Consider the following 121896-nt stretch of genomic DNA (forward strand, 5'->3'; position numbering starts at 1 on the left):
ATTTTGGAGAGGATACAGTTTATTAGAATGCATTGATTAATGGATTCCAAGGAAATAGAAGCGATTCAGTGTCAAAGTGCATTCCTCTTTTTTTTTTTTTGGGAGAAAGAACACTACCTGGTTGTGTGGGGCACACGACCCCTGCGCCCAAATATAGGGCTATGTGGAATGACCATTGTGCCCCCATGAAAAGGCATAAATTCTTGAGGGCACGACAGTCATTTTGTGTGGCCCTGTGTCTAGGCACAGTGTCCGCACACCGCAAGCGACCATGTAGCATTCTCTTTCCCCTTTTTCTTAATTATTAAAAAACACTTCTTAAGTTTTGTTGATAAATATGTTCTTATCTCGCATAAGTGTTCTAGTAGAGTAGAATAATAATAAAAAATTCTCAAGCTTAAAAACACTTTTGTACAACAAAAGTGTTACCAAATGTAGCCCAAGTGGAGGGGAAAACCTATTAATGGTTATATGTTTGCCGTTATTATAATTTGTTTATAAAATAGAGGGAGGGGGTTCTTTGAGTATGTGACATAGGAAGGGCACTAATGAGGAGCAATGAAACGGTTTCGTGCATAGGGACAAAAGGCCATAACTGTGAGGAGGCGAGAGATAGAGAGAGAGAGTGCTACTACACCATCCATAGTTGGCTCAGTAAAATTTTTCACTAAAAATAAACTACTTTCAAAAAATAGTGTAAAGAGTAAACGATGTGTTTATGATATGGGAAAATGATGTCCACATTGCTACTATCATGCACTTTTACACCCTATTTTCTCTTACTTGACATGTGCTTTATTAAGAAAACAACGCCCAGAATGGCGATTTGCAGAAGAAAAACGAAAATAGAGAGAGCACACACAACGCACAGCACAAAGATTTACGTGGTTCACCTCCAAGATGGAAGCTACGTCCACGGCCGAGCAGTAGAACAGATTTCACTAGTTTCTCTGGAAATGTTACAAACCCTCATTACCATATCTCAAAGAGATAAGAACAATATATAAGAAAACCCTAACCCCAGAAAGTACACAAATGCCCCTAGCCCAAAAAATGCCAAAAAAACTGAGCCGGACCAAAACATAACACATGGCTCAAAAGTACTCATTTCGAAGATCTCGACGAACCTAACACAACTCCATGCCTTTGGAGTGAAGCCTTGCCATTTTTCGGCATTTTGAGGTCGTTTTGAGACCGAAAAGGCCCTCCAAAGGTCTCAACCGCACTTTCTGGACCAAATCAGGCTTCACCAACAACATGGTTCCCTTGTATATAATTCGTGTTACACTCTTTTCCATGCTCTCATTGGCTTGGCATGGAAGATTCCATTTCACATGAGCAACAACGTGTTGATCCCTAACCTTTTAGTATTGAGAAAGTTCACATAAAAAAAAAATAAAAAAATTTGGTTTTTTAATCTATTCATTGTCATTTGAAAAGGTTGAGCTTTTCAACATGGAGGATGGAGAGCTAATCTCTTCCTCCACCATGATGTGACTATATGATTGGACTTTTGGACATATGAGTATAATTGTTAATTCCCACCCCTTATTATGGGTGAAGTGAAACTCGATCATTTGAAAGGTTTGAATAAATATTTGGGTGGGTGGTGGCATAACGTATATATTGCGACCTTATTCTTATTGTCTTCGATCATAACCATTGTTCTATAATGAATTAATCAATACCGTTTATTGAATTTTCACTAAACACCAGTTCTGAGTTGCTACAGTGACAACCTCAATCTATTTCTTCATTAATTCAAGGAAGAAAGTAAAAAACTCGAACTTCTTGCATTAATTCAAGGAAGAAAGTGGGAAACTTGAAGCATTTCGATTCAAATCCATTTCCCGTCGTTAATTCGAAGAAGACAACAGAGGACTCTTATTTTGAATGTCAATCAGATTAAATCCACTATAACTAGGTCTTCTCTTCAAATGTAGCTTCTTTGGCACCATTGAAGTGAATGAATAACACCGGTGTGTTGTCAGAGAAGCAATTAGTGTCGGTTCCTAAGGATCTGTATGGCAACCATTCTATTTCAAAAAATTGGCTCGGAGTAAGAATCGATTTTTCCTGTTTCGGGATTTTTTTAGTAATTATGTACCAACAAATGTTGTACGGTAAACCTGGTAAAAATTTGTTTATGCTATTATAGAGTAACAGAAAACATGCATGGATTGGCATTTTAACAAGCTTCCAGTAGTTTAGAACCATTGCATATATGCAGAGAAGAATTCATCATAACATCAACATACCTAGAGAGAAATGTCTTAATGTCTCTTGAATACACCAAAAACGAAACCCAAAAAAAAAAAAAAAAAAAAACCCTAATCAGAAGAGTTGGGGAAGAAAGAAGAAAAGGAACCAGGTTTAGGTTTGAGTGCTAGAGGTGGGGACGAGTCCAAGGGAGAGTTGGGCGGATGCCACCTGGAGAGTGCGACGGTAGAAGACAAGTGCGGTGATAGGGTCGTGCCTAAAGCTGGCATGGTTTGGGTTGTGGATCAGGATGTCCAACTCCAGGGTGATGTTTAGTTCCACCTTCAACTGCGGCACGAAGACCACTCGCGGCCTCATGCCCTCCACCGTGGATGACACGATTTGGGTCTTTGGTCTTGAAGATGGTGAAGGCCATGGTGAGGATGACCACCACCAACACCAACACAACGATCATGAAAAACCGCCACTAACGCCATGATGTTGCGGGCTAGAGAGAAATGTTTGAATACAAATACGAATCCCCCCCCCCCCAAAAAAAACAAAAAAAAAAACTAATCAGACCTATAGAGAAATGTCTGAATCTCTCTTGAATACACCAAAACCTAATCGATCACCCACTACAACTTGGGGAAGAATGGCGGGAGTGCTTGCACGAGAACTTGAGAGTTGCAGAGGTTGGTCGAAGCTGTCCCTTGTGTGATACAACGAACAAGGTTTAGGTTTGAGTGAAATGTTATATTTTGATGGTAAATTCCATCAATGCCCCTGATTCACTTAAGTCCACGTTGTTTCTCTGACATTTCGTAGAGTCTTAAATGTGAGAATTTGGTGTTTCTTAAAACCCTGCCAAAATCTATCATATCACCTGGTCCGTTTAAAAAAATCACAGAAATAGACAAAAAATATATACATAATCTATTTCAATTCTGCCCCCATAATCAGAAAAAACACCAAAATCAATTTTTGGAAAAGTTACCATACAGATCCTAAGAGAACAGATGATGCAAATTCAATGCCAGAAAATAGGAGTACTTTTACAGTTTATGAACCATTAAAGTGAACTCTGAAAGAAACAAGGCGGGCTTTGATGTCTTCAGCTACCACTAAAGCTTCAAGTCTAGGAAGCAGTCTCCGATTTTATCAGTCTCGAGGATTTCCTGAGTGCCCCAAAATCTAAAGCTAGCAAGCAAAATTCTGTGAAAAAACCCTTTGTGTTTATTGCTTTATTCGTTGTTGAACAGTAGTGGCAGCAACGCAGTCAGGAGAAGTGTTTCTAAGGTTTCTTCCCCATCAAATCCTTCACCTTCAGTTTCTAGTGGATCAAAGTTTGGATTTTTGTTACTGTAGGTAAGAGTTCTGTGCAGACATATATCTTCCAAATTATTTTCTATAGGTTTGTGTGTATATTTTTTCAAGAAATCAATAAGTTTGACAAACTGAAATATAAGTATGGAGTTTCTGGCAATGAATCTTGCTAGAAGGAGGAAATATGGAAGAGTCGTAGTTCTCAAGCAAATTTGAGTGGAGGCGATTCTCCGCTTTCTCTTGAGTGAACCAAGGACAAAGATTAATGACCTACTGTTACCTACATAACCCGTCTCTGATAAAATGAGAGGGTAACGGACGGTTCACATACCATGTGGTTAAATCCACAGTTACAAAAAATGAACGTCCTGCAAGCGCATATTTTGACATCACACACCGCTACAATTTAGCCTAAATATTTATAACAACAAATTTCCTTCACCTGTGGAAGAAAGAATCTCTAACATATTGATGATATGACTCCCTAACTGAGATGGCTCTGTCGCTTACATGCTCAACAGTTTGGCCAGTTTCTTCTCCTTGGTTGCGTGAGTTATGTTCACTCTCCAACCTTGAGTTGTAGCATGTTTCCTAAATAACGTTCTTCTACTTACCACCAAAAAAAAAAAGATTATACGATGTGAGTTCCATCAACAAACTCCCATCTCTTTCTGTCATATTTGAAAATACATTCTCTTTGGTCATGTGAAGGTACCAATGTGTAAGGGATTCTTCATTCACCCATATGAAAACTGGGGTCAATCTTTGTTATTTTATCTAGGGAGAAAGAATGCTATTTGGTCCCATGTGGTGCGTGGCTCCTATACCTAGACACAGGGCCACAAGGAATGACTGCCGCGCCCCCATGGGAAGACAAAAAACCCTAAAGGAGTGACAATCATTTCGTGTGGCCTTTATCTAGGTGCAAGGGCCGCGTGTTGCAGGCGACCGTGTAGTGTTCTCTTACCCTTTTATCTAATACTTATAATAGTTAATAATTTGTAGGGATAAAGAGCGCTAACTAGTTGTGTCCAAGGCGTGGACACTGCGCCTAGACACAACTGGGCATGAAATGACCGCCCAGCCCCCACCATGATGTCTAGAATGTGAGCTGAGCGGTCTTTTCATGCCCAGCTGTGTCTAGGCGCAGTATCCACGCCTTGGTCACGACCGGGTAGCGTTCTTTAACCTTAATTTATTTATAAGTTAAATGTTAATGCAAGACTACTTGAACATTTTACAGCTAATCTGCTGGATCAAACAGAATGGGATTTGGGCCAATCCACCGTACCACATATAGCAAGAGTCCCGTCGTAAGCAGTCTTCTTTCTCAAGTCTTAATATAAACGATTCTCAGTCTACCCAGTTTATGATGATCTTCGATAACCTACTAAAAACCCCTTAAAAATTTCTCTACTCCTGAAGAAACTTGCAAATCCAGTATTTCGCTCTTCATTAATCGCCAGAAACCCTAGCGATCAATTATTCTCTTCCGTCATGCTTCCTTTCTCTTCGACGGTTTCGAACCAGATTCGGTTCTTGCTTCAGAGCTTGAACGACTCAAACTCCGATTCGGTCGTTCGCGAGCTATGGCAGGTACGCTTAAGCTTCTTTATCACTAGTCTTTCTATCTTTGTTATTATCCTTCTCTTTCTCCCACTGTTTCCATTTGTCTATTTTTTTTCCCTGGCACTGCTTACTTCTTGGATTTCGTAGATTCCCTCCCTCTCGTACGCATTGCTTTGTATAATTTTTATTTTTTTAGGGGTTATCGTCCTGATTAGACACCTGATGAACTATGTCATTTGATGTTTTCTGTTATTGGTTCCACCACCATCGCCACTTATCTAGTGTTAATTGTTTTTGTTTGTCTACTAACCTTTGTTCATTGTTCTTACCATTCCGTTCGCATGGGGAGGGGGGTGTTAGAGTTGTGAAGATCGGATTACATGGAAACGGTTAGCATAGGAATTAATGTTTTCTTATGTTTCAATTTCGCTTTCATTCTTCCATAAAATTACTAGATTGACGAGTCTGTAAGATTCCACGAGTATCGATACCTAACCTGGTTATAGCGCATTCATTTGTATGTAATTTTAGATGAATTGACTTCAACTTTAGACTCTCAGATGTCTCTGATGAACTGGTTTGATGCGAGAGAGGAGTGGAGAAAAATAAAAAAAACCCTGAAAACCACATGATAGTCTTAAAAAATCAAGACACTTCGAAGTAGCGATAATTTGCTGAGGTTAAATGCACAAAAAATAAAACTGAAAACTGTATGATAGGCTTCAAAAACTAAGACATCATGAAGCAGCAGGAATTTATCGAGGTTAAATGAACAAATCTTTACTCAAGGTCCTGCAGAGTGCCAGATACATTGCATTAGTGCACATTTATGGCAAGTGTAATGCTCAAATGCATGAACTTATCCTGTCCTCATTGATTGAGTACAATCATATGCAGTAATATTTTACGATCTCAAAATCCAGTCAATAGGTTGATGAAGCAAAAACTTAAGTGTCCAACTTTGAAAGGTTTGTATCATTACTTTCGAGCGTTATAGTCTGAACCATGCCATGATTCAATTCGTTCATTGTTCATGTGTAAAATTGGTGGGTATAACCTACCAACCTCAGGCATGCAAGGTGCAATATTCAGACAGTGTTTATGTTTACATAAGAAATACTGTTTATAGAACAGTTTTATAACAGTGTCAGTTTGCTAACTCAATTGTGTTGTTCTAACAACAGAGTTGACAATGTTTGCTTGTGCATTGTGTATCGTCAGCTCACATATTATCATGTTTCATATCTTCGTCAACACTCATGTTCTGTTCCATCTATAACCTTAACCAATCCACTTTCTACTGTAGATATGTATACTGTGCGTATTGGGATAGATTGGTTCTGAAGTTGCATACAGTATGGCTTGTTTTACTTGATATTTAAGCCTTCCTCGGAACCTTATATGATTCATTGTTGTCAGTTAATTGAAACTGTTTACCAAAAAAAAAAAAAAAGTTAATTGAAACCCTTACATTTGTATTGGTTGAGATATATTTGGATGAATACAAGGTATCAAAAATGTACTTAGTAGGGAATAAGTTTCATTAACTTCTAGGACGTGCTGCATTGGAGCTGAATATTCTTTTTTTATCATAATGATAGAGTAATTTGACTAGTTTTGTTTTATGAATTATTTTTTCATAAAAAATCAAATGTAAAATTTAAGTCGTAATTAATGCAATCTTGTTTCATTTGTGAATATTTGTTTGTTGAGTTGTTATTGTTCCGTAATTTACTCCCAAAATTGCTTATATACCAGGCTGGGTGTTCTTACAATTCTCAAATTCCGATTGCAATCCAATATTATCAACTATGCTATTGTTCTGCAGTCTTCAATCTCATATCTGAAAATGCTCCACTATGTCACTTTCTTACAGTCTAATTCTTTTTTTTTTTTTTTTTTTCCTGTAGTTCACTGAGTATGGAAGTGAGGGAAGCATATTGCTGCTTCAAACCTGCTTGGATCACATAAATTTTCATGGCGGGAACATGCAGAACATGCCTACGAAACCAGATTTTCTTGCTGCAGTATTTAGATATTTATTGGATAAACCAAATTTCAGCACAGTGTTTTGTGAAGCATTAAGAAATACATCCATCAATGAAGCTTTTCTTGGAGATTTCTGTAATGCATTACACTTGTCGGTATCTGAGAAAATTGGCCTTGGCCTTGCTTTATGTGATTCTGAAAATCCTGATATCAGAACATGCGGTAGGTTGGATTGTTTAGTCTGGAGATAGATTAATGCAGCACTTCCACCTCTACACTTCTATGATTCCTCTACATTTGTGCATCTGTTTTACTTTTCATTACATTGAATATGGGTTTTCCTGTTTCCCAGGTCAAAATTTCTGCATGTCCCAGATTGAGGAATTGTGTACCAATCCCACATCTTTTGATTCTCATGGGCAAATTCAGAATATTGTCATGTTCCTGCGTCGATCAGAGAGCCTTGCCAAGCACATGGATTCCTTTATGCAAATGCTATCCTTATTGCAATTAAAAGACATTACTACTTTTATATCAGATCCATTTCTTTCAGATGATTTACGGGGTGCTGATTCTTTGCGGTACTTATCTTTTCCTTAATGTCTATAGTCCACTTTTGTTGCCATGCTATTTGTGCTTTCGGTGTCCATTGTTTTTCCTGATAGAAACTCTTTTCTTTTTAATCTTATTTTAATTAACACTGTTGGTACTCTGAATGCAGGCATTTGGATCTATTCTATGAGTCCAATCAAAATGATTTTGATGCAGTTCTAGCAGAGATTGAGAAGGAAATTAGCATGGCAGATGTTATGAAGGAACTTGGCTATGGTTGCACTATTAATGCGTCACATTGCAAAGATGTTTTATCCCTTTTTCTACCACTGACTGAGGGGACCCTCTCCCGGGTACTTAGCACAATGGCACAGACTCATTATGGTCTTGAGGACTGCCAAAACGCATATTCAATATTTTGCTCTGCACTTAGTGGCAACTCAGTACCAGAGTCACCATGTTTGAACTCCTGGAATGTCGATATCCTTGTAGATTCAATTAAACAACTTGTAAGTTCCTAGTTCTAGTCTTTTCAATGTTGTATTGCTTACTCTCTTCCCTTAATTGCTGCATATGGAGTAATGATGTGGTCAAAGGATTAGCTAACCATGTCATTGGTTATTAACCATGATGTTCTTATCTTCAGGCTCCAGGAACTAATTGGGTCAGTGTGATGGAAAACCTGGACCATGAGGGGTTCTATTTCCCCAATGAGGAGGCGTTTTCCTTTTTTATGTCTGTTTATGCAAATGCATGCCAGGTATGCTTTTTAGTTTAAAAGCATGAAGTTTTAAAATGATATGGTTACTGTTCAGTTAGTATTCAGTGAGCAAAAATGGGATTGTGCAGGATCCGTTCCCACTCCATGCCATATGTGGGTCCGTCTGGAAGAATGCTGAAGGTCAGCTATCTTTCCTAAGATATGCAGTTTCTGCACCACCAGAAATATTCACCTTTGCTCATTCTGCAAGGCAACTGGTATTATTCTGCACTTCTTCCTACCTGTTTTTTCTACAATTTGCTGTTTGGCTGATCAGAGTTGCCAATTTTTCTTGCAGGCATATGTTGATGCAGTACATGGTCATAAGCTTCCACAGGGAAATGCAAGTCAGGCGTGGTTGTGTCTTGACCTTTTGGAGGTGCTATGTCACCTAGCTGAGAGAGGTCATGCTGGCTCTGTGCGAACAATTCTTGAGTATCCTCTTAAAAACTGCCCTGAGGTCTTGCTTCTTGGGATGGCTCATATTAATGTATGTTCTCCCCCACATATGCAGTTGGATTTTTTGAGTTATTTATTTTAGAGAGACTTGTAAAGTTGATCAAAATTTGCTTTGTCATGGCAGACTGCATTTAACCTTCTCCAATATGAAGTATCCTCAACTGTACTTCCCAAGATAATTGGCAATGCAATAAAAAATGGAGTGTTTCTTCATCTGTGGCATGTTAATCCAAATCTGTTGGTCCGTGGCTTTACAGATGTTCATTTTGGTGATCAAGAAAGTATGACCAGAATTCTGGGCAGTTGCCTAGAGCTGAAGGTAAAGTGAGGTGCATTGCTGGTAATCCCCCAATGGTGTATAGATTGTACTGTTTGAATAGGTAGCTGGAAGAAGAAATTATATTTTGTGGTTTCAAGGGTGTTGTTTCCCTTAATTGGTTTCAAGCATCTCTTAGCAACTGCATAATTCTTTTAATTCCAAGAGGATTTTTGGCAGCATTTCAGATTTCTGCTTCCCTTTGCTCGATTTTTTTCTTAGTCCTCAGAACTAGAATTTAAACGATGACCTCTTTCCTCTTAATTATTTATATGGTGCACATCTGTTCCATCTATGCCTATGCCGGGTTCCATGTGAGCCCTGTTATGAGCAATGAATTCATGCATGGTAATAGTGTATAAATTGGTTTCAAGCATCTGTTAGCAACTGCATAATTCTTTTAATTCCAAGAGGATTTTTGGCAGCATTTCAGATTTCTGCTTCCCTTTTCTTGATTTTTTTCTTAGTCCTCAGAACTAGAATTTAAACGATGACCTCTTTCCTCTTAATTATTTATATGGTGCACTTCTGTTCCATCTATGCCTATGCCGGGTTCCATGTGGGCCCTGAGCAATGAATTCATGCATGGTAGTAGTGTATAAATAGGATTACTGAATTTCTGTATTGGATATTTGAGTATGTATATTCTTCTGGAGTCATGGACCAAGTTGTGGATGAAGTACTATATCCATTGTTTTGGTGGTCGTATATGCTGTAACTATAAACAGGAATTTCATTTAAAACCCCAGTATCCCAGTGTGTTAGCACTGTTGATGTTGTTACCTTTGATTATCTCAATAGAATCATGTTAGTTATCTCCAAAGAAACTGGTAACCTGTTAGCCTGCCAGCTGCTCCACAGCTAAAATTTTCATGAAGCCTAATTTGGCAGTTGTAAACTGTACCTGAGTTTGTTTGCTTTTATCTTTTATTTTGAAAGCATTAATTCAAGGTAGAAGAATACCGTGGTAGGGTCACTTGGTGCACTGGGTTCAGAATCTACCCTTGTTCATTTTTCTTTCTGCTTTGGTATTGGTATGATGTAAAGAGGGGAAAAATGAAGCTGTACACAGATGCATATATCTATGCTGTCTTAGATCAGCAGATGAGTGCTTGGCATTCTATGTTGTAATTCATATGTATTAATAGATCTTTCCAACAAAGGGAAAAAGAAGGTTGACACTTGGCAAGAAACCACACGGCACACGTAGGCTGTTGCTACCTTAGCACATGTTGAGTACTCTAGGCAACTCTCTGTGTAGGTCCTGCCTAGGTTGGTGCTGCTCCAATGAACACCCTTTGGTTGCCAAGTTGCCTAGGCCATGCCTGGACCATATTGTTGTGGGTGGATTGTTTACCATGCTGTTCTCCATTAGTAATGATTGCTTTAGTTGTTTATTGTTGAGGAATATTAGTTCAGTAGTGAGAAAGAGAACCTTGGGATTTACATATTTGAGTTGTAGCATTGAGGCATAGCTGTCAATGCCCAATGTGTTGATCTTTCTGATCTTAATATAATCATAGTGTATTTGACTTGAATTTGAAGCATATATTTTTGATTCTTTTATGGAAAAAAGGTGGGGCACGCTGCCAGGGTGCCCAGCATGTGTCTTCCTCTCTCCTCGCCCTTTGGAAAGACCCCTTTGCCCTGCTGTCTCCAGCCCTGTGATTAGTGTATGCCGCTAGCTTACAGAAAGCTGTTGGCGTACCCAACCCTCTCCCTTTTTTTTATTTTTTGTATGTCTTTGATGCCTTTTTGTGTTTGTTGTTTCTGTTGTGTTTATATCTATATATATATTTTTTTATATTGCAGATTGTATCAGCGGTATTGGACATAACACCTTTCTCATTCAGTATTAAACTGGCTGCCCTTGCTTCTCGGAAAGAGCAAATAAATTTGGAGAAGTGGTTGAATGATAATCTGAGCACACATAAGGATGTCTTTTTTGAGGTACTGTCCTTTCACTTCTTTACATCATCTTTCATAATCATCTCCCACTCTCTCTCTCTCTCTCTCTCTCTATATATATATATATATATATATATATATATATATATATATATCTGTTATTTTTGACAGCGATGGGACTGCTATTAAAATGTGCTTCAGGCTTTGCTATTTGCAAAGTTTTAACATTTATAATGCTACTTCCCAGGAATGCCTTAAGTTCTTGAGGGAGATACCCTTGGATGCAACACATGATCCTGCTAATCCATTCCAGCAATCTGTTGGTGTGTTGAATGCCTATTCAGAGACGAGCTCAACATTTTTCAAGGTCCTACTACTGCACAATAGCTTTTTTTTGTTCTATGATTCATCCTATGATAAAAGAAGTTGTATTTGTTATTCACTTCTCTGTTACCTCCATCCACTATTCATCTTCTACTTTGCATGTGTCCTTCAGGTCCTTCAAGCTCATGCTGCACAGATTGCTTCTGACCAGCTTGCTGAAGAATTGAAGAAGTTGCATTTAGCATCCATGCATGCCACTCCGAGACTGCAGAATGGTGGAGCCGTGGAGTCGACATCTGATGGTTATGCTGATGATATTGAGGCAGAGGCCAACTCTTATTTCCATCAAATGTTCTCTGGTCAGCTGAGCATTGATGCGATGGTTCAAATGCTTGCTCGCTTCAAGGAATCTCCTGATAAAAGGTTGGAATGTTTAAATGACTGTAGAGTTTGTCTCTATTTCTGTCCTTATTCCAGGTCATAAAGACATGGATATCGGTTTTCGGCACAGCACCTGCTGTGAAAACCATGTAGGCATATGTGGCAAACACAAGTGTCGTTGTTTGATGTGGGCTAGGCGTTAAGATATGTTACACGGACTTGAGATTCCTTGGCTGCTGGATTGCATGTCCATGTGTGTGGAGATATATGTTACAATGGACCTTCATTTTCTGGGGTTAGAGGTTTGGGTAGGTTCAGCCTTGTGTCTAAGGCTTTTTCATTGACACAAGAAGAGGGAGGAGGAGTAGGTTGTGGTGGAGTAGTGAGGTTGCAACTGCGGAAGAAGAAAAAGTTGAGGGGGGGGGGGGAGGGGAGGTAGGAGAGGAGGCAAGGGTGGCGAATGATGAGGGAACTGGAAGGAGGTGGTGGATGAGGTATGGGGGTACTCCTGGAATCTAGCTAAGAAATCTAACCCCCCTAACAGCACTTGTCAAATCATTATAACTCTGGTTAATAACATAGTTGTCAAGGCATCGGCAAGGTGGGCACCTCAGTCGCCTTGCGTCCAGACCCCCTCCAATTCCTTAGGTCACCTAGATGCTGTGACAACTATGATTTAATAACAGATTTAAAATATTAAAACAAGCATACCACCCCTCTCACCTCTCAAGGTCCCCAAATCTGTTTCCTTGGGGATTTGTGAAGTCTGAGCCCAAGCATACATGTCAGACTCCAGCACCTGCACCCATATCCATCTAGCATAGGTTTTGAGGAACAGAGTTGGATTGGTTAGGTCACCCATTCTGGATCTTTATTTGATGTGACCTATCTGATATGTTGTGGTTGATTGGCCTTTCCACCATAGTTGTCACGGCGTCTAGGTGACCCTAGGCATTGGAGGATGGAAAAAAATCAAGGCACCGCTTTGACAACTATGCTTTCCACTCCAATACGGGGCATCTACTTTATGGATTGGCTGGCACTGTGTTTGGATTGGCTAATCCATATTGATCTGGACCTATATTACCTAGGAGCAATCTGTGATCTGTGACATGAAGTACCAGGGAGTAGAATTTTGAAATTTGCTGTGTCCTTCTGGCATAGCCTTTATCATATTCGTTCAGTTGTGCATGATTTCTTAGTTCTTTTAATTTTATTTTTTCCTATTACTGCATTTAGCATGCCATGTTTCAACAAGCATGTTCATTCATTGGTTACTATAAAATTTGATATCAAATTAATTTGAAGAGTTAATCATATTGGTTGTGTTAGACACAGATGGGGAACACTTCAATTAAATATAATTGATTGAAGAAACAGTTCCACTAAAGCGGATAACCATGAGAAGCAGGTCTTTGAAAATTCTTGTTTGTTGTTATATCTTTTGCAGACTTTGAGATGTAATGCTCCCAGAAATGGGACCAGGAGTCTAGAGCATATATATATATATATATTTACCCCTTTGCTTTCCCCCCCTATCGATACAATGATTGATAGATAAAAACTATTTAAGGTGCATTTAATTATATAACCTGTAAAACTAAGGAAGGGAGTGGAAGCAACACTAACAAAAGTTTAGTATTGCCTTCGTGGTTATTTATTGATCTTTTTTTGAGCGAAAAATTAATCCTGCTACCTTCCTTCATGTTTTCACAGGGAGCAATCAATTTTTGAGTGCATGATTGCAAATTTATTTGAGGAGTACAAATTCTTCCCGAAGTATCCAGAAAGACAACTTAAGATTGCTGCAGTTCTCTTTGGTAAGATGTATAGTTGTTTCTTTCTAATATTTCTTAATTTTGTCTGCAACATCACGTTTTCTGTGGGGAATGCTTGAAGTGATCTATTCCTTCTGGAATTTTGTTTGCTAGAAGAAATGATAATACCTCATTGATATGTCATGTTATCACATGTTACATGGTTTGGGGTATGGGATTGGGTACAGGTGTGTCTCAAGGAGCAGGTCCATGTGTCCAGAAAAGGGTATTGCTGCAGACACTTGGCTGGAATGTGTTATAGTGGGTGCGTTAATGGGTCAAGGAAGGGGGTTAATCTTCTTCTTCATAACCATGTCCAGGTGTCTGACTTTTGGGTTTGTATCAGACACATGTCCATAGTTGTCACGGTGTCTAGGTGAACAAATTCAAGCCGACACCTAACAAGACGCTGGAGAGGGTCCAAATTCAAGCCGACACTAACAAGACGCCCAGGCGGCATCGTGATGCCTTGACAACTGTGTACATGTCGGTTATCCATATCGTCATTTTGTGTTGTGTTAGTGTTGAGATGGGTACCACAAGGGTACAGGAAGTTTCTGAGTAACAGATGTCATGGTCCCAAGTCTCAACTCCCAAGTTGTAGCTTTTCCTGTTCCTACCATGCTTCTTAACACACATTTGTTGTATGTGTGTGGTGGTTTTGATTTCCTTCAAGAAGGAAAGGAGGACTAAAATCATGTTTTGTTTTTGTTAATACACTGCTTAGCACTGCGTTTCATGTATATATTAAAATTTTTTTTGGTTGTGGGGGGTTGGGGTTGGTACTTTACTACTTAACGTTGTGTTTCTAACCAAGATCAGATTTTTTTCAAGCATCATTCTTGTGTGCTTATTTCCATTTACTCTGAGAATAAACCTTCTCAATAGGAAAAATCAAGTTACCTCATCAAAATTCAAACTTTTCCAGAGTTGGGCTGGAGTTTTGTGGCTATAATTTTACTAACTGTCAGTTTGTATAATAATAGTTCTTAAGTAACTAGCAAAACCCTCCTAGTTCCAGACTAGGTTAAATTAGGCAAGGCACAAGTCCATCTAAGGAATTTTGGAACCATCCTACTTCAATGCCAGATTTACTGTTTTTGAACTTCTAATAATCTAATGATTACTTAGGCAACAACTCTTACTTGCAGCCATACCAAAAGAGGATGTGATTATAAGATGGGTTAAGGAATAGTTGTGCTAAATTGAATTGAGTTTTAATATTTCTTCCTCATGGCCAGTCAAGATCTTAGAAAGTCATGCAATTCTTATTCCTTACAGTCTCAAACAAGTATGAAATCTTTTGGTTCTTGAAGTTATTGATGATACCCTATAGTGGTTTGTTTGTTTCCCTTGATTGACTGTCAGATATCCATATCTGACAGTCTCATTGATGTATGGTCATTGTGTGGTTTCTATGGTTGCATCAGAGTAATTATGCTGTTGATTCATGAATCATGATTGCCTGGAGATGTTGTCCTGTACATCTTCATAACCATTAGGGGTTGATGCTTCAGCATGCTGGTCTTTTTCATGTCCTTTGAAACAATCTCATCTTATTTGTAGTATTCTCTTTGTATGTGCATTAGCCTTCATCAAAAAGTAACTGGGCACAACTGATTTGAAATAGTGATGGAAAAATACTCTTACCTAATGTTCTGAGCAATTGGTATATAATCTGTGCTAATCCATACTGCAGTACAACAATCTTGTCCAACCTATTTTTCCTTCATTACTTTTAAAGGACGTAAAAGGTACAACTGAGCTTAATTGAGTCTAATCCCAACTGAATGGGTTGGCTTCAGAAATCTTTTTTCACCCTTAAAATCTATTTAAGTCATGTTTTTTATTGATTTTAAGCTGCTTATATGTTTTCTCACTTCTACCCAGATCATTTTTCCCTCCCCCTTGTTATTTAGTAACTCCTCTTCTCAGCACCATGTTACTTCCTTACTGGTGCATTCATTGGAAGAATTGTACATGTTCAATTCACCTTAGACAACTTTCCCTCAACTTACCACCTGTTGGAAACATTTGTAATTATCCTGATTATGCTTGTCTTTATTCTTTCCCCCCATTCCTTTTCTTGTTTTCCTACTCATCCAGCTCAATATCCTCATATCATTTACGTTTATTTTATTAATTTTCTGCAACATGCTGAGAAAAAATTGCTAATTAGAATTGTGCTTTAGCTTAACTTTAGTTTTGGCGTTTTGAAAATTTCATGCAGGTTCCCTAATAAAGCATCAGCTGGTTACCCATCTTACACTTGGTATTGCCCTTCGTGGAGTCTTGGATGCACTGCGTAAATCTGCTGATTCCAAAGTTAGTGCTGTTCTTTCAGTTGTTGCATGTTCTTTTCATCGTTATTAGTCATCTGTTATCGTGATGCTTTTCTGGTGTCAGATGTTCATATTTGGGGCCAAAGCTTTGGAGCAGTTTGTGGACCGTTTAGTGGAATGGCCGCAGTATTGTAATCATATCTTGCAAATATCTCATCTGCGTGGCACCCATTCGGAGCTTGTTGCATTCATTGAACGTGCTCTTGCTAGGATCTCATCAGGCCACACAGAATCAAATGAGGTGAACAGTACATCTAATGATCAGCCGCAAGGTTCTGCCCAGGCTACTTCGGAAACTTTGGAGGTATGGATTTATTTACATGCTTATTGATATCATTGATGCTGATCAATCAAGATGGTCTGCAGGTGATGGGACAAACTCCAAGATTCTGTTAATAGTAATAGGGAATAAACTAATTTTATAGGGAGATTGATGGAAGTTGTGGATAAGGTTCAAGAACTCGGTGCCGACACTGATTTCGACCAGCCAGAAACTGAGATTTCCCAGGTTTTGACCATATCTCGGTCGAAACCTTGGTACTTTCTCCAGGCCAATTTGCAATCTTGGTTTCGAGGCCCAGAAGTTGTTTCTTTGCCCAGATTCTTGTTATGCTGTCTATTTTTGACATTTTGAACCCAATTCATGCATTATTTTCACATATAGAACACTCAAAATGATACTTGTGGCTTTAACCCAAGTTTGGTAGTGTATATTGTTCTTGGACATGGTATCGAACATAGTTATCAAGGCGGCTAGGCATTGGAGAGGGTCCAAAAATTCAAGGCGACGCCAACAAGATGGCTATCCGCCCGCCTAGGCGATGCCTTGATAACTATGGTATCGAATAAGGTTTGACTTTTTATCCTTTTAGAATTTGATTTTTTAAACTATTTTTATTAGTTTCAAATATAAAGACTTTTATTTAAATGATATTTAGCATGAATAAGTGCCTGTCCTGGTTTCGAGCTAGGTTTGTGTCGAATCCCATCAAACCATGTAACATGTGGTTTCGATCCATTGTTTCATCTCAGTTTCTTGTGAAACTGAGATATATCGGTCGAAGCTGGCTCGACCTAGTTCTTGAACTATGGTTGTGGATGATACAAAATAGGGAAGTTGGATCAATCAGATGTTGTTCCATAATGAATTTTCTATACAGTTCGGACCTGGGTATTAATTCAAGGTTTCTGAGGGTCCTTGGACACTCTCCTAATAAGGAGAGGAAAAGGCCCTAAGATTTAGGATCTAGAACTATCAATCGAGGGGAGGAAAAAAAAGGAAGGAAGAGGAGATGAAATCTGTTGTGCTGTCCCAATATGGAAGAGAAGAAATAAGAGGAAAAGATGGGGGAGAAAATTGACAGCCATGAGTGCGAGCCAGGTGGGTTATTATCAAATCATACAATAATCCATTAACACATAGTTGGAGGATGGTGGTTACACTTTCTTATAGGAAAAAAATCCAAAGGAAATCTTCTAATTCTAGGACTGTTGGACAACTAATCTTTACTCCCAAGACCCTAGTTTCCTAAACCATACCAACGATTATAGCTCATGTATCAAGAATAGAATAGTATTTTTTCTTTCCTTAAACGGTCAACTCTGCCAAGAGAATCCCAAAGCAAAATAGATCAGGAGGCATCGCCTCCCTGAGAGAATAGTTTAGGAATTTGCAAAAGCAAGTAAGACATGAAGAATGTGGTGTGGGGCGTAGAGAAGAGAAATCGTATCAGCAAAAGATGTTAAAGTATCTGTAGCCTCTGCCTGCGCAGACTCGACCTGCAAAAGTCAGGCTGAGACGCCTGATAAAGTACGGAGTTATGAATAGAAGGAACAATCCAAAATGATTGGGAAGTCAGTGCTTAAAGTAAAGTGAAGGGGCTTGTTGAGGGATTTGATCTCTCGCACGCCTGATTTTCTCTCTGAGAAGGCGGGGAATATAGAGATTATTCACCACTACCTATAATGATTGTATGCTCGTTGAGGGATTTGATCTCTCGCTTGCCTGATTTTCTCTCTGAGAAGGCGGGGAATAAAGAGATTGTACACCACTACCTATAGTGATTGTATGGGTAACGAGGCAAAGGTATCCATTTAGCAGAAAGATTCTGCTAAATTTTAGCTTTATTTTGTATTGTCAAATAGAAGTTATTTGTTGAAATATTGACTATTATTATTTGCAACAGTATGAAGATATGCCTTAAAACTCTTATCCTTGTTAAATCTTTTTGTGCTAGTGCTCGAAACAGAATAAGATTAGTCGTTGGTATGGTGTCAGAAAAATCAGATTCTTCTTTAAGTGCATCTAGAATCATTAGGCCTCATGAATTTGTTATTTGGTGGTGTGGATTTCCAAGCTGAGGGCTCGTGGCTGTGTGTCCTGGTGCTATACTTAGCTTCAGATGAACCTTTTTGATGTTTTATGTGTCAGGAAAAAAAGTTTCCAATTGGAGTTTGGGGTACAGGGTTTTACTACTGTCCATCTTTGTAAAGCTTCTGAAGCTCCATCTTGGTCATTGCATATTGGGAGTAGAAAAAATTGACTCTCTTTTGTGGAACAATTAATTATTTTCTGAAGGAGCTTCACCCCACAGCAATCAACCAACCAATAAATCTGGTTGTCTGAGTTTGGATTCCTATGTCCATTGGTGCTTATTTTGGCACCTCTTTTTTGCTTTATGTTGAAATACTTCCTTATTTTAGCATTATCCCCTGCATCCTAGTTTGACTAGTTTGATTCTCTTTTCTGTGTCCCCCTCTTTATTCTATAGTTTGGCTTTATGTAAATTGTTATTGATTCCTCCCCCTCTTGCCTCTCTGTTTCTTGTGAATGTTTGTGGTCTGAATTGTTCCATAATAACCTGATTTTCCTTCTTTTATTTATTTTGGTGTTTTCTATTGCTCTTTTTATTGTGCTTTGTTTTCCTTACTTCAAAGACTATTGTATTTGTTCTCAGGCATCTGACTCTTCCTGGCAGTTAATGGGATCTAATTTTACACAACCTGGGCAACAAGTCTCCTCCCCGCTTCAGCTGCAACAAAGACATCAAGGTTTTCTTGATGACAGGCATAAAGCCTCCGTAACTTCAGTTAGTTATATGAAGCCCCTTCCTTCCCCTGCTGGGCAGCCTTCACTTGTTTCCACACACGATGCCGTGGGAAATCAGAAGGTATGCTTTGTGACTATGTTGGACTTGATATGCTTTTACCTTTTCATCGGTATTTTAGGTACCTTCCTCATGTATCATGTCAATTTCTGTGCTATTGCTGTTTTTGTGTAGTCAATACTCTCTCAGCCCTTGCAGACGGTGCCTTCACAGAATGTGGGAAGTGGTCCAGCAGCTGTGTCATCTTCACCTGGTTTTCTGCGCTCTTCCCGAGGGATTACATCGACTAGTAATTTTCTATACTGATTAGTAATAATATATCCCATGTTGCTCCACAAGTTGCACAATGAGTGCATTTTCTGCGTCTGATTTTATTTATATCTCTTTTTTATAGGTATGCTTAGACAACATTCATATAATACAGGGTTTGGTTCTGCTTTGAACATTGAGACACTTGTTCAAGCTGCTGAGAGAAGGGACACTCCTATAGAGGTATCTTGTTGTAGATTTAGTGTCTTTTTGGCACCTCCCACTAGAGTGCTTTAACAAGGTACTGGATCAAGCTGTCTAGGTAGCAAACATGATAGTTTCTGACATGGTCTGATTTCTAATCACTAATGCACAATGTGGGGAGTTATATGAACAGTTCCCCGATGAAGACAATGATCTTGTTATAATGTATGATGTGCTAGCTTAAGATCTACAAGGCCTATCTATCTATCTAATGCAACCAGTCAATCCTAGATTCTAGATTAGGAATTATAGATCATATCAGCTGCTCCATTGGCCCAGATCTGAAATGTTTTCCTGATAAACTAGGGTTGAAAAAGGCTTGCTGATTTGCTGATTTCCTGATTTCAGTAGCCTGCATTGGAGAATGAAAGAGAGAAGTAAGAAGAGAAGAGATAGGGGCTGTCATGGGACTGTGAACTGTAACATGAACAGTAACATGAACAGTAATTGTGAACAGTAACTGAAGAAAAGGAAGAGAGAGAAGAGGGAGAAAAGAGGATGCCTCTTGGCTACACAATGCAAATCCAAATTCAGTATTCTATTCCCTAAACCATTATCTTGGGGGAGAGTGGTTACATATTTAAAAGAAAACAAAAAAAGTCTGATGCAGATAAGTCACCTAAAGGGCTTATTTTATTGGAAATAAGCTTTGGGTTGGGTTATGTATTCGTTGGGCCGTTGATCCCATGTGTTTTCATTGTAATGGACAATTTTAATGAGCCTAAAATATGGGTAGAAGGTAGGCATACGGGATTAGGCTTTGTTAGTTATTGTTAATTTTAAGTTGTTTAATAGGCTTTGAATTCCCTCACCTTTTGTGAGTAGGTTTCCTTTTTAAGCTATGCTTTAGTTATTAGCAATAGGATAGGCTTTTCATAGTCAAATTAGGAGTTTGATTTAGTTTTTCTATATAAAGCTTGTAAGAGCCATTGGCTCATAGACGATTTATGATGAATGAAGTCTGAAGTTTCTTAAAGAATGCTGTACGATTCAGTCATGGTGAGATGACTTGGACAGTGAGATGCTGATCTTGTTTGGTGTGAAGCCATGGACAGTGGGATTCTGATCCAATTGGTGGGTAGCCATTATTATCCTTTTTGTCTTTTTCTTATACTTTGTTTTCTCCTTCTCAAGTAAGCACTGTTTTCTTCTGTTCTTTGTGTGCATGCTGGAATTCAATTTAACCTGAGATTTTGTGGGATTTTCAACTCTTTGAATCATGGTTGCATGCTGTTCATATTGGGGTATAAATCACAGCAAGAATACTCTCAAATAGACCTTGCATATACCCTGTTTTTGAGCCTCTTTTGCTGGAAACCAGATTTACTTTATTTGAGAATCTGTCCATCAGATTCCCACCATTTTTTGAGGTATTCAAGGCCACCCTAGTACTGACCTTCAACCTAGGTAACTGATCAGAGCTTCTGATCTGATTGTATTAAAAATCTCCTGTTTCTGTCCTATTATATATTGCAGACCTGAACTTTTCTAGTTACTTATAATTTAGCCATTAGATTTGATTCTTACTTTGGGGATTGGTTGATCCAGCCAAGAGAGGAACTTGATTTGAGTTTCATACTCTGATCCGACCTTCTGATTGTGATGAATTAGAAATCTCTTATTTGGTGATTCTCAGTTTCTGATTTGATTCTCCATCTTCTGAAGGGTGTCTATTCTATTTATTTGTGATTGATTGTCAGAGTTTGACCTTCATCTGAGAAGGTTGACTTTTCTAGTTTGGGTTACCCGAGATCCTGCCCGAGGTGTGTTTAGCTTGAACCTAGGGTGCCTGAACCTAGGGTTCATCCTACCCACCCACCATCAAAATTTCCTAAATGTAAGACTCTTAGGTAGCTAGACTAACATAACTAACAAAGACTCTAAAATGCTAAACTTAGAATTGTTGAAGGCTAAGTAATGTGAAATCTATCTCGAACCAGGGAAAGAACCAGTGGGAGATCAATTGAAACAGGATCGGTGATGTAGGGACGAACAAAATCAATGACAGACTTTTTAAAAAAAAAAAAAAATCCGTGGAAGCAAAAATAAAATGGATATGACTTGGGCATCCCACTAAAGCCTCTCTCACCTTGCAACTGCATCTCATAAGGAAAAATAGCATAAAACAATCATATTTTCTTGTGTGTAAAATGGTTGGCTACAGTACATCACCTCTCTTTTATTTATAATCTCAACGGGAAAAAAAAATAGGAAATCTCTATTATGGTAAGAGGGTCCTTTACAATAATATTAACTCTCCATAGCTAAGGAAGAGTCACCAAGATAGAAAGTAACTAGTAACTGTAAAAATAGTAACAAAGTAACTAAAGTACTTAATTGTTAAGCTACCTAGCAGCTAGGATTTACAATAAAGAAACTTCTAAATAAGAACCCATGGTTGCGAAAAAGGCTGCTGGAATATCCAGTAGAATATTCTGCACTCAATCTTCTTGTGATCTTCTAAAAGATCTTCACGCAATATTCTTGTAATCTTCTAGACGATTTTCAAATCAAATCTTCTAAGAGATCTTAAAACCAGATCTGGAGGGTTTGTTCCAGAATCCAGAATCACAAACATTCTATTTCTTCACTGTGAACTGCAGCCGGACTGTTCTTAGGGAAGAACAGTTATGCAGAATGTGAGAGATCTGATGGTCAGACTCTACGGTGAAACAATCCTACTAAGGGTAGGAAAGTTGGAGACCTGCAGATTCAATGAGAAGTTCTTAGGGTTTCAGATCTAAATTCAGTTATAGTGTTGAATAGATATTCAGATAGAAATTAAAACCAGAAATCAGGAAAACAGAATTCTGATTTGAGAGACCAGAATTTGAAGCAGTTGATTGAAATCAGGATTCTAGAAATTGATGTAAAAATTTGATATTCAAAAAGGACTAGAATAATGATCAGGATTGATGAATAAACAATGAACTCAATTCTCAACACTAATCTGGAAATTTAGATCAGACTGATAAATGATGAAAAAACTTGAATGAAACAGAATATGAAATTGGCAGTTAACCAAGGCACCAAGCAATTCAATGGCAATTTCAATAGAACATAAGCATGAATTACTGAACCCTAATTTTCTAAATTTTCATTCAAACATCATTAAACCCTCACTGTTAGCTTCCTATAAACCTGCCTAGCATTACCATCTAAGACTTACCCCCATTACCCTAAACTTAACCCCAAAATTTTCCCTAACTCCTCAAATCTGCCCAATCGGCCAGCTGCTTGGAAGGTCCTGGTTACTTGGCTCCTAGTAGACCCTTTGTCCATCTTGGACTACATTAGAGTGATTTAATTCAGATTGAAGGAGCTAAAAGAGCCAGGGGTACAAGTGAAGAAAACTTTGTTTCTGATGCCTATTGATAATCTGAAGCTCTAGAACAGTTGACTTGAGTATCTAGGGTTTTGATCTATTATTTTTAGAGTTATTGATTTTCTCTATAAACCCGTGAATATCTTTGTTTTCTGGATATCAATTTATCCTTATTTCTCAAATCTGAACTCTGTTTGGTCTAATCTTTTAACATTTGATCTCTTGTACTGAATTTCCTCTATTAGTCTATCTACCTAAATCATAATATTTTTCAAAATTCCATATCTTTCTCTAGCATTATTAGTAGAAAACTAGAATTCAGCAAGCTCAACTGCCCTATTCTGTAAGTTCAGGGTTGGGGTTCACCCATTTACATTATGGACTCACAACACTATGTGCCCATGGTCACATAACATAATGGTAGATGCACTTGAAAGTTCCTGTTATCTTTTAGACATGTTATTAAAGATGAAATATCTGTAGTTGTTACAGTTATGGGTGTCCAAAGGTGGCACAAACTGATCGGTTAAGGTCCAAAACCGAACCAATCGGTTAGTAAATGGCCCAGTGCGGGGCCTAGGCTGGTTATTATTTGGTCATTATCGGTGTTTGATTGTAGTTTGACGGGCGCATGGCCATTTATAGCCCGATTAACATGAGCCCAGATATGGACCAGTAACCGACCGGATATATTGTCCATGCCTGGCCTATGAGTCTCGATTAACTAAACAGTGCAGGCCTTAAAATTGGTGGGGACCAATTAGGCCAGACTGAAACCTACCGGGACCGCCAGTTGACACCCCTAGTTACAGTGAAGGGGTCGAGAATTAGCTGTACGCCATCTTACCTGAACACTTCAAGTTATGAGCCGTACTTGTGTCTGTAACTTTATATGAGCTTATGAAAATGTAAGCAGAGGAATATTTCCGGCACCCAATCTATATCATTTGTTGATCCCAAGTGCCCAAGTAACATAGATTGTATTTGTTACCCAATAAGGTACTTAGTTTAGTAGGTTTGTTTCTGGATGAGGAACTTAAGGTCATGCACTTTCTCTATCAGGACTATTGTATTGGATGCAAACTAAACTGAGGCTCACCAAAATAATTTTCTAACCTATAAACCAATGATACCTTAGTCCAACAATGATACTGAGGGATAAATTGCATCATTGGAATAGTTTATGCAATACCATGGGCATTTAGCTAGATATTTGCTTTTGGATGACTTTGTCACACTATTTCTTGCATTACTTATCTTATCTTTGTTATTTTATTATCTGTATTTCCTGGATACAGGCACCTGCATCAGAGATTCAAGACAAGATACTGTTTATTGTTAATAATATTTCAACTGCAAATCTTGAAGCTAAAGCAAAAGAATTTACTGAGATTCTGAAGGAGCAGTACTATCCATGGTTTGCACAGTATATGGTGATGAAAAGGTTAGAATTTTATGAATGCTTTTCATGTGATGTGTCTTCAGTCTGATGTATTTTTTCTGTTGCGCTATTTACATTTTGTTGACACCATCCTGTGCTAATGTTCACTAACTTCTTTGAACAGAGCGAGCATCGAACCAAATTTCCATGATCTCTACCTGAAGTTCTTAGAGAAAGTTAATTCAAAAGATTTAAATAAGGAGATCGTGAAAGCTACTTACGAGAACTGCAAGGTCAGAAAGCAAAATTCTCTCTTTTCTGGAAATGTTTACTGTGGTTATGGAAGAAAAGAAGTTTCCTAATGTCTTTGTATGTGGCAGGTTCTTTTAAGATCAGAGCTTATAAAATCCAGTTCAGAAGAGCGTTCCTTGCTAAAAAATCTTGGTAGCTGGCTTGGGAAGTTCACAATTGGAAGAAATCAAGCATTAAGGGCTCGGGAAATAGATCCCAAAGCCTTGATAATAGAGGTAGCTATCTTATTCTGCGTCACTATACTTCAGTAGTTGATTTTGTTTTGATAACTCTTTTTTTCTATATGGTTTGGGATTTTTTGGGGTCAAAATATACACTTTTTTGATGGATTGTCATCCTTTAAATTTCAATTATTACTACTAATGTTTGCTCTTTGGATTGTATCAGGCATATGAGAAGGGATTGATGATTGCAGTGATCCCCTTTACCTCAAAGGTTACCTATCATGATGCTTTGATCTGTTTCTATGCATTGGCCATGTTCAAGTTTTATATTCTACTATTTGTTGCAGATTTTGGAACCATGCCAGTACAGTCTAGCATATCAACCTCCCAATCCTTGGACAATGGGAATCCTTAGTTTGCTTACTGAGATCTATGCTTTGCCAAATTTAAAAATGAACCTCAAGTTTGATATAGAGGTATGCTAAAATTCTTATTATTTTCTTGTTGTACTCTCGGACTGCTGGCTAGTCCAGGTTGCTCTTTTTTCTTGCGATTCTAAAAGTGATTGTGTTACTTGAATTATTCCTGTTATCTGATGTTGTATATATGCTTAATGATGCTTGCTGCTGTTCATATTTCTTACCTTCTGCCTTCACTTTTGATATTCTAGGTATTGTTTAAGAATCTTGGTGTGGATATGAAAGATGTTAAACCAACTTCTCTTCTTAAAGATCGGGTTAGGGAAGTTGAAGGAAATCCTGATTTTTCGACAAAAGATATTGGAGCATCCCAGCCCCAAATGGTTGCCGAAGTTAACTCTGGAATGATAGCTGCATTAAATCAAGTTGATCTTCAGCCTGAGGTGTCCCCTCCATCTCACCCTGGTGGTCATTCAAATGTTTTATCGCAGGTAAGTAATTGTTTTCCCATTTTTTTCTAGTTTGGATGTTAGTAATCCTTTTATTTTCAATGTATTGATAGCCAACTTTGTGTGGTGGCTCTAGTATACTGCTCCTCTTCATCTTGCTTCGGGTTCACTGGTGGAGGATGAGAAGATGGCGACCTTAAGCTTATCTGATCGACTTTCTACGGGTCAAGGACTTTCACAAGTCAGTCCGTCCCAGTCACAATTTTCTGTTAGTCAGGTAAGAATGTATGATTGCAAACTTCTGTTCCTATATGTAGAAGTGATAAACCTTCTTCAAGGGCTATTTTTTTTTTTCTTCTGTTTTTATTGCAGCTTTCTGCTTCAATTGCTAATATTGGAGCTCATGTTGTTATCAACCCTAAGCTTAGTGCCTTGGGCCTCCAGTTGCATTTTCAAAGGTTTGAAATTGTTATTTTAGATTTTGCACTAGTTGACCACCAAATAAACTATCAGCATTCTGTTTTAGGTGTAATTGATAGATCTTAACATGGTAATTTATGACATATGTCAGAATTGTTCCAATGGCAATGGATAGGGCTATCAAAGAGATAATGTCCCCTATTGTTCAACGCAGTGTTACTATAGCAATGCAGACAACGAAGGAACTGGTTCTGAAGGTTGTTTACTGCCTTGCTTTCTCTTCTACCTATACAATAACCATAGTCTGTAAATTGTGATTTACTCTCATTTGCTTAAATAAATGCAATGGTAGGACTATGCCATGGAGTCAGAGGAGAACCGAATATATCATGCTGCACACTTGATGGTAGCAAGCCTCGCAGGAAGTTTAGCACATGTTACATGCAAGGTTTCTTCTTCTTAATCTGTATTGGTTTTTGGATTTCCTGTACTGATTGTTTCATTGACATGAAATATTATTCATAATTTCATATAAAATTTCCTAAGCAGGCTGCTGCTGTTTTGGCATTTATTTCTCCAGTATGTTTGACTGAATAATTTTGGTTATTGTTAGGAACCTCTTCGTGGTTCCATTTCCAGTCACTTGAGGAATTTGCTTCAGGCCTTAAATATTGCCGGTGAAATTCTTGAACAAGCTGTGGTACTTGTTACAAATGATAACCTTGATCTGGGTTGTGCTGTGATTGAGCAACATGCAACGGAAAAGGTAGGATGGCTCCTAATTTTCCCTTCTGACTGAACTCCTACCTTGTTTTTGTAGCACTTCTTTGTCGATGATGATATGAATATTATCTTCTTGATGTCGGCCTATTATTTCAAACTCTAGGGCTGAACTACAATAGAAAAGTGGTGGGAGGAGGGTTTTAAGGATTAGGGTTTCAAGGAGTAGCCAAGAAGTAACTTAGAGAAGTACATTCTTTCAATAAAGCTTGCTTAGTTAAAGAAACTGAACAATCGATTGGAGTTTACATCTCCTAGGGTAGTTTCTGTCTGTCCTCCGGCAGCGAGTGGAGTAGATGAACGTAACTAGCATCGTCTATAAAATGATTTATAAAGTTTTTCAAACTCCTAAACCTGTCATGGCATTGATTAATTAATAAACAACCTAAACTACTCAACTTCTAAGACTACCTGAGATATATCTAGAAGTGGCCCCCGCACAGTGGAATACTATATTAAAAGACTATCTAAATTCGTGTACGCCCTATGGAACCAAAATTTTGGTCATAAAATTGGGCCCATTATAAATAAAGTCATTTGAAACAAAAGCCCATTACTAACTACTCTCTGAACGGGACCAATTTTTGGACTGGGCCTACATTACCTCCACACTTAGGCTGACATAGAAGTTTTCCTATGACTGATTCTAGACCTGTATTTCTTTTGTAACCTTAGTTCTTCTATAACTGAACTATTCTCCAATTGAGTCTATTCTGAGATTTTACGGCTCCAAGCCACTACCTCAAACATATTGTGGGAATTTGTGTGGCCTCTTTAGGAGGTAGTGCACTGCATTGCTCCCCTGGCTCCCATAGCCATAGCTTCCCTTTGTTTTGTACCTTGTGAGAATGGATCTGCCTCAATACTTTGATGGTGCTCAAGGGGGGACTCTTGGCCTTTTACACTTAGGGTACCGTGGTCCATTCAATCCATATATACAGTGAGGCATGGACTGTTGGAACCTACTGATCTGGGGTAACCCATTTGGATGGAGACTCTGGTCCCCACCAAAGCTACTCAGTTCCCTTGATTTCCCAAGGATTTTGGTTTGGAGGGGAGGTTGGGTGCGCAACTATCTCTTCTGGTCAATATACATGTGCTGATGCTTCGGATATTACCAGTCAGATCTTTGTGCTTGCTTCCGCTTTGAACATTGTGTTCAAGTGTTGATGAGTAGCCAAACATTGGGGGGGGGGGGGGAGTGGATTGGTTCCGAGGTAACATGTACATTTTCCCTCTTTATACTTTGGTTTTGATAAAATTATTGTTATTCAACATATGGTCAAGAATTTCACATGAGGGGTTACAAACTATTTAATCAATTTAGGTACGAGGTTGTTTATCAATCCCTTGAAGAAAATCTGTACGAGCCTGTGTTGCAACTTCTTGACCATGTTACATTCTCAGTGGCTTGAGAATTTATGTTCCTTTGTGCCAAAATAGTTACTGTTTTAGAATATTAACATGCCCCATGCAATTCTTTTTATGTAATGGCAGGCTCTGGGTGCCATTGATGGGGAAATATCTCAACTACTTTCTATGAGGAGGAAGCATAGAGAAGGTGTTGGTCCAACATATTTTGATGCAAGTACTTACACACAAGGTCCTATGGGTGTAGTACCAGAGGCCTTGCGACCGAAACCTGGCCGCTTGTCCCATTCCCAACAGAGAGTTTACGAGGTAACTGCATGTTCTGATGTTAACTATATTCCACATTTTCCGTTTTATTTTATCCTTTGTTCCCACCTTTATATGTGTGCCTGTGTGCATGTGCCTGTCAGGATTTTGTAAGGTATGCGTGGCAAAATCAATCAAACCAGAGCTCAAATGCTGTGCCTGCTTCTCCACCTGCTTCATCTGGTGTCTCTATTAGTTCAGGGATGTCTCGTGCTTATGGTTCCACTATAGGCCAGCTCAACCAAGGTGTCTACTCATCTGGGCAAGGGGCACAAGGATTTGGTGCTGTTGCACAGCCTATGGACCTAATGTCCGAAGAGATAGACCCTGGTTCACAACCATTTATAAGGTCTAATATTTTCCTTTTTCCTTTTTTTCCCCCCTTTGGAGGGGGGGGGGTGTGTAGAGAATTTTTACTATAATTTTCAATCTGATTCAATTGCTGATCTGCAGCTAATCCTCCTTCCAATGTTACAGTGCTTCCTCAACTCATATTGGAGTGCCTGACGGTGTTATTCAGCATGGTTCTGAGATCAACTCTGCCGTTGCTTCATTAACTTCTACTGTTGCAGCCTCAGAATTGCATTCAGTGGAATCCTCTACTGCTGTAAAGGTCAGAAAAGCTTATTTATGTGTACTTCAAATGTTGGTGATGAACATGACATGTGCTGATGGCATGTTGTTTTTCTTCGGTTCAAGGAATTGGGAGCTAATGTACAACCATCACCTTCACCATCTGCGACGGAGCGCTTGGGAAGTGGTTCATCGGAGCCTTTTTTCACGACAGGAGATGCATTGGAGAAGTACCAGTTTGTGGCCCAAAAGGTAGGGAATAGACTTTGTTGCTGGTGTTCCATTGACTTTTCATGTTGACATGTCGTGGTGGTATTTCCTAATGTCTTAGCTGCTTTTTTATATCTAGTGATAGTGGTTTCGTAATTTAGGAGACTTTAATTTTACCATTGTTTCATTGAGAAGATTTACCTTTTGCTTGAGCTATCTTGTCATAGTGGTGTTTCCTATTTGACTTCTCTTGTCCTTATGGATCTTCCCATGCAATAGCATTTCATGTTTTTGCTACTCTCTTTTTTGCATGCTCACCTTCCATACGAAACTTATTCCTTAACTTGATGCTATTTGTGTTTCAGCTGGAAACTTTGGTCACTAAAGATGCCAAAGAAGCAGAAATTCAGGTATTTTTTTGTCGCTATTTTCTTTTCTCTCTCTCTCTCTCTCTCTCTCTCTGGGACAATGTATTTGAACATGAAACCTGTGGCTAATATGATCCTATACTACTATCCATCATATTATGCTGGAGTTTATTTTTTCAGGGTGTTATTGCTGAGGTTCCTGAAATTATACTCAGATGTATAAGTCGAGATGAGGCTGCATTGGCTGTGGCTCAAAAGGTGTAGTATCTTCCTTGTGTGGAAATCTAGTCCAATCTCTGTTCCTCCTCTGAATTTGTAATTTAATTTGCAGGTTTTTAAGAGTTTATATGAGAATGCATCAAATAATGTACATGTTGGTGCACATCTTGCAATTCTGGTGGCTATTCGAGATGTTTGCAAGCTTGTTGTCAAGGAGCTCACAAGTTGGGTATGTCCTTATTCACTTATTCTCTGCTGCTCTGTTTCAGGTTGAATTGACACTATGAAGTTTTATATATTGTATATTCAGAACCTGCTACCTTGATTTTGCTTCTTACTGGTGGTTCTGTTTATATGTGTATGTGCAGCAGTTTTATACTGCATCCTATCTAATATAAGTGATGTGTATCGTATTGTTAATACCATTATTCATTTGGTAATTGCGGTGTTAGTTACTTTTTCCTTGTTTTTGGGTCTAGGGGAGTTTTGCCCCTTGGTTGTTGATGTGCGCGCGCACACTCACACACACATGCATGTGACGCAAGTAACCAAATGATGTTGGGGAAGAGAGGATAGACGGAGAAAGGGTGGGAGAGAGAGAGTGAGAGGAAGCAGGTGGGTGGCTGCCAGATAGAGAGAGAAAGAGGAGACAGGAGGAAGGGTGGCCAGAGATTAGTAGCCGAAGGAAGAGAGGGGAGGGTAATATATTTGTGAAAATTACCAGATTATTCAAGAATGGGTTTCTGCTTACCAAATTACCCACCCAATCTTTCCTTTGACCAAAAAGGGGTGTGCCAGTGCATGAGGCTCCCGCCACTGCAGGGTCTGGGGAGGGTCATAATGTACGCAGCCTTACTAATGTAGAAGAGGTTCAGCTAAGAACCACTCTACAGTCGGATCGATCGCAGGTTGCCGCTGAACATCAAAATAGCAATAACACCAAATTAGAAACAAGGGCAGAATTAGAAGCTTAGGGTGTTAGCCAAACCAACCAACTGATGAATACCCCTTTTGGATCGAAGGTAGAGAATGATTGGGAGAGGCTGCCTTCAAAATTCTGTTCACTTCTGATGGCTTGATGTGAAGTTTAGGATTCACCAAAATAGAATGTTAGGAGAAACCTTCCAAAACAGGTTGTTGGTGCTCTCTGCAGTAACCGAGTGTGAGACTTGGTATGGGGAGTTTGATCTGCAGGTTTGGGTCTGTTCTGATGGTGGGAATTGAGGGTGGAAGGCAGGGAATGAAAATAGAAAGTAATGGAAGAATGGAAGTTTCAGGCCTGGATTGGGGGTGGAAGTGTGGATCGAGTGGAGTGATGGTATAAGGAAATCTGAGTTTCAAAATCCAGCAGGGTTGGTGGATGTTGGATGATGGTTTTGAAATTAGAAGGTTACAACCGGATGAATTGCGGAGGTACAGCAGCAGGTCCACTCAATAGAATACCAAGAAGAAACGACGACAGTGATTGAGGGTGTCTTCAATCTCGAAAAATGAACTCCAGCAACAGCAGCAGCAGTAAAGGGCGTCGAGCAGGGTAGGGAGAAAAGGGACAAGAGAAGATAGAAGAAAAAAGGGGGGGGGGGTAGGGGATGGCCTTCTGAGCCTGGGTCTCTCACCCATATCTCAGCTGTTAAACATAGGAGGAAACTCCCATAACCGATGGCTAATATGCCTGAGATTCTTTTTTTTCTAAAACTTAACCTCTTCCATTAAGATATGATGCCTATTAATAGCTTAGGCAAGCTTACAATGAAATAGAAACTTAGAAAATAGCAACTACTAAATCCTAACTAAATAGAAGTTACTAAAATAGAAACTGTTTGGCTTTATAAATCAGTCTCAAATTAGAAGCTAACACAAATTAGAAACTACTAAATATGGATACTACTAAGTGAACTCAAATCCAGCTGACTAGTCAAAGGAGGGTCTAACAAAAATCGTGGAGCATCTTTGACTGGTCAAGGAGGGTACTTAGCACCATCGTGGGGTGTAGTAACCCCTGCCTTCTCTGGCTCGAGTTGGCCCTGCTGGGTTGGCTGGAGCTTGGTTCATTCCTGGCCCAACTAGGGGCCTGGTTCTTTGCCTTTTATTTTGTTCAGATTCTACATCACTTACCCCTGCTTATAGAGAGATTGTTTCCAGACTCGAACCCCCGACCAGTTGATCACAATGGAGCAATCTTTCCTTTGACCAAATTATCCAAAATAAAGATGTGTATTATTGAAATGCCCTAAATAGTGACCTCTCTACGACAGCTCATCGCCTGTGTATGTTTTTGACATTTTTATTCTTGACCATGACCATTACAATGTCCGAAGGCATTGTTAATTGTTGTGAGCACATGTGAGGCAGACATAATTAAAGATATAATTAAAGAAGAGAAGGGTGTCTTGTAAATATGTAGACATAATTAAGATATGTATGCTGATGTGGTGACTAGCGTTAGAATGACGGGGGGCCAAGGCGGGTGAATTCCCAATTTCAATTGGGTTACATTAAGGATCAGCCTCAAGCCCCTTTTCTGTTTGCGCTTATCATGGACGACCTAACCAGAGGCATACAAGAAGAGGTCCCTTGGTGTATGATCTTTGCAGATGTTGTTGTTTTAGTGGATGAGACTCAAGCAGAGATTAACGCCAAAGTGGAACTATGGGGATCAATCTTGGAATCAAAAGGCTTGAAGATAAGCAGAGAATAGACCAAATATATGGTGTGTAAGTTTTGCAACACTGGGCCGGATAGGCAGTGAATGTTGGTGAGAGGGAGATCCCACAAAGTGATTATTTTAGATATCTGGGATCAATTGTTAATAAGGAGGCTGACATAGAGGATGACGTTGCCCAAAGGATTAAAATAGGGTGGAGAAGTGCGTTCGGAGTTCTATGCGATCGGCATAGTCCTTTAAAGCTTAAAGGAAATTTTATAGGACTGTCATTAGACCAGCTATGATGTATGAAATGCTGGGTTGTGAAGAAGTGTCATATAAATAAACTAAGCGTGATAGAGATGAGTATGTTGAGATCATAGAACTAAAACTCGGAACTCGACCCCAACTCGATGCCTTGGAAAACCGAGTTGACTCTAGATATCTCGAGATCTCGATATAGTTGGTGCATTTCCAACTCGAAACATGGTTTCAGTGGGTTTTAGACCTAGTTTGGGTCTGAAACTTGGTACGCAGCCTATTTTAGGCCATTTAAACGCAATGGCACTTTCAAATTTTGCAAAAACAAAGTCCAAATATGAGTTTCACTTTGGACCCTAGGTTGGTAGGCGGCAAAGTACTAAAATACCCTACTTTACAAATAATTTATTAATAGAAAGCAATCAAAACATTCAATTAATGTAAAACAACTTAAATAAGCATTAGAAATGTTAAAGTGTACAATACATCGATCTGTTTAACAACGGTACATTACATAAAATGTGATTGATTAATGAATTTAGTCCCAAAACTATCCACATAGAATTCCCATGTCATAGTGTTGCTGTAGTATTGCACATAGTTTGCCACAACATTCATATCAATGTTTTCATCAACATATGCCAATTCCCCTATCCTAGGGTACATGGGAGGCGGTTGCCATGAGGCGTGAGATCCACTGCTACTGTCATATTGAGGCATGTATGAGTGTGGCTGGTTTAGGACTGGGAATATGGGCCCAAAACTTGACCCAGTGCTTTGATTGTCTAACTCAAGTGCTGGCTGCCCAAACTGACCATAGCCACTATATTCGGAATTGGTGCTTTCCTGGCCATAATCATAGTCATGATGAGGCTGAGAGATGAATGCCACGATTGACGCTTACTAGTAGTATCTATACTCATGCTTTCGAAACTCACAAGAATGGTTTGCATACTCATGTCATCATCCTAAGTCTGTGAATGATTGCGACCCTTCTTTCCTTAATATTATATATATATTTTTAAATTTTAATGATTAATTCTGAAAAATAAAATAATTTTTTTAATAGGTGAAAAAAACAAAATGACTCCATGAGGTTGTAGAGCATCCAAGGTTGTCCAACATACATGAAAATCACTTCCAAACAAAGTACTATTCATCCTATTTTTTTTTGCAGAAATATAATAAAAAAATAATAAAAGAAAAAAAAATCGAACTCCATCAAGTGATAGATCGTCCAAAGTTATGTAACATATCTTAAATTGATATGAATCTACCAAGGTTTGAACAATTTTTTTTGAAAAAAAATAGATTTGGGAAAAAATTGTTTACCTTTGAAAAATGCTTCAAATTTGAGATGAATCCTTCAATTGTGTAGCTGAATCAACTCTCCGGCAGGTTGTACGTTGAAATTCGGAGGTGAAATGAGCTCACAGCCTTCACAGGGGAAGAAAAGAGGTTCTGGACAGAACTCGATCGAGATATCTCGAGTTTTGTCAAGTTACTATACTTTTAAAGGATAAGATGGGTCAAGATCTGGGTCGAGTTACCCATGATCTCGACTGAGATATTGCACTTTAGAACTCGTATTAAGTTTTGTCTGGACCCCTTGGAAAATTGAGATCTTGTTCCATGGTTGAGATGGATGTGTAGGATAACTAGGAAGGATAAAGTAAGAACTGACCATATTAGAGCTGGTTTGTGAGTAGACCCGATTCACGATAAACTTAGAGGGAGTCGTTTGAGGTGGCATGGCTATGTTCAACGGAGGCCATCGGATGCCCTAGTTCGAATGAGCGATCTGATCAAGATTGAGGGAACCGAAAGAGCTAGAGGCAGGCCTAAGATAAACCATAGGAGAAGTGGTGAAGAAAGACATGCTTAGCTTAGGTCTTGCTCCTTGTATGACTTCAAATAGAGCTGAGTGGAGAGCGAAGATCCACATGGGCGATTCCGTTTTAGTTGGGCTATGATGTTTGTGACCATGGTGTTAATACACTCCTTTCTCGAGACCTGAGGCTCAGTTATGATGCGGTTCGTTGCTAAGTCGGGTCGATGCGCTAGAGTTCGTGTCATTGTTGTGTGCTCCTTCCCTTTTTTATATTATTGATTTCTGTTACTTCTGGGATCCATGTAGCCGATCCCATTTTGTTGGGATAAGGCTGAGTTGTTGTTGTACAGGTGCGGCAGGCAACCATTACTAGTCTGAGGGAGGAACGGAGAACTGTAGCGCGGTTGTGGTGCACACAATTAACAACTCCTTTTGGACAGTTTTTCTATGATGGTTAGGGGCAAAAATGTCAAAAAGTATGCGGTGAGGGTCTATCTTAAAGCAGGCATTGTTTAGGGCATTTTAGTAATACTCATCTTTATTTTGGGTAATTTGGTTGAATGAAAGATTGGATGGATAATTTGGTAACTGATGCCATTTTTGGGTAATGTGGTAATTTCCATACATATATTTTGACTCCATAAAAATGAGTGGAAGGAGTGGTCAATGATTAGAAGCAGAAAGAAGACAAGGGTGTTTCTTTATAAAAATGTTAAACAAATCTATAAGCCCTCTCCTCCTTTTGTCCCTAAATCCTTTTTTTTTTCTTAAGGGGGGGGGGGGGTTGTTGTTTCTCAAGTTCAATAACAGCGTTGATGCATTAATTCGAAGTCCATATTGTGATATCATTACTCCTAACTATGTCTTCTGTTTGGAAAATGTGTTATATTTAGCTGATATGGATCTAATATTAATATTGTTGTTCTGTATTTTCTAGGAAAAATTATCAAACAACCAAAAATAGAAGTAATTATTACTTCGTCATAAACAAAGTTTAAGTTGCCTTGATTTTTAGCAAATAAAGATGTGCTTTTATGCTATATATTTCCAAAAATGTTCTTCACCCTATAAGACTCTGAGTGTGAGATCCTACTACACTATTTATGTAAGAAAAAGAAACGTTATTCTATGATTTCACTCTTTCATCTTCCTAGAGTTTCACAAAGGTGTGTATAGATTTTTCCTAAAAGAGTGTTTTCTTGTCCAAATTCGAAAGTTTTGGTGTTCATGTGTTTAGTTTTTCATGCTTTCCATTTTCTATTATTTTATCTTCTAGGTGATTTACTCGGATGAGGAGCGCAAGTTCAACAAGGATATAGCTGTTGGTCTCATTCGCAGTGAATTACTAAACCTTGCAGAGTACAATGTACACATGGCAAAGCTTATTGATGCAGGAAGGAACAGTATGTACAGGGAGGGAATTTACTTTTTAGATTTAATGTTATTTTGGTACAATTTATGCAGCTAACTGGTGGTGTAAAATTTGCAGAAACTGCTACAGAGTTTGCCATTTCTCTTCTCCAAGCGCTGGTGGTTCAGGAACCTGGTGTTAGTGTGTCAGAACTCCACAATCTTGTTGATGCCTTGGCAAAGGTCTGATTTTCTTCTGATTGTGATTATTGGTTTGTTTTGAGTTCCATAAATCCCTCATCGATTAGTTGTTTGACATTTGCAGCTTGCAATGAGGCCTGGATCCCCTGAAACTTTACAGCAATTGGTTGACATTGCCAGGAATCCTGCTGCTAATTCAGCTGCATTGTCTAGTTTAACCACTGGCAAGGAGGATAAGACTAGACAGGCCCGGGAGAAAAAGGTATTTGTTTTTTAGCGATGCTCAGTTATATCATTGTGAATATGTGCTAGATTTTTTTAGGATTCAACATTTTGGATGTGATTCTTTCGCAGCAGTCTCCTGGTCGCTCCATGGCAATCAGGGAAGACTATACCAATGCTGAATCTATGGCAGCAGATCCTGCTGGTTTCCGTGAACAGGTACGAATTAGTGCTTGTTCGATGAAATTCATAGATATCCAGATGTAATGATTAAGATGTTTAAAAGAATGAGGTGGATATTACCATGTTTTTAGAGATGATATTACTGTTCTTTGGTGTTTACTCTATCTTCATTTGAAAGAAATTGCCTTGTATTCTTGTTTTCGTATGTACTGTGCTTTCTCCTGCTCCTTTTTGTACATCATGTAGGTCACCTACTTCTATGGGTGAATGCCAAACAATTAAGTGATTCATCTTGAAACTAAAGCAAATTTTGAGTGTGGTCATCACTATGTTTCAGTCATAGTAACACCTAAGTTATTCTGCTTGACCTGAAGACATATGTGATGGGATCATTCAATCTTTACTTTGTGTATTTTGTACTTTATGCTTATTTTGTCTCCGAGTATGCTGCAGGTTACAGTCCTGTTTGGTGAATGGTGTCGAATTTGTGAACTTCCTGGTGCAAATGATGCAGCTTATACACATTACATTTCCCAATTACAACAAAGTGGGTTGCTTATAGGGGATGATATATCAGATCGCTTTTTCCGTATCCTAACGGTAATTTTTCTTCCATCTTTATTACTTTGTTTGGGAATCAATGATGGAATTTATGGTCGATGAACAACTTTACGAGTGATATTTTGCTGCAGGAACTTTCAGTAGCACACTGCCTATCTACTGAGGTAACAACTCCTGCCTCATTATCGCTACAGCCTCATCATTCCCAGCATATGTCATTTTTTGCTATTGATATGTGTGCGAAGCTCATCTTTCTAATTCTCAAGGTAAAGATACTTTCTTCTGCATTTGGTTACAAGAGATAGCTTATTGTCCCTGAAAATCTTGCTTCCATTATCATTACGAATTTTGTGTTTTGTAAATTGGTTTTCAGTACTGTACGGTGGACCAAGGGTCAAATAGACTGTTTCTTTTGCCCAAGGTTTGAATCCACAAAAACTAATTTCTAGAATTTTTTAGCCCGCCCTTTATTCAGAGCATTACTTTAATTGTTATGTAAATGACTCCTGGACAGATCCTATCAGTAACTGTGAGGGTCATCCAGAAAGATGCAGAGGAAAAGAAGACATCCTTCAATCCAAGACCATATTTCAGATTGTTTATCAACTGGCTTTATGACCTTGGTTCTCTAGATCCGGTCCTTGATGGTGCCAACTTTCAGGTATGTGTGGTTTTGCATTTTACACTTCCCCACTGTTGCGTTGTTAGGCCATAATCATTAACACAGGTTTGTGTCTGCAGGTGTTGACAGCATTTGCTAATGCTTTTCATGCTTTGCAACCCCTCAAAGTTCCTGGTTTCAGGTCTGTATGCCAAATTGTTTTGTAATTTCTTAAATGATCATTCCTTGTTACAGTTTTTATGTATACCATACTGTGATTTCTCCAACCAGTACCTCAGCTCGTTTGGTCAATTTATGTTATTTTTAAGCAGTATTTTTCTAGCCAGTTGATGCAAGGTCGGGTCACTAATGACCTAACCCCAGTCAGGATCCCTTAACAACTCAACAAATCAGGTTACTATATGATGAAATGTATTATATCTTGAACTAGGGTTTCAGATGAGGAGATTTAACAAAAGCCAATTCATAATACCTCCAAATAGCAGTCCACCCACCCTGCTTGAGTGCTGATTTAATCCTCCACATGTGGGCTTCAACAGATAAGCCGATGGAGAGATTTTCTTTTTTTTGGGTAAAAAGCTGATGGAGACATTGATCCCGTGGGATTTTGCAGCAATCCACCCCCCCCCCCCGGCCGCAAAAAAAAAAAAAGAAAAAAAAAATCAATTGTAGTATTGTGCAGGAATTTATATAAGTAATTGAAGCAGCAACTCTGTAGCACCTTGTCATCATTCAATCATTGATTCAGCCTCAAAATTACACCCTCAAATGGTTCTGGGTTGCAGCAGGTCTCAGTCACGAAAGTGATTTAAAAAAAAATAGAAGAAGATAGGATAATAGGATTAAGCCCCACTCTCTCCCTCTCTTGGACCTCTCACCCCAACTGCATTTCACAGCCATTAACAAGGTTTCAAGTTGAATCCAAACTCTATTTTTTCATAAACTCGACTTGGCTGTTACAGCCTTTGCACCTTTATTTATAAAAAAAATTCGATTACAACCTAAGATAACTTGTGAAACAAAATAAACTCCAATTCAAAATAGAACTTGATTCCTAATCTAGCACATTAACTATTACATAGAAAATAGGGAATAACTAAAAGGCCATACCCAGTGCACAAGGCTCCCGCATTTAGCAGGGTCTGGGGAGGGTCAAATGTACGCAGCCTTACCCCCTGTTTCCAGAGAGGCTGTTTCCAGGACTTGAACGAACCCGTGACCAAGCGTTCAGCAAGTGAGCACTTGACCAACGCACCAAGCATGACCTTCAAATAGGGAATAACTAATTAAAACAAATTAGATAATCCCTCTATAACCCAATTGATCCCTTTTGAGTCGAGTCCAGTCAGCTGCAGATTTGGTCTCCTGATTAATCTCCAACTGCTGGTCATAATCTCTTCCTTGTTTGACGGTCATCGCTTTCCAAATAAAACTGGTCGATGTCAATTAATCTTCACTTTGATCTCCAATCTCGATCTCTAATTCAATATCTTCCAGCTAGCCATGGGCCCACACAAACTAGAAGTTATCCTCCCTTAAATCAGCAATCGCGTTGACTAAGGCCTCCCTCAAGTGCAGGTGTTCGACCTCTATTTTAAAGTTGACTTGGATCTCTCCTTTGGACAGAATCAATGGGCCAGGTACATGCTGAAACTGATGGGCGTAAACAACCCATAGTATGGGACAGATTATGGCCTACCTTACACAGCCCCATCAATTGACCAAATCTACATCACCAGTGTTATACCAATATTTTGGTCCACATGGCTGTAAATCATTCCTGCCAGATTAAAATTCATTTTGATGTTAAGGCTTTGTAGTTTTTTCTGTCACTACAATTTTCTAGGCAACTTGAGTGGTACTGCATGCTTTGTAGAAACGGTATAGGTGGGGTGCTTAATCAACATTTGATGCTTTTAGGTCGTTGCACTTGTCTAATGCAGTCTTTGGCATTATAGAGGATTGTAGCATCTGGTTGTGGATATATGACGAATTACTGATCTTGTCATACCATTGTTCTTATGCTTAGGTTTTATAGTGGGCTTGTCTTCTATTCATGAAAGGGACTTCTGTTGTGTTTGCTTTTCAGCTTTGCTTGGCTTGAGCTGGTGAGTCACAGGAGTTACATGCCTAAATTGCTCACACTTAACCCTCAGAAGGGTTGGCCTCTTGTTCAACGGCTGCTGGTGGACTTGTTTAAGTTTTTGGAGCCATATTTAAGGAATGCTGAAATGGGTGAACCGGTTTGTTATTCTTCACGCATGTCATTTGGCTCTTTGTTTCATTTATATATTTTGCTTTACAATATTATGTCTTATCTATAAAAAGTTCTGGGTCTCATGGTTTACACTTTGTGTATGCAGGTTCACTTTCTGTACAAAGGAACTTTGAGAGTGCTGCTCGTGCTGCTTCATGATTTCCCTGAGTTCCTCTGTGATTATCATTTCAGCTTCTGTGATGTAATACCTCCCAGCTGCATCCAGATGCGGAATGTTATCCTCAGTGCATTCCCCCGCAATATGAGGCTGCCTGATCCGTCCACGCCCAACTTGAAGGTGTTTACTGGATTTTGGTTTATATCTTTAACTCTCCTCATGCTCAGGCTAATTCCAATATAAACAATTTACCTTTCTGTCTCCTTTGTAATTTTACCATTTGTAGATTGATCTACTAGCAGAGATCAGCCAATCACCGCGCATTTTGTCTGAAGTTGATACTGCTCTGAAGGCAAAGCAAATGAAGAATGACATTGATGAGTATCTCAAGGTATTGGGATGGTTGTTAGAACTGTTTGTATTTCAACTGGCGTAAAGCGCTATGGAATTGGCTGGAGTATTTTCTTCCACCTTTGTGCTCCCTCCCTCCCTCTTTTAATATAAGTTGCTCTTTTGCTTCTACTTGAGTCTTTTATTTTTTTTGGTTTTTTTCTTATCTTCTATTCTCGCTTTACAACTCTGCAGACAAGGCAACAAGGGTCTTCCTTCTTGGCAGAACTGAAGCAGAGATTGTTGCTTCCTCCAAGTGAGGCAGCCCAGGCTGGAACCCGATACAATGTGCCCTTGATCAACTCCCTCGTGCTTTATGTGGGAATGCAGGTAATTCTTTCACTGCCTTGGTGTATAGTTTTCTTTTTCCTTTTCCCTTCTATTTGTGGATTTTTAGTTTGACGGTATCCATTTGGATGCTATGCACAATTAGGCCCCGTTTGTTCAGAGGGAACTTAGGTGGGGTGGGAAAATGCTGATGTGGCACTTCAAAATCCCACACCAACCTTGTTTGGTTAATTTGGGTTTGGAACTTACAAAAGCTTAGGGACATCATTAATTGCTTTGTTTGCTGATGTGGCACTTCAAAATCCCACCTTTTGCTATCTTATTTGGTGGGACTTTGGTTACTGTTCATGGGAAAAGTAACTTGACCTTAACTTGACCTCAACATTTCCACCCTAACATAACCCCACCAACATGTGGGTCCCATCTTCCCAGCAATCCCACCCCACCTTCCCCTCTAAACAAACGGAGCCTTCGTAAATTCGGGGATGGAAAATATGGTTTGGAGATTGCGGGTATTGTCACTTTTTACAAGGTAAAAAATACAAGTAAAACCCTACGCATACGAATTACTATTTACTAATATAGCGTACAACGACAACAACAACAACAACTAAGCCTTATCCCAGCTAAATGGGGTCAACTACATAGATCCTTGCCCTCCAATCAGCTCTATTCGAAGTCATACTTGATACAAGGCCTAAGCTATGCATGTCTTTCCTCACCACTTCTTCTAGGGTCATTATGTCTGCCCCTGGCTCTTTTATTTTCTTCAATTTGAATCAAATCACTCCTCCGTATTGAAGCCATCCAAAGGCCTCCGTTGAACATGGCCATGCCGCCTCAAATGACTTTCTCGTAGCTTATCATGTATCGGAGCTACTCCCAAATCAGCTCTAATATGCCCATTCTTTACTTTGTCCTTCCTAGTTTTGCCCCACATCCATCTCAACATCATCAGCTCATCCATTACACTGAGTTGATCTACATGGTGCTTCTTAACTGCACCATACATCATAGCTAGTCATATGAAATACAATTCTCTATTTCCTTTATTTTTCAAAAGAATATGTTGATCGCACAATTCTCTGGACACACCTCTCCATTTCATCCATCCTATTTTAATTCTCTATGAAATACCATCCTCTATTTCACCTTCTTTATTTATGCTTGAGCCCAGATACCTGAAAAAATCACTTCGCTGAATCTTTCTCATCAATCTTCTTCACCACCTTATTATCTGTCCCAGTGTAACTAAAGTTCACACCATATACTCTGTCATTGTTCTACTTATCTTAAAACCTTTTGATTCCAAGGTTGATTTCCGTAATTGTTATCCTTGCTTTTGTCTCATCCACCAAAACAATATCATCGGTAATAAGCATACACCGAGGAACCATAGTAACTGGCTCCGTGGTAGTCTCTTGCGCCTCTAGTAGTGGTGCACAAAGGGCCTCTGGTAATGGTGCGGCATGATGTCCCCGTCAGTATTGCTTCAGATGACCTCCTTGGTCCTTTTCCAAACTCGACGGAGTTGAGTTATTTTCAAAGGAGGAGATTGATGCAGTATCCCTTAACTGGTTGGACTGCCATGATAGGCTGTGGTAAACCCAAACCTAGACAGAACCAGCCCAATGTTTTTTTTTCCAACAAGGGTTGGAATTAGTTTATTTATTTAGTAGTTCATTTTCTTCAGTCTTTTATTTGTTTTGAGTTACATACGTTGGAGTTAGAGTAGTTTGAATTGCAAGTTGTTATTTCAGTTTCATAGTCTAACTAGGAGTCTTGTTATTTTTCCCTTACATGTAAGTGTGTAACCCAACAGTGGGCTAACGAATTAAATAGAAGTTTATTGGTTTACTCTGTGAGAGTGTGTAATTGTGTGATCTCTTTCCCTTTCCCCTGCAATTTCCCCCCTCTCCTATCCGCCCTCCACCAGTATCAGTTAATGATTTCAAGGTATCTTCTTTTAAGCTTCATCACCTTATCCTAGGATAAATAAGTAACGAGGCACATATCCATGACCACTAATCTAGGTTGTGTGGTTAATTTCTTCCTTAGTATGATCTTACAATCCTTACATAATAATCTATCGGACCTTCTAGTTAAGCAGAAATCTGTTTGGCTACTATGATGCCCACTTTTGGAGGTAACTAAATGCTCCTCTCTCTTTTCAAAGTAGGTGTTTATTAATATAGCATAATACTTTTATACCATGGGAAACTATACATGTTTTAAAGCCAGGTTTTAATGATTGGGATCCATTGGTGTACATGTGTACTATCTGTGAATTTAGATTAACTATGCGGGCATTGTACTCTCCAGAAGGTGAGCACCTGTTGTGTAAGACTGTCGCTAGTTTGGTTCAGCCTATGTTACACAGACTTGTCTGCCCACCTGCTGTATTGTGTGTCGATACGCGTGGACAAGGATTCAGTCACTGCTGTGGGACTGACTCGGGATGGGTTCATTGTCCACCATGTCTGATGCATTAATTTATTCTGAGAGGTTGTGGTCTTGCCCTACGAATGGATCAGATATTGAAAGAGTAAATGTCTCCTTCGAAAGCCTTCTTATTAGATTAAAAAAATTCGACGATTCGATAAAGGGTACAATAAAGATTCCGTGAGAGGTGGTTTGCTGCTATGACAAGGTACCCTAACCCCTGCCAACCTCTGTCAAAGAATGGGGAGAGATTTTTATGTTTAGTGCAAGGCTGTTTTTCTCCTTGGGACACTCTACCACAAAATAACTTTCTTATTCCTGATACCCACCCCAGGGTCTACACATAGACCCCCTATCGGAAACTACCATGACAGAATCTTGTGATGAAATGAAATTTATTTTCCTTTTCAGGTAATTCAGCTTGGTTAACCAGAACAAGCCAAGTGTTTAGCTTAAAAAAAAAAAGGTAAAAATGAAATATATTTATAGAATTGATTTTATATGATAAAAGTAACTATTAATATGTCTGAAAACATTCAGAAAAGTCGTCGTCAACGTCTCCCCAGACCCTATTGTTTGGGAATCACTGAGTAGGATGCAACGTGTCAGTATGACTCTTGGCATCCATAACTGCATCATGGTTAAATAGGGTTTGGCATTATTACTCATTCAGTTATCATCATGAGTAGAGACCAAATGATGACTGTCGGTGTGTATGTGGTGCTGATATTTTCGGAAGGTATTTTTAGGTAGCCTGCGACAAAGGCTTAGCTAGGTTTTCCCTTGATTTGAGTCTCTTTGATGATTGATTTGCCCATCCAGACCATTTGATTATAGGAACTAATAATTGCCCACATTACAAAGGCTGGACCATTCATTGATTGCTTGTATTTGGGTGGCACTATTGCAGGCTATTCAGCAACTACAGACAAGGACTGCACCGCATGCACAACCAATGGCACAGGGTGCCTCCATGGATATTTTCTTGGTGGGTGCTGCCATGGATATCTTCCAGACTTTGATTGGGGAACTCGATACGGAAGGTCGCTACCTCTTCTTGAATGCAGTTGCTAACCAGCTACGATATCCAAATAACAATACACATTACTTCTCTTTTGTCCTCCTCTACTTGTTTGCCGAAGCAAACCAGGTAAGCATGTCTCCTATTATTTCTCTTCCTTTTGTTTTGTCCCCAACTTGTGTCACTGTCCTTGAAATTATTGTTGTGCAACTAATTTTTTTTCTCCGAATTCAGTTGATATAAATACAAAATGTCTATGGCAAAAGCTGCTAATAACTTATTTGACCCCTTGTCGTACAGGAAATTATACAGGAGCAAATAACTAGGGTATTGTTGGAACGCTTGATTGTCAACAGACCTCATCCTTGGGGCCTGTTGATCACTTTTATTGAGCTCATCAAGGTAAACAGTGAAATTACTGGCAATTGGTGACACTGTTTTATTTCTTTTTTAAAATAAATTTTTATGTCATTGTTTATGTGGTCATTGTGTAAACTGGTTTGCTTTCATGTTTGCAGAATCCTAGGTATAATTTTTGGAATCGATCATTCACTAGGTGTGCACCGGAGATAGAGAAATTGTTTGAGTCAGTCTCAAGATCTTGTGGAGGACCTAAACCTATGGATGAGAGTATGGTTTCCGGTGGTATCTCTGACAGCACACACTGAGACTTCACCTGGGATGTTACGTTTTAGAATATGGGGTTTTGATGTCTAATTTGCAATTTGTAAAAGGTAATGGCCCTGGTGGTCGTATAATCTGTTGACTGAATCAGACAACTGTTGTGGATAATTTTCAACTTTTTACGTAACAAGCTAGACTTTTAAGATCCTAAGCAAGAGCTTCTCTAATCTTTGAGAAAGTGTGAAGAACATCCGTTGACTTTTCAGTGAAAATATTGAATTCATTCTGTCATCACAACCGGAGAACCAGGGATCAACAATAGAAGAAGAATAGATTGGAAAAGATGAGTTTTCTTATTTGAAATGAAAACAAAACTATTTTATTGAATTAGAGCGAGCAAAGGGATGTACATCATGAAGGAAAGGTGAAATAACTGTTCTATTAGTATGTGAGAAAGTAGCTAGAGAGCGTAGGATACGAGACCACATTGTTTTTGTATTTAAACTATACATTAGAGAAGTTGGAAGTTAGTTCAGCTAGTTCAAAAAAGTAAGGGATGATATGAAAAGGAATACTATTATCCTGTTTGGACACTAAAAGCCTGTGTAGAGTCTGGTTAATGATCCATATTTATTTGAGTTGGATTTTATCATTCATAGCGTGTTTCCACCCATGCAAGATTTCAAGTAGCTCAGCCTCTGTTCCATCGGTTGAAGCAGCAAATCCTGTAGATGTTAAACACTCTGACCATCCAACAAAAAGCAATAAGCCCATCCTATTAGGCCTATGGATGGTTTAGAAAGACTTGTGCAGTATAAGAAAGGTAAATTTATTGTGCGTGCAAGTTAGGGGATTTGGCAGTTGATTATTTAAATGTGGTGATGCTAGATTAAGGTCCATAATCTATTTAGAAACATTTAAAAGAATAGGGGTGGGGTCCGTCGTGGCTAGACCACCAATTACTTTGTTGCTTACAAGCCAAATAAAATAACATGTTTGACAATAGAAAAAAATCAAGAGGTTGTTGGTTTGTCCATGGCTTTTGATTGAAAGAGGGAAGCACAAAGTTGTGCCAAACTAGAACTATTTAGGTGTTCGGTTCTAAGTCCGAGGGGTCCATAGGCCCAGATACGCTTAGTTCATTCACCAGATAGAAAGAGATGCTAGTGGGATTCATCACGAGCACCACAGAAACCACATGTAGGCTCGATCGATATCCATTTTGAGAGAGTGGCCTTGACAGGTAAACCTGCATTCGAGACACGCCAAAAAAACATTTTAAACTTCGAATGAATATTTAATTTCCAGAAAAAACGCCACCACTTGGAGACTAAGGGCTTGGTATGTAAAAGCGGAGAAAAATGGTTAGCTGCTAGGCGGGTGGGGAAGCTTCCTTCTTTGGTTAGGACAGTGGCCTGAAATGATTGTGATCCATGGGTTATAGCAGCAGTAAGTATCCAGACCATTTCCAATCTTCCTCTACACAATATTCTTGAGGTCGGGTAGCACGGATGCAATGCTGTTCCAGACCTAAGAGTCTCTATTTTTCCTAACAATAGGAATGAAAATTGAGGTTTTTGGAAAATATTTGGCTTTAAGTACTCTACCCCAAAGGGAGGACTCTTCATTGATGAGTCTCCAACAAAGTTTGAGGATGATGGCTTTGTTGTGGGTTTGGGATTTACGGATACCCAATCCTCCCAAGTTAGTGGAGGTACAGATTTTATCCCACCCGATAAGGTGTGTTTTATGTTTATTTGGGGGGTCATTATTCTAGTAACTAAGGTAGATAGAGTCTAAAGAGGAGCAGATTTTTGCGAAATAGAAAATAGGACATCAAGTAAGAAGGTGTGGAAGCAAGGACAGATTGGATTAACACACGCCTCCCTGCATAGGAAAGACAGTTTGCTTTCCAAATATGTAATTTTGATTTGACTCTCCGAACAAGGGGTTTTAAATCCTTAATCTTGGATCTATGGTGGAAGAGTCTAGTCCCAAGGTAGAGAGAATCAAGTTTTATTTCCTTTAAGCCAAGCAAGTTGCAGATTCTTCTTTTGTTTTCAACATCTGTGTTTTTGCTGAACAAGATCTCGCTTTTAGAAAAGTTAATTTCCTGGCCTGTGAGGTCAGAGAACAATTCAAGGGTAGCTTTAATAGCAAGAATGTCATCTTTAGAATTTCTACAGAAAATGAAGGTGTCGTTGGTAAAAAAGAAGATGAGTCATTTCAAGAACATTTCTTGCTATTCTAATCCCCTTAATGGCTCCAGGGTCTCTAACAGCATCAAGTAAGCGAGATAAGACTTCCATTGTAAGGAGAAAAGATAAGGGCTGAGGGGGCAACCCTGTCGAAGGCCTCTTGAGGGTTTAAAGTAACCAAAGGGTTGCCATTGATTTTGAAAGAGAAAGAGGTTGTGCTTATACGGGAGTTAACCAGAGAATCCATTTTTCAGGGAACCCGAGAAACCCCAGGATTTTGGTAATCATGGCCCACTCAACCCTGTCATAGGCCTTGGACATATCAAGTTTAAGGGCTACAAAGCCAGATCGCACGTGTTTTTTTGTTTTTAAGAAGTGAAAAATTTCATGGGCAATGGTGATGTTATCAGAGATCTTTCGTCCTTGGATGAAGGTTGCCTGGTTTGGGGAAATGAAGAGGGGCAGATAGTGTTTGAGGCGGTTTACCATGATTTTTGCAATGATTTTGTAAGAGACATTGCAAAGGCTGATAGGTCTAAAATCAGGGGCAACGAGGGCTTTTTCAAATTTGGGAATCATGCACAATAAAGTGTGGTTGCAGCTAGCCAGTAGGGATCCATTGGTAAAAAAAAGAGTTAACAAATTGAAGAACATCTCCAGATAGAAGGTCCCAGAAGGAATGATAGAAACATGCTTGGTATCCATCAGAGCCTAGAGCTTTGAAAGCTCCAATGGAGAAGGCAGCGGTTCTGATTTCAATTAGGTTTGGGTTGTCAGAGATGGTAAGATCAGGGGGTTCCAAAACTTTATCAAATAAGCATTCAACAAAACAGGTGCCTAGGGGGTTGGATGAGGTGAAAATCTTAGAGAGGTGGTTTGAGAAGATTTCAGCAATAATTATGGGACCCTCAGTTTTAACACCATCCTCATTGTAAAGTGAGAGGATGTCTTTTCCTGAGATTTGCTTTTGCTATGGAGTGGTAAAATTTAGTGTTTCGGTCACCATCACAGATGTAGGCATGTTTGGACCTTTGAAGCCAGAAAGACTCTTCAGTAGCAAAGATCCATTTAAGTCAATCATTGATTAAACTAACACCCTTAGAGTCCTCCATAGATGGGGATTTTTCCTCCAGCACATGAAGCTGTTCTAGGTATTTGGATTGCAGTAAATTGATGTTTCCAAACACCTACTTATTCCATTTGGAAAGGAAAAAGCTACGGTTTATTAGTTTGTTATGGAGGTTTGTGGTTTGAAGAGAGGTCCATTGATTGGAGCAAAAGTTTCTAAAATCAGGGTGGTGGGTCCAGGCATATTGGAAGTGGAATAGTTTTTTATAAGTTTTTGTCTCAAGAGAGGTGGTGACTGGGTCAAAAAAACTAGGGTGCAGAATTTTACCAAAAAAATCTTGGGTGCGGGGTCCCCGTCATAATAGTACTTACATTGACAGAAAGAATTCAGGTTAGCTCTTGTGTCTGAGTAGGATCATGCTTGTTTCTATGGAGAACAGCAGCTGTCAGAAATTGCAAATGGATAAAAATAAATTGCCATCAGGAGACATATTTTGTTGTGAACCTAGGGATTGGCATTGTTGAGTTAAAACTTTATGGCAAATTTAAGGAGGAAAAAAATGTTGATAGAGTTGTTCGTTAATGTATGTGAAATTGAAGTTCCTACCTTGGTCTAATTTTATGATTAGAAGATTTACCTTGTATGAATCTCTGTTTGGTTTTTTTGAGAAGGAAACAAGGGAAATGGTCTTGATGCTTGTGGCTATGGCTACGTTTTACTTACCCATGTAGTAGATCCATGCCTCAAAGTGCTTACCAGAAGAGGGAGGATTTGGTTCATAATTGAATGTTACGGTTTTAAAAATCGGGACATCAGTGAAATCTGCCGGCTTCACTGACCGAATCGATCTCTGAATCCATTTTTTGAAACCTTGTTCTTAACTTAGTCCAACTGCAAGTGGAGATGTATCCAGTGTGACATCATTCAATCCCTTGCTCTTAACTTAAAAACACACACAGCCACCCTTGTAGTCTGTACCGTAGGCAAACACACTCCCACTGGTTTAATTGGGATTGACGGGGTGTCAACCGTAGGGCTCGGTCTCAGGCCTAGCCGTCCCTCACCATTCGTGCAGGCTACATCATATCTTACTTTTTAAGTAGTCGTACCGGGCCTGGATGGGCTCGGTCGGGCTTCAGTCGATCTCGGGTTATAATCGGGTATTATAATTGGGCCAGAACCAGACTGTAACCAGGTTACTGGCTAGGTCGGGGCCTAAAGGACCACACTGTCACTCTCCAGTCATGTAGAAAAAGAGAAAACAAACCATATGAGACTCCATGTGTTGAATGATACAAGCAGAGAGGCTTGTCTCTGAAATAATCATGCATTTTCTTACCACCACACAAACTCAAGAAAACAAAAAAAAAAAAAAAACTTCTTTCTTTCAAACCCCACTTTTATTTTTTTCTCAACTTGTTTCAAGCTTCTGGATTTGAAGCTACTTCCAGGCTGAAACATAGAGTGTACTCTTTGGATCATATGTATGCTTTTGTTTGGAGCACAAATGGCTTCCATGACCACTCTTACCTCAAGTTTAGTCTTCATATAGACCAAGAAAGGAACAGATGGGGGGATGGTCAGCTTCTTTCTCCTTTGTTTCCGAATCCATTATAAGGGTGCATTCTATCTGTTTGTACATACTAGAAACTATGGTCTCTGAGTATGTCGACTACATTCCTCACTCCACCAGTTGTGCAATTCCTGCACGCGCCTCTCTCAAATCCCTGTGGATCCCACTCTTTTTTCTCTCTCCAGTAATAAATAGGACTGATCAAAGACCAAAATCTTCACATACAACTCAGAAGGAAAACAGATTAAAGGTTCATAAAACGGTCGGGCCTTAACCGGGCTGTAACTGGGCGGGTTAATTGGGCCTAGAATTGATTGGTCCGCTCAGATGCCCGACAGGTAGGACCCCACACTGGGACCGCCAATTATTAAACCTGTTAGGCCGGGCTTTAATCGGGTAGGCTCGGTTGGGCCTGGAATTGACAACCCTAATGAACCTTTGCCCGGTTTGGTATGATTTTCTTCTTGCCAAACCCGGAAATCAGTGAGTGCATCACCATTTTCAGTCATGGTAAATTGGTACAAACTACTACCAATGTACCACCACAGTTAAGCAAGGAGAATGAGATCAAACCAATTCTTCTTGTGGGATGATAATCTGGTCCAACCCAATATAAATGCCCTTCGAAGTTAAATATCTTTCTAAAACTCTTAGAACTAAATTTTATGGGAAAATACGTCTTCTCACACTCTCGTTCATCCCTGATTATGTAGGCCCCTTGGTAAAGGCACCACCACCCTCCCGTCTGCCTATTCGCTTGTCATAGGGAGATGCCAATACATATGGGTAGAGGGCAGATACTTCCCCCAAAATTTATTTAAACTACGTTTTGTTACAAGGGAAATTAAAGGGAAGAGAAGTGAAAATTTTCAAACCTAAAATAGAAACTTTTGTAATCATTACCCCATGTGATTGTATAAATTACTTAAATTTCTTACCATATTTAGTAATAATACATTTTACAGGTAATTTTTATTTTACTTTTTAAACCAAAGGAAATTAGATGCAAAGTAAAGTGAAATTTAATAACCAAATATGGTATAATTTGGAGTTAGTGATATAGTCAGATGGAGTAATAATTATAAAAATTTTTTCTTTTAAGTATGAAAATTTCTCTTTCCTTCCCTTCAATTCCACTAACCAAACAAAGCCTTAGTTTTGGTTATTTGGAATGTTATTAAGTTTGCATTGGGATGGGGACTGTCTTAGAGGAGTGAGAGTGATTACAAAGAGCTTCAATGAAGAGAGAGTGGAGACTATGAAGGTTGCCATAGAATTGAGAATGGACAACGAAGAAATACAAATTCCCCTAGGTTGGATAGAGGAGGATCATGAATCATGACAGGAAGATTCCTTGTTGATGGGACGACAAGCCCATATAGAACCTGTTGAAGACATATGGAATGATGAAATATAGATGATAAAGTTTGTTGATGTAATCTTTATTTTACTATTCAAATTAAAAGGATTTGAAAAATAGAGTACAATTTTAATAACTGTATTTAAAATTTTTAAAATTAATTCTAGAATCATATGATGTATTATAACAAAATATTCCTCATTAAATTGGATTGATTCCACTGCTATTTATTTTCCTTGCAACCAGAAAAAAAGTTGAGAATTTGTTGAGTAAACCACACATTTCAAGTCTCCATGACAAATTGAGTTAGCCAAGTCGTAATAAAAAACAAGGGCATCCCAATGCACGAGGCACAAGAATCCCTCTACTGCAGGATTTGGGAGGGAGCAAATGTACCAGCCTTAACCCCTGGCTTCGCAAGAGGAGCTGTTTCCAAGTTTTGAACCCGCAACCAAGAGGCTGCAATAGCGCAATGGTTAGCCTCGCCCACTTAACCAAGTGGTAACATAAAGCATTAAGAAATCCAAAACAATAAAGAAGATGAACACCAATGTTTGGACTATTGAGAGGATTCATGCAAATACAGGAAGGTAATGGTTTGAATATGAGTGAAAATTTGATACATGGTCAATTGAGACCAATTCCCTAGATACTGAACAATCTGGAATTGCCACATCACCCTTCCACATGTCACAACTAGTTTTGTAGTCACAGATACATGAAACCAATTGCCTAGAAAGAAAACATTGTTTGATCTCTCCTTTATTTTCCCCAGAAAATCACTGTATAACATGGGAGCACAGAAGTTCATATTATACTTGTTGGCGCCCATTGGATGCACACTTAATCAACTAGCAAAGCAAAATTGTGCTGACAGAGTCAATCATATGGTTGTCCTCTTCACTTGCATTCACCTGGTGAAAACATTGCCTACGTTGAAATATATGGGATGGATCACCAACATACTCATCAGCCCCAACACCTACAGTAAGCAATTCTTATGCAGTACATGATCAAGTATCCATGTTATTGTTCTCTTGTTTTAGGGCATAGATGAATACTGGTTTACTTAGCCATTTCCTCTCGTCATGCCACAACTCAAAACAGAATAGAATGCCTGTACATATAACATATTTACAATTATAAACTTGCTCAGAATTTTGGATCATCATTCCTAGAAAATCATTACACATGCACATCATGTACACCACTTCTGAATGATATAATCGTTGAAATAATTGCTGATTATTACCTGACAAACATAATAAAAAAAAAGAAAAAGAAAAGAAAAAGAAACCATCTACAGTCAGTTTTTCTGCACATTGGACCAAGTTTGATGGTTCGATTCCTCAATGGAACAACTGACAATATTGAAATTCCAGGTTTCTCAGTTACAGTTCAAGGATGTTGTGGGGTCGTCAATGAAAGTGTGCAATAGAAATGCATCTCAGGGACAACACCTTGGAATAAAAGGAACTCTTACATATTCTGGGACAGCCTTCATCTCACAGGCTGTCAACAGGATTGCGGCATAAAGATCATTTAGGGGTCCACCTTCTGACATTTATCCCTCCAACATCCAACAACTAGCCTCAATGTAATCTCCACCTGCAATACCATGTTGATTTGTGGTTCCCCCAAATGCAGGTACATCCATACAAGGGTCTTCCAAATACCCTAAAGAGTAAAGATATATTATTTGCTAGTTAAAATCTCAATTAAATGTAATTTGCACAAAACAGAAGACCAGTTACACTATTTGTTGATCATTGTTTCTAACTTTTCATCTCATACTCCCCACCCCCCCGAAAAAAAAAAAGAAGGTGAAAGAGGAAGCTATGTTTCCACTAAATCACATTCCTGTACCAAACTAGCAGACCTAATCCCTTTGATGATTAATGACCTTTTTCTTGACCAAGAACTAGACTGGAAAACATCAGATACAGAATGACAGAATGCAAGGCACTTAATGCTTGTACGATGCAGACTATAGAATGATACCTGACAAAGCTTTGGCTTACATCTGGCTAATTTGCATCCTGTCCCCTCTGAGGTTCAATGGGCTCAGACGAAATACCTCGTTCAATACACTGTGGTATATAGAACATCAGAGTAAGATCTCATATAACAACATACAGAAAATTTAGGCAGAAAAACAAAGGAAAACCACAAATTATCCTCACAAGAATTTCAAGAAATTGGTCCTTTGTTTTGATGAATTTGGAAAAATGGTAATAGAAAAGCATTTAAGAAACCCTCCAAAAAGAAAGTTTTCCAAGTTTCATTCATGAATCATCAAATGATTTAAGATTCTTGACCAGTTATTAAAACTGGTATGGCATTTTCTTCTCTTAACAAACAATAGTGATAATCCCTGGTTGAGAAAATATAATTTGAAAAATTGAAGGGTTGCCCAATCCAATCCCACTATCTTGATGCAGGGACAATTGCGCAATCTGCCAAAAAAATTTGCTCCATCAAGTTAACTTTGTGTTGATTTTTTTTCAAACAACGGCCCCACTGACATAAGCAGTTGTCTTAGAGATTGTACAGGAACTATCGGTAAATGCATTCCCAAATCCTATTGATGGTTGAGATCAGTGGAATTGCTTGCAGTACTACAGGGCCATAAGCATGCTTGTTAACTCCTTAAGGTAATATGGTTGATTATAGAAAGTTTTTTGAAGATTATGGGCACCAGTCTCATCATAGGAACTCAAATTTCCAAAAACTGTTCACCTAAAAAAAAAAAATTCCAAAAACTAGGATCATGGCATCAGGCTGAATATCTTATTCAAACAGAGTCCACACATATATCAACAGTAATCTTTTTCTATCTTTTTTCTTCCTTTTATCTTCTTCTCCACTATCTATCACTGCTCTAGTATAGAGGTTGCTGCTTTCCAGCTTCACCAAAGGAGAGCAAGTGAAGAAGAAAACAAAGTATTGTTAGTAAATTATACCTGAAGAAGATATCCGTGGAGCCAATCCAATGTCTGCGGAAATGTTGTCGCTGAAATATTCACAACTGTCAGACCCTATTTCAAGAGGAAAACAAAGAAGTATTGATGTTAATAAAGTTTACCTCACCTTTAATAGTTGCCAACCCCTGATAAAACAATTTGAGAAATTTTGCACAGTTTACGCTTACAGCAGTCATTAAAAGTTAAAACTGAAATGAATTGTGAAAATTATACCGCTGCTTCTTACAAATTTGGATTATAAAATGAAAAACTAAATAGCATTCTTTCAGATTGGTAAGGTAAAAAATGGAAATTAAAAAATTATAAACCGATCAATTCTGTATCTATTATATTAACTACAAGCATGTATGCTCCCTATGTACCTCATCTTTACTTTCGTCCACATTCTCCATATCATTATGAGAGAGAATGTGGGCAGCACGAGCTGTGTCACAAGCATGTGGACAGATGGGATACTATGGTCCCCACATCCGTACATGCTGGGTCCCACAATAGACATCTCCCAGGCACTTCTGCTCATGTCCTTTGCATTTTCCCATAATGAGATGCATGCTATGTACCATCACTAACAATCATAGGACATGATATACTGATTAGTTACAACAATAAAACATGACTAGAATATTAATGGATGTTAATATTTTTTAACCGCAACCATTACATCTATGGAAGTTCTATTTCATATACCAAACAAAAGCCAATGCTCCATGTAATTTTGGTGTGATTGTGTTTTTTCCCTAAATGTAGGAACATGCAAGTTTGTCCGGAGAGAGGAAAAAAAAGAAGGGGATATTATTGCTATAAAAATTCAAAATGTTAAAGTTACCACAATCTCAATCAATTCTTAGTTTGTTTTTTTTTTTGGGTGCATATTTTATATCTTTCACCCTAAAAAATCCTAGCAAGTGAAAGTAATCGAATTCTATCAACCAACAAGAGAATCATGAGTTTTGGACGGAAGATTTAGAGTTGACAGTTCAGAAAAACCCTTCAAACGTTGAATAATGATGAGACCAAGAAGGATAAAATTCTGTTAGCATACCTCATTAACACTACATGCTGAAACACCTTAGCTGAAGTTTTTTCTCCATCATCGTCTTTTAGACTTAAATCATTACATTAAGGTTCCCATTGATTTAGCTTAACCTAATCTCACAATCATGTACAAGGCATATCCTAACTAGTCCAGGAACTACTCATTTAAAGCCCAATTAAATATGTTTGACACCAAGTTAGATTTATACTGATATTAATCTGACAATTACAGACAATACTAGTTGATCACATATGCAAAACTAAAGATGCAACATGGATGGACATACCTGTGATTCAAAAGAGCAAAGGTAATCTTGAATAGTTTTTAGGTTGGCAATAAGCTTATCTTGATCCTGTTAAAATGAAAAAAAAAAGAAGTGAATTTACTGTACACCCCATCTAATGAAATAACTTTGACATGCATAGCTCTGAAGATTCAACAAATTATCAAACAAGTCTAAATAAAGGTGAATCAAAAGGAGCAAATGTATCAGGTGAAGCAGATTCATCACCAAAATAAGGTTGTTTTATTAAGAATAAGTCTAGGGTTGGGTTATATACATGTTGGGCCTTTGATCCCCTAGATTTTCTATGTAATAAGCCACTTTTATGGGCCTAAAATATGGGTAATTAAGTTGCATACGGGATTCCCTACTTAGTTTTATTTTTATGTAAATAGTGGTCATATGTGATCATTTAAGTGATCATGTGACTTGGTTAAGTGGTCATGTGACTATTTAAGTTGGGCTGGATTAGGACTCTATAAGTCCAGCCATGTTTTGAGTCTATCTCCTTTGTTATTTCACTTTCCTAGTCAGTTTAAGTTACCTAATAGGTTAAGGATTGGGTTAGGCCTTTCCTTTTTAGTACAAGAGTCTATTTTTGAGTTTTTTATATAAGGTTGTAAGGGGGGCAAGTATTGAACATGAATTTTGATATTAATGAAAAGTTTTTGCTGCTCTTTTTCTCCATTGAAGATTTTTGTCTTGTGTTTGATCAAGGCTGGTGGGATCGGTGTTTGATCCGATTGACACCTTGCGGTGGGAAGCCCGGGTGGTTCGTTGGTGTTTGATCCAATCGACACCTTACAGTGTGAAGCCCGGGTGGTTCTCTTCAAGTTCTACCTTCTAGTTTCCGTCAAAGATTCAATTTTTATTCAAGTTACTTCAACAAGCTACTGCCAATAACTTTCTGCAACTACAAGTGAGTTGGAAGCATTCCCATTCTCATACTTCTTCTCCTAATCCTCTATAACCCCAAACCCTAACATTTCCCCTTGTTATTTTTAAGTTTCCCATAAACCTAAAACCTGCATAGACCAATCCACCCATCAAAACCTCACCAAACCAGAAACGAATTACCTTCTCTGCCCCTATGGCACTCGATCCAAGCCCTAGATTCCGCTCTTTTCCTTGTTTCCAAAACCCAAAACCCTAAACTTAAGTTGCTGCCCATTCAAGTTTACACACTTCCATCCATTAAAACATCTCAAGACCTTCACTGATAGACTCCCCCCTACATCAACTTGACATAACCCACACATCAAACCCTAACCCTAAATTCACCAAAAACCCTATTTTTGACCTAGCCGGCACACCTGTTCATAATAGATCCTGGTCGATTGGCTCCTAGTTGGTCTCCTTCCAATCTAGGACTACATTATCAGGACACCAGCATGTTCGACCTGTGCTCAGATTCCAATATGTGGAGCAAATCTAGAATGACCTGGACCCACCATTTGACCAGATAAAGAAAGGACATCTCTTAACTAAGATAAAAATTTGATATCCAATTGACTTCTTGATTAAGAAGGCTGCTCAGAGGGACACATCAAATGCTAGTTCGAGATCCCAAACCCTTTGCATGTTTCCCGTGATTATGGAAAAAGAAAGTCTGCACCGAGGTCAAAGTGACCTATGTAGACATCCTCATAGAGGTGTACCAGAATCTAGCTATGAGTGAAGAAACATGAGGAATCAATATTGTGAAAGGATTACCACTAGGACGGAATTGATGGTCATTACAAATTTACAACACTTCATGATCTGAATCATTAGGTTGCGGATTGAAAATATGGAAACAGCCTGTCCGCAAAGCGGGGGTAAGGTTGCATGTATTTGCCCCTCCCAGACCCTGCAGTAGTGGGAGCCTCATGTACTGGGACACACTTTTTTTCATGATCTGAATCATGGATTCAAATGCAATCTTAAACTAGCAATCGGAAACCCATGTAAAATATCCTATAGATAAGAATCCTATTTTCCCTGTTCACTACTTAGTAGTAATGTCAACTGCTGAATTCCGTGAATATTGGCTTGTCAATGAGACAGTGGCCATGCCTTTATTTATAATCTTAGAATATTACAAATATGGAAGACTTGCTTAACACTCAACTAGCACATTTAACATGTGCATAATGAACCTAGACACTATAGGTACAAGGACGATATTACCCCTGAACCCATATTACAACACTCCCCCTCAAGTTGGAGCATACATATCAAGCATGCCCAACTTGCTTACAGTAGGCAAAAATAACTTAGAGCTGATTCCTTTGGTAAGGATATCAGCTAGCTATTCACTAGACCGGACAAACGGAATACAAATAATTCCCTGTTCCAATTTCTCTTTGATAAAGTGCCGGTTAATCTCAACATTTTTGTTACGATCATGTTGGACCGAGTTGTGAACAATGCTGATTGCTAACTTGCTATCACAGTAGAGCTGCATTGGAAGATCAGTACTCGTACCCAAATATTGAAGAAGTCCCTTAAGCTATAGAAGTTCGCAAATACCCTGTGCTATAGCTCTAAACTCAGCTTCAACACTTGATCGGGCTACAACCGCTTGTTTTTTGCTTCTCCAAGTAGTTAAATTTCCTCCAACAAATGTGCAATATCTGGATGTTGACTTCCTGTCATCAGGGCTGCCGGCCCAATCTGCATCTGTGTAGGCTTCTATTCGGAGATGGTTATGCGGAGAATACAAGACTCCTTTTCCAGGAGATGACTTGAGGTAGCGAAGTATTCTATATGCTGCCTCCAAGTGAGAGGAGTGAGGATCATGCATGTATTGACTTACAACACTCACAACAAATGTGATATCTGGTCGGGTATGTGAGAGGTATATCAATCGGCCAACTAACCTCTGATAGCTACCCTTATCCACTGGATCACCTTCCTTACTCTTCAAGTGTGTGTTGGGCTCAAGAGGGGTATCTGCTAGTTTACACCTAACCATCCCTGTTTCACTCAACAAATCCAAGGTATATTTTCTCTGAGAGAGAGATATGCCCTTGGCTGAATAGGCAACCTCAATCCCCAAGAAGTACCTTTTTTTTTTTTTTGGTAAATAAATAATGTATTACCAAAGCCCGAGGGGGGCGAGGAAGAAGAAAAAAGGGGGGGGGGAATACAAAGGGAGGAGAGGGGGGGGAAAGCGGAACCAGCTAGCGGGTTCTCAAGAGAGAGCTATCTAAGCCCCAGGATACAACAACATGCCTGTTCCTTGGGGAATCCAAAGGGCCTTCAAAGGCAAAACACCACGCTTGGAAGAAACACCAAGAAGTACCTTAACTTGCCCAAATCTTTGACTTCAAATTCGGTGCCCAAATAAGTCTTTAGCTTCTGGATTTCCTGTGCATCGTTGCCCGTGATTACTATGTCATCAACATCGACAATCAAAATTGTCACTTGCTGTCCCATTCTTTTAACAAACAAAGTATGGTCAGCATTACTCTGTTTACACCCATAAGTAATCATAGCCTTATGGAACCGGGCAAACCAAGCCCTTGGTGACTGTTTTAAACCATATAGAGCTTTCTTCAATTTGCATACCTTTCCTGTGTCTCTGAGGAAGTAAAACCAGGAGGTATCGCCTTGTAAACATCTTCTTCTAGGTCTCCATGCAGGAAGACATTCTTCACATCAAGTTGTTGGAGTTCCCAACCTTTATTTGCAGCACAAGAGATGATAACTCAAACAGTATTCATCTTTGCTACAGGGGCAAAAGTCTCTTGATAGTCAATTCCTTGGGTTTGAGTAAACCCTTTGGCAACTAGTCTTGCTTTGTATCTTTCCACTGAGCCTTCAGCCTTGTGCTTCACAACAAAGACCCATTTACAACCAATGGGTTTCTTCCCTAGGGTGTAAACAGAGTGATGCTAACCAAATCCCAGGTCTGGTTCTTCTCAAGCGCAAGCATTTCTTCGTTCATTGCATCCTTCCATTTCTGTTCAACTATTGCTTCCTGCCAATTGTTAGGGATGGAAACAGAGGATAAAGAAGATACGAAGGCACGGAAAGCAGGAGTGAGAGAGTTGTATGATATAAAGTTGGAAATAGGATGTTATGTACAACTCCTCTTTGGTTTTCGAACAACAATAGGTAAATCAAGACTGGGATCAGGAAGAAGGTTACCAGAAATATGACTAGGAGCAGGACTGGCAGGAACAAATGCCGATTGAGTAGAAGTAGTGGTGGTGGTCTCTTTGTACCGAAGGCCATGCAAAGGAAAATCAGTAGTTCCCCGAGAGTAGGTTTGTATATTGTTCTCCCCCTGCTCAACATCAATGGTTGCTGCTTAGTTTGCACTTCTTATTCTTGACTTGTAACTCCATCTTCTAATTCAACAGAGACATTGTCTATTGTAAGAACCTCAATATCCAGAGGAGTGATCAGCGGGACCTCTTCACCACTTAAAAGCTCCTCCTGCAGAGGTGCCGGCCGGCTGGTTAAAGTAAGCTTAAGATTTGCGGAACATCACATCCATAGTAACAAACACCTTCCGGGTGGGAGGATGATAGCACTTGTACCCCTTCTGGGTAGCAGAGTAACCAAGAAAAACACAACGTGGTCCTTTAGGGTCAAACTTGCTGTGTGCATGGTGATTTCTGGCAAACACGACACAGCCAAAGACCTTGGGAGGAATCACAAAAGTGGAATTCCCAAACAGAGTGTCCAAAGGGCAGCGGCCATCTAAAACTTGGGAAGGAAGCCGATTGATAAGATAAGCAGCTGTATGAATAGCATCACCCCAAAAATGCGTCGGAGCAGCCATAGTAAACATAAGAGAACGTGCAACCTCTAAAAGATGTCGGTTCTTGCGTTCATCCACTCCATTTTGAGTCGGAGTGTCAACACAAGAAGTCTGATGTATGATTCCATGGTTGTCCAAGTATGAGCGAAATGCACCATCCATATATTCTTTCCCATTTTTTGAGCGGAGAATCTTCACTTTGGCATCGAACTGTGTTTGGACCATTTTGTGGAAAAGAGTAAAACACGTGAAGACATCACTTTTGCTATGCATCAAGTATACTCAAGTTGTCCGGCTAAAACAGTCAATAACAGTGACAAACCATTGAAACCCAGAGGTAGAAACACATCGGTCAGGGCCCCACACATTAGAATGTATCAAACCAAAAGGACTCAAACTTCGATTATCAGAAATAGGAAAACTACTTTGAGTTTGCTTTGCCAAAATGCAAGCATCACAAGAAAAATTATGTTTATTACATCTTTTCACGAAACTAGGAAATAAATCAGATAAAAACCAATCGGTGGATGACCTAAACGACGATGCCAGTTATTCAATTCAAAAAGTGTAGAATCAAAATCAGAACACACAGGCTGAGATGTCAAAGCTGCCCGTGAACTACCAAGTACGTACAGACCACCAACCACGTTACCACATGCAATCTTATTGTTCGTTGCCAAGTCCTGACACAAACAATGGTTGGGGAAGAAAGTTACTTTGCAGTTTAAATCTTTGGTTAGGCTACTAATGGAAAGCAAATTAGTAGTAAATTTCGGGACATGCAATACAGAGGAAAGACTAAGAGAGGAAGTGCAATGCATAGATCCCTTTCCCGAGATAGGAGAAAGAGACCCATCAGCAACACGAATCTTATTATGACTAGATAAAGGAAAATATTTGGAAAAAAAGGATGAGGAACCTGTCATATGGTCAGTTGCCCCTGAGTCAATTACCCAGGAATCGGGTATGACCAAGGTGCAGTTCCCATCAAATGAAATACCTGTGGAATAGGGTGTAATGGGATGGGTAGGCAGAGCCGAGGCAGCCATGGAAGGAGAGACAGATGCCGAAGATGTGTCCAAGTGATTCACCATATCCCATAGATCTTACAGATCAGCTTGAAGTTGGGAAATTAATTGATCAGGCTGTTCTTCAGTAGCTACCTGATGAGAACGGGCGTTATTGGGCTGACTGGAACCACCCTTCCCTCACCCGCGAGTATCAGTAGGGCGACCATGAAGCTTCCAACAACGGTCCTTGTTATGCCATTCCTTCCCACAGTGATCACATTTAATGGGAAGCGATCACTAGATGTTCAGTCAGTGCTAGCAGAACGGGAAGAATTTCCACGGGAAGACTGGGAACCAGAAATAAGGGCCAATCGTCCCTGAGTAATAGGATGAACCATGGCTGTACGCCGGTTGTCCTCAGCTGAAAGAATCGCATAGGCCTGTTCAAGAGTTGGGAGGGGATCCCGATTCAAAATGTTGGCCCGTATGTGATCAAATTCAATATTCAGGCCGGCCAAGAAATCAAAGACTCTTAAACCATCCTCCCACTTACGGTAGGCCGTGGCATCAACATCAGTGGTTGCAGTGAAGGTGCCCTGAAAATCTAACTGCTGCCACATGGTACACATGGTATTGTAATACTGAGAAAGGGACAATTCCAACTACTTGATGGAATGAATCTTCTGTCGCAGTTTGTAACATTGGGTGGCATTCCTAACCTGAGAATAAGTGTCCTTGGCGGTCTTCCAAAATTTTGCAGCCGAACCAAGGAGATAACGCTCGGCAAGGTCTTGATCCATGGAATTAACCAAATAGGACATAACCACGAAGTTGAAATTTGTCCATCGATTTTGTGCAGTACCAGCCTCAACAGGCCTAACCTGAGTTCCCGTGATGTAGCTAGAAAAACCATGGGAGCCAATCGCAAACAAGCAAGAGCGAGACCATAAAAGATAATTGCTGCCATTTAACTTGATAGGATTTAGTGGAAGCGGAATAAAGTTGCGTTGCGATGAACCATTAAAATCAAAGGAAGTAGAAGAGATCTCGGAAGGGTCAGGCATGGTGGCTAGTAGAAAAAAACTCAGAAATAAACCCCCCCAAAAAAATCAGAACATATGGAGGAAAGGTAAAAAACCCTCGGTGGGAATCAACTCACCACCAAGGGGGTTTAGAAAAATGGCAGCAAGGTAGAAGCCTCTCGCGCGAGAGAAAAAGGAGGCGAGAGGCCTGCGGAACTGGTGAGAGGTGGCAGAAAAGGTAGAAGAGGGCTGTGGGGCCTGGCGGAGGTGGTGGAGAGGCTGTTGGAGCCTGGTGGAAGTGGCGGTAAGTGGTGGAGGGTCTGGCGGGACCTGGTGGAGGAGGCGGAAGGTGGTAGAGGCCTTGGCGGAGGCTGGCAGAGGTGGCGCTAGGTGGTGGAGGGGCTGGCAGTGCTCTTCCTTACGGCAGAATCTTGAACCGAGAAAGAAAGAAAAAAAGGTAAAATTAATTCCCATATTCCCGGAATATTTTTAGTTTTGATGCCATGTCGAATACCGTGAATACTAGTTTGTCAATGAGACAATTGCCATGCCTTTATTTATAATCTTAGAATATTACAAATATGGAAGACTTGCTTAACACTCAACTAGCACATTTAACATGTGCATAATGAACCTAGACACTATAGGTACAAGGGTGATATTACCCCTGAACCCATATTACAACATCAACAAATCACAAGGCATCTCAAAAGATTGAACCAAATAAGATGACAAGTTGTAACTCCTTCGCTCCACTTGAAAGTGATTCAAAGACCCAACAGCAAGTAGAAAATTCTCCAGCCTCCCTTCCATGTAAACTCTAATAAATAGAGCTATAGGAATCCTTTTTATTTAATAATTATTTATATGTTGGCTTAAATTCATGTTATAGCAATATTCTTTCGCAGTTAAGCCCCCCCCCCCCCCCCACCAAATTTTTTTTTTTGATGAATTGAGCATATGATCTTAAAAATAAATGGTATTAAAATTTTTTTTAATGGCTTTTTCAGAATAAAGAAAATAAAATTAGGGATGTTAGGTAGAAGTCCGGAGACTGAACCAGCTGTGCCAAATAGACATTTTCTCTCCCTACCAAAGCAGACAGAATCCTAACCAAAGATGAGTTTGCCGCATCAAGCATCCTCAAAGTGTCACATAATTGGAATGATGTAGATTGAAGGATGAAAGCAAGAGTAGAGCCCATTAAGCCAAGCAGGTCATCAGTTTTGGACTGGCCTGTTGGGGGAAGTTTAGTCCAGTTGTGGGCCTAACTTCCAGCTCATTAAGGGTTCACCTAATTGTCTTATGGGCAGGGCAGGGCCAGGCCAGCCCATTGGGCTGGGTTTTTTCTGGTTTACTCCAAACCAGAATCGTGGTGGATCTTTTTAAGTTATTTCTTTTGTAATCTTAGGCTATTAAACAGTTTCTATTTGGTTCCTTAGCTAAAGATACTTCAATAACTTTCTGTACAAGTCCCATTATTTCCTTTTATTTTTCTTTCCTTCTTATGTTTGGCCAATAACCATTATAAGTGTAAGGGACCTTAGAGTCCTCCCCGCGATTTTGAAGATGAACATAAATTGGTTTTATTCCATGGCTGTGTGTGAGACAGAGATAGGTGAGATACCTAGGTTAGGGTGAGACTGACCAAGGCCATAGGTAAGAGGCCTTGGTCATATCCCACTCTTTCCCTCTTCTTCAGTAACATTAATTCTACCGTTAATTTCTATTTTCTCCACCTGCAACAAATATCAACAGAGGATTTTGTAACAATACATTCTCTCCATCATTGTTGTTGTTGGGTAGTGTGAGAAAGGCTCCATTAATCCATCAACAGGACCGGATATTGGTGGAGTTATATTTCCTGCGGCACTTCTGTTCTGGACTTTTCTGGACAGCAATCTTCCATGACGATTTTCATCATATCCAACCATTAGATTTGTGTCCAAGTTTTGGTATGTTACTCCCCTAGTCATAAACTACCTTCCATTATATTTTCTTGGTCATCCAGTGGTTGCAGCCCTCAGAGGTTTTAAGTTTCTACTCTAAACTCTTACTTTCTAATTTTGAATTTCTTTCATATCTCCTAACCCAGCCATTAGAATTGGCTGAAATGAAGTGTTAGTCCTTCCTTAGTTCCCTACCGTTGACTGGAATGGTTTCTCCTGCTGAGTTGGCTAGTTGCTATTTTTGTACACTATCTTACTTTCTGAGTTTTTAGAGCCATTCTGTTCTACCGGCAGTAGAGATTGCTCTGCTGTGTTTTTTTTCTTCCTGTGGCTGGATGTTAATAACAGTAATGTGTCTTAGACCTGTGGCTATCCTAAGTATCAAAAGACATTGTTATTAGCTTACTGTTAGGTTTGTTACCTACTGTTCAGTTGCTGGAAATAAGTGACTTAAGTCTACTGTTTGTCACTGGTGATCCTCTTGTGGGATAGGTTATTTGTTGGTTGTTAGTGACCTAGTCCTACGTTATGGAAAACCAAGATTTCCGACTTAACTCGTCCTCCTCAAAACCTGGTGACTCGGGTAGGTCAAACCTGGTCAGGGAGAGTCAATTTTTAAAAATTTTAAATACATTTTATATGCATAAACTAGTAAAAAATAAGAAAATATAGTCTGGAGACTGGACTCTGGAGCTGTAATACCCCAAAAATTTGAATGGCAGAAACTCAAGCACATTATAGTACATTCGATCAATAAGGGTAGTGTCGTAAGGTTGGGATTAGCCTATGATGTAAAATGGTCAAAGTGACTTGTGGAATAAAATATTGTTATTCATAGGGTAGACCCTACTATTGGTAGATGAAAATAAGTATTCAGGGTAATGGTTAAAATGAATAAGTTGTCAATTGGGCATAGCCACTCGATGAATAGTAAATTGACTTAAAGGACCTTAGACCATGTGGAAATGAGTTGGGTCCATCTTCAGCTCATACTTGAGCCATGGGTTGAACCAAGATTTGGTCCAGCTGGGTCCACAAGAAGGGGTTATATAGGGTTTGAGTGAGGGTAGGGGTCAGCACTATTCATTAAGTCCCTTAGAAGCGAAGAGAGAAAGGAGGGAGAATAGAGGAAAAAGGAAAGAGAGAGGGGGAAGCATCCTTAGATGATAAAAGGCCATGGGAGGAGTAATGTTGAGCTGACTTCGAAGGTAGGGGATGAGCTCCACCACCAAATACACCAACTGAGCTAGCCACCTTCACCCCCACCTCAAGGCTAGAAGAGATTTGAAGGTAAATGCCCCAAAAACCTAATTGGTTTCTAACTTAAGGGTTAGGAGATGAGTTTGATTTTGGTATAGGGTGTCTTTGAGGTCAAAATACCTCATGGTGGCCTTAGATTTGAAGGAAATGAAATAGGGGTGGGATTCATAGTTAGGGTTTGGTGTTCAAACCCAACCAAAGTGGAATTTATGAAGTATGAAGCTTAGATTGGTATTTTCTACATGATTCATGTCTTAAAGCAAGCATTTGTGCTAGACTTAGTGTGAAGAAGTGTAGGAAAATCATGCTTGAGCGTTTGGAGCGAAAACCCCATGAAAAACCCCCATTTCCCCTTGAGCTGGGCTGTCCCCGAGCTGGCTCTGGGCAGCAACCGGTGACCCGGATAAATCAACCGGCGAGCACGGTTAAATGGAATCTTTCAGGTCTGTTTCATTTTTGATCAACAGAATCTACCAGGCTGGATGCCGGCAAGCCCGGTTGTGATCCGGTGAGCCGGCAGAGGCTCCAGGGAGCTCGGATCATCTCTGTTTGGGGATCTTGTTCATTTTGATTGTTTTGTTCCAATGGGGACTAAACCACTAGCTTATTTGGGTGTCTTGAAACATCTTTGATGACTTTATGATCACAGGTGATGAGTGAGGTGAGAAACCCCAGATGTACAAGTGAGGGCAATCTATCGGGGATTGCACATCACTGTGAGTGGGAATCCCTTTGAAACCTATTTCCTTGTGTGATGGGTGTTTAATTGAATTATTTTATGGATTCAGTTGAGATTATAGCTTGGCGTACTAGATGTGTATGTATATGATAGAAAAATGCGTAGGATTCCGGTATGTGACCTAATTTACATGCTTGCCTATAATGTGTGGTGACTGAAATGATATAATTGTGGATTCCATTCCTGTGAGTTATGTGATATGATGAAGTGTTGTATGCCATAATGTTGCTTGTGGGTTGCAATGAATTGTATGTACGCGTGAATACTAATTTATAAATAGGTGTGACATTGTGAAAATTGTGATAATTTTGATGAGAATGACTATAGAACTGTGATGTGTGTGATTGTGCTGTCATGGTTGTGAGTTCAAGAATCATGTTGTGTATGCACTGATGTGGGAAATAGTATGTGTGTGGTGCCTCACGTAGTGGGTTAAGGAGTGAGTGCACATATTGGATATGTGAATTCCTCACTTAGCGAGGGGAGGAGTAGAGGGTATAGTGATGTGGTTGATCCCTCACTTAGCGTGGGCAGGAAGAGTGGAGATTCAACATGAAGGCCACGTGAATGCTGGCACGAGATGCAATGAGATGGGAAGGGAAGAGAAGATTTGAGTCCATTCCACCTTGAGAGTGTGGGTATGGTAATTGTTGAAGTATGTGTGTGAAGCCATCATGAGTCCATTTCACCCGAAGTGTGAGTACGGAAATGATGGGGTATGATTATGATATTATTGCGAGTCCATTCCACCATGAATGTGGGTATGGCATCGGATTGGGTCATGATGTGTATTTGAGGTGTGAATGTGTATGACTATTATAGTGAGTCCATTTCACCAGGGTGTATGGTAAGAAGGGACATGCGAAAGTGTGTGTGACAACCTTGTGACTCTGTGAGTCCATTCCACCATGTGTGGGGATGGTACTAATTTGGGGAAGTGTGTAACATTAGTGTAAGTCCATTCCACCATGACTGTGGGAATGGTATCGATTTGCGGAGTGATTTTAACCCGAGTTTGTGGCAATATTGAGATAGTTAAATTTTAATGAATTGTATTGGTGAGTATGTTTAAAGAGATTTTTATTCACTGAGCTGGTATAGCTCACCCCTCGTGGACATATACTTTTCAGTGTGTTATAGGACAGAGAGATGCGATGCTAGCTGACTAGGGGAGCAAAGAAGGATACAACCCAGAGACCTTCTACCAGTTGGGGAGAGGGGGGGGGGGGGGGGAGGCAATAGAGGGGAACATTTTGTGATATGTGGGTGGTTTATGTATATTCATTCATGCCATCAAGTGGGGAATTAAATTGAAATGTAGTTTGCAAAGGAATGTCGTATGGCGTACTTTGAGTATTATACATGGTATCTGTTAACGAAGGATTTATCTGTATTGTCCGATAATGAATTGTTTTATAGCGTACTCTGATCTTTGTTTAAGTATCAGTGGACAGGGGTTGTGTTGGCAGAACCGCGGGTTAGAAAGAGAGAATTAGAGAATGGAATGGCGTAATTCATTGATAAGTAAGCCCCTCTATTTATAATAGAGGGGAAAATTACAAAAGGACTGAAATAGACATAATTATCCCTAACTAGCTGACGCTATAAGAGCAGCAATCTAATCCTAATAACTTAACAACTAAGCAAGCCCAAAAGGACTAGAATACCCCTACGGTGTTCTGGATTATATATTTCAACACTCCCCCTCAAGCTGGATTATACAAATAAGTAAAGAAAGAAGATCCAGCTTGAACTAATAAGAAAAAAAAAACTCCAACATTCTAACACTCCCCCTCAAGTTGGCGCGTATAAAGTACTAATGCCCAACTTGAACAAAATAGGAAGAAATAGAGTTGCAGCAGAGTCCAACTTGACAGATAAATGCAGCTCCCAAATAAACCTTCAAGAACTTGAAAAATAGATCTTCAAAACCTGGGCAGACTTGATCAGCAAACCGGAACTGGAATGTCTTCCAAAAAAGGCAGCTTTCACCAATCTTCTATAGCTGTCCAGTGATGAATCTCTGACTGATAATCTTGAAGATAAGCAACTAGGGCAGCAAGCAGCGGAAACAAATGAATTAGGCAGCGGAAATGATCAACCCAACTGTAGATCCTTATATAGGTACTGTAAATCCTCAAATAGGAAGGCAATAACCAAACATCTTCAATACTCTTCATCTCCCCCTTACGGCAAACTCAACCCAATAATGAAGGATACCAAATAGAAATGATGGAGAAAACTGATCTATATTTTGCACCAATGTTCTTGCAACTTCTACTTTCTACAATGGCTGCAGGTGTATTGTACATAATCCCCCCCTCACGTGTAGTAGTACACGTGGAGAGATAACGGAGATGATGTAAGAAATAGTGCAGAAGTAAAATATTCCAGAATTTTCCAAAAGGTACTAAGGGTAATGAAAAAGGAAGAAATGGCAATTTAGAGAATATCATAAACTTCCAAAGTGGTTATAGGTATATGCCAAAGGTATGGTATGGGAGGTGGTGAAGTGACAAAAAAAAAAAGCATTGGGATAATGAATCACGGAGAAAAACAATGCAACATATAAATTGCCAACCATCTTCAAACGATCAAACAAACTCCTTAGTTGGAAACTCTTGCAGGGGAGAGACACCAAACTCCAATATTCAAAACTGATGAGTAAACAGATCTGATTTGAAGTAAGGAAAGGCTCCAATCTTTGAGGCTTGATCAATCTTCAAACATGGAAGAACCAGTGTGCAAAACTCCTATTTGTAAACTCTCACATGCTATATAGAACTGACGAAGATATCTGGGCAGAATTGATGTAATAAACTTCAAAAAACTTGGATCAGATCTGAATTAGTGAACAATGCTAGGATCAAGCTCTCAAAGTAAGCTGGATTTAAATCAGTAGAGAAAACTTCACACAACTGAATAGGTTCGTAGTTGCAACCAAATGAACCAATACCTATGGAACACACTGTTGTAATCCCAAAAAAACTGATCTCCAGGGTAGTAAATTTGAGTCTTCAACAATGAAAGAAATTCGATCTCCAATAGTAGGATACTGAATCTCAAGAACAGGGCAGCAGTAACATGTCAACCAGTCATGTTTACAGAAGCCAATCAATAGAACCAGCAAGGTATGTAGTAAAGCTCAATAGAACCAGCAAGATAAGATAAATAACCTAACAAATCCATAGCTAGTTGAAGCAGCCAGCCACATAGGAACCAGTAAAAGAATAGGTTGATAGTTGGAGAAATCAATCCATAAGAGTGAAACCTGAATTTTTTCAAATAAAAAACTCCAAAAAATGATGCTGTAATTTGGGTTGAATACTCCTTTGATGTTGATAAAAGTCCCCTAAAAAAATAGCAAGATAGGACATCCCTTGCCCTAAGATCGATTAGAGTCAGGGTTTTGTAAAACACCCTGAAAGTTGAGATCGATTGTAGGAAGGGGGCTTCAAAAAATTGATGATGACTAATCAAAGTGATGATGTCTTGGCATAGATGTTGTCCACAAGTGCTTGAATGGATCTCCAATACGAACACCCAATCTCTTGTAGGGTTTGAGACTTGATCTTCAAGTGGGAGAAACACCAAAAAGTGCAGAAAAAATAGGGCAGCAGCTATCTTGTGTAAAAAAACTTCTTCAAGCCATGAATAATTGAAGTAAATTGCCTCTCTTGATAGTAGAAACACCTTTAAAAAACTCCAGAAGCAGTAGGTAACCCTAACCCAAAAAATCGATCAATTTCAGGGTTTTCCAAAACCCTGAAGAATAGAGATCGATTGGGGTAGGGGTCTTCTAGAAAACTTGGATAGGTGCAAGATTGAGGTCGAGTGGTCCTAGTAATGGAAGTAATCAGCCCTCCAAAAAACAGCAAATGCTAAAACCTGTAACCCTAAATCAGCTAGGAGTCAGGGTTTTTTCAGGGTTTTTAGTAGGTAACCAAATTAGAAGGTTAAGGAAACTTTGCTGTAAAAACTAATCCAGCCATCAGAAAGGGTCCAAACTTAGGTCGAGTGGGGCTTATGGTAGTAGAAAATCACCCCTAAAAAAATCAGCTGCAACTGAAAGGAGGAACCCAAAAAATCGATGAAGTCTTCAAAACCATGACAAAGGAGATCGATTGGGGTCAATCAAGGCTGGAAAATAAAAAGGAGAGGGGAGTAGATGGAAGAAGGTAGATAGGTGCTGGGAATGGTTACATGGTAAGCTCCAACAATGGAGGATCAACCTTCATGAGTGAGAGAAATCTGATCTTCAAAAATTTTTGGAAAGCTCCAATATTGCAGTGGTAGTTTCAGCAGCTATCGATTAGAAACAATTGTAATGAAAAAGGTAGATTGGGAGGCGGCAGCAACTAAATCATTGGATGCTTTGATTACCTCATTAGTGCTGCCCCCTTACAAGGATGAGAAGAAGAAAAAACAGAAGAAGGAGAAGCCGAGAAAGAGAGAAAGGAGGGAGAAGTCGATTGAAGAAAAAAGGGTTTTTTTTCTTTTTCTTTCTAACCTAGATCAGACCTGCTTTGATACCATGTTGGCAGAACCGTGGGTTAGAAAGAGAGAATTAGAGAATGGAATGGCTTAATTCATTGATAAGTACCCCTAACTAGCTGACTCTATAAGAGCAGCAATCTAATCCTAATCATAGTTCGAAAACTCGTTTCGTTTCGATGTTTCGGGCTGACCGAAATATCCGAAATTTCGGATATTTTTCGGATATTTCGGTCAAAATTTTGCATTTTTCTGGTATGTTTCGGTAGGTCATTTCGGCGGGTTTAAGGCCAAGTTAAGGCCTTAAACTTCATGGAAACCCTATTTTAGGCTATATAAACACATTTAAATGTTCAAATTGCAAAAAAGTCACCCAAAGTGGTATTTTGGACCATTGATTGGCAATGTATGGTCGAACCCTAATGTATAACTTAGTTAATTACACATACACATTGTTTAAGACTTTAAGTTCTAGAGGACATAAGAAATTAATGATTAATAAGCAATTTAAACAAGTAAATTGACTTGGAAGTTGGAAACATAAAATCAATGACTCATAAGTCGTAACTTAAGTCATAATATTTAGTACATTAAGTCAATAACAAGTTAACAACTTAAGAAGTTTGAATCTTGTGTTCTCCAAGTGGTTCCGGCATAGATTCGAAGGTCGGTACACAAATCAGCAAAAAGAGTTTGAAGAATGAAGAAAACAGAAGAAACAAACCACAAAAGAGCAGCCAGTCGAAATTTCGATCGAGACTAATGAGTTTCTGCCGTTTGTACTAGGTGTTTTGAAAAGAGAATCTCGATATCTCGCGAGATATGCACCAATATCTCGAGATATCACGAGATAATCGAAATCTCGACCGAGATTTAGTATTTTTTTTATTCGAGGTACCATTTCGTTTCGCCCTGGTCGAGATTTTCGAAATATTCGAAATCAAATCTCGAGATTTAGTACTTTATGATCCTAATAACTTAACAACTAAGCAAGCCCGAAAGGACCAGAATACTGCCACTGTATTTTGGATTACATATTCCAACAGGTTGTTTGTTTTTATTTGATTTCGAAACGTTTTAAAATGGATGGTTTTTAGGACCTTACAATCTCCGCCCATAAGGGCTGCATCTTCCCTTATCCCGGGATGTGTGGCGTTATAGAAGCCTTTCTCAATCAAAGGAACTTTACTTATGTGTGTGTGTGTGTGTGAGAGAGAGAGAGAGAGAGAGAGAGAGAGAGAGAGAGAGACTTTACTCTTACAGTCGGGCCTGTCGTCGCCACCTTGTTAGCCAGGGAGTTGCAGCCCAAAGGAGAAGTGAAGGTCTGAAAATATCTTTAGTTTAAGGTATGCTTTACCTTCGTGAAAAGTGGCGGATGAAATAAAAGCTTTTTATTGTTTTATCAGAGTCTGATTGGCTATTGTGTAGTTCTCGTTGACCGCCAGTCCAACACTATCATTATCAATTCCCTTTTGACCATCATTGTACCAATCAATATTTTGAAGCCATCTTTGTCATCTGGTATGTTCAGCAATTTGGCAAGTCATTCTTGATGCATGGTATATTAAGTTCTATTGAAAGAAGAAAATTCCTAATTTGTTATTTTCGCATGGGGTATAACAAAAATTCCTGATATCACATCACTGTGGTCTTCTTTTTAAATTATGTCTTTCATGATTCCCTATCATTTTTAGATAAATTTTCTGTTCTATAGCTTGAGGATCAATTTAATAGAATTTCTTTTATGTGAATTTTCATTTTAGATATTAAAAAGGGGAAGCTTATAAAAGCCACATTATAATAACTAAAGGAGTATGACAAAAACAATACACGACTATACATAATCTAAAGGAGTATGACAAAAAGAAATTCATAATCTTTTAACTATAAAATTTTTCTTTTAGATCCTGCTTTCCTAGGTTAGCAACTTCATACCAAATTGCTTAACAGTGGCCAACAATCAAATGTCAAAATTGCATGCAGACTTCTGAAGAAGTTACTGGAAAAGCCACATTATATTCCATATGATATATATACACCCTAAATCTCTTAATTGATTGTTGTGGCAGTCATCCATGGTACCTGGGATAGACATTTGTTGACAAATGTCCTAGTAGAAATCCATTCCTCTAGTAAAGCCTGCAATGAGGGGGAAAAACAAGTCAACAGCAGAAGTCTGACCCAGATGAAAGTAGAAAAGCACCAAGAAAAGCTTAGGGAATATAATATGGAGGGCACCCTCCTTTAGAAAGTTAGTTTAGGCCTTTCAGAACCCTAAAAGACGATGTGTGCAGCAATAAACTAAATCATGTATGAATAAAAACCAATAAGAATTATTTTGGGATTTTCCCATGGTAATTACAGTTCATTCCAGATGAATGAAATTTCACCAAATTTACATTCTAACCTTGAATCACATTTTAATTTTCCCTTTTTCTTCCCAACTGAGTGATTCATTCATATTCAAGAATTGGTCCTAACAAGTACAAAAGATAGCTTGGATAAAGCTATCAATGATCCTCCATTTCTGCCTCTTATGTTGTTAGGTAGGGGTGAGTAACTCACTCCCTCATATACAAACTTACAATTGGTTTTTGCAGAACCATCCTAAATAGCTGAATTAGATTCTTTGACTCTGCAAAAAATGAGCATATCAAACTCTTTTAAACTCAACATCATAGAAAACACAAGAACGCTTAGGCAAGAGGAGGATGTAAGGTACCAAAGCTTCTTACTGCCTGCCTGAGTTGAAAGGTGTGAGAGAGGCATGTGCCTAACTGAGGTGAGATGCAATCGAAACAAAAAAATATAAACAAAAAGAGCGTACCCAATGCATGAGCCTCCCATCACTGCGGGGTCTGGGGCGGGTCATAACAATTACAAAAAACAAAGAGATGATGTATTATTAAGGATCAACTAGTCCAGACAGATCATGCCCAGGCCAGCCTGGGCCAGAATTTAGGCCCAAGACTTGATAGTATGAATCATACAGGGTCCCAGAATTTTCAAGTTTTCTTGAGTAACAAAGGTTTCTCTATTGCAACTTGGTGGTTGCAGGTTTGAACAAGGAAACAGCCTCTCCACAGAAAAAGCAAGGGTAAGGCTGCATACATATGCCTCCCCAGACCCTGCAGTAGCGGGAACCTCGTACACTGGGAACACCCTTGAGTAACAAATATAATTACATCCATTTGTTGGAAGATTTTAGCAAGCAAACTCACTAACTCCGTTAGCTAGTCGACTTATATTGAGGTCATTGATTTAAAACGCGGTAACAGAGATACACAATATTGGTTGGTATTAGATGGATTGTTGCCAGGATTCTGATATGGATCAGTTGATCCAGCCTATAAGATCCTGATTTTTAATCATTGATTAGGTTACAGGTTTCGTGTTCAAGACCTACTAGAAACAGAAAGTTCCTTTTCTAATGCATCTATACACACTTCCTGTGGTTGGATTGCATATAAATCACAGAAATGGCATCAAATAACTATGATAACTAAAGGAGTATGACCATGGTTCGAAAACTTGTCTCGACCAGGTCGAGATTCTCAAGATCTCGGCAAGACAGTGCTTTTTGTTTTTTTTTTTTGGGTTTCAGAATGATGTTTCGGTTGGCCATAGCTGGCTCTGAAACTTTAAGGGAAGCTTGTTTTAGGCTTAATAAACATATTTAAATCTTCAAATTGAAAAGAAAAAAACACCCAATTTGGTGTTTTGGATTTGCACCCATGGTTGGTAGTAAAGGCCGAACCCTTGATGTAATATTGCCTATTCTACACATTGTTTGAATGATATAAGACATAAGTGGCAAGTAAAACAAGTAAATTATGCAATAATGGATGAAGACACATAATATTGAATAATTATTTAAGAAATAATTAAAAGACTTAAAGTTTCTACTACAAACCACAAGATACAGTGAAGTGTTCACAATGCATATTACATAAACACCCAACCCAAGTACAATGAATAATACATAAGTCATAAACACCTTACTACCCTAGTCTTCCACGTCTCAACTCCCAAGTCCCAACAATACAATACTATGAGTACTAAGGAGGTCGAGATTTCTCCGAGATTCACGAAATATTCAAAATTTCGGTTGAGTTATTTGAAACTGTGCATATTTTGTGTCTCGTATGTCATCTCGTCTCGAGAAGCTCGAGATTCTCGAGATATCCGAGATCTTGCCGAGTTTTTGAACTGAGTATGAAAAACAATACACCACTATACAGATTACAGGTTTGATCAAACAATAAATGTGGAAGACAGCTAATCTTAAGTTTTTTGATGTGATGAATGTGCAAGATAATAAATATTGTCACAGCCTAACCAATGTCCAAACTACAGAAGGTTCAATTTGTTTGACCAAATCAATTTGCTAGAGCTGTAATTGCCAAATAAAGCTTATGCATGGTTTCTGCTAGAATAGAGCAGCCCAACCAGAGTCTCTTACAAGTACAGAACAAGCCCCAAAGTCGCACATACCTTAGTAAAGTAGTGCCAGGTTCAAGGCATATACTTGAGTTGTGAGCGTAAATAACACCAACTACAAGATGAAAATTTAAGAATCGTCCATGTGATTTAGACAAACTATACTCCAAAAAATATAGCCGCAAGAAGATGAAGAACCAGCCCATTCAATAAGCCGCGGTTCTTCAACTGAACCTATTTTGATTCAGGTCAGACCAACCTTGGTCTGGGAGAATCGTGGGGGTAATTTTGTACTACTACTAATAGGTAGCCTTAGTTTCTATTTTGGTTACTTAGTAGTCAATCTTTAGTTTCTAATTTTGTTATTTCTATTTTCTTGATGTACAAGGCATCACTACTACATGTGTGGCCGTGTGGGGGCTTATTATAGTATTTTCCATTTCGTTGCATTCCTTTCTAGGCAGTACACTCCTCTTTATATTGTAAGGGGCCATAGAGCCTTCCTCACAATTATGATAATGAATGAATATTGGCTTTGTGCCTTTGTTTGCTGAGAGATGCAGTTGTGCGGTCAGCTTCCCTATTGGTTAGTGAGATACTGACCAAGGCCATAGGTGAGAGGCCTTGGTCATATCCCCTTCTTTCCCTTCTTCTTCTATCATATTCTCTTGCAACCCTAGCTCTGTTGAAGCTATGATCACTGCCCTGCTGCACCATTGGTGTGGAGTTCTTGTTGGTGATATCAAGTTCAATTGGATTCATCCCTACCATGTACATACCCTGCGGCACCTTGTTTGAGGTTCTTGTTGAGATGGGCTACTTTACCCGATAGGGGTAATTTAGTCCTATTGTTTTAGTTGTTTTGTGTTTTAATTTTTATTTCTTTTCTGTATTTTTCCCTCTATCCGATCTCTATTTGGGATTCCTAATTGGAGTGGCAATTCCTAATAGGAATAGGACTAGGGGGGGGGGTTCATACTTTGGTTATGATTTGTGGTTTTTATAAATGAGGGCTGGATGATTGATTCTGGTCATTCAAGCATTCATATTCAGTGCTGCTTACATGGTATTAGAGTCACCTCTAATCTGAAGAGCAGCCCTCTCGATTTTTTTCTGGTTTTTCTGCTCCAATTCTCTCGGCTACTGGTTCTCTTCTTCTCCACCACTCTCGGACTCTCTATCTCATTCAGGGCAGCAACTTTGAGGTGATCCAATGAAGATTTAGCTGCTGCCCTCAATGACACCTCACTGAAGATCAAAGACAACTGGTGTGACCTAAATCTGCCGGCAGAATCCCTCCATCCTTGGAGATCAAGCTACTTCTTCAACTACAGTTTGATTTCTGTTTTTTTTTTTGGAGATTGGTTCCTGCCATTATTGGTCTACACCCTTCCCTGATTGAAGACTGCAGCTTTGGATCAAACTTAATTCAGATTCCAACCTGCGATTTCTCCGCAAATCAGGTTTTTTCCTAAATTTTGATAAATTTAGGGTTTCTTATTAGCTCATCCGAAGGAGCTAATTTTTGGAAGACTTCTTCTCCACTACTAGAGGAGCACTTGATCTAATTTTCAGCCTATTCTGACGGCTGAAATTGCTGCAACTTCAAAACCCATCCTTCACACTCTATTCAGTTTTTTGAAGATCTGTTTTTTCAAATTAGTGGATCGATTTCTGCCTGGCTGAATTATGGGTGATTCAGATATGACTACTGCTACTTCTGGAGGGGATGGTCAAACTAGGAATGACTTTCTTCCCTATGCTGCTGCCATTAAGCTTGATGGTACGAATTATTTAATATGGGCCAGATCACTATCCTTGACCGTGGCTGGTAGGGGACTCACTGGCCATCTTACTGGCACCACCAAACAGCCTACTGAAGAAGGTGCTGCCCGTACTAAATGGGCTGCCAACGATGCTATGGTGATGTCATTTGTTTTGAATTCTATGACCACCGACCTTTCAGTCAAGTATCTCCTCCTTGACATCGCTACTCGGATATGGCCTGCTGTCAAGGGAACTTATGGTCGATCAGGTAGTGGTGCTCAGGTTTATGAAATTAGGAAGACACTCCAAAATACTACTCAGAAGAAGATGTCTGTCACTAAATACTATGCTGCCGTCAAGTGTTTATGGCAGCAATTGGATCATTATGCTCAGTTTCAACCTACTACCACTGTTGACATTACTACCTATCATTCTTATGTTGATCAGTTTTGGGTCTATGATTTCTTGGCTGGCCTCAATGATGATTATGATTCTATTCGGGTGCAAGTCCTTGGTCGGGTTCCTTTCCCCACTTTAGAGGAGACTTTTTCTTATGTTCACACTGAAGAGACACGAAGGGCTGCCATGATGATTACTCCCAAAGTTGAGAGATCAGCCTTACAGAGACTGCTAGCTCCACCCCTGTTACTTCTTCTGACAGTGTTGCTGCTACTGCTACTGCCAAAGAACCTGTGAAGTGTGAGCATTGTCAGAAACCATATCACACTAAGGCTCAGTCTTTGGTTTCTCCCAGGAAGAACTCTAGGCTCTCCGGCGTATGTTGAACACATCCGCTGCCACTGCCTCTACTACATCTGCTGCCAATTCAGCTTCATTCTTTGCCCGTATAGGTATTTCCTTTGCTGGTCATTGTGCATCAGTAGTCTCCACTCCTTGGATCAAAGACTCCGGTGCTACTGATCACATGACAGGTTCTTCTAGTCTTTTTAATACATATTCTCCTGCTTCTGGTAAAGATAAAGTCAAAATTGCTGATGGGTCCCTCTCCTCCATCTCAGGGAAAGAGTCCATTGGTTGTTCTCCTTCTCTTACATTGTCATCTGTATTGCATATTCCCAAATTTACCACTAACCTTCTTTCCATTAGCAGTATCACCAAATCTCTGAATTGTAAAGTGACATTTTTTCCCACTCATTGTGTTTTTCAGGAATTGGACTCGGGGAAGAAGATTGGATCGGGTAAAATGCATGGTGGATTGTACCTGCTTGATGGAGATCCTACATCTACCCAGGCTTTACCTTCTAGGCTCTGTTACCCGGCATCTTTCTCTTCTGAATTACACCAATGGCACTCTAGGCTAGGCCATCCCCCTTTAGGTACTTTATCCACTTTATTTCCAGCATTAGTTAAAGATTGTAATAAGATTTTTTTTGTGAGCCTTATGTCTTGGCTAAACAGGCACGTTCAAATTATCCCATTTCTAATAAAAGATCTTCCTTATTTCATATTGTTCATACTGATGTGTGGGGGGTCCTAGTAGAAAAGTTTCCCTTTCTGGTCATCGGTGGCATGTCACTTTTATAGACTGCTATTCTAGGTTCACTTGGGTCTACCTTATGCACACAAAGAATGAAGTTTTTTCATGTTTTCAGCATTTTTACCAATTGGTTAAGACCCAATTTAATGCCACTCTTCAAATTTTGAGGAGTGACAATGGGCCAAAGTATATGGAAGGTCAGTTCCAAAAATACCTTGCTGCCCATGGAATCCTCCATCAGACCAGCTGTGTTGACACTCCAACCCAAAATGGTGTGGCTGAGAGGAAAAACCGCCACCTCTTGGAGGTGGCTAGAGCTCTTCTGTTTGCTCGCAATGTCCCTCCCTTTATTGGGGAGATGCTGTCCTTACTGCAGCCTATTTAATTAATAGGCTGCCCAGTCGGGTTCTTCATTCCAAAACCCCTATTGAGCTATTACTTGGCTCTTCTTCCTTTATAGTCCCACCTAAGGTATTTGGCTGCGTTTGTTATGCCAGGGATACAAGGTCCCCTGGTAAACTTGACCCCCGTAGTCTCCGCTGCATTTTCTTGGGATACTCTGCTACTTAGAAGGGGTACAAATGTTATTACCTTCCATCCCGCCGAACTTTTGTCAGCATGGATGTCGTCTTTCATGAAAGTGTTTCATATTATGTGTCCCCACCTCTTCAGGGGGAGAGTGCTAGTGAAGATGTGCTGACTATGCTGACTAGTGACTCTCCACCTCCACTTCAGTCTGTTTACCACGAGTCTGAACCAGTTCGGCCTACCCCTAGTACTCCCCCTGAGTCAAGGGGAGAGGTTCCTATACAGGGGGAGACTATCTCTATTTAGGGGGAGCAACCTACCCCGGTCTAAACTCCTATCCAAAGGACTATTAGTGAATTTCAGAGGAGGATTGATGAAAGTACTGTGAAGACCTATGGAAGGAAACATAAGCAGGTTCAATCAACCGTTGCTTCAGTACCCATCCAATTGCCCAATTGCCGAACCCGGATCCAGAACCTGCCTCTCCACCTGGTAATGTTTCTTCTCCTGAATTACCTATTGCTCTTCGCAAAGGCGTCAGAACTTGCACTCAGCATCCCATATCTCATGTTGTTTCTTATGACTCCCTTTCCCCATCCTTTCGTGCTTTTGTTTCCTCCCTTTCTTTTGTTCGTATTCCTAACAATTGGCAGAAAGCTTTATCAGATGGAAAGTGGAAGGCAGTTATGATGGAAGAAAAGGAGGCCTTGAAGAAAAATAACACATTGGAGCTTGTGGTTCTTCCACCTAGGAAGAAAACTGTTGGATGTAAATGGGTGTTTGTGGTGAAACAGAAGGTGGATGGCACTGTGGATAGGTATAAGGCACGACTCATGGCTAAGGGGTTCACTCAGACATACGGCATTGATTAGCAGGAAACTTTTGCACCTGTTGCAAAGTTAAATACTGTTCGTGTGTTATTATCTTGTGTAGTCAACCGTGGATGGGATTTGCAGCAGCTAGATGTAAAAAATGCCTTCCTAAATGGAGCACTGGATGAGGAGGTGTATATGGACATTCCATCAGGGTTCTCTTGTGACAGAAACCAAGGAAAAGTGTGTAGGCTTGAGCGTGCACTATATGGGCTGAAGCAGTCACCTCGAGCATGGTTTGGCCGGTTCCACAAGGCCATGATTTCTGTGGGCTATAAGCAGAGTAATGCTGATCACACACTCTTTATAAAGAGGGCTGGTGAAAAACTCACTGTTCTTATAGTCTACGTTGATGACATAGTGGTTACTAGCAATGATGGTGATGAGATCAGACAGTTGAAGACCTTCCTTGGACAAGAATTTGAGATTAAAAATCTAGGGAAACTACGATACTTTCTTGGGATTGAAGTGGCCAGATCTTCTAAAGGCATTTTTCTCTCCCAAAGGAAGTATGTCCTAGACTTATTGGCTGAAACCAGGTTGTTAGGCTGCCACCCTTCAGATACTCCTATGGATCCTACTGTTTGGCTTACGGAAAAAGAGGGTGAGCCTGTTGATAAAGGCCGGTACCAAAGACTTGTAGGGAAGCTGATTTATCTCTCACACACTCGTCCTGACATTGTTGTCGCTGTGAGTACTGTGAGCCAATTTATGCATGATCCCTACTCTTCTCATATGGAGGCTGTTCTTCGTATCTTGCACTATTTGAAGTCAGCTCCTGGAAAGGAAATTCTTCTGTTTGCACATGGTCACCTACGGATAGAAGCATACACTGATGCTGATTGAGTTGGTTCTGCGGATCACAAGTCTATTTCTGGGTATTGCTCATTTGTAGGTGGAAATCTTGTCACATGGCGTAGCAAGAAGCAAAATGTAGTTGCTCGTTCTAGTGCCGAAGCTGAGTTTCGAGCTATGGCACAAGGTATTTGTGAGTTACTCTGGCTTAAAGGTTTGCTACAAGATCTTGGTGTTCCTATTCGTCTTCCTATGATGTTGTACTGCGACAACAAGGCTACAATCAGCATAGCACACAACCCAGTACAGCATGATCGTACCAAGCATGTTGAGGTGGATAGGCATTTCATCAAAGAGAAGTTAGAAGATGGGCTGATTTGTATTCCCTTTGTGACATCTACTGATCAACTTGCTGATATCTTCACCAAGGGATTGTCTAGGAAATTGTTTCATCCCAATCTAGTCAAGTTGGGCATGATCGACATCTTTACTCCAACTTGAGGGGGAGTGTTGAGATGGGCTACTTTACCCGATAGGGGTAATTTAGTCCTATTGTTTTAGTTGTTTTGTGTTTTATTTTTTATTTCTTTTCTGTATTTTTCCCTCTATCTGATCTCTATTTGGGATTCCTAATTGGAGTGGGAATTCCTAATAGGAATAGGACTAGGGGGGGATTCATACTTTGGTTATGATTTGTGGTTATTATAAATAAGGGGCTGGATGATCGATTCTGGTCATTCAAGCATTCATATTCAGTGCTGCTTACAGTTCTATTCCAGCACCTTCAATGTAGATCGAAGGATGAAAGCAAGAATTGAGCCCATTAAGCCCCACATGCCATCAGTATCGGGCCAGCCTTTTGGGGAAAGTTTAGTTCAGGTATGGGCTGGAAGCCCATTAAGGGTTCACTTAACTGGCTTTTGGGCCAGGCCAGTCCATTGGGCTGGGTGTTTTCTGGTTCACCCAAAATTAGAGTTGTGAGGGATCTTTTTAAGTGATTTCTTTTGTTATCTTAGGCTATTAAACAGTTTTACAGTTTCTTTTTTTGTTCCTTAGCTAAGATACTTTAGTAACTTCCTGTATAAGTTCCATCATTTCCCTGTAAGGACCTTCTTTTTATTTTTCTTTCCTTCTTATGTTTAGGCAATAGCCATTATGAGTGTAAGGGACCCTAGAGTCCTCCCCATGATTTTGAAGATGAATATGAATTGGTTTTATGCCATGGCAGTGTGAGACAGTGAGATAGGTGAGATACCTAGGTTAGTGTGAGACTGACCAAGGCCATAGGTGAGAGGCCTTGGTCATATCTCCCCTTTTCCCTCTTCTTCTGTTCCATTCATCCTATGTTAATTTCCATTATCTTCATCTGCAACAACCATAAATAGAGGCTTTTGTGGCCATACGTTCCCTCCATCATTGCTGCTGTTGTATTGTGTGAAAAAGGTTCAATTGATACATCAACAGGACCTGATAATGGTGGAGTTATATTTCCAGCGGACTGTGGCACTTCTTTTCTGGACTTTTCTGGACAGCAATCTTCCATGATGATTTTCATCACATCCAACCATTAGGTTTGAGTCCAAATTTTGGTATGTTATTCCCTAGTCATAAACTACCTTCAATTATATTTTCTTGGTCATCCAGTGGTTGAAACCATCAGAGGTATTAAGTTTCTACTCTAAACTCTGACTTTCTAATTTTGAATTTCTTTCATATCTCCTAATCCAGCCATTAGAATTGGCTGAAATGAAGTGTTATTCCTTCCTATGGTCCCTACTTTTGACTGGGAGGGTTTCTCCAGCTGAGTTGACTAGTTGATATTTTTGTACATCATCTTATTTTCCGAGTTTTTAGAGCCATTCTGTTCTGCCGGCAGTAGAGATTACTCTGCTGCTTTATTTTTCTGTGGTTGGGTGTTAATAACAGTAATGTGTCGCAGACCAGTGGCTATCCTAAGTATCAAAAGACCTTGTTATTAGCTTTCTGTTAGGTTTGTTGCCTACTTTTTGGTTGCTGAAAATAAGTAACTTACCCTACTGTTAGTCAGTACCTATTGTGGGTTAAGTATTAGTTGGTTATTAGTGGGTTAGGTTATTAGTTGGTTGTCAGTGACAGCAGATCCTCTTGGTGTTTTGAAGAGTTCTTCCACTGTTGGGCATCATCTGTCGACCAGAAGTTGAACCTACTTACTAATTCCATACGTATGTTGTTATCTATCAATCTAACCATCAGTTTGATGAGATTTTTGGAAGAATGTATCCTCCACCCATAAGGCCTCACCTTCCACCCAAATCTGGTGTTTATCTGTCCAACAGTTTGGTAGATATTGGTTGTTGCTAAATCTGTTACCTTATTCTCTAATTTTGTTCTTCCTAATATAACAATCAATCTAACCATTGAATCCCCATCAAACTTGGGATTATTGTTTCTCTACCCTAACTCCATATTCGACCAGAACTTGGGCTTGATCTAAACCTCGGTTCTTTAGCCATTGGCCTCCTTTTCCGGAATTTCTACCCTATGGTTCTGCTTGTGGGTGAGTTAACTTTATGACAATTAAGTGAAGTTTATCCCTATCACCATGCTATCAAATGAAGTCCAATTTGAACAAAACAGCTAGGTGGAAGAGCAAATGTTGATGCTGTTATGTCATTCGAGAAAAGATTATATATACAGCTCTCTTCTACAGTACAAATGACCTGTTATTTCTCTCCTCCTCTGCTGTGTGATACATATACAATTTAGTTTTCAAACACAATTTCAGCATGCGAAAGACCAAATTTGTTACAAAACAATATATTATGGAAATGATGATTGCAGAAGGCAAAGTAACTTCCATGAAAAAAGAAAATGAGGAGCAGAAAATTAGATATACCTTGTGATCAAACTCAGCCATCTTCAGAGCAACAGGTATAATTATAGGTTCAGGAGCAGACTTCTCCTTCTTCGTAGAATGATTGGTCCTTATCTCTGAATCTTTGGCAGTTTCACCTGCAGGACCATAGAATCTTGAAGAAAAAGAAGCACTATTCTTTTTTGCAGTCTCTACTCATTTCCCTACATCCACACACAGTATATGTATATATATATATATATATATATATATATGAAAAAGCAATATAAAATGTCATTGTAATCTAAAGTGACTTATACCTTGGTTTTCAGGAGCTTTTCCTCTTAAGGCAAGAGATCTCAGGTACTCTGAAACTTCTGTCATCTGGTCAGTTGATACAGCTACTTCTTGGCCAACATTTGCAGGATTGGTACTCCCACTGTGACTTCCACAAGCACTTTTTGAATTGTATTCCTTTTCTCTACTAACAGGCGCAGATTTGGACTCTTCTTTTTTTGTAGGAACTTTGTTTGATTCTCTATTCTCATCATTCATTAAATATATACTTGGATCCAAATGTATCCCCTGCCATACTAGGACAAGAATGAGCTTAAAATCCTTCAGTAAGTATACATAGCAAAGCAAAGAACCCAACTCAACTAATGCACAACCCTTAATGGAATTCTAGTGGAAATTTAACCATGCCTCAGCAGCATCTATAAGAGTGGACTATATAGAAAAAAATTGAAAGAAAATATCAGTAACATCCGACTCTAGTTTTGTCAAAAAAATATACAAATTCATAATCCTTCATCCTTCATGGTAGCTTCATCAGTGGAATCAGATAATCAAATTTCCCCATTCCATCAGGGAAAGAAACAAACAAATGATAAAATAAAAACTATTTTAAGCATACACCATAATTTCATGCTTGTTTGTTAGGCACTGGATGTAAAATTTTTTACCAAATCAATGCAATAAGTCTATAATATTCACTGTTCATTTTATATTGAACCCAGTCTAGACCAAATTGTTCAAATAAATCCAACCGATGTGTCTGTACAATCTCCTTACTAAATAATAGCATATAGAAGCTTAACTCTATTTGCTTCTTCTTTTTTTTGGGGGGGGGGGGGGGATGTGTGTGGAGGTTTGGGGGAAGGAGTCTTATGAAATAAAAAGAACACATCAAAAACTGAAATAGTGGTAAATATGAACTAATGAGGATATCATAAAATGTAAGCACCTCCAAGTGACAAAAACTAGAGTAGTAACCGTACCTCAATTATAATGGGTTTTCCATCTTTCATTGCCTTCTTCAAATCACCAGCCAAACCTATCAAGAATACAACCATTTCATAATTGTTTCTGACACCAAATACAAAACGTATCCAGAGATGAAGTTCATCAGGAAGTATGAACAATGTTTCTAACTGGACCGCAACCACCCGTTCTAACAGTAGCCGGTTTCTAACAATTCAACCACCAGACCCGAATAGCCTGGATGGTTAAAGAGAACAGGAAAAACTATATCATATGAAAGGCACTTTATAACACCAGGTCAAGTTCAGTCTAGAGGTTGGGGTTACTGCACCTTGATGAAGAGTTCTTCGGTTTGACTCTGTTCTAATATGTGCTTAATTCAATATCTTTACATATTACTTATATTGTGGAGTACGGTCTATTGGCCAAACCATTCAGACTGAATGGTCAGAATAGTCCAAACAATTCAAACTGGACAGTCCATTAACATTCAACAGCTCTTGCCCTCAAATCATTAAGATCCAGGGACATTTGTTCATGCGAGATGGTGAGAATCATCCAAATGCTTAACCTGGGGAGTCGATTGACGGTCAAACAGTCCAAACAGCCAACAGTCAGCGTTGATGTATACATTGATGCTGTCCATCCCTAACAGTTAGAGCTTTTAGGTGAAACGGTTGCGAACATGGTATCAGAGCAGGGAGGAGGTCAAGTGTTCAACTCCTGGGAAATGCATTGGAAGAGTTTTCCCGAGATTCCTTCTCCCTTGGTGCCGTGTGAAGGAAATGCCACATGAGCTCCACGTGCAAGGACCATGGGATCTTGGCCCGCACATGTGGGGGAGTGTTGATGTATACATTGATGCTGCCCTTCCCTAACAGTTCGAGCTTTTAGGTGAAACAGTAGCAAACAGTTAGATCGGTTATTAGGTTGTTTAGGCCCGGCAGAAAATAAACCACATTTGGGTACCCAGGTCGTAAGGTTTGTGAAAGCACCGAATTACTGGAAAAGCTTACAGCTACCACAAGTTACAGTAACGAGGTTACCTTTACGAACAATTCTGCATTCCCTACAAAATTCAGTAATGAGTTCCTCAGACGAGCTGAAGTCACGTGCCCATACAGGAGTAGATGTCAATGGTGCACTGCATAGGATATAATGAAGAATAAGATCCAGTCCATAGCAAATCAAATGAAGGTTTACCATACTACAGAAAAACAAAAAGACCATAAAGTTAAGAGCAATTACCATGAGTAAAAATGCATTGGATTCAAATTATAAAAATGCAGGAAGTTTTGAACATGGACGTTTAAGATGGAATCTCTTTAACGGGCACACCAAGTTTTGCCACGTGTAAGAGTGACGTGGAAAATGTGACCATTGGACATCTAGTAGGGAATGGTCTGAACAGACCACTGCCATTTAGGATGGAATTTCCTTAACATGCACACCTAGTTTTGACAAGTGTAAGAGTGATGTGGAAAATTCGATCATTGGACATTTAATGGTCTGAATAGACCACTTGTCAAATTTCAGACTCGAATTCAATCATATATCTCTAATGTAATAGGATACCCTTCCATGTATATCCATACACCCCCTCGTAGTCCCGTGCGCCCTCTTGGGACTCGAAGAATTTAATGGTTTATTTTCAAGGTGTTACAATACCAGGATCCTGTAATCAGGTTATAGAGAAAGAAGAAAGAAGAGAGAAAGAGGGAGAGAAGAGGAGAAGCAAACCATCCAAGAAGGGGGGACAGCCTGCGGCAAGAGAGTTGAATATCTCTCCCGCAGTCTCTCCCCTCATAATAATAATAACCCTTCACTAGAAAATAAAGAGGATATAAAGACATTAATACCCATGTACCCATGACCTCTACTGCAACAAGAAAAAACAAAACCGAGAATAGCCTTAGAGGCTGAAACTGACTAAAATACCCCTAGAACTTAACACTCCCCCTCAAGCTGGAGTATATATATCACCCATGCTCAGCTTGTTAAAAAAAAGAACGAAAACTAGGAGCAAACAAAGACTTTGTGAACATGTCAGCAAGCTGATCAGACGAAGGAATAAAAGGAGTCTTGATTAGCTTCTTTAAGACTACATGCCGAATAAAGTGACAATCCACTTCAATATGCTTGGTCCTCTCATGAAAAACAAGATTATTAGCAATGTAGACAGCTGCTTGGTTGTCACTATACATCTTCATAGGTGTTGGCACAGAAAAATCCATCTCAAGAAGCAAAGACCGAGCCCACATCAGTTCAACAGTAGTATGAGCCATAGCTTTGTATTCTGCCTCAGCACTAGACCTGGCAATGGTAGTCTATTTCTTACTATGCCATGTAACCAGGTTACCCCCAACAAAAGTACAATATCCTATAGTAGAACGACGATTACTAGCCAATCCTTCCCAATCTGCATCAGAGAACGCTACTAACTCCATATGTCTGTTGGGACGATAAATAAGCCCTTTACCAGGAGCACCCTTCAAGTATTGAAGGATCCGAACAGCAGCATCACAATGTGCTTTATGAGGAGATTGCATGAACTAACTAAGAACTCCAACAACAAAGGATATGTCTGGCCTTGTGACGGTCAGATAAATCAAATTCCTAATTAGGCTTCTGTAAGAATGCACATACTTGAGAAGTTCACCATCATTAACTCTAAATTTCTGATGAGGGTCCATAGGAATGTCCACCGGCTTTGAAGCAAGCATACCAGTTTCAGATAAAAGATCCAAAACGTATTTCCTTTAAGAAAGGTGGATACTCTTTTTGCTTCTGATAACTTCAATCCCAAGGAAATAGTGGAGTTGACCTAAGTCCTTGGTCCGAAAGTGCTGCTGCAAGTACTCTTTTACGTCAGCAATACCAACCTCATCATTACCAGAGACAATGATATCATCCACATAGACCACCAATACAACTAACTTCTCTCCTTGGAGACGAACAAATACTGAGTGATCTGAATAACACTGAGAAAAGCCAACCTTGGTCACAGTGGCACTAAACTTTTCGAACCAAGCCCGAGGAGACTGTTTTAATCTATACATTGCCTTATGCAACCTGCACACACATCCACCATTCTCCCCCTGAGCAACATACCCTGGAGGTTGCTCCATAAAGACCTCTTCGAGTAAGTCACCTTAGAGAAAGGCATTTTTAATGTCCAACTGAAACAATGGCCAATCAAAATTAACTACCAAGGAGATAATAAGACGAACATAATTCAACCGAGCGATTGGTGAAAAAGTCTCAAAATAATCAATCCCGTAAGTCTAGGTGTACCCTTTGGCAACCAAACGGGCTTTCAACCGCTCAACAGAACCATCAGAGTGGTATTTAACAGTATACACCCACCGATACTTTACCAGGTCCTAAGAAGGTGGTAAATCCACTAGGCTCCAAGTATTATGAGTCAAGAGAGCATCTATCTCCATATCCATGGCAGCTTTCCATCCAGGGACAATAAAAGCTTCAGTATGATTCCTGGGAATGCTAAGCTTAGACAAGGATAAAGCAAAACTGTGATAGGAAGATGGAAGATGGGACAAGAAGACAAACTTGTTAATTGGATACACAACCAATGATTTTTGAGTGCACAAGCGTGTACCCTTACGAATAGCAATCGGTAGGTCATCAGACAGAACAAGGACTAGGATCTGCATCAGAGGTCGAGATTGGTGCAGGCAGTGATGGAGTTGGAGCAGAAACTTCCGTACTGGACTGCCCCACTTTCTTCTTGCACTGATATACCTGTAGTGGTGGTGTAGGGATAGGAATAACGGAAGGAACGGGAGGTGGGTCAGAATCAGTCCACGTGTCTCCAGACAAGGTGGGCTGATTAGAAAAATAGGAAGTGCCTTCAAAGAAGGTCACATCAGCACTGATGAACTGCTTCCGGGTACCCGGATCATAACATCGGTACCCTTTCTGAGTACGAGAATAACCCAGAAAAACACATTTAGTAGACCTAGGGGCCAACTTATCATCTGGGGAATGTAAATTATGGACAAAGGCAAGAGAAGGACCAGTCCTTCACTCCATTAAATAAAGTGAAAAAGTCGATTAGGTTGCCACTTGAGAGCTTGAACAACCTACCTTCCATCCCCGGGGCCTGGAATTGGTCCTTTCGAGCTGTTTTGACTTACGTGGCAAGCAAGCACACAACCAAAAACCCGAGGAGGTAAAGTGAAAGTCGGCAATCTAGTAAACACAATAAAAAATGGGGACTTATCGGCAAGCACAAAAGATGGCATACGATTAATCAAGAAACACACAGTGAGGACTGCATCACACCAAAATTGTTTGGGAGTATGCATATGTAACATAATGGCACGGGCTACTTCAAGTAAATGTCTATTTTCCCGTTCCGCTACTCCATTTTGTTGTGGAGTATAAGAACAAGAAGTCTGATGAATCATCCCATAAGTAGCACGAAAAGAAGAAATTTCATTTTGAACATATTCCAAAGCATTATCAGAACGAAAAACTTTAATAGGAATACCAAATCGAGTCTTTATTTTATTATAAAAACTTAGAAATAAGATAAAAACTCAGAAAAATCCTTCAAGAGGTACAACCAGGTAAGATGAGAATGATCGTTGACAAACGTGACAAAATATTGAAAACCATTCCTATTACTTGCACGACAAGGACCCCAAATATTTGAATGAACTAAAGAAAATAAAGATGAACTACGGAGCATGGGTTGACAGGGAAAAGAAGCACGATGCTGCTTTCCCAACTCGCAACTGAGGAAACAAAAGTTTTAACCTAGACAAAGACAAATGACCTAACCGACAATGCCACGAGAAAGGAGACACCCCACCAACAGAGGTAGTAACAGCAGAGTAGAGGTAATACAGTCCATATTTCTCACACCCTCCACCAATCGTCTTCCTTGTGTGAAGATCCTGAAAAACACAATGAGAAGGAAAAAAATGTTACTGAGCAGTTAAGAGACTTAGTTAGCTGGCTAACAGAAAGAAGGCTTAATGGAAATTGTGGAACATGCAACACAGAGGAAAGAGTGATGTTAGGACTAAGAGGGACTGTACCATGGCCAGTAACTGGTGTAGAGGTTCCATTGGTAAGCATGACAGGTGTAGAGTGGGAATTAGAAGAAAAAGAATGAAACAATGATAACTTACCAGTCATATGGGTGGAAGTCCCCGAATCAATAATCTAGGGTGTGAAAGCAGTTGTAAGAAAGGCAGATGTACCTGCATGAGCTAAAGTGGTAGCAGAATTGGAAGCACCAGTAGATGTAGAAGCAGATGTCTCAAGACTCTGTAAACGGCGCATCAATTGATGAACCTCTTCACGAAGATTGGAGGATGAATCACCCAAAGACGGACCAGGTTTAATAGCACCAGGAGTCACCATATCAGAACCATCATCAGACACTGCATGATTGGCCAACTGTTGAGCCCACTCTGGCTTCCCATGCGTGGCCCAACAAGTCTCAATCGTCTGATTAGACTTGCCACAATAAGAACAATGTCTACTAGAACGATCAGGCAGCTGTCCACCAGAACCACAACCACCCCTTGAACCACAGCCACGACCAGCAATGAAAGCGGAGTTCTCTTTAGTGGAAGAATCTGATTTGGCAGGGGATGAAATACGTTGGAGTCTGAAATAGGTGTCATTCAGAGTAGGAACTAATTCACCAGCAAGCAAATGACCCTTCACAGCCTTCAAGTTAGAATTCAGACCAGCAAGGAACTTGGAGACAAAGAATTCGTTCCGTTGAGCTTTAAGCTTCTCAATATCTGTAGTAAGGGGCTGAAACATATTCAACTCTTCAACCATACCCTTGAAAGTACTATAGTATTCTTGTAGAGACTTGTCCGATTGATAAAATTGAAATAACTTTTCATACATGCCAGAGATACGAGTCATATTCTTCTCCTGAGAATATGTTTCTTTCAAATCCTCCCACACCCCCTTTGCAGTAGTATGGAACATCATATTGGCAGCAATGTCTGGTTCCATACTGCTCCACAACCCAATCAGAATAATAGCACTGTCCTTGACCCACTCATTATAGTCTTTAGAATCTGATGCAGGAGGATCAGCAGTAATAAACCAGAGCTTATCCTTAGCCATAATATAAACCTTAACAGCCTGAGCCCATTGCAAGTAATTGGAGCTCCCTTTGAGCTTAATGAATGTGATTTGGACATTGACTGAGTCTGTAATAGTCTTGGTGTCAGCCATGACACACAAAAAAAAAAGGCCAAAAAAAAAAAAAATCAATAACAATCAGGGTTCTAGAAAACCGAGAAATCGATTGAGCAGGTAGAGTGACCAAGCATAGTTGTCACGGCGGTTAGGCGACCCAAGACGGTGGAGAGGATAAAAAAGCAAATCGACACCAAGTAGGAGACAAAGACACCCAAGTTGACCAAAGCGCCTGGACGCCTAGGCAACGCCTTGACAACTATGTGACCAAGTATGGCTGGAAAACACAACCGGCAGTATAAAAGAGCAGAGCAAGATCACCAAATAGGGCTAGAACACACACCCAGCAGTAGGAAGGGCTTTACCAATAATTAAAAAAACATAACAAAGAACCAACCAGTAAGAGATCGAGTTGTCAGGGTTTTGGTGAAGCGGCCAAATCGATGTAGATGTAATGTAGAGACATCAAAGACTGAAGCAGAATTAATAACCAGCAGCAACCACAAGCCAAAAATCCATAATCTTCAGATAGAAATCACCAGAGTATGCAGAACATGAAAATCGACTTTATCAGCCATCCTTGTAAAATTGATACATCAGAATTGTGCTTGAAATTGATGGAGTCTTCAGAGCAGCAGCATTAGATATGTAAGGAATCAGGTGCAGGACACTCCATTGATGAGAAAAGGAGTGTTTATTCATTATAGATGCAGCAGTAGGTGGCTGCACACCACAAGGTGAGAAACCGAAGGGAAAAACCAGAGAAGAAGAATAACAAAAATCGCAGACCTGATTACAGGAGCTCTGATACCATGTTACAATACCAGGATCCTGTAATCAGGTTAGAGAGAAAGAGGGAGAGAAGAGAAGCAAACTATTCAAGAAGGGGGGACAGCCTGCGGCAAGAGAGTTGAATATCTCTCCCGCAGTCTCTTCCCATATATTAATAATAACCTTTCACTAGAAAATAAAGAGGATACAAAGACATTAATACCCCTGTACCCATTACCTCTACCAAAACAAGAAAAAACAGAACCAAGAATAGCCTTAGAGGCTGAAACTGACTAAAATACCCCTAGAACTTAACACAAGGTATTAAGTATCGATACATATCCACCATATCGGTCTGACGTATCAGATTTTGGATTTTAGATATGATACAGAGACAAAACGTAAAGAAAAAAATGGAAGGGGTAATGTATGAGGTTGTATTGACCTGCATTAGTCAAGACAACCTGAGCCAGCTGATACAACTCGATACAAAAGCCTCTGTATCGAGACAACCAGAGTTGTGGGGACATGCTGAGGCAGAATCAAGGTTCCAAAAGCAGAAATCAGACTTCAAAATCTGACTGTGACATCACAGCCACCACAGCCAGAATGACAGCACGCTGCAAGAGTGACAGACAGCATGGCCACCATTAGACACCCACTTATAGCTGTCATAAAAGCCTGTGCTTATTGTTCATGTTCAGATTCTGTTTTGAGATAAGATTCCAGATTACAACAGGAATCTTATTGATGTAGCCTAGGTGGAATAAGTCTCACTTAGGACCAGGTTGTGTGTTAGGATTGGCCGAATGGGGCAGATTAGGGTAATTAGGGCAAAATTAGGGTTAGGAATGGGAGATTGAGTTAGGGCTTTATTGGGTAATGGTCTGCAGGTTTTTAGGAGTCTATTAGGATAGGTTTTAATTAGGTTTGAATAGGAAATAGGATTTCAGAATTATTAGGGTTAGGGTTTTGGGTTTTGGGAATGAAGGGAGTAAAGGGATCTAGGGTTTCTAAGGGGAGACAGGCCAAGTGCTTCTGGCTGAGTGTCACAGTGGTGGGGGGAAGGGTTCGGTTGAAGTTTGGAGAGGTTTGGATGGTTGGTTAGGGCTGGGCAGAGTTTAGGAGTTTTAGGGCTTAAGGAAGAACAAGGGCTTGCAGGGAAAATAGTAGCAGGTTAGGGTTCAGCAATGGAAATAATAAATCAGATGTCACTTACTGGTTGCAGGTCTGAATGTGCAGAAGCAGCAGCAGCTTGGATATTTGAAGAAGCCTCCTGACCTTCACAGTGCAAGGTGTCGCAGGAGAACCCACCCTTAACCACCTTGAGTCCACAAGGATATAGGCTCGCAGAAGGAGCAGATGTAGCAGTTCGAGTGCAGCAGTTTCAGATCTGAAATCAGAGAATTTTTTGAAGTTTAAAGTTGTGGGGGAGCCTCCCACGATTTATCTATTCATAATAAAAAGAGGTGGCCAAAAGGCCTTACAAATAATCAAGCTTAAAAGCAATCCTAGTCAGATTAGGAGTTGGGATTCCTAATCTGAATCCTAATCACAAGACATAAAACATAATAGACTTATACTCTAAATAGGAGTATAAGTTTAAACAACTAACATAACTAAACATCCATCCCTCTAAAATCGTGGAGGGGGAACTAAGAAAGTATAAACATAAAAAGACTGTTTTAACTCTTAACATAAAAGAACAAACAAGTAAAGGCTCCACGAAAATCAAAGGCTGCTCAAAGGCTGCTCTTCTTCTTCCTGCGTGAACTTGGACCTGCATCAGCTCTCCCCGGCTTAGAAACATTCATCTCCGATGAATGGGTGAAGGCCATGTAGCGATCATATAACTCCGGATCGAGCCTCTTGAAATCATCAGCATGTATCCAAGTGCTGTCCTGGGGTGGTCGACCTTTCCACTTGACAAGGAAAGAGTGATAACCGGCGCCTTGACGAGTCATCTTGTGCATATCATCTAGAACTTCTTCAATCACATCTTCTGGAGGTGGCTTCAGTTGGGGCAGCCGCAACATGTGCTCTGAATCGCCATCATCTGAATGATGCCCCTTATACAAGTATAGATCAGCCACGTTGAAAACATTGCTTATGCCCATATCAGCAGGCAACTCTAGAACATAAGCATTAGATCCAATACGTTTCAGCACCTTGTATGGACCCATCTTCTTTGGATGGAGCTTACGGTTGACACCCGGTTGGTGTCTCTTTGGATTCACCCGGACCATGACCATGTCTCCTGGCTTGAACTCAACGAACCGGCGATGCTTGTCGGCAGTGGACTTGTAGTTATCATAACTGAGTGCAATTTTGCGCTGAACATCTGCATGCATATCGGTGATATGACGAATGAACTCATCAGCTTCAACACTTACCCAAGCTTTAGGGGGTAAGGGAATGAGATCAATCGGGTGGCGGGGTTATATCCCAAGGAGAATCTCGAAAGGAGTACGACCGGTGGTCCTGTTCACGGAGCTGTTGTATGCAAACTCAGCAGTGTCAAGGATAGAGGGCCACGTCTTCTCATAATCTCGGACCAAACACCGCAGCAAATTGCCAAGGCTCCTGTTGACTACCTCTGTCTGTCCGTCAGTCTGGGGATGGAATGCAGTAGAGAACAAAAGCTTGGTATTTGTCTTCAGCCATAGAATCTTCCAGAAATAACTCATAAACTTCACGTCACGATCGGATACAATGGTACTGGGTAACCCATGGATGCGAACAATCTCCTTGAAGAATAGCTTGGCAATGTGGGAAGCATCAAGTGTTCTTCGACAAGGAATGAAGTGAGCCATCTTGGTGAATTTGTCAACCACCACCATGATGGAGTCAAATCTTTCTTTAGTAGGGGGAAGACCAAGTACGAAATCCATACTGAGATCAACCCATGGCTAGTGAGGGATCAACAATGGCGAATTGAGGCCCGTGTTTTGCTTGGTACCTTTAGCTAGCTGGCAAACTCGGCACTGCTTGATTACATGCTCTACATCCTTGGCCAAGTGAGGCCAATAGTACCGATCAGTCACCTGTAAGATGGTTTTATCTTTCCCAAAGTGTCCTCCTAAACCCCCTCCATGTAACTCCCGGATAATGTGGTGTCGTAAGGACGAATCGGGAATGCACAGCCGGGTTCCTAAGAACAAGTAACCATCATGTAATGAGTACTTAGGGTGCTGTCCACCCTGCTTCAAATCAGCATATAGGACTTGAAAGTCCTTGTCACTAGCATACTCGTCTCTGATTTGCTCGATGCTAAGTGCATGGGCTGAGAAAGTGTTCAAGGTCAGGACTTTTCTACTCAGTGCATCAGCCACTGTATTTTCCTTTCCTGACTTGTATTTGAGGGCAAAGTTGAAATCCTGTAAATATACAACCCATTTACCATGCCTGGTGCTAATGGACTTCTGTGAGTGGAGGTGCTTGAGTGCCTCATGATCGAGTGTACAGGATGAACTCTTTGCCAATAAGGTAGTGTCTCCAATGCCGCAAGACTCGAACAACAACATAAAGCTCTATATCATAAGTAGAGTACCGAGTCTTGGCATCATTGAGTTTCTCACTGTAGAATGCAATAGGGTGCCCATTCTGCATAAGAACTCCGCCTAGACCAACATGGGAAGCATCAGTAGCAACTTCGAAAATATGGTCAAAGTTGGGCAGGCGTAGCACTGGAGCTTCAGTCATCTTCTTCTTAATCACTTGGAAGGCCTTTTGAGCGGATGCTGTCCATGCGAACGGACCCTTGTTCTGTTTGGTGCATTCGGTTATGGGTGCCATGATGGCACTGAAATTGCGAATGAATCGCCTGTAAAAAGAAGCCAAACCGTGGAAGCTTCGCACTTCAGTAAATGTCTTCGAAGTAGGCCATTCAACAACGCTTCAGACCTTTTCCGGAGCAGCTTCAACACCCTTTGAAGAAATTATAAAACCAAGGAAAACAACCTTGGGCAGCATGAAGGAACATTTCTTTAAATTGATAAACAACTTCTCTTGCCGGAGTACTCTGAGAACTTGTTTCAGGTGGTCTATGTGCTCATCTGGGTCTTTACTGTACACCAAAATATCATCAAAATAAACAACCAGAAGGAACAAAGTACCTGGGTCATGACTCTCATGAAGGTGCTAGGCGCATTCGTCAGGCCAAAGGGCATGACCTTCCACTCGAATAATCCATCTTTGGTCTTGAAGGCTGTCTTCCATTCGTCTCTAGGCCGTATGCAGATCTGATGGTATCCACTGTGGAGGTCAATCTTGGAGAAGATCTTAGAACCGGACAGCATGTGTAGCATGTCATCAAGCCTAGGAATTGGGAACCTATACTTGATGGTGATCTTGTTGATAGCTTGGCTGTCCACACACATGCACCACGAACCATCCTTCTTTGGTGTCAACAAGGCTGGAACAGCACAAGGGTTTATGCTTTCGTCAATAAACCCCTTCTTGAGAAGCTCTCCAACTTGTTTATTAAGCTTTTCATGCTCAGAGGAGTTCATCCTGTAGGCGGCCAGATTTGGTAACATAGCACCAGGTACCAAGTCAATGGCATGTTGAATGTCTCTGAGTAGAGGTAGCTCATTGGGCAGTTCTTCGGGTACTACATCTGAAAAATCCTGCAATAGATCCTTGATGGGTTGTGTAAACTTCTGTTCGGATGGGGCAACAACCTCTTAAAGTCACCAAGGCAAGAACCAGTCCCGAATCATGACTGATTTGTTCAAATTCCCTTTGTGGAACAGCTAGCAATTTATTTTCAGATTCTGTCCCCTTTTGATTAGGGCGCATGACACAACGTTTCCATACTTCTGCAAGCAAATTAAGTGGGTACCACTTGACCTCTTCTCCTTTATGTTGAAACACACAGAGGTTTTTTCTTCCTAGGAGAGCAACATTATTGTCATAAAGCCACGGTCTCCCTAGTAGAACATCAGTCATTCTCATCGGAATGATATCACACCAAATTTCCTCTGAATATTTTTGGGCTTGTAAGGGAACATAGCATTGCTTGTTCACATCAAGCTTATTCCCATTCAATAAGGAGACTTTGTAGGGCATCGGGTGCTTCTCAAATTTCAGATTCGCCTTCTTCACAAGATCTTCAGACACAACATTAACGCAGCTACCACTATCAACAATTATCTGGGTAGTGCAATCACCTGCTCGCAAGCGGGTTGATGAGCACATTTATGTGTGAAATCTTAGGGCATAAAACATACATTTTACCATATTGGACAGAGTTACTCGGTGCTTTCTTGTGCTTTTCAGGTTTTAGGTGAATTCTTGTGAAAATGGAGGAGATGATGCTAAGGAAATGTTTTTAAGGTGTTTAAAGGTGTTAATGGCTTGGATGCGTAGCCCATCGAGTCAGCTTCACAACGGTTTAAACGGCACATGATTCGAGTTGAAACGAAGAAGTTACGGCCGCTTCGGTAACGAAACACGAAAATGGTCTATAGGGGTTTATTTGTAATTATTGACACGGGTTGGGGACAAAGTGAAGCGAAAGTTCAGATTGCAGGGGCCTTAACAAAATTATTAGAAGTTACATTTCTTGTACCGAAAGATTCCATTTGGAGGGCTCGGACAGTCCAACTTCAACTTGAGATATCTTGGGCTCCGAACTCCAAATTGGACGAAATTTGGGTCTATTTTGGGTGATTTTTCTAAGGAACACAATGGTGAGGCCTATATAAGCACCCCATGCTCCACGTTTCCTGAAAGACAGAATGGGTATTTTATTTATTCTTGAAGGAATCCTAGTCATCACCCTTACTCTCTCTCTCCTCCAACTTCTCAAGGGCACTTCGAATTCTACTTGGGATAGACTTATTTTGAAAAATATTCTCTCACCTATGGAAAGTTGAAAAATCAAAGATGCTTTGATTTTATTGCTTGGAGAAGATATCTACAAAGAAAAGGAAGCACTTGTTAGAATTGGAAGTTTACTTTTCTAGAAATAGAAGGTCTATGTAAACAATCTTCTCTTCTTCTTCTTTCTATTTTTTTCTTTTTCTTAGGATTCAAGGCATTGTAAAAGAGGAAGGAGAAGAGAATATCTCTCTTTCTTAGGAATATTTCTCCTACACTTCCCTCTTCTCCCTTCTCTTCTCTCCCCCTATAAATACCCCCTTGCCCTTTGGGTTGTAAGAAGTTAGTTTTTAGTTCAGTTTTTAGTTAGTTTCTAGTTCAATTTTAATTCAGTTTTTTAGTGTAATTTTTACTTCATTCACTTAGTGAAATTTTCTCTTCTTTTCCTATTTTTGGCTTAAGTTCTTAGTTTTGATTTCAAGTTCTTAGTTTTGATTTCATAAGTCTAGTTTAATGGTTGTAATAGTTATAGTTTAAAGCTTCCTAGTCTAAGTTCCTATGTTGATGACAAGACATGGAGATTTAGAAGAGGAAGCCATGGTGAGTTTATTCAAGTATTCAAGCACATCAAGGTATCTCATTCTCTAAACCCTTAATCTCATTTTCCCTTTCCTCTATCTCTCTCTATCTTCTTCTTCTTCTCCCTCTATTTCTTTTATTTTTTTATATGGTTGTGGTATGTGGATGCACTTTTATTCCCTTATTTCTTTTTATGTGATTATGAAGTGTGGCTGCGTTTTTATTATTCCTTTCAATTCGCTTTAGTTTGATAGGTTAGATGCTCATGCGTTAGGACGCCAATTTAATCCCTTAATTTTGTTAGATGCTTATGAGTTAGGATGCATTAATTTTCATTAGTTTAATTAGTTTAATTTAACATTTTAATTTGGTCTACTTTGTATTACTTTTAAGTTAATTAAATAGAGTGGCGTATATCTTCTCGTGTTCGACCCGTAGCTACGATTGACCCGTACGCTTGCGGTATTATTTTAACTCAAACACGGGTATAGAAGATGCAACTACGTCGCGGCCGTCGCCAATCTTCACCTTTAGATTCAGCACTCAATATACGTGCTACTACGTGTACACCTCGGGTATAGTCAAGTTCATTACCCAAGTCGTCAAAATAGGCAGCCCCATCATCATCATCTTCAGGGGGTAATGCATAAATACCCTGTTCATCAAATTCGTCAAGGCTGTCTTCTTCCTTGTCAGCTACATTGATTAGTCTCGGTCTTTGTAGGCAGTCCTTAGCATAATGTCCCTTTTCATTGCAGTGATAACAAGTATTTGACTCACTAGTGGTCATTGGGGCTTTGCCCTTGTCCACACTTGAAGAGCTGCCAGTGTAGGGGGCTGTTCGTGTAGAACCAGCAGTGGTGTTATTACCTCTATTGTAACCATTAGTTGGTTTGGATGCTGGAAAAGATTTTCTGGTGTCGACAGCAGTGGAGCCAAACCTTCTAGTGGTGCTCAATAGGTCTTCAGCCATCAATGCCTTCTCAAAGCAGTCCTTGATGTCCAGAACATCCACAACGCCAATAGCTCTAATGATATCAGATCTCAATCCCAACCGAAATCGAGATAGCATCTGAGTAGCACTTTCTATGGTGTCAGTACGAGATGAGAGAGAGTCGAACTTTTGCATGTACTCGGATACAGTCATGTTCCCTTGACGAAGGGAGTTGAATTGATCTTGCATCTGAGCTGTATAGTGTCTTGGTAAGTACTTCTCTTTCAGATCATACTTCATTTCCTCCTAGTTGGTAGGTGCTTTGCCTTCACGTTCCATGTCCCTCTCTGTCTTACGCCACCATTCTCGAGCAAAGCCAATTAATTTAGTACGTGCCAGTCTCATCTTTCGGTCTTCAGGCAAATCATACCAGTCAAAATAGTCATCTAGGGCAGCAAGCCAGTCATAGAATTTCTGTGGATCACCATGCCCATCATACTCTTTCAGTTCGAGCTTGACCTTCTGTGTATCAAATCTCTTGTTATGGCCTTCATCTCCAGTGAAGTAGGATCTCAAGTGTTCCTCAAAGTTAGGTCTTCGAGGTGCTTCAGTAGTTCTGTCCCTGTCTTCTCTGTAGTCATCTTTGTCATACCTACGTCGATCCCTGTAACCTCGGTCATGTCTAGACTGATCTCTATGGTCCTTGTGACGTCTAGGATGATCTCTATGATTTTCATCCCTTCCCAGAGTTCCATGAACTTCAGAATGTACTTGTAATCGATCCTCCTCTACATATAGAGGGTTGTTTACAATAGCCACAGCTGGCCTTTGCTCAACAATCTGTAACCGATCACTGATCTTATGGAGCATGTCGAGAATTGCAGCCATTGGATCAGGTGGGGGTGGCCGTGGTGGATCAACAACAAGGTTGCCTTGTCCTTCCATAGCTTTGATACCAATTTGATGTAGCCTAGGTGGAATAAGTCTCACTTAGGACCAGGTTGTGTGTTAGGGTTGGCCGAATGGGGCAGATTAGGGTAATTAGGGCAAAATTAGGGTTAGGAATGGGAGATTGAGTTAGGGCTTTATTGGGTAATGGTCTGCAGGTTTTTAGGAGTCTATTAGGATAGGTTTTAATTAGGTTTGAATAGGAAATAGGATTTCAGAATTATTAGGGTTAGGGTTTTGGGTTTTGGGAATGAAGGGAATAAAGGGATCTAGGGTTTCTAAGGGGAGACAGGCCAAGTGCTTCAGGCTGAGTGTCACAGTGGTGGGGGGAAGGGTTCGGTTGAAGTTTGGAGAGGTTTGGATGGTTGGTTAGGGCTGGGCAGAGTTTAGGAGTTTTAGGGCTTAAGGAAGAACTAGGGTTTGCAGGGGAAATAGTAGCAGGTTAGGGTTCAGCAATGGAAATAATAAATCAGATGTCACTTACTGGTTGCAGGTTTGAATGTGCAGAAGCAGCAGCAGCTTGGATACTTGAAGAAGCCTCCTGACCTTCACAGTGCAACGAGTCGCAGGAGAACCCACCCTTAACCACCTTGAGTCCACAAGGATATAGGCTCACAGAAGGAGCAGATGCAGCAGTTCGAGTGCAGCAGTTTCAGATCTGAAATCAGAGAATTTTTTGAAGTTTAAAGTTGTGGGGGAGCCTCCCACGATTTATCTATTTATAATAAAAAGAGGTGGCCAAAAGGCCTTACAAATAATCAAGCTTAAAAGCAATCCTAGTCAGATTAGGAGTTGGGATTCCTAATCTGAATCCTAATCACAAGACATAAAACATAATAGACTTATACTCTAAATAGGAGTATAAGTTTAAACAACTAACATAACTAAACACCCATCCCTCTAAAATTGTGGAGGGGGAACTAAGAAAGTATAAACATAAAAAGACTGTTTTAACCCTAACATAAAAGAACAAACAAGTAAAGGCTCCACGAAAATCAAACGCTGCTCAAAGGCTGCTCTTCTTCTTCCTGCGTGAACTTGGACCTGCATCACTTATCTTAAGCAGTCCAACCGTGGGATCTACTAGGGGAATCTTCTAGCAGTTATTTTCTTGTTTTTTTTTATTTATTTTGAAGTGTATCTTGGATTAGGAATATTCTATTCCATTCTCAGTTTACAATCTTTTTCTTATTGGTTGTTACGTCTTTAAGTTAGTTTAGAGCTTTTCTATTGGCTAGATGATGTAATGGGTCATATTGGAGTTTCCTAGTGGTTGGATGATGTAAGAGCTCCAATCAGCCAACCACAAGTTTCTGGAGAAGCTATAAATATATGTAAGGCCTTCAGGACATCCCATCAATTTTGAAGAAACAAAGCATTCTGTATTTGATTTCGTGGATTCAGACCTAGCTCTGGGAATTCAGTGGCGTTTATGTGGTGGATTCTGAGTATACTTGGTGGATTCCTTAGTGGAAGAGTGGAATCTCTTCACAGGCTTTGGTGGGTTCCTAGCCAAAGGTTTAAGAGGATTCCTAACCTGTTTATCATTCTATCTTTCTTTGTCAAAAAGCAAAGGTCAGAATGTCAGATCTACCTAACTTGTGGCTATACTATTATTGTCCAATTTTCAGTTCCGTTTTGCTTGTTTGCTTCTGCTATGTTTTTGTTGAGATAAGGCTACGTTACCCACTACGGGTAACCTAGTCCTAGTTGGCTTTCCTTTCTTATTTTAGTTTGATTAGTTTTTAATTGTTTTTTCCCTGTTTTTCTCCCCTATATGATTCCTATTTGGGATTCCTAGTTATAGTGGGAATTCCTAGTAGGAATAGGATTGGGGGGGATTCCTATCTTTGCTGTAATTTGTTTTTATTATAAATATGAGGCTGGGATGATCGATCAGATCATCTAAGCATTAATTCCAAGGCTGTTTACATGGTATCAGAGCCTAATCTAATCTAGGAACAGCCACTCTCGATGTCTGGTTCTCTACTCTCTCTTATTTCCCAGTTTTTTCTTTTTTTCTTCCTCTCCACTACTCTCAGCCTCTTTCTCTCCATCAGGGCAGCAACTATGAGGTGATAGAATGCAAATTTAGTTGCTGCCCTCAATGTCACCTCATTGAAGATCAAAGAACAGAGGTGTGACCTATTTCTGCAGGCAGGTTTTTTCCATCCTTGGAGATCGAACTATTTTTCAACTGGAGTTTGATTTCTGCACTTATGGAGTTTGGTTCTTGCTATTATTGGTCTGCACCAGTCCTTGTTTGAAGACTGCAGCATTGGTTTAGATCCAATTCTGCATTTTTTTCTGCATCTTTTTCCTGCAATCAGGGTTTCTGCAATCAGATTTTATTCCTAAATTTGGCAAAAATTTCGGGCTTTTTATTGGCTTATTAGAAAGAGCTAATTTTTGGCAGATATCTTCCCTGCTATTAGAGGGAAACTCGACATCAGTTTCAGCCCATTCTGCAGGCTGAAAATTCTGCAATTTCAAAACCCATTATTCACACTCGAATCAGGTGTTTTTTTATTACTGCTTGGCTGAATCATGGGTGACTCAGAGATGACTACTGCTACTTCTGGAGGAGATCAAACAAGGTCTGATTTTCTCCCTTATGCTGCTGCCATCAAGCTTGATGGTACAAACTACTTAATTTGGGCCAGATCATTATCCCTAACAATGGCTGGAAGGGGACTCACTGGCCATCTTACTGGCACCACCAAACAACCTACTAAAGAATGTGCTGCTCGTACTAAATGGGCTGCCAGTGATGCAATGGTAATGTCCTTTATTCTAAACTCTATGGCCACTGACCTCTCTAGTCAGTATCTTCTCCTTGACACTGCTACACAAATATGGACAGCTGTCAAGGGCACTTATGATCGTTCAAGTAGTAGTGCTCAGGTTTATGAAATTAGGAAGACACTCCAAAACACTACTCAGAAGGAGATGTCTATCACCAAATATTATGCTACCCTCAAGTGTTTATGGCAACAATTGGATCACTATGCTCGGTTTCAGCCTACTATCGCATCGATATTCTCGCCTACCACACCTATGTAGACCAATTCCGTGTCTATGATTTCCTGGCTGGCCTCAATGATGACTATGACCTTATTCGGGTGCAAGTCCTTGGACGGGTTCCTTTCCCTACTCTAGAGGAGACCTTTTCTTATGTTCACAGTGAAGAGACACGCAGGGCTGCCATGATGATTACTCCCAAAGTTGAGAGATCAGCCTTCCAGACTGCTGGTTCCACTCCTGTTGCTTCTGCTGACAGTGTTGCTACTTCTACTACTACTACCAAAGAACCTGTTAAATGTGAGCATTGTCACAAACCATATCATACTAAGGCTCATTGTTGGAAATTACATGGGAAGCCAGCTGATTTTGAGGCTAAACGTGGTCGTGCTAAGTTTAAAAACAAAGCCAATCACATTGAAAGTGTAGCTCCAACTCCCACTGCTGACATCGGGTTCTCTCAGGAAGAACTCCAGGCTCTACGTCGTATGCTGAACACATCTACTGCCTCTACTACGTCTGCTGCCAATTCAGGTTCCTTCTTTGCCCGTACAGGTATTTCCTTTGCTGGTCATTGTGCATCAGTAGCATCCACTCCATGAATTATAGACTCTGGTGCTACTGATCACATGACAAGTTCTTCCAGTTTTTTTAATACATATTCTCCTGCTTCTGGTAAAGATAAAGTTAAAATTCCTGATGGGTCCCTCTCCTCCATCTCAGGAGAAGGATCCATTGGTTGTTTTCCTTCTCTTACACTGTCATCTGTGTTGCATATTCCCAAATTTACAACTAACCTTCTTTCCATTAGCAGTATCACTAAATCTCTGAATTGTAAAGTGACTTTTTTTCCCACTCACTGTGTCTTTCAGAAATTGGACTCGGGGAAGACGATGGGATCGGGTAAAGTGCATGGTGGATTGTACCTACTTGATGGCGATCCTAAACATACTCAGACTTTACCTTCGGCATCTTTCTCCTCTAACTTACATAAATGGCACTCTAGACTAGGCCATCCCCCCTTAGGTACTTTATCCAATTTATTTCTTGCATTAGTTAAAGACTGTAATAAGGAAGACTTTTTTTGTGAGCCTTGTGTCTTGGCTAAACAGACACGTTCAACTTACCCTATTTCTAATAAAAGATCCTCTTCCTTATTTCATATTGTTCATACTAATGTGTGGGGGCCTAGTAGGAAAGCTTCCCTGACTGGCCATCGGTGGTATATCACTTTTATTGACTGCTATTCTAGGTTCACTTGGGTATACCTTATGCACACAAAAAGTGAAGTTTTTTTTATGTTTTCAGCACTTTCATCAAATGATTAAGACCCAATTTAATGCCACTCTTCAAATTTTAAGGGTACAATGGGAAAGAGTATATGGAAGGTCGGTTCAAAAATACATTCCGCACATGGAATCCTCCATCGGACCAGTTGTCGATACTCCAGCCCAAAATGGTGTGGGCGAGAGAAAAACCGCCACCTCTTGGAGGTGGCTAGGGCTCTTATGTTTGCTCGCAATGTCCCTTCCCTTTATTGGGGGATGCTGTCCTTACTGCAGCCTATTTAATTAATAGGTTGCCCAGTTGGGTTCTTCTTTCGCAAGCCCCTATTGAGCTATTACTTGGCTCTTTTTCCTTTATAGTCCCACCTAAAGTTTTTGGCTGCGTTTATTATGCCAGGGATACAAGGTCCCCTGGTAAACTTGACCCACGTAGCCTCCACTGCATTTTCTTAGGATACTCTGCTACCCAAAGAGGATACAAATGTTACTACCCTCCATCCCGCAGGACTTTTGTCAGCATGGATGTTGTCTTTCATGAAAATGTTCCATTTTATGTGTCCCCACCTCTTCAGGGGGAGAGTGTTAGTGAAGATGTGCTAACTATTGACTCTCCACCTCCACTTCAGTCTGTTTACCATGAGTCTGAACCAGTTCGGCTTGCCCCTGGTACTCCCCCTGAGTCAGGGGGAGAGGTTCCTATACAGGGGGAGACCATTTCTTTTCAGGGGGAGCAAGCTACCCCGGTCCAGACTCCTGTCCAGAGGACTATTAGTGAATTTCAAAGGAGGATTGATGCCAGTAATATGAAGACCTATGCAAGGAAACATAAGCAGGTCCAATCAACTGTTGCTCCAGTACCCATCCAATTGCAGAACCCAGATCCAGAACCTGCCTCTCTACCGGGTAATGTTCCTGATTTACCTATTGCTCTTCGCAAAGGTGTCAGATCTTGCACTCAACATCCGATATCTCATGTTGTTTCTTATGATTCCCTTTCCCCATCCTTTCGTGGCTTTGTTTCCTCTCTTTCTTCTGTTTGTATTCCTAACAATTGGCAGGAAGCTTTATCAGACGGACAGTGGAAGGCAGCTATGTTGGAAGAAATGGAAGCCCTGAAAAAAAATAACACATGGAAGCTTGTGGTTCTTCCACCTGGGAAGAAAACCGTTGGATGCAAATGGGTGTTTGTGGTGAAACAGAAGGTGGATGGCACTGTGGATAGGTATAAGGCACGACTCGTGTCCAAAGGGTTCACTCAGACATACGGCATTGATTACCAGGAAACTTTTGCACTTGTTGCCAAGTTAAATACTGTTCGTATGTTATTATCTTGTGCAGTCAACCTTGGATGGGATTTGCAGCAGCTAGATGTAAAAAATGCCTTCCTAAATGGAGCACTGAATGAGGAGGTGTATATGGACATTCCACCAGGATTCTCTTGTGACAGAAACCAAGGAAAAATATATAAATTGAAGCGTGCACTTTATGGGCTGAAGCAGTCACCTCGAGCATGGTTTGGGCAGTTCCACAAGGCCACGATTTCTGTGGGCTATAAGCAGAGTAATGCTGATCACACACTCTTTATAAAGAGGGTTGGTGAAAAACTCACTGTTCTTATAGTCTACGTTGATGATATAGTGGTTCTTGGCAATGATGGTGATGAGATCAGACGGTTGAAGACCTTCCTTGGACAAGAATTTGAGATTAAGGATCTAGGGAAACTACGATACTTTCTTGGGATTGAAGTAGCCAGATCTTCTAAAGGCATTTTTTCTCCCAGAGGAAGTATGTCCTAGATTTATTGGTTGAGACCGGGTTGCTTGGCTGTCATCCTTCAGATACTCCTATGGACCCTACTGTTCGACTCAAGGAGAAAGAGGGTGAGCTTGTTGATAAAGGCCGGTACCAAAGACTTGTAGGGAAGCTGATTTATCTTTCACACACTCGTCCTGACATTGCTGTCGCCGTGAGTACTGTGAGTCAGTTTATGCATGATCCCTACTCTTCATATATGGAGGTTGTTCTTCGTATCTTACACTATTTGAAGTCAGCTCCTGGAAAAGGAATTCTTTTGTCTACGCATGGTCATCTACGGATTGAAGCATACACTGATGCTGATTGGGCTGGTTCTGCAGATCACAAGTCTATTTCTGGGTATTGCTCCTTTGTAGGTGGAAATCTTGTCACGTGGCGTAGTAAGAAGCAAAATGTTGTTGCTCGTTCTAGTGCCGAAGCTGAGTTTCGAGCTATGGCACAGGGGATTTGTGAGTTACTCTGGCTTAAAGGGCTGCTACAAGATCTTGGTGTTCCTACTCCTCTTTCTATGATGTTGTACTGTGACAACAAGGCTGCAATCAGCATCGCACACAACCCAGTACAGCATGATCGTACCAAGCATGTTGAGGTGGATAGGCATTTCATCAAAGAGAAGTTAGAAGAAGGGTTGATTTGCATTCCCTTTATGACGTCTACTGATCAACTTGCATATATCTTCACTAAGGGATTGTCTGGGAAGCTGTTTCATCCCAATCTAGTCAAGTTGGGCATGATCGACATCTTTGCTCCAACTTGAGGGGGAGTGTTGAGATAAGGCTACGTTACCCACTAGGGGCAACCTAGTCCTAGTTGGCTTTCCTTTCTTATTTTAGTTTGATTAGTTTTTAATTGTTTTTTCCCTGTTTTTCTCCCCTATACGATTCCTATTTGGGATTCCTAGTTATAGTGGGAATTCCTTGTAGGAATAGGATTGGGGGGGATTCCTATCTTTGTTGTAATTTGTTTTTATTATAAATAAGAGGCTGGGATGATCGATCAGATCATCTAAGCATTAATTCCAAGGCTGTTTACAGTTTTGTTAGATTGATTTCAGTTGGCTTCATTAAAACTATGCTTAAGTTCCTGCAGAAATTCTTCTTGTAGTTCTGAATCCAGCAGATTTCAGTTCTGTACTGGCTGATTGTTCCAGAACGGCAGAATCTGCGGCTAATTTTAATACTTGATTTGTTTGCTGTTAATCTGCATTCAGATGACTTTCAAAAATTCTGATTCTATTCTTCCTGAATTTCAGTTTAATTTCTGCTTTCCAGGTTTCCTAGTTGCAGTGGGGTTTCTCAAAATACTATTATTTTAAATTTCTGTCAAACTTTGTATGCCTCATCTACTTTCTAAATTAACCTATCAACTACAGTTTCAGACCTATCTGATATGACTTGCTGAAGCTATTGTTTTTTCTCTGCTTCTGCCTATAGTTCCTAACCCACCTGTGTCCTGTTTGAGTTAAATTCCAACTAGATATCTCTGGTTCAAATTTAATCTTCATAATATGCCGATTCTCTGCTGTGAAAAGAAAAGAAAAACAGGGGGAATGGAGGGGCTGGGAAGCAGTTTATCAGAGAGAAAGAGAGAGGTTGTCAGGGCCTCAGAAGATGATCATCACCTCATTGGGACGAAGAATCTGTCAGGAAATGCTCGAGTTACAGAGGTGAGAGAGAGACTGAGAGGGACAGAGACGTCAGGTTCGTGGATAAGGGAAAAGGATGGGGCAAAAGCAAAATATGTTATAACATTTGATATTATGTATGATAGTTTACAGAAGACACCATACTCCCTCATTGAAAATCACTACAATAGAACATTTTAAAGAAATATTTCATATTTTAAACTTAAGCCTCAGAGGCTTTTAATTTCCAATTATGTCCTTAATTGCTTATAAAGTAACAATTTATTTACATCTAAACCCTAATTAGATATTTAAAGATTATATTTTACATTTTAAGCCCTTGGGAGCATATGACTTGCACCTACGTCCCTGGAAATTTATGACATCCATTTGAATTCTTGGAAACTAAGCAATAATTCAGCTAAGTCTCTACACCCACACCTAGTTTTAGACACATGCTTAATTGCTTCTTATTAATTTAGCCAAGTCCCTATACCCACTAAGTTGCACTTGCCATTGAGGATTCGAATAAAAAGGATACTGCGAAAGAATTTGAATCCTCTTGACTCACAACAACATGCTTTCATGACTAGACAAGTAGACATCATTATTTATTAATTATTTATGGTGTATTATGCTTAAAAACACAAGTTTTGCATGTATTCATGCATATTTTAAGCGTATCCAGCATCTCTAAGAGTCTCTCTGATAGGTCTCTTAAAATCATTTTTCTGATACACAACCCGATACTGATACTTCAAACCTATCTAACCTTCCACATGGCAAAACTAGGTGCCCATTTAGGAGATTCATTCCTGAACATCCGTTTAGGAAATCCAGGTCCCTATAAGAAAGAGCAGAAATTTTACATGTGACAGGGGTTGACAACCATACCTCTCAATATAACACAAACTGATAAAGAGACAGAAAAATAAAAATCCGATAATTATAACAACACAAGATATACTCTTGACCTATTCACCAATTTTTTGTACAAAACATGGAAGTGCCTTTACTCATGTCATTATTTCATATTCACATCTTGACATGTCATATTGTAAATCACTCATATTGTAAATAAAGTACATGAACAATGAACAACAGGAGAAAAAAAATTAGTTGAGTTCACATACTCTGTTGATGTGCGTAGCAATTCATATACCATATCTGTCTGTAACATTAGAAGGATGTTATAATTTAGAGGTAATAATGTAGCATAAACACAGTTCAATTAATATAATCAGAAAAAGAAAGTCAACAGAAAATGTCAAACAGGTTCACCTGTAAAACATTAGGCAAGTTTAGCCTTTGTGCAAGTTGGGTCGCAATGGTTGACTTCCCAACACAAGCAGTTCCACACACAAGAATCACCAATGGTACTCTTTGATGGTGAAATCTGAAAAAAGTGACACGGAAAACAGCATTAGCAAAGAGAGCATCACCTTAGATCTTTTCCTAAATATACTAGTCGATGACCTAAAAATGTTTGTGTTATGATAAGACATGGTCCCATGCACTGAGTGCAATGATGAGGAAAAATGAGCACTTACATGTTGGGTTCAACAAAGGATACCTGCTTAAGAATGAACAGAATAAATATGTGAAGTGACAATAAACTATATTAGGGAGATATGGTCCTGGGCATCCAGCATAAACACTACATTGCACTGGAGGTCAGCCAGGTAGCCAACATCTGATCAGATGATCTTGCATAGGGAGGTCTCTCTGGAACAAAATTGTTATCTAGGTATCAGTACCAGTCTAACCCTGCCACACACCACTTAGGTGATATGCTGGGGAGCATTGACCGTTTACATCAATATAAGAGCTATAACAGGTAGTTCCAACAGTAACTTTTTTTACTTTTTAAAATTATATTGAGAAAAGAAGCTGATTTACTTCTTTGGCAGTTATACCTGCCACAAGTAGGATGGAAGTTTTCAGACCAGCACTCCCAGTCCGGCTGAACCCACCCCAATTAATAAATGAATTGTTATTGTCCATTTAGCCTGTTTATTAAATGGGTTGGCTCAAGCATTTGCTCCAGACTGATGAGCTAGCATAGCCCTTTCACTTCTGCCCAAACCTCCCAGATTATCTGTTAGTAAACTCTTAACAAAAAATAACGGAAATATAAATTTATTTTGTCACTTTTTATTTTAAATTATAATTTTACATGCACCACCAAAACCTGAATAATTGCAAAAGGGCCAGACTGGGTTACATGCATCATAGTTCTAAAACTCGCAAGATCTCAACCGAGATCTCGGTTTTCCAAGGGTTCGAGACGAGATCTCATACGAGTTCTAAAAGTGCAATATCTCGGTCGAGATCTCGAGAATCTCGACCCAAACTCCTTTATATGAGTGCTAGATCTCGAGATCTCGATGGAAAATCTATGTATACAGACACCTATCTATGCAAACCTTGGTATACAGACACTTATTTATGCCAGAAACCAGGACAAACACTTATTTATGCCTAATATCTTACTTAAGCTATTATTCATAATTAAGCAAATACCCCCTATTTGAATCCAATAAAAATAGTTAAAAAATAAAATTCCAAAGGAAAAAAAGTTAACCCCCTAGTTCAAGAACAAAAACTGGATATTTGGCAGTAGATGCAATTTTCAACTTTCTAATGCTGGGTTTTTTCTCAAATCTAAAAATTTCATAAATCTTAATATGGTAAAACATTGCTAAAAACCAAAAGTGCGGTAAAATATTCATTTGTTTCGATGTCCAAAAAATATTTTCATTCAGAGCGATTTTGACCGAATTCGCGCACACCAAATTAAGTTTGACCGGTACATAACTCCTTCAATATAAATCAGATTTAAGTAAATTATTTGCTTATTTATGAATAATATCTTAAGTAAATGAAATACTATTTCATTTACTTAAAAGATATCAGACATAAATAAGTGTTTGTCCTATGTCTGTCCTGGTTTCCCACTAAGTGAAACTTCTATTTGGACTTTGTTTTTGCAAAATCTGATAGTGTCATTGTGTTTAAATGGCCTAAAAGAGGCTGGGTACCAAGTTTCAGACCAAAACTAGGTCTAAAACCCACCGAATCCAGGTTTCGAGTTGGAAAAAAAATGCACCAACTCGACCGAGATCTCAAGAGAACCGAGATCTTGGTTTTTCCCAGGGTCGAGTTGGGGTCGAGTTCAGAGTTTTAGTACCTTGACGTGCATTGAAGCAAAAGCATATATCCCAGACACACTCACTCAACCCACCTAAACCTGCCTATTGATACCTCTAACCATATGGGAAGCAGTTAGGTGGTGCTCAAAATTTGTTTACATGTCTTTTTCAAAATTTAGGTATCTAGGATCAATCATCACTAAGGAAGGTGATATAGAGGATGATGTCTCACAAAGGATTATAGTAGGATGGATGAAGTGGAGAGGTACATCCAAAGTGCTATGTGATTGACAGATCCCTATAAAGTTTAAAGGAAAATTTTACAGGACAGCCATAAGACCAGCTATGATATATGGTGCGGAGTGTTGGGTAGTTAAGAAGAGTCATATTGATAAGCCAAGTACAGTGGAAATGAGGATGTTGAGATGGATGAGTGGAAAAACCAGAAAGGATAAAATAAGGAATGATCATATTAGAGCTGGTTTGGGAGTAACCCCGATTCAAGATAAGCTACGAGAAAGTCTTCTGAGGTGGCATGGCCATATTCAAAGGAGGCCTTCGGATGCTCCAGTTCGGAGGAGTGATTTAAAGGAGGCCTTCAAATTGACGGCATAGTTTAGGTCTAAAATGACCCTTGGATAATGGTGAGGAAAGACATGCATAGTTTAGGTCTTGTTTCAAGTATGACGTCGAATAGAGCTGACTGGAGGGCAAGGATCCGTGTAGCTGATCCCAATTAGTTTGTATAAGACTGATCTGTAGTTTACGTTGTTGTGTTCATTTTCTTTACTTTTAATTTTTTTAACTCGCCTTCATAAGGATTCATGTAGCCGTCCCCATTCAGTTGGGATAAGGCTGACTTCTTGTTGTTGTTGTTGTCTTTGTCTTTGTCACCCCCCATTCACGTGTCAAGTCTGAGCAACTTTTGCCAATGTTGAATTAAAGGTTTGAAAATTTATGGTAAAAACCACTCTTTTTTAAGGTATGGAAATTTAGTAAGGGTGAAATCCAGGGCTGAAAATACATGGAGAAGAGTCCAATTCATGCTGGGTTATATGGTTCACATGGGCAACTAAAGTCAACATGTTACCATCCAGAGGACAATCTATTTATCCAACAGTCATAACATCCAACCAACCCTCCATTTGGCAGAAGTATCTGCCAGTGAAGGAAACTTTCCAAAGTTGGTGAGGGAAATAGTTTTCCTTTAATAGAAAAAAAAATCACCATTATTTGTAGAAAAAAAAGGGGTTTAATAATACATAGATTATATATCAAAATCCAAAAAGGTAAGACCGTAAGAGGACATATGCAAGGAGCCTGGAGTTACTTCATGGAACAACCTGTAATCTGAAAAGATGAAAGATTGATCCTGAAAATCTCACTGACCTCGTCATCATCTTATAACGGTTAATGTATTCTTCCCCATATCCCCGCCGCTCCATAAGCTGCAAATAGAGCTCGTAACTATGCAATCACTTACTGAATCCAAAAACTTACAAAGGTTCCCTACCATTTCACTAAATTATGAACTACTTAATTTTACAATGTATCCATCCTGAATGTTGTGATTTCTTTTCATCATAATCATGAAACACAAGGGGGAAGCATTGACCATGTATGACATGAAGTACAGTGTATTTTGTTTACCAATTGAAGTTTTCATTGACAAAGGTAGAGTGGAGGTAAATTATCAAGTTAGAATTGTGAGGGGTGTTTCAAATAAAAAAACCTTAATAAGTCACACTAAAGCAGAACATATGGAACCTATTTTATGAAAAACAAAAGAACAAGAAGAAAAAGATACCGATGAAAGACCATGGTGCAAACCCGGGTCAGAATAACCCTTGTTGCGTCACTTGTGAGCCCACCCAAACAAAAAAACACCCAAGTCCAAAGTTAAGTGGCAAAATAGTAAATAAATCAATAGTTACAAAGAGGGTGGCAATTCTGTAATTTAATGAAACTCAACTAACAAAAGAAAAGGAACTGTACGTGGTGGAGGTAAACTTGTGAATTGGGAGAGTAATTCTGGCATCTCATGTAAAGAAAAGAGGTAATGTAATAAAGAAGGAGATGGAGGTATTTCTGGAAAGTAATAGAATATGGTGTCAAATACAACACATTGCCTTCTTCTTCCTCTCAACCAAAACAGAGCAGTGGTAGTGAAAGACCTTGCAATCAAACCAGCACACTTCATTCAAGATCCCAAAGCCCATGAAACTTTAGATTAAGGTTCACTGTCCCCTATGGCCCTACCCTCTGAGTTCAACTAATAGCCAAAGCAAACATTAGTTCTAATATCAGAATGGCCAAACCGTGAGCACTATGATGCTTGTATAATATATTAAAGAAGAAATTACAAGTATACCCTTAATGTCTAAACAGTAGTACTGAGCAATACATCAACCAACATAAAAGAACTATCTCCCTGAAATATCCCTGCGGTACACACCCACAACACCAATACACCCATATAGGATGTCGAGATTAATGAATAAAAAGACCATGCCACAGAACTTAGATGTAGCTCCAGCAGGTGACAAGATGACGGAAAATTTTCTAAGATGGCTTGTGTTAAGATAACTATGCCTAGCCGTTATAGATAGGGACGCTGAGTCATAGACACCTTACTTCCCTATTTTGTTAAGTTGTAATTTCATTTTAAATTCAGTGGGCCTCTGTCATTATTGACAAAATGAATCATTCCCTAATCCTTTGATTCTCCACTTGGTATCAGAGCTCAAAAACCTAAGCAAGTTTTTTTCCACCTCCAATAGGGTTTTTTTCCACTGCCCTCTGGTCTAGCATGGTAGACTAACAACGCACCATGTCACGCTAACCCTAACTACTAATCGAGCCTCCTCACCGCGCCTTCCACTGCTTCTCTTCTCCAGTAAACATTGATCACCACTGCCACTGCCTCTGCCTCTGCCTCTGCCATGTTTTTCTCGTTATGCCTCTCCGCCGCGACCTGTTGCCACCGCTCTCCTTTGCCGCGAGTTCTTTGTTGCCACACCCCACCACCACAACCTTCTTGTTGCAGCGCAGCCGCCGCTGCATCTGACATGACCTCCCTTTGTCACTGCGCCATTCGCTGCGACCCACTCTGGTTCCATGCTTCATCACAGCAACCCACTGTCGCCTGCACTGCCGCCGCTGCACTTTATTGCGACCCTAGGTCACTGCCCTTTGTCACCATCTACCGTTGTGACCCCTCTGGTCTCTGCGCGCCTGCGCCTCACCACAGCGACCCCCTGTCGCCTGCACTTCCGCTGCTGGCTTCATCATGATCCCCTGATCGCTGACTCTTGTAGCCATCCTACCGCCGCGACCCCCCCTTTTGGTTTTTGCACCCTTGTTTCTGATTCAACGACCCCATGTCTGAGGGAGATAATAGTGGTACCTCCTCTGGAGTTGCTAATGGAGGTCTATTGGGTCATTCTGGTACCCATGGCCACAATCTTTCTCTCTAACCGGGTCCTATCAAGTTGAACGGTCAGAATTATCTCACATGGTTGCATGCTTGTCTCCTCGCTAACTGTGGGAACAACTTCTCAGGTCTCATCACTGGTGATACACCTAAGCCTATGGATCCTACTGCTGCTAACACCTGGTTAGCCAATGACGCCCTTGTTATGTTCTTCTTGCTCAATTCCATGGAGCCTTCCATTAGCCCCAGCTTTGTGCTACTCAATTCTCCCAAGAAACTTTGGGATGCAGTCAAACAAACCTATTCACTATGCTCAGATCTATGAGATCCAACGCCAAGTCCGTGCCACTACTTAGAAGGAACTGTCTCTCACTTTTCCATAGTTACTTCAAGCTTATAATATGGTTCAGTCCGAAGACCATCACCGCTTTGTCATGATGCCTTCCTCTAGTCCCGTCCGGTCTGCTCTTCTCGCTACTCCTACACCACCAGTTGTAGATGCTTCTAAGACTACCTCTTCTACCCGTGAGTCAGTCAAATATGATAATTGTGGTCGACCACGTCATACCAGAGAGACCTATTGGAAGCTCCATGGGCACCCCCAAGGGCAGGTGTAATGGTAAACAAGGCGACGTTCGTTCTTAGGCTCATCGTTCTGAGACTGCTGATAGTCCCTTTACTAGTCTACTGCACCTTTCTCTTCGGATCAGAAGGCTGCCCTCCAACAAATGATGACACAATTAGGCACCGCTCCTTCCTCATCTCCTACCTCTAATCTTTCTCAGTCAGGTCATTTCCATGTTTCCTCTACTTCTAGTCCTTTGTGGCTGCTTCACTCCGGTGCTACAGATCATATGACTAGTAACTCAAAGGTCTTCTGTACCTACCCCTTTGTTCTGGTCGGGATAAGGTACGTGTTGCCAATGGGTCTATGTCCTCCATCTCCGGTAAAAGTTCAGTGTCATGTTCTCCCACCATTTCTCTCTCTTCTGTTCTTCATGTACCTAATTTGTGTGCTAATTTAGACATCAGCAAAACAGTAAATCCCTGTCATAGAAGATGACAAGGTCAATACTCTGACTTATACTATTACCCTACACTTTGTTGGGAGTACAAAGACACAAGCTGATAGGACTAGGGAATTGCTTGTGAATTTAAGATGTCCTATGCTCTCACATTTTAAATGGTACAAGGATGTATTCTTATCTAAGGTTCTTACTAGAACAGACTGTAATGAAGATTTTTGGAAAGAAAAGTTCTTATCAGGATTACCAGCCTAATTTGCTCAAAAAGTAAGAACTAGGTTTCGAAGCAAGCATCATGGTCAAATCTCATATTCTATTTACACTAACAGCGAACTTGCTGCGGAAGACTATGCTGAAGGCATATCCTTATGCACAAACTTAAAATTAAAATCAATTAGGTATATATAAAATGATAGGGAAAAGAGAATTGGGAGATTTATGTGAGCAGTTGGGCTAAAATACAATAGTACCTAATCCAACTTCCGGGAAAAAGAAGGGATGAGATTTCCATACAAGAAAATACTATAAAAAGGAACATTTTCCAGAAGAAAGGTTATACCTACAGTCTACAGATAAACCTTTTAGGAAAGCTTATAACACCAGAAAATTACCCATGTGTTATAAATATGGTAAAGTAGGGCATTACAATAATAAATGTTGGACAAAAAAAAAGATTAATGCACAAAATATAGATGAAGGATTAAAAAACAAAAAAAAAAAGCATCTATACCAAGTATAACTAGATAGTTCAGAAGAATTGTTAGAATCTGAAGAAGATCTGTTGCAAATAGCTACCATAGAGGATGAAGGACTTCTTGTGAGTTCTGATTCCGAAAATCCAACTTCAGACGTTGTTAGTAGTTGTTGATGTGACTGTTATAAAGCTATCCTAAATATGAATGGCCTGAGTATTAATGTCCTCACAAAGGAAACCTTATCTTAGAACATATTGATGAAATAGAAGATCCTCAAAAAAGGAAAAAAGCACATGAAAGGTATATTCAAATAGCTGAAGCAAGTTTTGGAGCCTAAAGAAAACCAAGCACAGCAGCCTAAAGACCCTTACAGCTTTAAAAATAGTAAGAGAGAGAATCCAGAAAGGTCCAGATACGAGGGAACCTACTATGCAAGAAGGAGAAATGTTCTCTGTGCGGGAGTGTATCCCTTGCCCGTAGACACATGGGGGGGTGAAATGACCGCCCCGCCCCCATGAAAGGCGGTAATGTACCTCCGTATAGATGCCGCTGCGTGTGCTGATGCTCTCTCATTGGCCGCCGCGCACACGCAGGGGCCACACTCCCCCACAGAGAACTCTTGCCCATACAAGAATTACGGCAGTAACTTTACAAGTAAAAAATGAATTAAGAACTCTTAGAACAAGAGTTCAAAACCTTGAGTTACTGAATATATATTTAGAAAACGGAGGAGAAGGAGATGATATAATGAGTGAATCATTTGCTGAAATAATAGACGATTATAGAAATATAATTGTAGAATATAAAGAGCAAAATATAGAAACAGGTGGAGAAAAGAATGTTAATGTTTTGAACAAAGCTCAAATAGCAGGAATGAATTATATGAATGTTATAGATAGAATCATAACTCAAAGATGGTTCACTTGTGATACTATTGTGGCAAGTAAAGAATTTAGTTTCAGAACTATAGCTCTTATCGATTCAGGAATAGATTTAAAACTGTATTAATGTAGGGATGGTTCATTGATTCCTACTAAATATTTCGGTAAGACCACCCAAGTTTTAAATACTGTAGCTTGTAATAAAATTATAAATTGCCTGATGCTGCTGTTTATGATAATGGCACTTGTTAAACAGTCATATTAGGGACCCCCTTTCTGAATATGTTATAGCCAATAGAGAAACTAGATGAGTATGGTCTAGAATCGACTGTCACTGATCATAAGGTCAAATTTGGGTTCATAGAAGAACACCAGGTCCAAGAGATAAATCAAATAAATAATAAAATTCAAAATAAAGAAAATTTTCTCTTTTCTTCAAAGGAGGAAATTCACTACTAAACCATTGGGAAAAAATTAGAATCTCCTCAATTAAAGAAACAGATACAAGAATTCCAAGCTTATTAGAAAAAGAGGTTTGTGCTGATGTTCCAGATGCTTTTTGGGACAGAAAACAACATATTGTGGAGTTACCCTATGAACCTGATTTCAATGAAAGGTTAATCCCTACTAGGGCAAGGCCTATACAGATGAATACTAGGCTATTAGAAATATGTAAAAAGGAAATTCAGGAACTATTGGATAAAAAATTAATAAGAAAGAGTTATTCCCCCTGGAGTTGTCCAGCATTCTATGTTGAAAAGGCAGCTGAGTTAGAAAGAGGAGTTCCACGTTTAGTTATTAATTATAAACACCTAAACAAGGCCTTAAGATGGATTAGGTACCCTATTCCTAATAAAATGGATTTATTAAACAGGTTACTAGTACAGCTTTGAATAGAGCTGATTGGAGGGAAAGGATCCATGTAGCCAACCCGATTTAGTTGGGACTTGGGATAAGGCTTGAGTTTAGCTGAGTTTTATATGATGCCAAAATATTTTCTAAATTTGACATTAAGTCAGGATATTGGCAAATCCAAATTGCAGAGAAGGATAAATATAAAACTGCCGTTGTTGTCCCTTTTGGACATTATGAATGGAATATATGCCGTTTGGGCTTAAAAATGCCGCTTCAGAATTCCAGAATATTATGAATGAAATCTTCAATCCTTATACAAAATTTATAATTGTTTACATTGATGATATCTTAGTCTTTTATAACTCTATTGAACAACATTGGAAGCATTTAAGTATCCTCTTGAAGGTAGTCAAGTTTGCACGATTAGCAGTTTCAGCTAAGGCTGTTCCAATCTAAAATCAGATTCTTGGGACACAATATTTATCAAGGAACTATAATTCCTATTGGTAGGGCTATTCAATTTGCTAAAAAATTCTCCAATGAAATTAAAGATAAAAACAGTTGCAAAGGTTTTTGGGGAGCCTTAATTACATAGCGGGTTTTTATAAAAATCTAGCAAAGGACTGTTGGCCAGTATTTAAACGGTTAAAGAACCCCCCCCCCCCAATGCGGAATGGAGAGAAAAGCATACTAAAGCAGTGGAAAAGTAAGACCTAAAGCTAAAGAGTTGCCCTGTCTCGCTATTCCTCATTTGGAGGCCTATAAAATAGTTGAGACCGATGCTTCAGAATTAGGATATGGATGAATCTTGAAATAAGGGCCAATACCGGGTTTGATACCAATAAAAACCAGTGCAAGGCACCTTGCAATAAGGCGGAGGTCGCCTAGGCCCCAACAAAACCGCCTGGACGCCTAGGTGGCGCCTTGGCGACGCCTTGACAACTATGTGCTCAAAAGTACTGGGAACGGATGAATATAAATGACACGCTAGTGAAACCACCATAGCCGCCACCATATTCAAGGAACTCTGACATCTTCGGGTTCGGCAAATGATGCGGCACACCAGTGCCCACTTCCTCTGCTGTACCCTATACTCATTCCTCCAACAGTGCTTGACAAGCTATCGATGTCTACACAATCAGCCTGCTCATCTGGTCGGAACCAGAGACGAGGCCCTCCCATGTAGCCTGCATGTAAGGAGGATGGACTTGCACCATGGTCCATATCTTTTGTGGCATAAACAAACTGCATCTCCCTAGTGAATCAAATCGGCTCCGGTTCCCGCACCTCCTCTAGTTGGTCATACTCCTCTTGAAGTCCTGCATGGGATGTAGAGTTCTATTATCAGAATTCTATGGAGCCTCATAGCTTGTTTATCTAATTCAAACTTCAAACCTCAGGAGGTTTTCCCAATTGGTTTAAATACTGGTTCCTCAATTGGGGTCCAACCCCAGATATTTTTCCTACCTTCTCCAGGAATCAATGAATAAATTCTATTCTTTCAATAGAAGCATGGAACGAAGGGAATTGTATATTCATTTCCTTGCCTAATACCAAATTTTGTGTGTGATGGGCTGATTTAGCCTCTAAAGACACATATTGTTGGGATTATATCCCGCAACTTGAAAGACAAGTTTATGTAAAATGGTGGGGATTGATTTAATATCTCTCTGTTCATCCCTGAGAATATCACTCTTAAAAGAGTCCAATTATTAAGACCCCCCTCCCTATCAGTTCCATTGGAGAATCCTCCTGAGTTTCTATCTTATTTTCGATCTCTTCAAGATAACCCAAATTTATCCAAGACTGACATCAAAAAGCAATTGCTTCTTGCTCTTCAAGAGGAGGATATTGATGACATGCCTACCTCGGTCAGAGTCAATGATGAGGAGAATAATTCTATTGATCTTGCAAATGACAACGGGGATGACTGCTATGGGTTGGATGCAGAGTCTACTCATGATCCTCGAGAATAGATAAAGCATTCTATTATTAAAGGTCCTCAATGATTCAAGATCCTCTATCAGAAAAGGAATCATAAATTTACCGTCCGACATCAAGAATATATTCTGTCATAATTTGATTGCTAAAACCAAAGTTTTCTGTCGTGACTTGCCAAAGACGAAAGTATCCTGTCATGATAAGTTTCTCCGTGTTGGGATGGCTTGACTCCATATTATGAAGGACACATGTCCGTTATCACCAAGTTACTGTTTCTTTTGCAAATTGTTAAAAATAAGGCTCTGGTGGTATGTAGAGGGTATCGTTTGAAGTGTTTTTGAGTCTCCTATGTGTGTTCAAGTCCGCTTGTATTCTGAGTGGAGTGTTGTTTATTAAATGCTGTGTAACTATTTTGGAGAAGATGTTTCTGTTATTAAAGCTTGACTATGCAAGTCTTTACTTCCTTTATAATTTATATTACTGTTTTGTACGGTGTTCATGTGCTGTATTAGTGTTGTTTGGTATGGTGTTGTGTGTGTGTGTGTGTGTGTGTACGTATATATATATATATATAGAGAGAGAGAGAGAGAGAGAGAAGAGTTGGAAAAAAATTTTGAGGGAGCAAACATAGTCAATATGCAGAAAAATATGGTCTTAAGCCTTATGCACAAGCATTTAGAATATTAATTCAATATTAGCTTACGAACATAAGAAGATTATAAATGGAGAAGCAGTCAGTAAAAACAAAGATACAAACCATACCTTGCGGAAAAAATGAAAGATGGAAAAGTAAAAAAAAAAAAAAAAAAAAAAAAAAAAACTAAGAACTGCTGCACCTTGAATTGCAAGTACCTTAAATAGATTAGCTTCCAAATCTGATTGGGAGCTGCAGAATAACCATACAAGTGGTGTTTAGAATGTCAATAAGCATAACAAGCAGATTTCCACCAACTTAGATGGAGGAGAAGGAAAGGAAAAAATGAAAAAGACAGACGGAGAGAGAGAGAGATACACGTCCAGAAGGCTGTTGTCAATGAGCAGTTTTTTGAGTTCCAGAGCAATTTTGATAGCAACATGATTAGGGATCTGAAACCAGCAATTCAAGGTAATCATACCCAGCCCAATTGAGAAGTATAAGAAATATGGTGTCTCTCAACAAGTTATTGAATAGAAATATAAAATTCCCTACCACTGAATTAAAAAAGAAGATGGAAAAGCAAGATGTATAAATACCCAGAACAATTCCTGATTACAAAAAAAAAAAAAAAAATGAGAGAGAGATGATAGATGGATTTCTCTACCTTGGTGACAGTAAGCATTCTACTGAGGAGAAATCTGGACAGAACGTAGTAGTGATCCGCATTATCACCTAACCATACCTTCACCTGATCACCAACAAAATCCACGTCTCCATTCATTAATCCATATTACTGCACTCAGAAAAATGATTTTGCACAAAATTCTCAAAGGAAGAAAAGTAGAAAAAAGATGAGGTGGGGAGGATTAAAAACCTTGACAAAATCGTATTTGGAAGAAGCATTTCGGGCAGAGATTCTCTCCGTGGGCAGGGAGAGCTCGCCCTTCTCATTTGACTCTTCGCCGCTGCCAGATGGATTCGACGCTATTGCCACTTCTTTCCCCTTCATTCTCCTCTTTTTCCCAGTTTCCCCCTTCCTCTGTGTTGTGATTCAGAGAACAGTTTTTATGCTGCCAACGTCGTCTCGTCGCTTTTCAAGCGAGGACTGTAGGACAGACAGTAGAGTCACCAATATAAAATGGAGTTGGGTAATGCGTTCTGGGAACTGGGCATTAACACGTGGCATACATGCTATGACGATGGACCCATACTCTAGTGTGTTTTTTTTTTTTTTCATGATAGAATTGTTTTTAGTGCAGTCCAGGTCAGATAGCTCAATAACTGCCACCTATGTATTTGTAATAAATTGTTGAGAATGAGAACCCTACCAGACATAAGGATGGGCGAAATGACTGTTTCACTCTAAAAAAATTCCGTCTTTTTTATGGAGATGCAAGAGATGCAATGGTCATTTCGCCTGTCCCTACGTCTGGCTGAGAGGCAGTGGATTGTATGCGCCCAAGTAGTGTCCTCTTTCCTTGATTGTTGTGTTAAAATATGATCTTGCTGATTAAACTTTGCAATAGGATCAAATTAACTGCTAAGGGCTCACCATCTGAGTTATTCTAACCCAATGATAATCAGAATAGAAGTCCCAAATCCTACGGTAGAGTGACGTTGTTTCATCAACGTATTCCCTTTGTGTTTGGACCTTCGGCCCGACTAGTCCCCCAAGCACGCA

General features: G+C 39.8%; 2 protein-coding genes across 13 annotated transcripts; one reads left to right on the forward strand and one right to left on the reverse strand.

Annotated features, from left to right (window-relative positions):
• The first annotated feature begins 4860 nt into the window (after positions 1–4860).
• Positions 4861–49771, forward strand: LOC122657290 (CCR4-NOT transcription complex subunit 1-like). Of its 7 annotated transcripts, XM_043851951.1 has the most exons (52): positions 4861–5121; positions 7005–7305; positions 7436–7664; positions 7805–8144; positions 8282–8395; positions 8485–8613; positions 8694–8885; positions 8979–9173; positions 10983–11120; positions 11326–11445; positions 11575–11825; positions 13500–13603; positions 15831–15925; positions 16007–16246; positions 18900–19112; positions 19224–19338; positions 19444–19541; positions 24186–24331; positions 24453–24561; positions 24649–24795; positions 24968–25015; positions 25092–25220; positions 25415–25654; positions 25749–25889; positions 25985–26070; positions 26184–26289; positions 26385–26480; positions 26646–26798; positions 28310–28492; positions 28594–28838; positions 28967–29102; positions 29189–29314; positions 29638–29682; positions 29821–29898; positions 29972–30088; positions 35872–35998; positions 36085–36188; positions 36271–36408; positions 36501–36587; positions 37005–37151; positions 37244–37378; positions 37486–37533; positions 37627–37773; positions 37854–37915; positions 39824–39977; positions 40098–40289; positions 40396–40500; positions 40695–40829; positions 44140–44379; positions 44551–44652; positions 44769–44933; positions 49760–49771. In XM_043851951.1, exons 1-51 carry the CDS (start codon positions 5023–5025, stop codon positions 44916–44918), a joined length of 7377 nt encoding a protein of 2458 aa, XP_043707886.1. In that variant the 5' UTR covers positions 4861–5022; the 3' UTR covers positions 44919–44933; positions 49760–49771. The 7 variants fall into 7 exon arrangements, with proteins under 7 accessions (XP_043707886.1, XP_043707877.1, XP_043707891.1 ...); XM_043851942.1 differs by lacking the exon at positions 49760–49771 and having other exon boundaries at positions 44769–45049; XM_043851956.1 differs by lacking the exon at positions 49760–49771 and having other exon boundaries at positions 36504–36587; positions 44769–45049.
• A 2438-nt stretch (positions 49772–52209) lies between these two features.
• LOC122648677 lies at positions 52210–121265 on the reverse strand. Of its 6 annotated transcripts, none has more exons than XM_043841895.1 (16): positions 121090–121265; positions 120880–120963; positions 120591–120664; positions 120431–120464; positions 112138–112196; positions 108878–108992; positions 108730–108767; positions 85647–85744; positions 84618–84673; positions 83658–83922; positions 83380–83495; positions 72687–72743; positions 55381–55446; positions 54038–54087; positions 53076–53164; positions 52210–52682 (listed from the first exon to the last, which is right to left on the reverse strand). In XM_043841895.1, the coding sequence occupies exons 1-15, from the start codon at positions 121222–121224 to the stop codon at positions 53092–53094; spliced, it is 1320 nt and encodes a 439-aa protein (XP_043697830.1). In that variant the 5' UTR covers positions 121225–121265; the 3' UTR covers positions 52210–52682; positions 53076–53091. The 6 variants fall into 6 exon arrangements, with proteins under 6 accessions (XP_043697830.1, XP_043697829.1, XP_043697828.1 ...); XM_043841894.1 differs by having other exon boundaries at positions 54038–54112; positions 121090–121264; XM_043841893.1 differs by having other exon boundaries at positions 52210–53164; positions 54038–54112; positions 121090–121264.
• Between the last annotated feature and the right edge of the window lie 631 nt (positions 121266–121896).

This window comes from Telopea speciosissima, chromosome 1 (genome assembly GCF_018873765.1).
Source record: "Telopea speciosissima isolate NSW1024214 ecotype Mountain lineage chromosome 1, Tspe_v1, whole genome shotgun sequence".
Classification (NCBI taxonomy): domain Eukaryota; kingdom Viridiplantae; phylum Streptophyta; class Magnoliopsida; order Proteales; family Proteaceae; genus Telopea; species Telopea speciosissima.

Bases quoted from the DNA above. Each gene is read 5' to 3' on its own strand.
- LOC122657290 (XM_043851951.1), top strand. From the start codon at position 5,023: ATGCTTCCTTTCTCTTCGACGGTTTCGAACCAGATTCGGTTCTTGCTT. The intron at 26,481-26,645 runs GTTTCTTCTTCT...GGTTATTGTTAG, and splicing joins TAGCACATGTTACATGCAAG to GAACCTCTTCGTGGTTCCAT. The intron at 35,999-36,084 runs GTATGTACAGGG...TAAAATTTGCAG, and splicing joins TATTGATGCAGGAAGGAACA to AAACTGCTACAGAGTTTGCC.
- LOC122648677 (XM_043841894.1), bottom strand. From the start codon at position 121,224: ATGAAGGGGAAAGAAGTGGCAATAGCGTCGAATCCATCTGGCAGCGGC. The intron at 108,993-112,137 runs GTCAGTGAGATT...CACTTTTTTCAG, and splicing joins CGTTATAAGATGATGACGAG to ATTTCACCATCAAAGAGTAC. The intron at 54,113-55,380 runs GTATGTCCATCC...CTCTTGAAATAG, and splicing joins TTTGCTCTTTTGAATCACAG to GGTCTGACAGTTGTGAATAT.